Source organism: Myotis nattereri (genome assembly GCF_964212035.1).
Source record: "Myotis nattereri genome assembly, chromosome: 6".
Lineage (NCBI taxonomy): Eukaryota > Metazoa > Chordata > Mammalia > Chiroptera > Vespertilionidae > Myotis > Myotis nattereri.
In genome coordinates, this window is record NC_138081.1 from 42,021,418 (window position 1) to 42,165,596 (window position 144,179).

The 144,179-nt window shown below is 37.2% G+C and overlaps 1 pseudogene across 1 annotated transcript; it reads left to right on the forward strand.

Moving 5' to 3' along the window:
- Positions 1–28,546: 28,546 nt before the first annotated feature.
- Positions 28,547–68,415, forward strand: LOC308520830 (trafficking protein particle complex subunit 4-like; annotated as a pseudogene). The gene is made up of 2 exons: positions 28,547–28,635; positions 67,942–68,415. The product of its transcript is annotated as a trafficking protein particle complex subunit 4-like (transcript).
- The last annotated feature ends 75,764 nt before the right edge of the window (positions 68,416–144,179 follow it).

The window sequence follows — 144,179 nt, forward strand, 5'->3', positions numbered from 1 at the left end:
CTACAATATATGAAATATTATTATTAAACTAGAGGTCCAGTGCATGCAATGCACTGGAGGGGGGGGTCCCTCATCCCAGCCTTTCCCTTCTCACAGTCTGAGAGCCCTCAGGGGTGGGAGTTGACCTGGTGATCTGGGGAAGGTGACGGCCCTATTACACCTCTGCTGCTGCCACTGCCGGCAGCGCAAGTCTCAGTTGGCCCTGGTTACCTGTGCCTCAGGCCTGCCCTGGGCAGCTGGGTGGCTGAGAGGACTGGGGGACTCCGGAGGCAGGCACGTGGCTCCAAGGCTCGCCTTGGGGCAGGCCCGGCCTTGCCGAGCGCCTGCTGCCACAGCGGGGCTGAGGGGACTGGGCATCACCATCTTGTGGCTGTGGGCACCTCCATCTTTGAGGGCGTGGCAGTCAATTAGCATATTTCTTCCTGATTGTCTGTGGGCACTGTCATCTTTGTGGGGCAGGCCATTAGCATATTCCCTCCTTATTGGCTGTGGGTGCCACCATCTTTGCAACAGCATGAGGGTCAGTTAGCATATTCCCTCTTTATTAGATAGGATAATTAAAAACACTTACTTGGGATAGAAGAAAAATCCTAAATCACTGTGGCATAGATGTAAAGCTAGATAAACTATCATTGGGTATCATAGAAGCCCTGAAAATATTCAAGGATTCCTTTGGCTATATTTGTCAGGAAGTGCCAGAATGCTCCCATGGGAACATCAGAGGAATGCTACTCAGAAGAAGAAATCCAGGAAACACCATGCATAGTCTCAAGGTAGCTTGTAGTCCAAGATGGCTACTTATAGGTCTATACAGTCAATAGCAGGGGCCTGACAGCAAAAGGAGAAAAACAGAAAAAAGATGTGCAGGACACTTACTAGAAATTACATATAACAAATATACATACTATTGGCTGGAATCAAATCTCATGGTCACACAAAACTGAAGCATAGCTAGGTAATCATTTTAGAAAGAAATATGCTGTCAATTATAAATGAAGGAATTAGCCTGAATCTGGTATCCCATACATAAAATCCCAATTTAATTATAAGGTGGCTAAATTATATTATTCCTCATGTATAAGTTAGATTTCATTCACAGTATTGACTGTGTATTTACTACTGTCCTTGTATTTGACCATGATCTGCCCTTTTTCTTTAGACCACCACACCTACTTTCCATACTTCTGCATTCTAAACAGTTGGATGTAGAACAAATCTTTATTTTGTCTTAGGAAAAAATTACAAATGGGAAAGTACTGTGCTCAGGAATAAATTATTTAACTTACTAAACCATACGCTCATTGCACAGAATTAAACTCCAGATGAAGGAACCTGCCCTTGTTTTTTTCTCTAAGTATGTAAGATTCTGACCTAAATTAAAGTTTTCAGGTTGTCAAGCACAAAGCTTTTTGGAAACTGATCTCAAAGGAACTGTGTTGTACTCACGAAGATAAACCCCGGCTGAGCTGTTATGTGACGAATGGAACCTATCCACTCCAGACTTAGACTCTGGCAGAAGTGCCTTTCCACTCCCTGCTTGTAGTTTATTACCAAGGTTTCCAGCCTAGACTGGTTGTCGTTGAATCTGGATCTGCTAATATAATACACCTTAATTTCTGTTTTGAGACATACCTTCTAAAATTTAGGAATGAAAAGAAGAGCAATGAAATCACAAGCTATCCACTATTCAGTCAATCGATTTGTTTGCAGGATTTATACCCAGACTACTTCCAAAAAGCTTTGAGGTAGTTGAGTCTTCAGAGCACTATTCTATCACTGCCAAGGGTGGTTTCTGGCTGGATCTCAGGGACAGTTTCACATCTCAGAAAGAGTTCATTGTGGACACCCTGAAAGTATTACCTGAGCAATGTGACCTCCCTCTATGTCAAAATAAAAACGTCCCACTATTCCCATGACAACATGAGACTCTTCCACCACACTAACCTTCCAGGGAAGGTAATTATAGCCCACCAGCAAAGGACCCTCTGATAGTGAAGGACATGTAAGTATATTATGCACAAATGCTCCATGCATGGGACAAATAGCTAGCTATTCACTATAAATGCTCCATGCATGGGACAGTAAATGAATCTCAGTGGAGTATTTTTATAGTGAATAGCTAGCTATTTGGGATATCTGTCTTATTCATTTTGATGTCTTCCAAATTTCTCTCTCTCACAAATCAGCGTATACATTCTATGTCACATTCCATGAAATATTCTAGCCACCTATACCAAAAAGTCCATCTCTGCCTTACCTAAAACCTGGCTTCCTTGAGGATTCCAGTGCTGCTTGACATCCTGTTTATTCTGTCACACCCATCTTACCTCAGAATTCAGTCTCAAGATCAGCAATGCCATTTACAGACTAATATGCCTCCATCTTCCTTGAACAACCCTTGTGCCTTCATCTATAATATATTGAAGCTTTCATTTTTGCTATTAATTTCTTACTTCTCACCAACTAATTCTATGTTTTAGCAATTGTATCATGTCATTTTTCTACCTAAAGCCCTGCTATCATCTTGGGTGACCCCAATATCCATCACTGCTAGCCTCCCTCTGGCCTCTCAGCCCATGACCTTCTTATCCTCAATATCTTTCATTCCTATTCCATTTTAGCTGCCTACTACTAATAATCCAAAAATGCTCCATGTAATAGTTAATTAAATTAATTCAAATATGCTGTTGATATAACTTCCAATCTTTATTAATTATTTTCACACTATATGTTCAATAAACTTTCAAGATATGCATGGTAACCTCTCTACCTTCTCCCTGTTAGCATGTTCCCTTCTATTCTTTTCCACCCAGTTTATTTTTCCCATCTATTATCTCTCCAACTCTCATTTTGCAGTTCTGAGCCATATTTTATTGTTTCCTTTTCCTCACCTTTCCCATCCAAACATATAGCAGGTCTATTGGCTCAGCAACAAGAACAAGCTACATCTTGCCTCTATTCAGTACTTTTCATTTCTACCCATAGTCCATGTCACCAGTATCTCCCTCTTAGATTACTACATCTACCTTCCGATCTTTTTTCTTTCATTCCTTTCTCCTTTTTGCATCCTATAGTCCATTCTTCATTCAGCAGCCAGAATTATTTTTAACTTTTCAGTTATATGTTTTATTTTAAGATAATTGTAGATTTACATAAAATTGTAAGAAATAATACAGATTTTGTGTACCTTTTACACAATTTCTTCTAATGACGACATCACAAAAATCTATAACACAATATCACAACCAGAATATTGACATGGATACAGTAAAGACACAATATTTTGATCACCATAAGGATTCTTCCTGTTGTCCTTTTAGCCACATATATTTCCCCCAGGTAACTGCTAATCTGGTAACCATTTCTGTAATTTTATCATTTAAAGAATTATATGTAAATTTAATAATATAGTATATGATTTTGGAAGATTAATTTTTTATACAACATTATTCTCTGGGGATTCATTCAGGTTTTGTGTTTATCAATAATTCATTCCTTTTTTATTGCTGAAAACTCCATGATATGTATGTACCACATTTTGTTTAATCATTCATTCTGCAAAAAAATTTTTCCAGGCTTTGGCTATTATGAATAAAGATGCTATAAACATTCATGAACAAGTTTTTATATGCACACAAGTCTTAATTCCTCTGGGGTAAATACCCAGTAGTGTAATTGCTGGGTTGTAAGGTCATGTATGTTCAGTTTTTAAAGAAATTGCCAAGTAGTTTTCCATAGTAGCTGTACCAAGTTACATGCCCATCAGCAATGTATGAGTGATCCAGTTTCTCAGCAATCTTTCCAGCATATAGCATTGTCACTACTTCCATTTTAGCCATTTTTATGGGTAGATATCTAGTGATACCTCATTATGGTTTACCTTACATTTCTCTAAATGATTATGACATTGATTATATTTTTTAAAAATATGTTTTTATTGGTTTTAGTAAGAGGGAGAGGGAGAAAGAGATAGAAACATAGATGCCAGAGGAACATTGATCAGCTGCCTTCTGCATGCCCCCTACCGGGGATTGAGCCCACAACCCGGGCATGTACCCTGACCTGCCTGGAATCCAACCAGTACCTCTTGGTGCATGGGCCGATGCTCAACTCACTGAGCAACACCAGCCAGGCTATGCTGAGTATCTCTTAATGTGTTTCTTTGCCACTGTATGTCTTGGGTGAAATGTCTGGTCATATCTTTGCCAATTTTCTACTTAGATATTTTATTTGTTTTACTGTTGCATCTTGAGAGTTCTTATGCATTTATTCTAAATACTAGTCTTTGAACATTTTCACTATGGTGAGTCTTCTGATTCATGTACATGGTAGACCTCTCCATTTATTTAGATATTTGATTTCTTTCATCAGCATGCTGTTGTATTTATCATCAAGTCTTTTATGTTTTATTACACTTACATTTGGGTATTTCTTTTTATATTTTGAATAATTATAAATGGTACTTCAGTTTGAACTTTGGTATTGTGTTCATTGTCAGTCTGTATAAATACAATTGGTTTTTGTATGTTTATCTTGTGTCCTGTAACTTTTATGTACTCATGTATCAGTTCTAGAGTTTTTTCTGTAGATTCCTTGGGATTATCTACATACAATCATGGCATCATGTATAGAGACAGTTTTATTTATTTCTTTCATTATATATTCTTTTGATTTTCTTGTATTGCCTGATTGCACCAACTACAACTTCCATCACTGTGTTGAATAATTGAGGTGAGAGCAGATATCCTTGTCTTATTCCTTTTTCAGAAAATATTCACTCTTTCATTATTAAATATAATGTTTAATTGTATGTTTTTGTAGTGCTCTTTATCAAATTGAGGAAGTCTCTCTATTTTTCTAAAAGTTTTTATCATAAATGTATATTGGGAACTCCCAGTTTCAGCTCTGACATGTAAAAACCTGAGAAGTCATCACTTCCATGTTACAATAAGAAAACAAATGTGTGAGGGAGAGAGAGTCAATTACTTTTCTTGGACCGCTAAGAGAATTAAGGTCTCAGGGCAAAACACCACTCCAAGTCTGAAGAGAAAGCCAAATATCGAAATTATAGGTGAGATTAGCTTACCAGGAGCAGAAGCTTCTGGAGCCATAAATTAATACATAGACTTCAGTGATAATTTGGGCAAATTTTTGGAAGCAGAGTATACATTAGTATGAGAGTGAGAAATTTTTATGAGCTGGTCCCAACACTTTCATGAGTTATGCCCTCCAGAAACATCACCAAATTCTCACAGTAGAAAACAAGAAAAATATCTATGTGCTTCTTGCAGAAAGGAGAAAAAAACTAACCATTTTGAAATATGCCTAGAGCATTTGCTGTAGGAAAGCCAATAATCTCAGAGAAATAACTTTACTATAGCCTTATCCAACAAGGGGGAAAAGAAATTGCCCTTCTCTAGCTCCCTTCTGCCTTCTTGTCTCACCTGAGAAACAATTGTGACGATCACAGGACAGGGACATAGGCCCACTAAAGACTGAAATGTAATCATGGATATATAGGATGTTTCACCTCCAATCACACACATTCCCATTACATCAATAAGGTTTAAGTATAATAATGGTGGGTTATAGCTGAAAGAATTGCAAGGACCCGTCTCTATTTAAGAAATAATTTGTAGGGGAACCCCATTACAGGAAGAAAGACACAATCAAGAATACTAGAGGGACTTGAGGCCCCTGGTACCTACAGCTACAGCAAACATTAAATACAGATGAACTCCTAGTAAGATTAACATTAGAGCTTCACACTAAATGCCTATTTAACTCTGGTCCTATTATTTAATACATCATGTATGGCTTTCAACAAAAAATACAAGCCATGATCAAAATCAAGAAAAAACAAAGGCTGGTAAGACAAAGTGAGTATCAGAATCTGATTTAAATATGGCAAAAATGTTGGATTATCAAATCAGGAATCTAAAATAGCTGTGTTTAATATGTTAACAGCTCCAATGGAAAAAGGTAGAAATTCTAAGACAGAATCAAAGGAAATGTTAGAAATCAAAAACAAAGCAGAAATTTTAAAATGCCTTTGATGGGATCATCAACAGACTAAAATATAGCTAAGGCAAGAATCAGTGAGCTATCAATATAAACTTGCAAAAATTAAATGCAAAGTGAAAAAGAATGAAAACTCCCTCTCTCTCTCTCTCTCTCTCTCTCTCTCTCTCTCACACACACACACACACACACACACACACACACACACACACACAGAGACACGAACTGTGGGGCAATTTCAAAACTTTGTTACCTGCCTTTTACTAAAGAGTTAAAAGCCTAATACAGTTTATTTTCACTAACATTTAAATTTTATTAGATGAAAGTTTATTATTTTTTTTAAATGGAGTAAAGTTTTCATTGCATTGAGCATTAAAAAATTTATTTTTGATATGTTAACTTTATTAAGATTTTGGGGTAAACCTAGGGAATTTTCTCTTATTAAACTTCAATGAATTTTCATTTTACTTGGAAATGAGCAATTACTTTTGGCTAAATAAATACCATTTTTTATTGGTATATAATAAGAAGTTGTAAACAACCCATGACAAATGAGACTTGTTTCATATATATCTAGATATATAAAAGCCTAAGCAACCTTTCAACCATTCTACTGTTCAACCAATAGCTATGACATGCACTGACCACCAGGGGGCAGACACTTAATGCACAGGCATGGAAACATGGAACGGACTGATGAATTTCAGAGGGAAGGGAGGAGAGAGGAGGGTGGGAAGAGATTAACCAAAGATCTTATATGTATACTAGAGGCCCATTGCATGGATTCGTGCACCAGTGGGGTCCCTCGGCCTGGGCTGAGCCTGGACTGCAGGGACCGGGCCGAAACTGGCAGCCCGGCATCCTGTGAGGGGTCCTGGATTGTGAGAGGGAGCAGGCCAGGCTGAGGGACCCCACCAGTGCACGAATTTGTGTACTGGGCCTCTAGTATAATAATAATATTCCTCAAAGAGTTAATATTTTCAAAGAGTTAATCCTTTGAAAACTAAGGTTTTAATATTAGCCAGTTCTTTTGTTTTATTTTTATTTTTTTAAGTAGTTTTGAGGGAGAATGATTTTACTAGTATATCAATGTAAAAAGATATATGTTTACCATCTGGCATTTAATTCATGGTGTTTTATTCTTTTTGTTTGTTTGTTAATTCTCACCAGAGGATATTTTTCCATTGATTTTTAAAGTGTGGAAGGGAAGGGGAGAGACAGAGAGAAAGAAACATCTATGTGAGTAAGACACATCAATTGCTTGCCTCCCACATACGCCCAGGCCAGGGCTGGGGAATTGAACCTGCAACCAAGGTATGTGTCCTTGACTAGAATTGAACCTGGCACCCTTCAGTCGACGGGCTGATGGTCTATCCACTGAGCCAAACAGGCTAGGGCAGGGTGTTTTATTCTTTTTTTAAAAAAATTATCTTTATTGTTGAAAGTATTACAGTTGTCTGCTTCCCCCCCACCCACACACACACACTGACCCCCCTCCTTCCCCACCTCTCCCCTCCCAAGCCTTTGCCACACTATTGTCTGTGTCCATGGAAGTGTGTTTTATTCTAAATATTTTATTAAATGTAAAAAATGAAGAGTAAAGTATAAATAATTATACAGTAAATGCCCACATACCCATTACCTGAATATAACATTATATTTTACTATTCTTATTTCATTATATATATGCCTATTAATCCATCTGTGAAAAGATTTTGAATTGGAAAAAATTGAACAAATTCTGGTGTTTGGTGTGTGAGGTAATCTGCTATCAGTAGCAGACATCATAAAAATTACCAGTGGCTAGTAATGACAATTAAATGTCTGATATTTTTCAGAGATTTAATTAAGATTCCTTGAATTTTGTTCCTGCTCTAACCAAAATAATGAATATTTTAAAGTATTTATGATATAGGTATATCTACTATCACAGAAATTTTTTGGTATTCAAATTCCAGTTATGTGTAATTATTCTAACTTTATATATGACAAAATAGAATATGAGAGACATAAGTAGATTCCTTACCTCACATACCCAGGAATTGGCAAAGACTTGATTCTGGCCCCCATCATTCTGACCCTGTATCCTCCTAGTCCCTTCATTACCCCACACGCACCTCTCAAAAAACTGACAATGGCCTAATGCTATCAAAATGTAAAGAGCTAAGCATAGTTTACAAAATAACAAAAGCCAATGGGAAAACATTTTCGTTTTCAAGAAGTAAACATTTGTGACTTTAAAAATAGAGACAGTGATCCCCAAAAAAGTTGTTTGTCAAGTTATTTTCTCTTCATGATACCTGGTTGGCTTTCAGAGGCTCAGCTTCATGGATATGTGTTGGTTGGTTGGAGCAGGCTGAGGCCAGATGGTAGGGTCTACAGTCAGAAACAAGAGAGGGATTTGCATATTTCAGTTAAGAAGTTTCTTTCCCATTTGGAGGAATTATAGGGAGATTTTTGAGGACAGAGATTAAAGATGACAAGATGTTACCAATGGAGAATACCAAGAAGGTTCCAAAAATAGGGAGACTTGTTCTCAACTAAATCATGAAAGAAGTAGTATTTCTGGGAATTCAGCAGATTTTCAAGTGGTTTTGGTCATCTGACATGAATTTACAAGTGATAAACTTGGCCACTTAAATGCTTTTAATTATTCTCCATTGGTTTAAGGATTTATTCAGAGCCTATAAACAAATAAGTAGCTTTCAGAATTTCTGAAATATGAATCTCAAATAAATATGGTTCACACATGCAAGAAACTATTTGTTTAACTTTTTACAAAAGTATTATTCTATTTTTCCAAAAAGCATTAAAGTTCAGAACAGTAGAGATTGTATTTGAATCAACATGTGATTTAAATCAGGATTAAATTATTAACAATATTTTCCTGGAAAGCATGAGTTCTCTTCTACTAAGAGAATAGGTTAAATTAAAAGCTATGAAGAAGTACAACACAAGGAAGCATTATTTATCAGAAATTTTCCAAAATAGACATGAGATAAAAATCTAATAGATCAGATAAAATTAAGTGACAATACACATAAGACAATATCAGAATAAAGAGCAGAATATTACAGCTTTCATATATCATTAGTATTTCATATAAAATTATTATTTGGAAAGTCAATACAAGCAAGATGCCAAGGGCATTTCTGAGAGATTTAGAATGATTTAGAAATAGAGTATTTGTTCTGCTCCTTTCTTAACTTTAGTTTTTTATTGACTTTTGAAATTTATTTCTGTGACTAATTCATACCATCAATTTGATTAGGAAACATCATTATACTGTAAAATTAAAAGCATTTATTTGGAAAGTTAAATGATAACACAATCAGGGAAACTACAACAGTTTTGCATGAAAGACCTTTCTGGGGTTATGGAAATGTTCTATAGCTTAATTGAAGTATGGGATTCACTTGTGAAAACATTAAATTGTACCCTTAAGACCCATAAGCCTATTATTAACCTGATCTACAAAAATTTAATTTAATCATTTTCATTGGACTATGCTTGGTGTTCCAAAGGGGATTAAGTTTAGGAAAGAAAGACGAAATCTTCTATATTATGTATAAAATGCATCTGAAGAAAAATGAGGTTATCTTTCTTATCAAATAACTTGGCTGGATGGGTTCAAGCAGAAGTGTGATGTTAAATAACATAAAAGTACAGCATAAAAACGGGACTTGGAAAAGATAAATAAGAAACAACAGTAACTTAGGAGAAAAATATGATTTTAGCAAAGGATGGTATGAGTGAGTAGGAGGAACAGCAAAGGAAGACCTTTCTTTAATTCCGAGTGCAATTGCTTATAAACTGTGACCTCAGCAAGACATTTCCTCCTTTTACCGTTGCTTTCCTCATCTTTCAGGCCTCCATAGCTTCTTCACAGAATATGTATGGTTAAGTATTCTAACAATGAATGCAAGATTTCATAAAAGCTTTTTAGTTCAATTTAGATAGGACTCAGATCACCAATATCAAGATTAAATGATTTGTGCATGACATAAAGATGACTGTAGAACTTTGCTGAAGATTTTAAATTTGGAAGGAAAGCAAAGCATAGAATATGGTTAAGAAAATAGAATCAAGAGAAGTATTTTAAGGTTTGTTTATTTTTTGGTTGGTTTTTAAAATTTTTGTTCTATATAAGCAATATTACCTCTAAATATTTGTGACTGGTAGTTTCATGAAAGAAAGAAGGCTTAGGAGAGTGATTTGGGGAGAATATTTTCCTGAATAGATGTGTAATCCTTGCCAATTAGCAATAAAATTCATTTCACTATTGATTTTAATAAAAGTATGCATGCATAGGTGATAGTTTTGTGTGTGTGTATATCACAGACTATGTGAGAATCTGATAAAAATACCAAATGTCAGTACTGAATATTACATATAAGTATATATACACACATATTGTATATACAAAATTATAGTTTCAGGTGTTCACAAACCCACCAAAACTCATCTAATGAAGGGGCACAAGTATTTGTAGTTGAGTCCTTAGTGTAGCTTCTAGTGATTGTTGTATTTTCCCATGAACACAAAAGTAACTGTTACATTATTCTAGTGGCATCAGAATGTTTGAATTAAAGTTATATGACACACACATATTTCTCTGCAAAAAAAAAGAAAAGAAAAGAAAAAGTCATGTCAAATATTTTTAAGACTGTCCTATTTTGGCTGCACTAGATTAGAGAGAAAGATTTCAGTAGTTTTGATACTAAATGATTACAGAGTAGAGCAAGACAGACCTAGAAAGCTAAATGTAGAGTTTTAGAACAATGATGTGGTTGATTGCATGGACCAGTGAAAAATGAAGGAATGCCTAAGTGAATGTGTTAGTGAACGAGGGAGTGAATGAAATGAAAAGCCTCGCCGAGGAAAATGGTAATGACACTGAGGTGGCCAGGAGTTGCTGGATATTTATGTCCAGGCAGCTGAGAATCCAAAGACAACAGCCGTGACTGAGGTGCAGCCCATCTTTTAGCTCCTGATATAAACTGAAATTATCTGTGCCTTTATGCCTTTTTGCAGCTGATGACTTTCTATTATTATTTTTTATAAAACATACCTTCTCCTCATCAAACAACTCCCACACTTCATTCCACCTCCCCGCCAATGCTACCTTCCTAATCAGACTCAACCAATGAAGGATTTAAAACTTGGCCGCATGTGAGGGGAAAAAGTCTCTCTTCTATGAAACTGTGTCTGTAAAGACTGGCTTTGGCCCAAGCCACAGGAACTTTAAACAGTCTGCTAGCTCAGTCCGAACAGACAGGTTCAAGCAGAGTGGGATGAAAGCTGCTACCAGACTTTTAATCTCTCAGGTGGCAGGAATCCTTGATGTTTTATGTCTTATTCTCTTTAAGATGGCTCATAAATGTATGACAGCAAAGTGAAATATTGTTAAAATTTATTTGACTTGTATATCAAAGAGGAGAAAGTGGAAGAAAACCAGATGATTCTGAACACAGGTGTTTATTCAGATTCAGATGACTATTTAGATTATCAGACGGGTTAAGAGTCACAATCATGATTTCAAATTTAATTCAACTTCAACACGTTTCAAAACAGCACTTATTTTCATTTTGACAGCATCAAACAGCATGAGACCAGCTCTGTCCCTGGCTCTGCCACATGGCGCCTATGTGACTTGTGAGTCCTTTAGTGTCTTTGAGCATCAGTATCTTTACATATAAAATAAAAAATTGTTATACTATATTTGGGCACACAAAGAAGCTGTTTAATCATCAGTCATTTTATTAGTATTATAAATAACACTAATATTTATAATATTAATAGCACTGTGTCACTTTATTTATTTTGTTAAATATGTTTTTATTGATTTTAGAGAGAGAGGAAGGGACAGGGATAGAGAGATAGAAACATCGATCGGCTGCCTCCTGCACGCCTTCTACTTGGGATGGAGCATGCAACCTGGGCATGTGCCCTGACTGGGATTCGATCTGGTGATCTCTTGGTTCATGGGTCAGTGCTCAACCACTGAATCATACCTGCAGTGCTACAAGCACTGTGTCATTTTAATTGGCTTTTTTACACATACTGACAATTGAATCCTTTACCTCATAAAATGTTCAATTAATTATGTAAAATATAATATAGTTTACATTAGAACTTATACACAGTACATAATTTTCAACAGTATTAAACATTTATCACACTGGTGAGGTTTCTAGCTCAAACATTAAATTCACTAACTACACCTAAAATGTTCTGATCACTTCTAGGTTTAGTATTTATAGAGATTGGGTATCAGGTGTCTAAGTGTTGCATTTTAAGATGGATTAAAGATTTTCCCTTAAAACAAAACACTAAAAAACCCCACAATGTGACATTTGGGACTCTGATTCATTCTGATAAGTAAAATATATGAATTTTAATAAAGGCTTCATTACACATTCTTTCAAAAACTTCTTTTCCAAGATCAGAGTGTTTTCTTGCATGTAACTATCTACCAATTGTCTTACTCTCAACTCATCTCATCCCATTGTTGAGACAAATACAGTAATCAAACCACTTCCAAAATGTACTAATGTCCATTGTGCTCTCTTGGGCCTGGCCACAAGCAGGCTGACCCATCATATCAGGCTATGTAAAGGACTCACCCCACTTTTATTTTTAAATTCTGAAAAATCAGAATAAAACAAATCCCAGAAGTTTTATGTAAGCATAGATGCAATTTTACAGAATAAATGCTGTTTTGGAATGATAGTACAATAAATCATCTCCTAGGTAGTTTTTTAAAAGGATAATTAGGTAGCATCATTCATATGTAATATTTGATCATGAATAGACTGAATTGCTTCAAATATACGATTGGGACAAACTTGTCAGGAAAAAGTATATAAAAATAGAGTTATGTAAAATAGAGGTCAGAAGGTAATTGGTAAATTGTCTAGCGATAATAAAGAGGCCTTTAAAATAATCTGGAGACAGCCCTAACAATATAATTACTTTATAATCTTTGTGTTCCTTCTTTTCCGTTTATGTTTCAGTTTCTGCACGTTTCCTTTCAGTTCCTTTTCTAGCTCAGAGTCTTTAAAGTTGTATTGACATTTCTTTTTTGTGCTAGGTCTGACTATATTGGTTATAGAGTAAAATGACATTTGTTTCCTAGGTTGCTCCAAGCAGTGGTGGGTGTAGTCAAAAGATGTACTGAAAGATGTTGGTGAGTTTGAACTGAGCTTGTGCATATTTTATGCAGTGAAAAATCTTTGCACATTCAGAAGTTTGTGAATTTGTACTGTTTACTTTGAACTCCCCAAATGGAATCACATTAAAAGTATTTGTTGGAGGTTGGAAAAATATGTTTAAAACAATAGCGCAAGTAGTAGAAATTTACTTTAATGGCAAAGAGTTTTGCCGTCTTCTCATTGATTTCAATTTAATTCAGTAGGTTCATGGAACAGTTGACCAGATGTGCAGGAAACTAGCCAAAGTCTATCTCTTAAAAACCTCAAGTTTGCATCATTTTATGTTTTGCCTCATTGTTTTGCTCTACAACATCCTCCTAGTCGTAACTAAACAACTTAGAAAAAAATCATCTTCTTATCTACTTCTCCTATAAATCTCCCTCTCACACAGCTGTCCCTGCTTTGCAGGATGAACTTGCTCTGTGATTGTGGTCTAGCCCTGGCAGGCTGCAGTGGTTTGCAATGAAAGTGACTGAAGGCTCCGGAAGAGGAGTTGAAGACTTAGGAACCACACTGTTTACCAAAAGAAAAAGAAAGAAAAATTGGCCACTGTTAACACTTATTCAGTTGGTTTTATGATGTCTTTAGGACAAGGAAAATGATGCTCACAAGTACATTCCAGCGTGCGTGGGGTGGATGGGAAGACAGGAGAGGAAAGAAGGAAGGCAGGGTGCTCCAGTGACCTGGATACAGTGACTGGATTACTGTACTTTCATTTTTTCTAAATCACACACAAGGAAAAAAAAATGATCTAAAAGGAGGATGAGGGGATGGGAAAGCTTCAGAGTTTGGGATTCCATGATTGTGAAATTTAAGTTCATAAGGAAAGGGGGTTATTATTAGCTTTAAAATGATACTTATCATTCTTACTTTTTAAATTTTGTTTGTAATTTAAAAGTACAAATGGACTTTGAAACATTCATTTGAATATTTCTTTGACATTCTTGCTGCAAACACTCTATTGATTTGTGCACAATTACTGTCATGAAATTTAAACTATGAAAAGCATTCAGCACATGAGATGATTCGCTTTCTACACACAAAGCGAATGCCAACATTCAGCACAAAGGTATTAAGTAGCGCACATTAATAATCCAAGATTATTACTCAGAGGGCAGAAAAAAATCTAAAATAGTATTTTTGTTTTTCAAATGTGTTGTGCTTTTTTTTCTCTCTGATTATCCCGTCTCATCATTCAATGGGGCGGGGAAGGGGGGGGTGGCGCGGGTAGGGGAGGGGGGGGGGCAGTGTCTACAGAAAACACCACAGGAGTAATTAAGGCATTTAAAAAACAGTTTATGTAAACACATTCATGTTTTTATAAGGGAAATAGTATTGAGTGTCTTACATCCTATGGCCAATCGCATGTCCTATGAAAAGAACTTGGTTATGATGTTAAGGGAATTGGAGTATCCAAACATTTTCATGGAAAACGAAGTTTCTTTCTGAGGTAAATGTTGGCTTTGTTTTAAAATATGCTTCCTTTAAACTGAGTTGAGTAGATGAGCTAATGTAATGATAATAAGGCAAGGAAGTTTAAAAAGGAGTTACAAGTTTGAATTCAGAAAGTGTGACTCACCTTTTAGGTTACTCATTACTTTACAATATGCTTGATGTGCTGTCCTCCAGAGGAAGGAATAGTTAGACACATGATAAACCCTGGATTAGAGGTTGAATGTAAATATATTCAATTATCAGAATTACAATTCCTATAAATTACTCAATATTCAAATGTGTCCCTATCAACTAAAAAATTACCTTAACTCCTTGTTTCCTAAGATCTCAAAGTAGTGACACATAATTTATCTTATGTAGTATAGTAAAAATATTACAGTAAAGTAAAATAGTGCTTTTGATATTAGTTTTACTTTTAAAAATCAAAAGATCACAAATTAATGGTTAAGTTCCCTGAATTAAAGCTGATGCATGAAAGTAGTGAATTGAGGTACAATCTGCCATTGGGGTAGAGGGATATAGAGCAGAGGGTCTAATTTTTTTCCAAAATGAACTTTACACTTTTTTAACTTTTGCCTTCCTTTATTATTTATTTATCTTCTGTCTTTGGAGTTAAAGTTGAAAGAACAGTAATTAATTTGTTCCTTTCGTTTACTAGTGCACTCGTAATAAAACAACCTGAAAAGTACTCTGCTCACACTGCTGTGTGACTCGACTCGGTTATAACAGCGCCGATTCTTCGATGTTTTTGTAGCCAGTCCCTAAGACCTTCCAAACCAAGTGAATAAATCCTCAATAAATTGTTTGACATTTTCCAGTGCTAAAATAGTTCAAATAGTTTCCTATATCCTGTGTCCCTCCTCATTTTATTTCACATCTGTGTTTGCCACTAATTAATGCCATCACTTTTTTATTATTATTCAAATCTAGAGAATTTAAAAATATTTTCTTCTAAGAAATATCTGTTATACATTTTTATAGCTATGCAGATTGATTTGACAGTCTTGTTATTATATTTTTTCCTAGAGTAAGAAAATTTTGAGGTCTTTAGGAAATGAGTATGAAGTGAAGTTGTATTTATATTTACAGCAAGGTAACAGACATTTGTCTTATTTACTTATATAAATATAGATTTTAATGAACATAGTTTCCTTTGTGAATTTTGTACACATTTGACCCAAAAATGCTAAATCAAAAATCAAGGAATAAATTTTAACTTAAAAATTTGTCTTAAAGAATTATATGTGAATATTTATGATGCCATTTATTCTTCTTGTCCTCCTTATCATTCAATTTATTTTCACATGCATAGTAAAGCTTGCTTTTAACAGGAGCCCTATAACAATTCCCTCATTACTCTTATATAATATATTCTACATATAATGTTACATTCACGGACAATATCCATCCTAAAAAATTCCTGATTCACTGGTAACTGTGGAGTCCTAAAGAGAGGTAGTGGATGCCTTATACCAAAGATAAAAAGAGATCAACACTAAAAGATCCAAGATTATGAATCAAAGCTTCAGAACTATATAAGAAAACAAAAATGAAAAGGACTAGTAAATTTCATTAGTCTTCCTTTATATTTACATAGTGTCAACTTTTGAAATGTGCACAGCACAAAATAGGGCACAAAAGCAATATCTCTTCCTTCTGTTTTCCTTCTACCCTCAAACATTTTGGAAGTCTGAGTCAGCCAACAATTGGACATGAAAGTCATAGAAGAACTGTAATAGTAATAGGAAAAAGAGCATATATTTTTGCAAAACATTACTTTTCATTCCAGCAGGAGAAAATATGCATGGCTATTTATCTTGGTTTTGCTGCTCCCTTGCACTGTTCAATATGGGCTGGCTGTCTGGACGGCTTTCCACAGCCGCTCACAAGAGCTTCACTATTCGTTAGGGCAATAAGGAGATGCTTTTGAGTGTGTTGAGTTAAAAGCTCCATTTAGTCTTTCACTCAATCTGCTTATGTAACTTAAATATTTTTAGTGCCCAGGAGTTCAAAGCAGCTAATATGTTGTGTTTCAGAATGACAAATAGAACACACTAAAAACAGCATTAGAATGTTTTCCTAAGCAAGTTTCAGGGAAATGTGTGGTGCTCTGAATGGAACTCCACATAGCATTTTGGCCATCGAGCATTTCCTTCCTTGTGCTCAGGCCTGAATGAGTCATTGTGCCCGGCCTTCCCTGCTCCCCAATAGGTCTGGGCCTGACCATGAACAAGCAGCAGGCAGAAGCTGAATTCATATGTGGCTCCCAAGTGACAGACAGGAAATATTCCTTCTGGTAATTTATTGATGAGCTAAGTCCAGATGTGTAGCCCATTTCACTGAATAGAGCATCTTGGTAGCTTGGTGCTCATCCTGAATGGCAGCCAAGGAATTCCTACCAGTAATCACCAAGAGAACACACTCTTTCTTATTGAGGTCTGAGATGTGAATAGCCTTGTAGAATTAATCCATTCTAGGGAATATATTAAGATTCATTTCTACTATATACTGACTGTTACCAGGAAACTATTTGAGATATTGTAATATCTTGGTAGCATTCTAGCTTTATTTCATTTCCAGGGGCATTTGATTTATGAAAATCTTATTAGTGGAAAATATCACAGTCTTGACTCACTTGCTAATGTGATCAGTTGTGACATAAGAAGTCCTATCTGGAGAAAGAAATTTTTTATTAGTTCAGCAGATGCTGCCTTAAAAATCAGAACTTTTTTTAAATATTGAATTTTATTCTCAATATGTAAATATCTTAATTAGAATAAAAGAGTTCCAAAACACAATCACAAAGCTGTTTTTATCACCCAAAATGCAAAGAAGACATGTCATTCAGTTGATCTTCACATAAAATTTGGAGTACATGGAAGGTTATTGAGTATAACTGTCATTTAGAGAACACGAAAAGACCCCAGTGGTCATGTTTTATAACATTTTTCTCACAACAGTATCCTAAAATACAGATCCTTTTCAAATCTTGAATAAATCTCTATAAACTTTGATTCACAAAGTTCCAGGTTAGCCTGGCCAGCATGGCTCAGTGGTTGAGTGTTGACCCATGGACTAGAAGATCTCCGTTCAATTCCTGGTCAGGGCACATGCTGGGTTGCAGGCTTGATTCTCAGTGCGGGGCGTTCAGGAGGCAGCTGATCAGTGATTCTCTCTCACAATGCTTCAGTCTATAAACCATTAATTAAGTTTGATTTAGTCAAACAATTAATGTATGTTGGGAAAATGTAACTTTATAAGAATATATGAATATATGTGACTATGAAATTTGATAAAGCTAATCAATTTTAGGACCAGGTTTTTTTATTTTTTTAAATCTTTGTTGTTGAAAGTATTACATATATTTTCCTTTCTCACCCACAGACCTCCCCCCCAGCCTGTCCCCACCCTCCACCCCAGGCCTTCACCACCCTATGTCTGTGTCCAGGGGTTATGCATATATGTATACAAGGCCTTTGGTTGATTACCTCCCACCCACCCTACTCCCCCCTCACCTTCCCTCTTAGATTCTGCACTCTGTTCCATGCTTCCATGTCTCTGGATCCACTCCATTCATCAGTTTATTTTGGTCATTAGACTCCACATATGAGTGAGATTATGTGATGCTTGTTTTTCTCTGACTGACTTACTTCACTTAGCATGATACTCTCCAGGTAGGACCAGTTTTGAAAGCATATTCCTGTTCTCAAGAAATGTATGCTTTCTGTATTTTATTATTTAATACATTCAATTTTATTTTTTTTATTCCTGGTCTTTACACAGTCTTCCTCTTCCTCCTGCTTTTATAACTTCCTATATAAGACCATTCTGCACTCCAACACAAAGAGGTAACATTTTTCTCTTTCCATATTTTCCTCCAAATTTAGACATACAAATTAGCTTGTATAGAAAGGTTTTGGTCATTAATTACAAAATGGGATTACTTAAAATATCTTTCTTCATCTTATCTTCTCATAGATGCATTCTAAAAGCCTTTCACATTAGCTTATATAGCTCATTTATTTTTTAATAAATGCAAAATATTTCATGAGTTAGCTGTGCCTTAATTTATTATCCATTTCTATATTGATTTGCATTCACTTGGTTTTCAATTTCTCTTTATCCATTACGCGGTAAGTATACTTATGTAAAGAAATTTTTACTTATTGGTGCTTTTATTTCCATGTAATTAATTCCTCAGAATGGAATTTCTTGGTCAAAGATCTAATGTATTTTTAATATTAAGAGATATTGTCAGACTGCTTTCAAAAACAGGCTGTAACATTTATAGTTCTATTAGCCATATGTGAAAACTACTCTTTTCTTATAAGCCATGAGAAGAACATAAGAAGACAATAGAGCAATATATTTGAAATAATGAGAAATATAATTAACACAATAAATCTGTATTCATCAGACTATCACTTCAAGCTCAAGGGTAAAGTAAAGATATGTTCAATATATAAGTATTTAGAAGGCTTGCCCATGCATAATTTGTCTAAAATATTACCAGAAAATATACTGTAGCAGGAAGAAAAATAAATCCAAGATATATAATGGATACAACAAGCAATGAAAAGGTATTAACATTTTGAAAAAATTAAGGCAGAAGGATTTATGAAAGAAGGTTATAATTTCAATTGTAATATATATATTCATTACAGAATCATTCATTTATATATGTACATATATAAAATATATCTATAAATTACCCAAGAGTGAAAGTTCACTCTTAAAAATTTTAAATGTCATTTTTATTTTAAATTTAGCAAGAAGATGAAATGTTTTCATTGGAAAAATCTTAATGAAGACTATCAATAAATTAAAGATAATTGCTAATGGAAACACATCCAATTGATAGAATGAAGAATTCTATGTAATCTCCTCTAAATGAGATTTGGTGTTAAGATATTCATTTAAAATGAATGTTAAGACAATTATATAGAAGCTTTTCACATATGTGAAAATAAGTCAGATGTTTAATGTCTGGTGTATGGGAGTCACACAGAAATTATTTTAAAGTTTGTGTAGTATCAGGGAGGCAATATAAATAAATGAAACAAAGAATCAGGTTAAACAAAAAATGACAATGTCAATGATGTCTCAAAGCCAGGGGTTCTCAAACATTTTAAACAGGGGGCCAGTTCTCTATCCCTCAGACCATTGGAGGGCCGGGCTATAGTTTTAAAAAAAACTATGAACAAATTCCTATGCACACTGCACATATCTTATTTTGAAGTAAAAAAACAAAACGGGAACAAATACAATATTTGTATTTGCATGTGGCCCGCGGGCCATAGTTTGGGGACCCCTGCTCAAAGCAATATCAAGATCAATGCCACATGCTTAACAGTTAGTGCTATTCTATGCTGAGTAATAAGGAAGGTCAAGAAGAAGTGAGAATAGGAAGTGTGTGGGCAGAGGAGAAGCCACAGAGGCCCATGCTGCCCTCTCCATTCTCTTCTCTCTTTGAAAGAATGTGGTTTTCCCTGAGGTGGGGGTGATTTTAATGATGAAGCTGCAGGCGTGACTCCATGGCACTCCTTTGAAGTCCTAAATCTGACATCCAAGCCAATGTCTGCCAAAACTGTTTTCATTACATTACTTCGAACTTTCTCTCATGACAGGGAAAAATGTCCAACAACCAATTTATAGGTACCTTTAAAACAGTATCCTTACCTGCCATGAATCCTTTTTCTCAAAGTAAGAACTTCCAAAATGCTTGAACCACTCTGGTGTTGTCAGGAATTTCTACCCAGGATTGGAAACAGTGATAATAAACTCCACGTGATTGTGGCCCAAATGGGATGGTAACATAATGTTCTATAGAAGAACAGGCAGATGCTGGCTGTTTATCGTTCCAGCGACGTCAGTCAAGGAGAAAGGTTGGCAGGAAGCCAATCTTTCATTTCTGCTCAGAATAACATTTAGCTTAGTGGTCATTTAGGGGTACACAATCTAACGAAATCCCATTAAAATAACTTTGAATGGATTTCACATAAAGGCTTTAAAAGCCACATTATCTGACTTTTCTATAATACCTTCCTAATTACAAAAATAAAAATGTGTTTTTTCATTTTATACATCTATTTATCTTATAATATTAAAATATGTATATAAAAATTTATAATTAATTTGTTCTCAGTAGATAAAGCAGATCATACAGATATTCCTATAAAATATGTCAGTAATATTTGAAATTACAGTGGAGTACACTGTCTTCTCAAGGTCACCCTGTGAAATTTCAGTTATGAACCAAAATCAGAGTCCTGTGCATTTGATTTGTAAGAACTTATGCTTAGAAATACTATCAGGATATAGAAATGAAACTATTATTGCCTCATTTCAATAGATGTCATAATTGAAAGGGAAGCCATTGTGCGAGACTTGGAAAAGAGATGGAAGGCAACTAATTATGTGATACTTTGCTCACCACCACCTTCAGGTTTGGAGAAAATGAGAACAGAAGTGGAGATTAGGAGAAGTTTTGGAGGGAGTTGGTAGTTTTTTTTGGTCCCACCACTCACCCCCTCTACTCTAAGAGATAACCTAGGATATACTTCTCCTTGACCTAGAAAGAGGGGCTTCAGTGCAACCAACTGGAGAACATCACACATGGCCTCACAATTTTGTGGACATGGTGAACATAGTCTGACTCACTGGCAAATGGAAAGGGCCAGAGACTGGATCTTCTAATGGCAAACACAAAAAGGGTGCTGCTTTGAGGGGCTTCCAGAATTTGGTGGAGCAAAATTGAGAATTTCTCAATGTCTATACATGGGCTACGTATAACAGCATGCTGGCATAGTTTATTTTTAGATTCTATATGGAGGATCCCCACGGGGAAACACAGACACTGATGTTGGAATAAGAGCTCTGGATTCCCAGAGGCTAAGAACAAAACTATAAATAACCAACTAAGAAAGATCCATTCGTCCACACCAAAGGAAGAACCCACAGATAAAAGATGCCCAATAAGAAGCAATATTGTCAAGAGTTCATGGAGATACTCATGATAAGCTGCCAAGTGCTAGGTGGGTTAGCCAACGACATCATGGATGATGCTAGTCAATTAAGGTCTTTCCTGATAACATTCCTCCTCTATCCCTCCCCCCACAATTAAGATGGAAACCAGATAGAAACCCAAGAAGGGAAAACAAGCAAGTGCCAAACATGTTTCTTTTCACTTCAGGTATCTATCAAATGGAGAGAAAAAGAATATATGTAAGTGAATTTTTCAACTTTTGATTATTAATGAAACTGAGCACCTGAATTTTTTGAACCAAAGCTATCTTGTAATTAAGGACATTTTATGATCTAAAAGAAAGTAAAGACTTCATGGAATTTGTCCAAATTTTCATTCAGGGGATAAACTAATTCCATAGATTATATTAAAATTAAAGTTGACTTATATTATAACAATGAGCCCCTTTAGTACATTATTACAATTTCAAAAACACATTAGAAGAAAAATGTTAAATGCTTTCCACAGTTTGTCCACACTAACAAAGGATTTTCAACCAATTTTTGAGTATTATTTTACAATAGTAATTCCTCTTTTTCATTGTAATCATTGGGAGACTCACCACTTGTATGCATTTGAAATCCTCTCAAAATATAATAAAATATTTTATGAGGTCTATAATTATTTTCAGTTGATATAAACATCCTTTCTAATGAATACTAACAAGGTAAACCCTAATGTGCTAGGAACAATAGAACATATCTTCAATTCTAAAACTCATTTGAAATTCATTTTGTTCCAAATTAGCACTAAATGTTAACATTGATATTGCTATTATACAAGCTAACAAATAGAATGCTTTTTGGTTATTTTAGAATCATCATTATCATCACAATACAAATGAACTTAAAAAGAAATAACTTGATTCTCCTGTTGTAATTTTGTCAACAAAATTCAACTACTACTTTTAAGATTGTTGTTGCTATTTTTGTGGTTTAGTAAAGGCAAATGTGCTATTAAATGGTGCTGAAATGCCTAAATCACACTTTGCATATTTCTGTAGTACTTAACATGCTTTGGTCACACACTGGAACCTTATTATAGCACCATGTATCATGAATCAGGATTTGGCATAAGGAGGATATCTCCTTGGTAGCACCTAAAGAATTTTAGTTACTAGAGGACAAAAGGACCTTGTTAATAAGGCCTGTAGAGTAAGCCCACAACCTAGACGCTGGCCACAGGGATATTGGAAGTATTTATTATGAGTGTACAAACACTTCTGAGTTTCTTCTTTTCTTCTGAATCACTGGCCTTTGGTAAATCAATTTAAACTTAACTTCTATTCCTGCACTTAATTTGCCTGTTCCCCAAAATATTTGTTCTTATATATACTTTTTTCTATTTTAGTTGGAAAATTCTGTTGAAGATAGTAATATTCTATGTTATACATTTGAAAGTAACTCGTGGTCATTTGAACATAAAATAGGAAAATATGACTAGAGAAGAGATATCATTTTTCTATAAAATCCATTCAACAACTTTGTTTTATCTTCTGCATGAGCACACCACTTCCATCACACCGAGTCAATAATAAGTGAGATAGATTCATCATTAAGCTTCATTAGGAGGTTAAAAATATTGGGAGCTTTTTAAAAGGGGAATGGCATACTAAAAGAAAGGAGAGATAGAATTATAACAAGAAAATTTTGCTCTTAATATAATATAACAAGGATTCTAAACAATAGAACTTAGTGGGAAGATAATGAACAGGAACACGAGGGGGGAAAACAGCAAGGTTTGCTTGCCTGATGACTTTGAAAGATGAAAAAAGATAATTTTGAGGAACCCAAAATTCTGAAGTTCAGAGTTAAGGATACTTGTGTGTACCATTAAGAAAGAAAAATAAATTTGAAAATATATGTGAATGGAAGGTGTTGATGAGATATTCATATACTGACATTGCAGAACATCATCTAAGATCATGTGTATGCAGATGCCAACTGAAACCTGGAGTTGTAATCATGCTCCATGGAAAATGATGAATGTACTCATGCTCCAGAGGGAATGAATAACTTCCTCATGTTCATTTACTTTTCACTGGAAATGGAAGATGGGCATTCACTCTTTAATGAGAGTCCATGCACTGGCAGCCAATTAAATAATCTCTATCCCTTCATGATAAAATATGTGCCATTCCTCTACTTTCCTTCCGTGGCCCTGACATTTGAACCACTCACACAGGGAAAAAGTTGTTTACATCTCATATCTCTCATTCTTAATTTTATACCATGGCAAATTATTTTCTGAATATTTCGACCTCTGTTTGTTAGTATAACCATTTGTGATACAATAGTTTTAAATAGCCTTTTAAATTTTAAGCTAATTTAATTTTGAGTAGGCAATATTAGCGCATAATTAATAACCATAAAATATAAAGTGAAATACATCCCTCTATTCCAGTACCCTCACCAGCCAGCCCTGTCTTCAATACTGCCCAAAGTAACACGTTATTAGTACCTCCCAACTAGTTTTTTTTATTCCAGAGTGCCTTTGTGAATATACATGTAAATATAGATTATTTCCCATCTTTTTTTAAAAAAAGACAGTCTATTATACACATTGTTTTGTATCTTTCTTTTCATTACTTAATAAAATAACAGAAGTTGAACTAATTCTTTTGTATAGCTGTCTTCCCTCCCCTCCACTCCATAATTTTAACTAATCCTCAAATGATGGACATTTGAGTTATTTCCAAATGTTGCCATTACAAACAATGCTGCAATGAGCAAATTTATGTATGATCATTTCATATTTCTTCAGCTAAATCTGAGGATTAAACTCTAAGAATAGAGATGGTTCTTAGTTTTTATTTCTACATAATGAAACAGAGTCAGTCTGAAATGCTTCACATTTATAAAGCTTTTATATAAGTTATATTAATATATTACTCTAATAATATAATTTTCAAAAATCCTCCAGACTGCCTGCAACCAAGAATAGCTGTGTGACCTTGGAAAAATTACTTCAAATCTTTGTGATTCAGTTTAATCATCAACTAAAAGGTGGATAATAATTATAACTACTTTATAGAGTTGTTTTAAAGACCAAATGAAATATTGTGTGTTATGTATTCAAATATCCCCTTGAACATACTGTGTTCAAAATGTTATTAGCATTACTATTCTAAAATTTAATGAAGCTATTAATATTTAGAGATATTTTATAAAGTACTTGGATTTAGCATTGACTTACTAAACATTGTTGCAAAACAATTGTAAGTTAAGTATTTATTTTTTAATTTTAAATATCTTGTTAATCAGGATGGTTTAAACCTCAAATAGTTAATATAAATTCCTAGATCAAGGTTTAAAATTAATGATAATGAATATAAATTCATATTTCAAGAAATCTTCTTCATAATTTCTAAAACTGATTTCTTCACAGCTCTCATCATATAATGGAGCTGAAAAATAGCTGTAGGATTTTTAGGGTTGAAAGTACCCCCTCTGTTATTTTCTGATCGTTTCTTCTTGCTTACCTTATGATAATAAATATAATCTATAGATTTTTTGCAGTAATATTTTTCAGACACTTTCTATGTTTGAAGTGTAGTTAATAGTTATGTGTAATTAAAATGATCAAATGAGAAATTGTGATCGAGTAGATCCTTCCAGATTGTCAAACTCCCACTGTTCATCAGAGTATCTATCTATATACGGTAAAAGCCCAGCAGCCAAATGGCAGAATGACCAGAACGACCAGTTGGCCTATTGCTATGACGTGCACTGACCACCAGGGGGCAGACACTCACCTCAGGAACTGCCTGGGATGAGCGGTGCTCCCACAGTGGGTCGATTCCTGCAGGCCACGACCCCCCACCAGTGCACAAATTTGTGCACTGGGCCTCTAGTGTTTACATATACATATACACAAGTCATGTGTGGACCAAATTACTATTGTCCAAACTGTACCAATTTTGTCTTCTTCCTTATTAGTATAGTGGTGAGTATCCCTGCCTGTCAAACTGTACCAATTTTGAAAGTGAAATAGAATTGATTGCTTAAATTACTCTGATAAAACTGAGAGGAATTCTTATCCAACATATGTGACTGTGATGTTGAAAACTGTTGTTCGAAAACTTTTTTATTATGATAAAAGTAAATGTAAGTCAAAGTTCTGGGCTTTGTTCACCTGGTTGGGAGATAACTGGCACAAATGACTTTAAGAAGTTTTGCTGTAGATTGAAGGAAATGGCTTTGTAAATAAGAAAGGAGATTTTTTAAAATTTGTATGAAAAGCACAGATGGATAGAAGTATTTGTTTTAGTGGTGAAATGGAGTAATGCAAAGACAGATGAGCTTGAACATACAGGTTCCATTCCCAGATCAGCCAATAACTAACTCACTGGATGATCTGCATGACTTTAATTAACCCCACTGGTCTGTTTGATCATCTATAAAATAAGAAAGTTGAACTGATGATCTTTAAATTTACTTTATTGATTTTTGCACACAGCAATTACTTTTAACATTGCAACATTTTGAAAGTTCCAACAAATTAGAAATTTGCTTTGTACAATTCTTACTTGCTATTTGGGAAAAGTCACTATTTCCCCAAACCTATCACTGTTGACATTGACCTTGATCACCTGGCTAAGGTAGTGTTTTTCCACAATAAAATTATTCTTTATTTTCCTTTCCATACTATACATTTTAGAAGTAAGGTATTATGTGTAGGCAAATTTCTGGAGTGTAGTTGCTAGGTCTCCTTATTGCTACTGAAATATCATTTCTTAACTGATAGAGCAAAGAAATATATGGATATATATTGATCTGTGTAATAAAATATATGTAAATATTTCTTTATGCCACCATCATATCTATTTTAAGTTAAGTATGGCTTCATACTTATATCTTCAACTCTATCACTGAATGAATCAATGTAGCCTTCTCACCTTGCTAATCTAAACCCTCCCAACATCAGTGAGAAAACCTAGCTCCCTTATTCATTCAGTTCCAGTATACATATACAGTGGTTTCATACATTGTTAACATGTTCCCCCATGGGAAACACATTTCTAAACTACAGTAAAAATGTTTATGTAGACATCCTTCTGTCTTCAGTCTTATACTCTAGACTCGTTGTCAAAGTTACTTAGGTCAAAGCTTTTTCTCTCAAATCCTTCAGTGAGGTTATTTCATATATTTATATTAAAATTAGATTATTTTGTCAGAGTCTACATTCCATGCTGGAATTCCCTGACCTTCTAGATGATTATTTTTTTAAAATTTTGCATATGTTAAGGTTCACTTCATGCTATAAAGCTCTATGGGTTTTGACAAATGCCTAGTGTTATGTGCTACTACAACCACACAGAGTATTTTATAATTCTTATAAAAAGATCCCTTGTACTTTACTTATTCAATATTACTCTTAACACTGATCTCTTTAGCAATCACTGATCTGTTACTATCTACAGAGTTTACCTTTCCCAATATATCATGTAAAGTGAATCATATAGCCGACTGGCTTCTTTTACTTTGCAATATGAATTTAAGGTATATCTAGCCCTGGCTGGGTGGCTTAGTTGGTTGGAGCATCGTCTTATACAGCAAAAGGTTGTAGGTTCATACCTAGGGCACATACCTAGGTTGTGGGTTCCATCCCAATCAGGGAAAATATGAGAGGTAATGATCAATGTTTCTCTCACATTGATGTCTCTCTCTCCCTTCCTTTATCTCTAAAATCAATGAAAACAAAAATAAGATTAATCTATATTGGTACATGGCATGATAGCTCATTCTTTATATCATTCCATAGTATTCCATTGTGTGAATGTATTACAGGTTATTCATATATTCACCTATTGAAGGTATGATTATTTATTCTATTACCAGTACCTTTCACAAACCAGAAATTTCCAATTTTACAAAGCCCAGCATATCTTTTTTCTTTCACTGATTGTGCTTTTGGTGTTGTACTTAACTCATCACCAAAACCAAAGTAATACGGGCTTTTGTTTGTTTATTTTTTTCCCTAAATTTTCTTAGTTTTGCATTTAGATCTATGATCAATTTTGCGTTAATTTTTGTGTAAGGTGTAAGCTCTATGTTTAGATTCAATTTTGCCCATATGAATTTCCAACATTCTAGTACCATTTATTGAAAAATTATTCTCCATTTAATTATTTTTGTGCCTTTTGGGAAAAAAAAACAGTTGACTATATTTGTATGGGTTTATTTCTGAACTTTCAGTTCTTTTCTATATATCTATGTGTTTATTCTTTCATCAATACCACACAGTCTTGCTTACTGTAGCTGCTCCAGGTGTCTATCTTTGTGTCTTTCAAGGTAGAGAGTTGTTGATAGTATTCCTTTATTATCATTTTAATGTTCATGGAATCAGAAGTAATGACCCTTCTTTCATTTCTGATATGGGTAATTTGTGCCCTTTCTTTTTTTCCTTAGTTAGCTTGGCTAGAGATTTATTAATGTTATTGGTCTTTTCAAAGAACTAACTTTTAGTTTTATCTGTTGTTTTCCTGGTTTTTATTTGCTTGTTTTCCGCCTAACTTTTATTTTTTCCTTCTTTATCTTAATTTTCTCTTCATTTTTTTAACTTCTTAAAGTGTAAACTTAGGTTATCAATTTTTAGACCTTTTTATATTTTCTAATACGTATACTCAATATTATACATTTTCTTCTAAAAACTGATTTGACTTCATCCCACACATTTCGATAGGCTGTGTTTTCATTTAATTCAAAATATTTTTCAAATTTCTTTTGTAATTTCTTTTTTGACTTGTGAGTTATATAAGAATGTATTGCTTATTTGCTAAACATATGGAGATCTTCCAGCTAACCTGACGGACATGAGCAGAACTAGGACGATGGGCCAGGAACAGAAACTCACCAGAGCCAAAAGCCCCGGATGCCTAGCAAGAGAAAACACTGTGAAAAAGAGACCCTCACCCCCAGGGTAACCTATCCCCCTCTAGCATACCACTGGTCATGCGGTTAGGACCCCTGACCTTTCATATCGCTGGTAAGGCAGTTTAGATCCCCTGACCTATTCCTCCCTTAAGATAACATCTAGGCCTCAGTTGTATTTCAACTCCAGGCCCAGAAAAGCAGCAAAACCAGACAAGTGATGCTGTGACTGCCTCAGGACCAGTTACACTGACTAATGCCCCCCTGCCCTGGCTCCCAACTATCAGTGGAGAGCAGGAAACTGAAAGAGCAAACCTGGAAAGCTGTTGAATATTCTATTGATACACTCCCCTGAGATCTCCCTTGAGGTTTCCACCTTCAAGAGGGAGATGAGTACTCTCAGAAGGAAGGACCCAGTGCACGCTCTCCCCCAGAGGAGCACACCAGCCCCATTTCCTTCCCCCTTCTTTTCTCTAAGGGACCCCACAAGACTTGCAACCGGGGGAGAAATGGGCAGTGGTAGATGTCCCAGGTTAACCCCCTAAACCTGTCTCCAAGGCTGCCCTTTCTTCTAACTTCTCAGTGAGCCAAAGCAGCCCAGTCTAGACTTTCCTGTTGCTGCTTCTATGCCCTTCCTTATTCTACTATTCTAAGTATACTAGAGGCCCGGGGCACACAAATTTGTGTACTCGAGGGCGAGGGGGTCCCTCAGCCCGGCCTGTGCCCTCTCACAGTCTGGGACCCCTGCTGTGTTAGGCCTGCTCCCTGGGGTATCAGGCCTAAGCTGGCAATCAGACATCCCTCTGGCAGCCTGGGAGCCCTAGGGGATGTCCACTTGCCAGCGGGGAGCAGGCCTAAGCTGCAGTCGGACATCCGTAGTGCTGCTGAGGAGGCAAGAGAGGCTCCCACCACCACCGCTGTACTGGCAGCCAGCAGCCTGGCTTGTGGCTGAGCAGAGCCCCCCTTGTGGGAGCGCACTGACCACCAGGGGGCATCTCCTGCATTGAGCATCTGCCCCCTGGTGGTCAGTGTGTGTCATAGTGACCAGTCATTCCCAGTCTTTCTGTTGTTAGGGTCAATTTACATATTACCCTTTTATTATATATTTATTATATACCTGGCCAGCCTGGGTGAGGGGCTGATGGCTGTTTGCAGGCTGGCCATAGCCCCTTCAGGATGCGGGTCCTACTGGGGTGCCTGGTCAGCCTGGGTAAAGGGCTGATGACTCTTTGTAGGCTTGCCACAGCCCCTTCAGTGTGGGGGTCCCCACTGGGGTGCCTGGCCAATCTGGGTGAGTGGCTGATGGCACTTTGCAGTCTGGCCAAGCCCCTCAGCAGGGACCCTCACCCCATGAGGGTGTGGCCAGCCTGGGTGAGGGGCTGATGGCTGTTTGCAGGTTGGCCACAACCCCCAGCCACCCAAGCTACCAGAAGAGGCTGGCTAGAAGCAAGTATCTGGGATTTATTTGTCTTCTATAATTGAAACTTTGTTGCCATGAGTGGAGGCCTCAGCCAGCTCAGGGCTGGCAGGCAGCTTGGCTTCCTCCATCACCCGGGCAACCAAGCCTCCTGCTTGCTCCAGCTCCATGGCTGCCAGCTGCCATCTTGGTTGGGTTAATTTTCATATAGTCACTCTGTTTGGCTGATGGGCATGGCTTAGGGTGTAGCGAAGGTACCATCAATTAGCATATTTGTCTTTTATTAATGTAGATTTTTGCTGCCATAGTGAACTACTATCCTTTGGCTCATTGCTGTGTAGTCCTTCCCTTTGGATAGCTCTATCCCCCCATCCCCTTTTCTTAAATAAATTCCTTAATAACTGTCTGAGGTGGCTATTTAGCCTGCCTGTGCACAGCACTGACTTCCACCTTTCACCTTCTATAACATATTTCTAGTTTAATTCTCTTGAGATCTTATAAGGTACTCTGATTTTTATTCTTTAAAAATTTTAGGGTATGTTTTATGTTCCATAATGTGATATTTCCTAGTGAATATTCCATGACAACTTGATAAGGATTCCTATTCTGTGCTGTTGCTGGATTGAATATTCCGTAAAGGTCAATTAGATCAAGTTAGTTGATGGTGCAGGCCATTGGTGTCCTTAACTGATTTCACTCCACTGTATCTACCAATTACTAACAGGGAGGTTTTGAAGGTTCCAGATAATATAGTGGGTTTGTGAACTCCTTGCAATGCCATCAGTTTTTTGCTTCACATAGGTTAATTATGTAAAATATTTTAAATTATAAAAATATTAAAACACATCAAAATGTTTTTTAAAAGTCTTAATCTGGTATCATCTCAAAAGTAGGGTGTAAGTGCTCTTCTACTATAGCTGCTAATAACAAATTTATTTCATATTTTTGTTACATTAAAGACCACAATATGAAAATATAATTTCTTAAAGTTATCTTATAGATTGAGAAAAAAGTACAAAATACAGTTTATAGGTTTTCTCTATTATAAAGTCTTCACATTTCTAAACACATAAAAATTCAGAATGTTTTGTTTAAAATAGTATATTACATATCAAAAAGAAAACATAAGCCCTGACCGGTTTGGCTCAGTGGATCGAGCATCAGCCTGAGGATTCAAGCATCCCAGGTTCGATTCTGGCCAAGGGCATGTTCCTTGGTTGCGGGCACATAACCAGTAGGGAGTGTGCAGGTGGCAGCTGATCCATGTTTCTCTCTCATTGATGTTTCTAACTCTCTATCCCTCTTCCTTCCTCTCTGTAAAAAATTAATAAAATATATTAAAAAACCAAAAACAAACAAAACATGATTGACCAGCAGGTGTGGCTCAGTAGTAGAGCCTCATCCCATGAACCAGGAGGTCACAGTTCAATTCTCCATCAGGGCACATGTCCCAGTTGTGGGCTCAATCCCCAGTAGGGTGTGTGCAGAAGGCAGCTGATGGATGTTTCTCTCCCTCTCTCCCTCTCTCTGAAATCAGTAAAAACATATTTTTTAAAAAGAAAAGAAAACGTGATAGTATGGCCTTTAAGCAATAAATCTGAGGTGCAACACAGCTATTTACAAACAAATTCCTTTCAGAAGATAAATAAATGCACATAAAATAGATATTGTGGAAGAACAGATTTATACCTTTTGTGTTGAGATATAATGGTTGGAAATGTAAAATGACAGCTTATGAGAAGTGAAGGATAATTAAAATATTCAAACGAAAGATGTAAATGTCAATCTGACATTTTCTTTTCCATTTCTATATCTTCTTTAGATTTGTGAAGATGTTTTTATTAATCTGCTATCTTTTTATCACCTGCATAGGTGGTAGTTCACCAGTTCAAATGCAAATATATTCCATGATCTGCTCCATGTCCTGCAAATGTGACCTTCAAATATCACTAATCTTCTAATGAAGGAGATAACAGGAAAATAGAATATCACCAGAAAGGGTATTTTGAGAAAAACATCATTTGCAAGTTAGTATTTTAAAATGAAATGTCATCAATGTTAAAATGAGCTCTAACTTTCAAGGATGATTGATTTACAATTAAAAGAAAGAACAAACCTCCAATAACACTTCCAGTAAATTGGTTGGTTGCACATTTTCAAAACAAAAAGTAGCCCAGCCAGTGTGGCTCAGTGGTTGAGCATCAACCTATGAACCAGGAGGTCATGGTTCAATTTCTAGTCACAGTACATCAGCACATCAGTTCCAAGTTGTGGGCTCAATCCCCAATGTAGGGCATGTGGGAGGCAGCCAATCAATAATTCGCTTCAAAACAAAATGTGAATCTAAGCAATCTGAGAGATTTATAAAAATCACGCGTTTTCTCTCCTAATTGATATGAATAGTTCTCTAACTAGAATGTGATTCCTTGTACTAGTCTTTTTTCAATGTTGGTCCTGTTTTGCATCTTAATTCTTTAACCTAAGAAAATAGGGTTACATTTCTTTTATGAAGCAGAATTAGTACAAAGCTTTCTTGAAGATACCTCAAGTATAATTTATTAGTGTTATTCGCATTAAAAGTGGTTAATATCCAAAATATATAAAGAGTTCATACAATCAATAGCAAACCCAAAACCCCCAAAAATCCAATTAATAAAAAAGAGCGGAAGACCTTAATAGACATTTTTCCAAAGAAGACATACAAATGGCCAATCTTATATAATAAAGAGCTAATATGCTAATTGAGGGGTCCTCAAACTATGGCCTGCGGGCCACATGTGGCCTGCTGAAAACATTTATCCCGCCCGCTGGGTGTTTTTGCCGCCACTATATGCATAGGAATTTGTTCATAGTTTTTTTTTAAAACTATAGTCTGGCCCTCCAACAGTCTGAGGGACAGTGAACTGGCCCCCTGTTTAAAAAGTTTGAGGACCCCTGTGCTAATTAGACCAGATGGCGGAACAACCTTCCGGAACAACCTTCCAGAATGACCTTCCAGAATGACGAGTGGGGGGGGGGGGGGGGGGGGCGGGGCCATGAGGCAGCTAGGGCTGCAAGGGCCAAGCCCCTTGCACAAATTTCGTGCATTGGGCCTCCAGTAGTATATAAAAAGATGCTCAACATTGCACATGTACAATATTTTATATACACAATTTATATATCTTATATTTAAATTTACTTAGCAACAAAGAAGAAAATCTTGCTATTTGCAACAACATGGATGAATCTTGAGGTCATTATGCAAAGTGAAATAGGTCAGACAGAGAAATATTATATGACCTCATTTTTATATGGAACCTAAAGTGAAGCCAAACTCATAGAAGCAGATGGTAGAATGGTAGCTGCCAGGGGTTGGGGTGTGTGGGGAAAAAGAGGAGATTTTGTTTAATGGGTACAAACTACCAGTTATAAAGTGAATGATTTCTGAGGACCTAATATTCAATATGGTGACTATAGTTAACAATACTGTATTGTATACTTGAAAGTTGCTAAGAGAGTTATGTCTTAAATGTTCTCACCATCTACACATAAAAAATGTAATTATGTGAAGTAATAAATGTATTATCTAACCTTATTTGGTAATCATTTTGCAATGTTTATGTGTATAAAACCCTTACATTGTATGTGTTAAATTTACATGATGTTATATGTCAATTATATCTCAATAAAGCTGGGAAAAATCTATTTCACCCCGAGGTAGAGAAGTGGAACTGTATAATTCCAATTTTTATAATTTTTAACTGTTTGTTCCTAGACTTGCTTACCTTAATAACCCTTTGTAAGGTGGTATAAAGAATAACTCTCCAGGTCATTACACCCTTTTTTAACATAATTAAACATTTTAAATTTTTTTACATTTTATTTCAATTAGTATAGTAAATTCTATAGGAAACTATTTATTTCCTCTCCATAGTTAGTTGGTAGCTGAGTGAAAATATCTACTCAAAAACAAGAAAACCATTACCATATCAAATGATTGCTGCTTATAATGTCATCTTTTTTTGAAAACTACAGGGACCATAAATAAGACTAAACATTTCTCAAAAATCATGGCTAGAACCTTGTATACCTTCTTCAGTAGAAATGCAGAGCAAAACTCCAGGGTAACCCACAGTTCCTTGTCTTTTTATCCTCTTACGGTGTCTTAAAAGAGAAGAATTCATCTTAATGAATTCCATTGTGTCATTTTCTTTTTCTCTATCAAACATTCCTTGGTTTTGTATCTAAGAAATCCTCGCATGGTTATAGTGTTTTCTTATTGAAGTTTTATAGTTTGAGGTTTTATATTTAGATCTATAACCAGTTTTGATTTAATTTTTATACATGGTGCAAATTATGGTCAAAATTTGAGTTTCGCAAATGGATGACCAGCTGATCTGGTGCCATTTGTTAAAAAGACTACCCTTTCTCCATTGACTTGTCTTTGACAAAAATCAAATGACCATACATATGTTGGTGTATTTCTAGAATCTAAAATCTGTTCCTTTCATTTTTGTCTCTCTTTCACCAATACTATACAATCTTGATTACTGTGGTTTTATGGCTTAAAATCAGATAAAATGAGTTCTCCAAGTTTGTTCTGTTTTACAGAATTGTGTTGATAATTCTCATTCTTTTTCCTTCTGCATTAGAATCAATGTGTCAGTTTCTACTTTTAAAAAGTAAGATTTTGGTTGAAATTTGCATTGTATCTATAATGCAATTTGGGAATAATTGGCATCTTGAAGATATTGAGTCTTCCAATAATTAAACATGATATATGTCTTTTGAATTAGTTCTTTGATCTTTCATCAGTGTTTTGCAATTTTCAGCATACAGATCTCACACAGTTTTTTACATGTATATCTAAGTATTTTACATTCTTTGGCAATTTATAAATTACACTGTTTAAATTTTAATTTTCAATAGTTTATTGACATATAAAGAAATATAATTGATTATTTTATATTAACCTTGTATCCTGTGACCCTAATAAAAAGTTGTGTGATTCTGAGACCTCAGAAAAAGGTGTTTCACTAGAGAATTCTGAAAATCTTCAACTGACAGATTCCCAGGATCTTCTTGACCAAGAGAAGCAGCTTTTACTTCTTTCTAGAGAAAAGTGGCTTTCCCTTGCCTGAATGTCCTGCAAAGGACTTTCCTAAGGAATAATGCTTGCCCTCCTCAAAATATATCTCTTCCATCCCTCATCGACTCCAAATCAAAAACAAGAGTCATATCTCAATGCAATCCAAGTATAGAAATAGAGTTCTTTTTTCAGGAAGAAATAGATTACATACTAAAGGGTTTTCATAATTAATTTCATACTGACTGAGTCCAGTTTACCCTATATTTCCCTCATCCCTAAGTGCATATATTTTCCAACTGACAGAAAACACATGCTTGTTCTTTTTTCTGTATTATAAGAGCCTCCCAACCCTTAGTTAAAATAAAATAAAATTGCAGAAGGAGTTACTAAAATCTTAATAAATGCACAGAAGATGATCTCCACAATTTCTCAGTTAAAGTCACCTACACATCTCCTGCAAAAACTAGATTGATCATAGTGAACGATGGTAGACTACCATAAAATGCTAGCCAATGGCAATTGTCATACTAGATAGCCCTACTGGAATGATCCACACAGCTTCTGACACTTTGTATGCAGCAATTGATTTGGGAAACGAGTTCTCAAAATATATCAACAAGGAAATATATCACTTTTACATGGGAATGTCAAAAAGATACACTCATTGTCTTAACACAAAGTAAATTCAGACATTTAAATGAAACCTAAAAGTAATTTACCTTCAGCCCAGTTGGAGTCTAGACAGTTCCTAAATCTTTAGAAATCCTTTATGGTTTCTTTAAGTTAGAAATCAAGTACATAAATAGTTTTACAGGGGAATCTTTCTGAAAAAGTAATGGCTTCATGAGTAAAGAATACATTTAATGTTTAAACACTCATAATTTTATTTTTTGCTTGTTTTTATTGGCGAGTGACTACATATGCTAATGAATAACATAAAATATTCTTTCTGCCAAAATCTCAAATTTTTTTCTGTTAAAATCCTGTATATTTAACAACTTGTTTGAAAAATATTGGGGAGAACCACCTGACATATTACTCTATATTTTTGCATGAATAAAAGTTGATCACTGATTACAATGACCCTTCCATTTGTGAAGTTTGAATTGCATGTAATCATAAGGTTTGCGTCACAAATATGACCTTTCTGTCATCTGGCAGAAAAAAAACAAAAAACCCTGACTATTTTTAGCAGTTTCAAATATCAAGCGCTTCATGGTTTTCTTTTCAAACCTGAACAACAATAACATACCCTTAAAAGAAAAAGAAAACAATAAATTCATATATATTTGACCAATAACAACATAAGATGTCCGACTGTGTCTTTTATTGCATTAAGCTTTTTTTTTTAAATGTATATATATATATATATATATATATATATATATATTAACCAAAGACAGGCAAGTTACTTGGAATTTCTATTTGACACTCTGCCAGGTAAAACAAATAGTTTACTTTGAGTTCCCTTCCTTCAATATCATGCCATCTCAGTGAAAATTCTTTCTCTCAAATCACAGAAAGATCAAAAAGCAAAGGGCTTTTAAGGACATACATAAGGTAATGAGCTTTGTTGGCGGCTCCTTACCCTTTGTCTACTTTCTCCATTAGAGCACTCAGAGTTGGGACATCTTTCTTGGCAGCCCTAAGGAACATGTCTACTTCATTGACCACAGGTTTATTTCTATTAGTTTTCCACTTGGATAGATTTCTACTGGTGGTTAACCCTACAGTGTCACTTGGATCGACCCTTCATCTCCACACTATTAGTTCAATCCAGTTTTTAAATCAAGAGGAATTATTGACTGAATAATACATGTTAGAAATTCCCTCATGGAGAACATAGTCTAAAAGTTCATTATTTTCTGGTGGTTCCTTTATTTTATTGCTTTTATACATTTTCCCCTGTAAGTTTCTGGGAGGACATATCCTGCAGTGTGAAGGAGCAGCGGTGTGGCTGTGAATCCTGCTCTCCTATTCACTCAGTTATACGTTTTATGCCTCAGTTCACTTATTTATCAAGTAAGGACATCAATAATACTTATTTTACAATGATGTTGTATGAATAAACCAAAAAATTTCAGTAGCTAAGCCTAGCATATTGACCAGTTTACTAGTTTCTCAAAAAGTACCAATTTCTATTATTATAATTACTAGAGGCCTGATGCATGAAATTCATGCACCTGGGGGTGTCCCTCAGCCCAGTCTGCACCCTCTCCAATCTCGGACCCCTCGGGGGATGTCCGGCTGCTGGTTTAGGCCTGATCCCTCTCATAATCCAGGACTGTTGGCTCCAAACCACTTGCCTGCCTGCCTATCTGATTGCCCCTAACCACTCCCCTGCCGGCCTGATGATGCCCAACTGCTTTCCCACAGGCCTGATCTCCCCCAACTTCCCTCCTATGCAGGCCTGGTTGCCCCAAACTGCCCTCCCCCGCCATCCCGATTGTCCCCAACTGCCCTCCCCTGCTGGTCTGGTTGCCCCCAATTGCCTTCCCCTGCAAGCCTGGTTGCTCTCAACTGCCCTTTGGCCATCTTGTGATTACGTGGGTGGCCATCTTGTGATGACATGGGGGCAGCCATCTTGTGATGATGTGAGGGAGCAGGGGCCACCTAGGCTTTTATTAGTATAGATTGTAATTATTGTAAATACTAACTTCGGCTTACCAGTTATTAAAGTTCCCAGACCACATTTGGTAGAACACTGAACATTAAACTCTGGGAAGAACCCAGTGATCCAAGCAGAATCATGGAGGTAATTGTCCCTTTCTGGAATCCCTGATGCTGGTCATTGGGTGGCAATGGTGGGAAACTAAGGTCAAGGTATTACAGATCTGAGCCTCTCCACCAAGTTCCTCATAGTCAATAGCTGAATGAGGATTTACTATGCATTTTATAGACTATTCATTTTTAAATTAAAAAAAAAGGATTCCAAAGATGCATATGTTAAACTTCATCTAACCTACAATGCCATTGATTTTAAAATGAACCATTATTTTGCACTAGCCAGTTTGGCTCAGTGGATAGAGCATCAGCCTGCAGACTGACGGGTCCTGGGTTTGATTCTGGTTAAGGGCACATGCCTGGGTTGTGGGCTCCATCCTCAGTAGGGGGTGTGCAGGAGGCAGCCAATCAATGATTCTCTCTAACCATTGATGTTTCTACCTCTCTCTCCCTCTTCCTTCCTCTCTGAAATCAATAAAAATGTATTTTAAAAAGAATCATTTTTTTATGTGACACCAAGGAGAGATGAAGTACGGCCAAATAAACTAGGACACAGTGCTAAGACATCATTTGTTTTCGGACTATATTGATTTTAGGGATGTTAATTGTGAAAAAAAATATGTCTCTTAATAGATGATTTGCCAATGTTAATAAAAATTACAAAGATTAGGCCAGGTAATATATGCATTGAAGAATAATAATGTTTCAATTTTTCTCTTTAGGTTTTTGAGATGCGTGAGGATATGAATTAAGTCTCATAATGTTAACAACATCTAAAAACAATGTTTGGCATGCATAAGCACCCACCAATTTGTTGACTCAATTAATTCATTGATAAACAAATAGAGAATATATTAGACAGACACTATTTGACACTGTTACTCTCTGGACCAACTGCCTTTTTCAGACAACATTATATCATTGCTACTTTAAGAATCAGGCCAGTTTACATCAAAACCCTTGTTTGTTTGTTTGTTTTTGCCAATAACTTTTCATTGCACCCCTTTGTCTTGGTAACTAAAGCTTTAGTTGACCTCTTGATCACCCCTGGTTTTATTACATCTTTGCTCAAAGGCTGTCAATACTCAAAACCTAACGTAAAGAAAGTCACTAGAACACTTTGTGCCCCAGCCCTAGAATCAGCCTTTTTTACAATAAGCCTTGGCTCATGTATTGGAGAATGGTGCTAGAAACCAAGATCTGGGTGCTATGTGTGCTTGTTGCTAAGAGTGTGTGATTGCTTCTAGGTCCTCTCTGCTAACATAGCAAAGAATTATATATGTATACACTAATCAGTGTATATTCACATATTTATACATGTTTGTATTTGTAACCATCTGTGTCTACATATTAAGCCAACCATAGCTTCATGATAATGTGTCCAATCCATTACCACACAGATCAGCTAGCTTCCTTGCTTTACTTCTTGCATATCTATTTAATGTCTGTTTTGATGGAAGTAAGCTTCATTCTCAAACCCTTCTATATTCAGTTCACTGAAATTATCACATACCATGAAGTCTCTTAAAAACTCTATACTTGTGAGGGAATGATCAGAAAGATAAACACCATGTTAACATTATAATGAACAGTGTTTGAACCCTATAAAGATTTTGTGGACCATCAAGGTTTTCCAGACCACACTTTGAAATGTGCTGCCTTATACTGTCCAAACTTTTGTCACTAGATTTAAGGTAGGCTGAATTTTGCATACTTTCTCATTTTACAAGGAATAATGCAAAGGTGCCCTATAAAAGGGTAGAATGATATTAGAGACTTGCTGTTAATGAATGCAATTTATTTGTTACATATTTGGATCACCATGATTTCAGTTACTTTCCAAAAGTCTAATCCAGCTTGTCCATTGCCAAAATATAGAGAAATCAGGAATAAATTGTTGGAGGTGATCATCTATACTAATAATAGAGGAATATGCAAATTGGTCGGGATGCCATCATGTAACAGACAGGGGTAGCCCCACAGCGGAGAGCTCTCAGCATGCCTGTGCCAGGAGTCCGAAGGGCATGGAGAGGAAGGGAGAGCAGATAGGCAGTTAGGGTGATCAGGCCAGGAGGGGAGCACAGATAGGCAGTTGGGGGATCAGGCCAAGAGGAGAGAGCAGTTAGGGGGATCAGGCTGGCAGACGAGAGCAGTTAAGGCCATCAGGCTTACAGGCAGGTGAGCGGTAAGGAGCCAGTGATTCCAGATTGCAAGAGGGATCTCATTGGAGAGGGTGCAGGCCAGGCTGAAGGACCTCCCCTGCCCCCCAGCCATGCATGAATTTCGTGCACCGAGCCTCTAGTTTTGTATAAAAAAATTTGAGTTTTCCTGAAACTTTATTCACTTGACTACAGCATTTGACTATCTTCATAGATTTTCATAGCAAAATTTACTTGAAAAATAAAAAAAAAAACACTTGATTTTTTTTGTTTTGTTTTTTGTGTGTGTGTATGTGTGTGTGTTTTCAGGAATGTTCATTAGGCAGATTATTACTATGTAGGATCTTGTTTGTTCCATCGATAGAAAGGAGGTCTGTACAGGGCTTTTAATCTGATCATATTTTAGTGGGTGCCAGATATTTTATCTATCTTTATTTTTCCCCAAATTATGTGGAAGGATATTTTTCCATTATAGCATTTAAGCTTTATGGTGTGTATTCAGAAGGTCAATTGATTGATGGTAACTCATTATTGTCCATTTTCCTCATTTCTAAAGTCAGATTATAACAGTGACATTTACAAAGAGAAACTGCCTCATTAACCTCCTAAGTGCATCATAATTATGTGTGCATTTTGCAGAATTTAGACAAACTAGACTTTAAGACAGAAATATATTTTACCATGAATTTGACATGTTTTACCAAAACCTAGAGTCTATACTAGAGATGAAATACATTTAATAATTGTAAGGTATAAAATATATAGCCACAGACAATGAATTTGGGCTCTTAGGCCTATATTGGAAGAGCTCATAAGGACTTGTACTACAATACATGGAGACATTTCAGAAAGCTTCAGTTATTAAAATAGTTTGGAAAGAATGTATTAAAAGTTTGATTTAAAAAACAAAAAAATACAGAAACATTCTTGCAATAAATTCTTGCTATAAATATTTGTGTGACTAGAATTATCCACATACCAAAACCAGAAAAAAATATTACAAGGAAGTAGTACTACATCATGAAAAAATATCCTACAGAGTGTGTGTGTATATTGAAATGAATGTATTTTGCATGTGAGAAGAACAAATTTGGTGGGCCAAGACTAGAATGGTATAGACTGAATGTTTGTGTTGAACCTAATCCTCATATGTTATTATTGTGAGGTGGGGACTTTGACAAATAATTAAATTATGAGGACAGAGCCATCACTAATGGGATTAATCCACACCCTCTTTTTTTTTTAATCTTCACGCTAGGATATAATTTTATTGATTTTTAGAGAGAGAGGAAGGGGGAGAGAGAGAAACATTGATTGGTTACCTCCTGTACATAGACTACCCAGGGATCAAACCCAAAACCTAGCTATGTAACCTGACCGGTGAAAGGGCGAGGGCTACGCCCTCCATCTTCCCCGAATCCTCCATTTTCGGGCAGCAGCCCTTAGCCATGTGCTTGGCAAGGAGCTTCTTCCCGGAAGTCCAAGCCTCTGCTCTTTAAACTAACCAATGACAATCAAGGGAAGCGTGTGCCATAGACACAACCACATTCTGTGTAACAAGACCCCGACTTGCACCTGGCCAATCGGCAAGGCCCACAGTCCTCTCTCCTCCCCTTACTCCAACCCCCCATAAAACCCCTCTTTCCACAGGGCTCTGTCTCTCTGCCCACCCCACCACTGTGTCGGCAAGTGTGGTCGGGGAACCCGAGCTAGCTCGAATAAAGACTCTTTCTGCTTTTGCATCGGACTCGGCTGGCTCCCTGGTGGTCTACTGGGGATCCTGAAATCTGGGCTTAACCAGGAATCAAACCTGCATCCTTTCAGTGTATGGGATGACACTCCAACCAACTGAGCCAGGGTGGGGTTAATGCTCTTTTAAAAGAGATGATAGAGTGACCTCTTTCCCTTTCTGCCATGTGAGGGCTCAGTAAGAAGATGGCCATCTATAAAATAGGAAACAGGCCCTTACCAGGTACCCTGCTGGCACCCTGACCTTGGACTTCCCACCCTCCAGAACTATGAGAAACAAGTATTTGTTACACATGAGATACTCAGTCTATGGCATTCTATTATAATAGCCAGGGTAGAATAAGATAGCCACTGTTCTCACTATGTTTTCAGAAAATATAGCTATGTCTCATAAATGATAAATACATTAACATGTAATGAGCTTTTACTGTTACTCTTAGTGAATAAGTAAATTAATTATAATAAACTTTATTGTAATATATTACATTTGTTTGCCCTCCTAAATCAGCAGATTGAGATGCATGCCAAATACATTTGCTGGAAATATCTGTTTATCTCTAGCACCTGAAACAATGCCTAGCATTTAGTAAAACCTCAAGATATATTTTCTAATAGAGTCATTGAAAGCAGAGAAACCCTGATAATAGAGTCAGTATTGTGCTTGGACAACAAAACTTACTTCTAAGAAACAATAAAGTTTTAGGCAGCAATTATATGGTTGGGGAAAAGAAAAGTTCAGTCGAATCCAAACCACAGGTATTTAACAAAGAAAGAGTTGATACTTCGGCCTAAAGAAGAATAGTCTGATTTGAAAATGTTAAACTTGAATGTAATTCTAGTCTAAATGAAAATTGATAAATTATGGAAATAAACCTGAAAAAAAAATAAGACAAACAATAAGAACAAATAAAAGTGACAAGAGAAGAAGAATGAAAAAACTATGGTCTTAGCTTTGAGATCAAGAGATTAGGGGAAATTGAGAGGCCTTTGAAGAGACTGTTAATGTAATGGAATTTTTGAACTGGAACCCAGATTCTTTGTCCGCTGGAGTCGAAGAATGAATCCACGACAGAGGGTAGTATAGCAAAGGTGGAGATTTACTAAAGAACAAGTACAGACTCCCACGTGGGGAGAGGGAAAGAGTCTCCCTAGTGGAGAGGGGGAAAGGGTCCCACCGACTTCCTGTTTCCTTGGTTTATAAAGGCTGCAGTGCCTGTGCCCTGATATCCCTCTAATTGGTCAATATTCCCTTTTGAATTGGTTACTATAGTAACTCCTGAAGCCCTCCTCCCTCATTGTCCTCCTATTCCCTCTGGGCTTTCTTCCTCCTTTATTTTGTAAATATAGACCTTTTTTGGCTATTTTCAGTTTTCTTATGGAAATGTATCTGTTGCTGCTCCCTTGTTTTATGGAAATGTAACTGTGCCAGGCTTCCTTGTGCTATGGAGATGTACCTTCTCCCAGTCTGTAGTCCTGTGTTTTTCCATGGACCCCAATTCTAAAAATTCCCTAAGTCTACCTATATTCCCCTAAAATTCCTGTTTCATTAAGAAAGCCTAAAAGTCTTTAAGGAGAGTTTTAATGAAGAGACTTGAGGAGGCTGATGGTGAGATATTAAAGGAAAGCAAGGGAAATGTTATTAGTACCAGCAGGAAAGGGCACCTTGTAATGTGGAGCTGGAAAGTTTGGCAACACTATTTCTGCAATAAGGTGAAAAAGGGAAATCAACTCAGTGATCTAGCCAAGGAGAATCCCCAGCAGAACATTGAAAGTGACATCTGGCTTCCTGTTACTATCTCTGATTAAAGTACAAGAGAGATGAACTAAGTAATGAACTGTTAAATATAGAGACCGGGAGCTTCTGAGTTCAAAAATAAAACTGTTTCTCATTCTCAGCTACTCAATATGACAATCAATCTTCAAATTAAGAAATGGTTTCAGAGCAAAGATCAAATCCAGAATTGGACTATAAAATTCTCTAATACATCAGAAATCTCTAAGGCAATACCTCATAGAAATTTCAGTCATATAAAAGCCCTTCTAAGGAGCTTCAATATGTCTCACAGATTTTCTCTATTTAATAATGAGATTTTAAGAATACTGCCCTGAGCGGTTTTGCTCAGTGGATAGAGCGTCAGCCTGCAGACTGAGGGGTCCCAGGTTTGATTCCAGTCATGGGCATGTACCTTGGTTGTGGGCACATCCCCAGTAGGGGGTGTGCAGGAGGCAGCTGATCAATGTTTCTCTCTCATGGATGTTTCTAACTCTCTATCCCTCTCCCTTCCTCTCTGTAAAAAATCAATAAAATATATTTTTTTAAAAAAGAATACTGATACTCTTATTTACTATATAGCAATTTCACAGGGAGTCTAAGATATAGAAGAGATTTGTAAATGTGACTTTCTCATTGTTGTTGAAATCCTTGTGAAACGGGATTTTTAGGGGGGTATAGGCAGATTTAGGGAATTTTTAGAATTGGGGTCCATGGAAAAAATCATAGGGCTACAGATTGGGAGAAGGCACATCTCTATGACACAAGGAAGCCAGGTGCAGGGAGCAGCAACCGTTGCATTTACATAAGACAAGGAGCTGGAAGTAGCTAAAAAGGTCTATATTTACAAAATAAAGAAGAGGGAAGAAAGCCCAGAAAGAAAAGGACAATGAGGGAGGAGGGCATCCCAAGTCCCATGTGGTGTTTGACCTTTGAATACAGGAGTTGCTGTAGTGGCCAATCAGAGGGGATATCTGGACACAGGGACTTGCAGCCCTTATAAACTGGGGAAGAAGGAATGGGGTGGGACTCTTTCCTCCTCCCCACATGGCAATCTGTACTTGTTCTTCAATAAATCTCCACCTTTGCTATACTACCCTCTGTCCATGGATTCATGCTTTGACTCCGGTGGATAAAGAATCCGGGTTCCAGTCCAAAAATTCCATTTCACTTGAGAAAAGAATGACTATATTTTGCATATATATTGTGTGGCTAAAGAGCAGAGCATGTATTTTCCAAAGGTGAACACAACAATAGTTTCCATCCCATTTATTTTTGCCATTTATCTACTCCCATTAGATAATGGGATCATGCTGTCACTCCTTGAACTTGGGTGGGAAATAATTATTACTCAACAGAATATGATTCACATAACATCTGATGCTGGGTTATAAAGATGCCATGCTCTTCTCACTTGGTCTCTTGAGATATTTATTCTCGGAACTCAGATGCTATTCTATGCAGTAGCTCAAACAAAGACTGTGGGGATAGGGACCAAGGCCCCAAGTCCACAATCTTCACTGGCTTCCTATTCCAGTTACATGAGTAAGTCATCCTGGTAGTAGATATTCCAGTCCCTAATCAACCCACATAGTCCCCAGCTGATGCCACATGGAGCAAAAACAAGCCACCTTCTGCTATGCAAACTTGCAGACTAATGAACAAAATAAATATGTTTGTTGTCCTAAGCCACTAAGTTTTGGCAAGATGTATTAGGCAGCAATGGATAATTTAAACAGAAATGAACATTACAAATCTTTTGTGAAACCAGATGAGATATAAATGTATTAAAAATTAAATAAAAGCATTACCTTTGATTAGCAGTACCCCCCTAGAATCAGCAACTTCTCTGTTCACTTAGCATGCTTTAAAATGAGTAACCAGTAGATATTTTTGTATGCTTTTTATTTTAGGATATCTATAGAAAAAGTATCTCCAGAAATTGCTGTGGGCAGAGAGGAATTATGGATGGAGACCTCCATTTTTGTGGTGATAATGAGTTCTTAAGGTATAATTGGAAAAACAATCAGCATTGATTTTTTTGTTCAAGTTACACTGGAGTAATTGATCTATGTGACTTTAGGAGAAATAGAATTTACATGTACTTGAGTCCCTATAAGAAAGATTTTTGTCAAGGCTTTGAGGTCCTACACCTGGGAAGGAACAGCAGGTTGGGACAAGAATTATGGTGATGGATATAGCTAGAACCATTAGAATCTATTCCACCTGTCTACATCAAATAAATATATATAACACTTCCAGAACCTTTTCCATCCTAGGAGAGGTTTAAAGATAAATGATATAGCTTTGGTAATAAAGCAGGCATCATTTGTATCTCCAAGCAAAAAAGAAAAAAAATATTATGACTTTTTGAGTCTGGTCAGTCAGAAACCCTTATTTGGATTCATTCTAACAATGCACAATCATGTATTTAAAGTAAAATACAACATGTTATTAGACATTGTATTAAATTTTCTTGAAAGTAAATGGAAAGACCTGGAGGAAATAAAATGAATTCCTCATTAGAGATCCGTAGTGCTGAAAGTTATCATTTTTACATTCCAGATACATCTGTATCAGTCAACTGTATTAAGTCAGTATCCCAATTGTTTTAAAATGTTTATAATTTTGTGCATTAAATGTTGTGCTCTTACAATGCATAAAATGGCAAAATTTAGCAGAGCTTTAAAGAAAATGTCATTTTTAATCATTCAACAAACACCTTCAAATGTTTTCAATCATTGAACCAACAAAAAATATGAGATTCTCTGCTAAGTTAATAAAATGAACACAGTCCCTATCTTCATTAGATCTTACATTATAATAGTCACATATTGATAAAATATTCACAGAAAGCAAAATGATCACAAAAGAGCAAAATTATAAGTATAATAACAGTTTGAGGAAACATACACAGCAGCTCTTAAGGAGTCAATGTTACCAAATTGAAGGGGTCTGTTCGCCTGTATGCTTCAAAGCCCAGGGGGCTGCAACAAAAAAAGTAAGAGTTTATTTTTAGGAAGTGCCCTATGCCCAGAGAGAGGTGAGCTAATGCTCAAAGACCTGGCTCCCCAATGGCTTGTAGGGGATGGTTAATATAGGGGGGAATCATTAATCATGCTCACTAAGGGGGTTAAGGTTGTGTTTAGGGTCCTGGTCTCTAATGACTGGTCAGCGCTAGGGTAGGGGGTGATATTCATTGCAGCTGGTCCTGACATCAGCTATGGCTTCACTTTGTCTGGTGTTGTCACTTTCTGGGCCTGGAGTTGAAATGCAACTGAGGCCTAGATGTTATCTCTAGTTTAACGGAAACTCTGTTTCTGAGGTCAACAGACTTGGGGCTATGCTCCTAAGATTATTTGATGCTGACCAGAACTTCATTGTCCTGCGGGCTTAATGATTAAGGGAGTAGTCCTGCAAGAGATAAGGAGGCAGGTGAGTCATGGTGCTGGATGAGGCCAGTCTGAATCCAAAAAAAGAAAGGAGAAAAGTTCATATTAAAGAAATGAAGTTTCTACGCAATTACATCAAGGAAAAGATGGAAAGGAAACAACCTGCGATATGAAAGAAGAGCAGGCATTTGAGGCAAGCAAGGTGTAGCAGACAGAATTGGCAGAGATTGGTAAACACATCTAGAGAGCCCTGCCTGACCAAGTCCTGAGGCAAGAGGGAGCACTGCGTGTCCTAGGATCTGAAAGAAGCCCATTGTGGCTGAAGTGCAAAGAGCAGGCAGAATATGGTGTGAGCAGGAAAGGGGTCAGTCCAAAGGGCTCATGGTACTGAAAGATTATCATTTTTCCAAATCCAAATGGCAAAGGGAAGTGATGGAAAGGTGTAGGTGTAATAGAGCGAAAGCTCATTCTGCTTGCCATAGGACAGCCAATAAATTGAGTGACAAGGAGTTGGAGCAAAAAAAGCTACTTTATCTGGAAAGCCAGTAAGTTGAGAAGATGGCTGACTAGCAGTCTAAAAAACAGCTTGAGAAATTACTGAACTCAGCCTTCTTTTATGTCATGGGAAGGGGGAGGGAGGGCTTTGAGGTCAGGAGGTGATTCGAGACCATAGACATCTGGATGGCAGCAAGGATTCAAGGGAGAACTGGATAGAACATTTTATTGGGAATGAATTTAATAGTTTATTCACTCAATCAAATATGTTCATGAAATAATAAATTGTTTCACAGCCTTATATCTCCATTTTGCAAGCACTCTAATAATTTATACCCAGCTAATGAGTGCTCACTGTACTATTCTACATATTTAGTTACTATGCACATGTCTCTTTCTCCAATTAAACTGAAAACATCTGTTCTGGTTTCCTAAGTAAAGAATACATACCAAACATATATTTTTATAAATCTCAGCAACTAGTATAATATCTTATGATAGTATACTGTACATATACTGTGTTCTCCTTTTTCTCTGTTTCATCATTAAGGCCTCTCTATTTATTTGGTTCAGCCTACAGTCTCTTTTTCTGTTGCTCTTTATTCCTTTGTTACATTTTATTTTCTTCAACGGACTTTTAACTACCTCAAATTGTATTTATTTATTGTATTGCACTTATATAGTGTCATTCTTATAGGATTATAAACTCATCTCCCCCATAGACTGTAATCTCCATGAAAGCAGGACATTTTTGTTTTTTGTGTTTTTTTTTTACCAGCATATCCTCAATATTTATTAAATATTTATTGAATAAATAAATGAATACAGTACTTTCTCAATAGTTAATTCATGAATAAATGATAGTGCATATTTATATTCATGTGTGCTTGGGTGCATTAAACCTGAAAAATCACTAAGTGAAAATATTTCAAGTATATCTGAAAATATATTCTCACTTTTACCATTTGATATGGAATTTTTGGACTGGAACCTGGATTCTTTATCTGCCAGAATTGAAGAATGAATCCATGGACAGAAGGTGGTATAGCAAAGGTGAACATTTATAGAAGAACAAGTACAGACTCCCACGTGGGGAGAGAGAAAGAGTCTCACAGAATGGAATCCCACATGGGGTGGGGGCAAGGGTCCCCCTGAGTTCCTTTTCCTTATGGCTTAAAAGGCTGTAGATCCTGGTGCCTTGATATCCCCTCTGATTGATCACTATTCCCCTAGACCAGTGATCGGCAAACTCATTAGTCAACAGAGCCAAATATCAACAGTACAACGACTGAAATTTATTTTGAGAGCCAAATTTTTTAAACTTAAACTATATAGGTAGGTACATTGTTATTAACTTACTTAGGGTGCTCCTAAGCTGGCCTTTGCTAAAAACGTCCTCAGTCTGATTGAGGTGTGTTCGCTGATGTCCACCCCTTCCAACTCTCCCATCCACACTCATGTTGTATACTTGTTTCGTCTGTCTCCTTTCCGAAAACCGACTTCTGTGCATGGGCCACGAAGTTTCAATTGCACTGTACGTGCACGCCCGCACGTGGTATTTTGTGGAAGAGCCACACTCAAGGGGCCAAAGAGCCACATGTGGCTCACAAGCCACAGTTTGCCAACCACTGCCCTAGACCGGTTACTATAGTAACTCCTAGGCTCAAAGGTTGAACTTCACACGGGACATGTGAAGTTCCCCCCCCCCCCCACCTGCCCTTATCTTTCCTTATTGTGTTCCTATTCCCTTTAGGCTTTCTCCATCTCCTTCTCCTTCTGGATGAAGGGCTTCCTTCTCTTTATTTTGTAAATATAAACCTTTTGCTGTTCCCAGCTCCTTTATTCTATGGAAATGTACTTGTTGCGGCTTTTCAGCTTCCCTATTCTATGGAAATTTACCTTCTGCTGCTCTGCTGCCCTGTGCTTCCTGCATGGTCCCCTTAATTTCTAAAATTTTCTAAAACCTGTCTTTTTCACCCCCCAAAAATTCCTGTTTCACACTCACCACCAAATGACCATTCTTCAGGAATGAAATTTAAAGAAAAAGATGAGTTAACTATCAAAGATGTCCTGGGTAACAAAAGTATGCTCATAATTCCTTCAAGAATAACTAAAAAAAGATTTATAACAGTAAACATTTCCACGGACAACAAATTATAAAATCCTTCATCTATAAAAGTCTTTCTCAATCCTTGAGATAAAAGTATGTTTCATTCACTTCTGATTTGCAATTGACCATATCTCTTCGTGTATCCTTTTTGGCAAAAGTTTCTACTTTTTAAAATTATATCTATTGATTATGTTTTACTGTCCCTAAATTATTATATACTCCTTATGTAAGGAATTTGAGATATTTGAGTATACCTGCTGTCCCCCAGCATAGTTATTTACTATTAATAAGACACTCAAAAATACTTGTGCAATTATAAATGAGTAGATGTTGAGTTGATGTTCCAGAAAATGAAGTATTGACTTATTTGTTCTTGACATATATATATATTTGTGTGTGTGTGTGTGTGTGTGTGTGTGTGTGTGTGTGTAGAAAGGAACTTTGCAAAGCATGATTCATCATATTGAATTTTGTTTTAAAATCTGTTCTTTCTCCAATGATTTTATTCTTTCTTGCATGTTTATTTTCAAGTTTGTTTGTTTTCATAGATAATAACTACCAGAAGACTAAAAATGTGAAAATAGTTTATGTTTTTTCCTAAAATTCCTTGGTGTTCACACTAACATGCACTATTATACTTTGTGCTAATATCACTCAATAAACAGCAAATCAACCAATTTTGCCCTTAAGAAAACATCTGTCCTTAAGCAACTCTGCTACCTTAACTATTTTTTTTTTGCATATAAAAATAAGAAAATCATTGAGAATCATTTTTACAGTTTGAACAGATGCAATTTTGATGTGTTAACACTCATAGATACTGTTGACAGTTTTGTCTGCCCAGTACTCTTGCTTCTCATAGCAACAGCATCTCCTTCTGTTTGGAAATTATTTTTCCCTGTCTGTTCCAGTCCTAGTTTTCTGACCTAATGTTTGGATAGTTATGAGCCAATTTGAGCTTAACATTTGGAATATTTCTAAATGAAGCTGGGGATTGGTCTTTTTCTACCCATGGATCAAATTTCAGCCAGCCTAGAGATGCCAGGCTGAGTGACAAAGCTGAAACACAAAGGAAAATAGAAATAAGAGATCAAGAAAGAATCCTGAAGGCACATATATTCCTGGTTTCTACTTCCTCAAGACCAGCCACTCTTTGTTCTTGTAATGGTTTGGTAAAGTGACTCATAAATTACTTTATTAATTAAGTGAGTTACCGTCAATTGTATTTCTATTGTTGCAATCAAAGTAGTATTAAATCAGATCTTGGATATTTGCCTTGTATATTTTGGCATTAGCTTTGGCAAATATAATCAAAGCTATGAACTGATCATTTGATTAATTTGCCTATTGAGAGTGCATTTTTCAAACTGAGTATAAATAGCCATTATACATGACTGCACAGTGAGAATTTGAGGTATTTTCATTTTTATGTCCACTTGGCATAAAAGTCATAAAAACCAAAAAAAGGGACAGTTTCATGTAGGACATTAAAGGTAGTAACGGTATAATTAAAAATCAAAAATTATAGTATTTTTCTGGAAATATTATATAGGCACATTTTTATAGTGGTGCAAATTCAGAAAAGCATTAGTTTGTACTCATGAACTATATACATGTACTTCTCATTTGGTTTAAATGTCATGGTGTTTAGTTGACTTCCTCCTGTGGTATTTTGAGTGCAAAAGATAACAAAGGTCATGGCTATCTATGGTCAATAGACAGCTCTGTTCCATTCTCCCTTAGAGCAAGATGATTCAGGCTGGTTATTAATTCAGGTGGCCTGGCTAAGCTCCATCTTCAGTAATTACATTTTTGTCTACAAAATATTGATAACGTAGTTTCAGCAAGAGAACTTATTCATTGTTGTCATCAGTTTATAAAAAGAACAGAGATGCAAAATCAACATTCTGTTATGCTCTCAGAAGAACAAAGATTTCATTTTGATCCAATGTGAATGCTCTTGAAGACTAAAATAACTAAGCAGATAATCAGCTAGTGAACTTTAAGTAACAAGAAATTTCTTTGACTTTTAAACTTCCTGTTATTTATATCAAAGTATCTGAGAATGCCCAATCATGTCTACTCTTTTATACTTACTTTTCTGCTTCCAGTCTATGCTGAACTTTCACTTTCTCTCTGAAGCCTTTAGTGATCCACTTCCCACTTGGTAAGCTAAATTAGGCACCTTTTCCACTGCCTTAGAACACCTCCATTTACAGTACTACTAGTGGCCCGGTGCACGAAATTTGTGCACAGGCAGGGGGTGTTCCCTCAGCCCAGCCTGCATCCTCTCCAATCGGGGACCCCTTCAGGGATGTCAGACATCCTCTCACAATTTGGGACCACTGGCTCCTAACCACTCACCTGCCTGATTGCCTTTGCCTGCCTGCCTGATTGCCCCTCACCCCTCTGCCTGCCTGCCTGATTGCCCCTAACTTCTCTGCCTGCCTGCCTGATTGCTCCCAACTGCCATCCCCTACTGGCCTGATCTCACCCCCAACTGCTCTCCCCTGCTGGCTTGATTGCCCCTAACTGCCTCTGCCTGCCTGATCACACCTAATTGCCCTCCCCTGCCAGTCTGATCTTGCCCCAACTGCCCTCCCCTGCCTGCCAATTTGGTTCTGATTGGTCAGCTTCTATGCCAGACAGCTTCAAAATCTCTGCCTCCTAGGCAGCCTTTGGCTCCTTACAGCTCACCCAGATTTGGTTTTGGTTGGTCAGTTTCTATGCCAGTCAGATTCAAAAGCTCCACCTGCTAGGCAGCCATTGGCTTCTCACAATTCACCCAGCTTTGGTTCTGATTGGTTGGATTCTATGCCAGTCAGCATCTCTGAGCCTATCTCTGGGCCTGATCAGAGAGGCAGGGCTGATCAGCAGCCCCCCCAGAGGCCCGGACAGAAACAGAGGCATGGCTGCTGGCGAAGCCCGTAGAGAAAGAGAGAGGCAACGGCTGATCAACAGCTGCCATGGAAGCTGCGGATCAGACCCTGCCTCTCTCCCTGGGCCTCTCTCCTGGCCTGATCCACAGCCCCCTTGGTGGTCAGTGCTGGGTTGCTGCACCTACTCTGGCAGCAGTCGTGGCAACCCAGCACTGACTGCAGGACTGACTTCTGGTGTTTGGTGGAGCCTTTGGTCAGTCTGTTGTGGACCCTGGGTTTTTATCTATTAGGATAGTGTCCTCCCTGCTCCCTGTTGGACTGCTAGTTCATTGAGATAGGAGCCTCTATATTATTATTTTTTGTATTCCCTAATTTAGCACCGTACCTTATATATGGTATATACAAATATGCAATAAATGTTTATTGAACAAGTAAATATAAAATCAACATTTTCTGCATATTTAAATGGGAGGTAAAATAATCCTCTCAAAGAAAAAAATCTAGCACTATATGATATATGTAAAGGAATTAAGATTTTGCATCCAGGGGAAAAATTAAAATTGAGATTTATAATGATCGGTGTCTTAAAAATACACCATAGTCCTCTTTGTCAAGTGATGAGCCTTAGATAGAGGTTACAGCTGGAAGACTGTTTCAGGTTGATGTGCATGCTTTCCATGGAAGTGTCTTTAGCTTAGGAGAAGATCATCTTCTGAGGAAGAGAAATAGACAGAATATCAAAGTCTGTTCTAGTTAATGGAGTTACAGTAGCAGGAAATCAGGGGGCAAATGAAGAAAAAAACAGAATGAGGTAAGATGAGTGTGGAGCCTTAGTGTCTCAACCAACACCATGAACAGGGATTCTTTAAGAGTCACAAAGTATTAGGTATACCTCCCATAATATACTTACACAGTAATTCACCCACCAGATTCCTATTGATAGATACTTAGACTACTTCCACTATTTTTCTATTATTGCAATGAGAAATTTATGTACACTTCATTTCAAATGTGTATGTGGATATGTTTCCTATAAATTCCTGGAGGAGAATTGCTGGGTGAAAGTATCAATGAATTTGTAATTTTGATAGTTATTTTCCATATGGTTTGTACCTATTTATATCCACATCAGCAATATACAAATGCCCTTTTCACACGTCATTATCCCTTTTTTATATTTGCCAATATAAGTGAGAAAAAAATTGTGTACTTTTTTATTTGAATTGCTTTTATTGAGAGTGATGTTTGTATCTTTCATATATTTAAGAGTTAATTATTTTTTCTTTTCTATGTATTACCTACTTATATTCATTGCCTATTTTCTGTTGTACATTTGATCTTTCTCTTATTGACTTATAAATACTTTCTACAAGGTAGAGAAATATACCCTTCATTGTGAGGGTAAATAATTGTTCATAATTTACTGTTTGTTTGTTTTTTAATTCTACTGACTTTGTTTTTGTTCTTCATACAAACTTTTTAATTTGATGTAAACAAATGTACAGTCTTCTCTTTTCTAGCATTAAGTTTCCATGTATCATTTGGTAAAAACTTTTCCAATCTAAAATGATAAAAGTTTGCTTGTGTTCAAAGCCTACCTTCTCCTCTTACTAGCTGTGTTACCTGGAAAAATTATTTAATTGCTCTAGGCCTATTCCTTTCTCTGTAAAATGAAGTAGCAATACTACCTAATTCACTGGGCTGTTGTGAGAACTAAATAAGATAATAGTTGTTATATATTTAGCATGACGTTTGTCTTATATTAACAAGAAAATAATAAGAGTAAAAATAATGAATAGATTTGTTTTTGTTAAATAATGAGTGCTCAACAAATTACCTTTTGTTGTATAAAACCCATTTTCTTTCCCTACTTTTTACATTGGTAAATGAAAACACTATTGAGACAGTCTTTCTACTTGGAAAATTAAGCTCATTGCTACTCTTCTTAAAATCCTTATTAAACATGAACAAAGTCAAATCTAAAATGATAGCTTTAGGAGTTGACATAGGAACTAAATGTTACCCAACAACTTACTCTGTTATTGTAAACAAGTATGCCTAGAACCAAACTACTAATGTACGCTAAAACTCTCCAGATTTTGCTGAACATTATCTGTTTGTCTGTGCAGCTGCTGTGTTGATTTCAGAGCAGTTAGATTTATTTATGATTGCCATAGAAACGACATGAAGATGCATTTTCCATCAAACACACATAGCAACTCTGTGGATGTCTGTATGTTCAATTTATCCATGGTTACCCTGGGGATTGCTCACAATATGAATGTCCCTACTATTTCTTCAAGATCACAATTGTAAACTAGCATCTTGGTGTTTCTGTTTCCTTGCCAACAAGAGAAGGTGCTTCCCATGGTTACATCCTTCTACTCCTGGAATAGACTACAAATCAAATGTCTACCTAAAATAAATGCAATAATTCAGAATTTCCATATTGTTCTCTGTGAGAAAAGAGTTTGTTCCAAATTAAGTTCTACTATTTACTAAAGATTTCAACATTTCACATGTGTTGCGTATAAAAACTTCAGTACTTGCTTTTTCTGCTTTTAAATGTGGTAGTTAAATTGTTCACCAACATCACAAAATCACACAAGTTTATTACAATCATTAAGTCAGTATAAATCCTCATCACCATCATCATCATCTTTCAACACAACTTACTCCATCTCACAAAGATTAATTTTAGTAAAGAAAGTAGGTTCATCTTTGGTTAAATTATAATAGTTTAATTTCACTGCAACACTTGTTTGATGAACAATTCCTCCACTGATGCTGTACAGAGAGAATCTTAAACTGGAATGCAGGGAAGGCCTTATTGTGGACAATTAAAATAATGGAATTCTAGACTGGAACTTTAAAGGAATTTGAAAATGAATTGATCTTCCTTTCATTTAAAAGGTAGCTTTACTAGGATCACACAACCAGGTGGAAATAAAAGTAGGTCTAAATTCAAAGACACTTAGCTGATATTCACTCAACAAACATTCATTTAACACATCATAGGTCTGACAAGCTGTGGGTCCTGAAGTTATAAAGACATAGCATTTGTCTTCAAGAAATTCATAATAATGTAAAGAAAATCTTAGAGTTTGTAGGGTCTCAACTTTCTTTCCTTTTCTTCATGTTTCTCTGGGTACTTTATTTTCTAATTATTTAAATCAAGGGTTGAACTTGAATATAGGCAAATTAGCAAAAATCATAAAAAACTCATTGGAATAAAAGTTTGAATTAATTAATGGATATACTTGAGAAAGAAAGAGTCCAGAAAAGAGGACAGTAGATACATTTGCTTGCACAGATTTTGACATGAGAAAATATATATTTTTTCTTTGTGGTCACAGGGAAGAAAAGGAGATGAGGCATCTGGCAGAATTTAAGATAGATAAGAAGAAACATGTGGCTCTAACCTGAAGTGAGGCTAATATTCCTAGAAAATAAAAAAAGGAGGAAGAGTGTAAATTATTTCACTCAGAGTTGGACTAGAAAAATAACTTTCAATAAGCATTCATTCAATAAGCATTTATTGAATACATAATATGTGCATTTAAACTAAAAATGTGGTATTATAGAAAGAATCAGACAGGTTAGATTCTATTTTACAAATGTATATTGAGTGAGCTTCTCTGTGTCAAACACTCTTCTATGTGCTAGAAATATACAGTTAAAGAAGTTTTTCCCAGCTGCTGTCCCAGGAATGTTAAACAGGCAAGAAAACAGGCAGCAGGCACTTTTGGTGCAGTCCAGGTTGAGAACACTGATTCAGTATCTGTGACCACTGCATCCTGGTTCATTAATATTCAAAGCACCTGGCATTGTGTCTCGAATTATCTTTACCTAAAATACTATATATTTATTCATTTGTGCATTTATGTTCTATTCCTGCCCCATGGAATATATAATCTGAGCAAAAGCCCCTATCTCTGCTCATTTCTATACTCCCATTGCCTAGGCCAGTGAATGGCACATGGTAGATACTAAATAAATATTGATGAATAAATGAATAAGAAAATAAACCTAGTAGATGTTAATATTTGAGAAATATATAAGCAAATAAAAATAAATATCCCTCTTGTCACTCAATTAACTCATACTACTTCCTCTGTAAGCCTCCTAAGATCCTACTATTTAAAATTAACCTCTTTCTCTACTATTGTCCTTTGTCAATATTTTTTCCTTCAAGGTGGTATTTTATAAGTAGTATTTATTTTAAAATATCTATCATTGTTTGTTTCACAATATTGTCAGGCTATCATCTTGAATTTAATTTCATATATGACTTGCTGGTATCTTCTCAAATGAGTTTAGAAGTTAGAGTTAATGTATTTCTAACACTTAAAGATAAGTAGTAAAGATAACAGTGGAAAAAATATTCTCATGTTACATCTGATTAGATTAAAATAAGTGTACTTGGGAAGTCTAATATTCTATATAAGACATTTTAAGGAAAAAACGGAAAAAAGAGTGGCTTTGCGTTATTGTATAATGCAGTGGATTCAGGAGCAGGGTTGGTGATACTTCTTTAAGAGGTATGTTGTTTCATTTCAGAGAAAATGCAAAAGTCTTGAAAGCCTTGGGTGACAGAGCCCTGGAGTGACAGAGCATGGAACTTGCGACAACAGAATGGCCACCCTGGCCGGGTGGCTCAGTTGGTGGGAGAATCATCCCCTACACTACAAAGTTTCAGGTTCCATTCCTAGTTGGGGCATATAACTAGATTGTGGGTTTGATCCCTGGTCAAGATGCATATGAGAGGCAACCAATTGATGTTTCTCTCCCACATAAATGTTTCTTTCTCTTTCTTCCTTCCTCTTTCTCTCAATAAAAGCATGTCCTTGAGTGGGTTTGGAAATAAAACAAAAATAGCCCAGTCAGTGTTGCTCAGTAGTTGAGCTTTGACCTATGAACCAAGAGGTCATGGTTTGATTCCCCGTCAGTGGGGGGGGGGGGGGGGGGGGCCTCTGGGAGGCAGCTAATCAATGATTCTCATCATTGATGTTTCTATCTCTCTCTCCCTTCCTCTCTAAAATCAATAAAAGTATATTTTTAAAAAAGAGAAAAATAAACAATAACCAGAATGACCATGAGAATGTCACTGAATCTTAATCCATCCCAGTCTCCTGAATGCTTTGTCTCATGGAATTTTGGAGAGAATAATATGAATTAATATACTGTACATGTAAAAATGCTTATAACGGCTGGTTTTGAAGTGTGAGCGAAACTGAGATTAATAGTAAAGTTGTATTTTATACCTTCAATAATATGTTTATGATTTTTTCAGATGTAGCTTTACTTCAAGCATATTTATAGGCTGAAAAATATTAATATCTAAAAGTAATGTGTGTTACACATGGTGCTAAACAAGTAACACATAGTATGTAATTTCATTCTCTAAATCCCTGTGATGTAGGTCATATCTATAATAATAAAAGTGTAATATGCTAATTAGACTGGATGTCCTTCTGGATATCCTTCTGGACATCCTTCCGGACAACCTTCCAGATGAAGCCGGACTGCGAGGGAAGCCCAAATTCCGGGTGCCTGCTGGTGGCTGAAGGGAAGCCCAGGTCCTGGGTGCCAGAGGGAAGCTGGTGCCAGCAGCCGGGAGAAGGAAGGCCTACTCTTGGATGAATTTCATGCATCAGGCTTCTAGTATAGTTATAATCATGGATCACATGTTATAGAAAATGAAACCGAGGTTTAGAAAACTTTAATGACTTAGCCAAAGATATTCAACTGGGACTTGATTCTGGGTCTGCCCAGCAAGACTATCCTCCACAAGCAAAACCCAAAAGAGAGTTTAGAAGTCAAATTTTAAAGCAGAGCTCACTAGCATTTGATGGTATTGCTTCAATAAGAACACTTTCGTCTGGCTGGATGGCTCAGTGATTGAGCGTCGACCTCTGAACCTGCAGGTCACAGTTTGATTCCTGGTCGGGGCTCATGCCTGGGTTGTGGGTTCAATCCCCAGTATGGGGTATGCAGGAGGCAGCCAATCAATGGTTTTCTCTCATCACTGATGTTTCTGTCTCTCTCCCTCTCCTTTCCTCTCTGAAGTCAATAAAATATATTTAAAAAAAATAAGAACACTTTTAATTGATATGTTTTACAAAGATATTTTAAGGAACAATGATAAACTAGAAGTCATCACAAGTATCACCATTATAAAACTCTCTAAAAATACAAATTAAATTCAATGACCAAGAATAATTTGTTTATTCATTATGAGTCATCTTAGGTATTCTATTTTATTAGATAAATTTATACAAATTATGTTCTGTACTGTCCTGTACTCAGATTATTATGGCAAAACCGAACCAAATCAGACAGCTCTGACTCATTAATGATCCCAGGGTTTGCTCTCAATCCTTTGTACAGGCTGTGCTCTTGCAGAGGACCTGGTGAGGTCAGGGGTCATCCTCCTGGTGGCATCTTCTAGGCATAGTGGCCTGTGATGACAATTTGGTTAAAAGCAGCAGCTCAATTATTTATCCACTGTCAGGTCAAGCAATATTTAATGCTATTTTACATTTATGTAAACAAAAGTAATCCTCATACTTATAAAGCTCAGTATTCCTTTTTTTTTTTTGTAAATTACCTTTGATTGAGGTGAGTAACCACAAGGATAATATTGATGCCTGATTACAGCCCTGTGATCCATAAAATCAGATTTTTCAGAGACTATGTAGATGCCTTCTATTTTATTACATGTTTTCTGTAATAAAATTTTTCTCATTTAAAGAAACAGTGATAACTATATGAAATAAATGAAAGAAAATGTAAAGCACAAATTAATTTATAGTAATAGTATAATAGATTTAACCTAATCTTGCAAATATCTTGAGACTTGTGCTGAGTTAGCAGAGTCTAAATCTTCTAAGAGAGAAACTTTCCCTAGATAACCAAGGCTCTAGGATCCCAGATCATTTTGTAAACTAAAGAACTGCTTTGCTCCTTCCTTATCACCCACATGGCTCTGCTTAACTTGGTATCCAGTGAGAAGAAATAACATATTCTCTATTCAGTATAAACATACAGTGGTGTACCTAACGTCTCTTTAATATGGACATCACCGTTCTATCCCTACTCCTGTACTCTAGCCCCTTTGAGAACTGCCCGTGCCCATCCTGCGATTGTGTGAAGAGGGCCTGTTTGAAACAAACCCCTTCAATGGAAAGCAGAATCCAGATATGGAGAAGGAGATTAAACAACTTTAAAAGTTTTATTTTGCAAATGTGAGCTGTGTTGCCATCATTGTTGAAGGGAAGAAGTCTAATGAGTACATGTTTCATTGGCTCTAAATTTCCATTTAAATCCTTTGAATATCATTCTCTCTTAGAGTAAAACAGAAAAAGAAACAATTGTTGAGTTGAATGATCATGGTCCATTGTGGGTAAGTTGACTAAAGACTTATTTCTACTTCTAGGCTTTCCTGGCAGCTAGTCAGGTTTGTTGCACAGACTGATGAGCCAAAGATGTGTTAAGAGAGGTACCGATATAATGGGTGCAACTGGTTGGAACCTGGAGCTCCTAGAGGTGCCCAGCCCTTTATCCAAGTGTGCTATATTAATATGATGACTTTGTATGTGAGGTATGACTTATAAAAAAAAAGTTGTGCACATGGAGCTAGGCCTTAGGTCATTCCTAACTTACTTAGTGAAGGCTGAACAAATTTTACAAATTAAACTCAGTTTCCTGGATATTTTGATTCAGAGGTTGGATAATCTGTATTTTAAAGGAGGTTCCCAGACGACTCTGATTATCTTTCAGGTTTAAGAAAATTAAACTGAATAACCCTTCCAAATTATAAAATTAAATTATTCTAAGCCTGTTCAATTCTGTTATGGTATTATTCCATATGGGGACATTGTATTTTAGAAACAGTTCATTAGAACCATTAAGAAATGTTTGCAGTGATTCCTCCTTAGTGAACACCCACCACAGAGGACTCTTAGTCACTGTGCTGAAATATGCCTATTAGGAATGGCACTGTACCCAGGGGTGAGACATGGATGCATTATAAGAAGCCTGTGGCAGTGAGTGGCTTTCTCATGTAGCCTCACTTAAGGATCCTCCTTCAGTGAGGTATATTAGTAAGTAAGATAATGGAAACAAGAAAAAAAATCAATTTACTGGCAATTTTTATTTAGAAACTTTAAGAAAAAGCATTCCAAGTATGGTAATTTTTTGGTCAAAGCATAAAGTCATAATTTATTGAGAAATGAGTCTTTTTTAGAGTTCCAGCCTTTACTAAAAGAGAAAAATAACTCTGAAAAAAAAAAACACGCCTTTCTTATCGTTTGTGGAAACCTTGATCAATTTCTGAGATCAAGAGAAATGTGTCAGAATTGAAGAGGAGTCAGCCTGACATGTGGAATGTACAATGGCAAGCAGCCTGCAGGAAAGACAGCCATCTTGGCAAGAGATTAGTGTGATGCAAGATAAACACCAAAGCTCTCAAGGATGTCTTCTTTTTTTGGATTAACTTCCTTTTAGCAAAATGGCGCTGGGTTCTTCTAGTAAACACTGGCAAGCAGGGTTATTCAAAGTAACAAACATGGTATTGGAATGAAGTTACAAGTAATATCAGGTGCTATTTTTCAGGTACCAAAACTTCAAATCATCAGATTTAAGTGAATGTAATTCAGGTAGACTAAATACAGGTCAACATAACACTGGTGAGAGATAATTAATTACCCATGGTGAATACTTCAGAAGATGTCAAAGTGTTTATGTTTGTATTCCATAAAAAGAAGTCAGTAATTCTTGGTGTTAATTCAATGCTGTGCTAATTGGTAATTGGAATCACACAGTTTAGCAAAATGCTATTAATTAACCACTTGATGTTTAATGCAACATTAAAAGAACACAACTTATTGTGCACATTGTACACATTCTGTTGTATTAAATTTATGAAAATATATTGTCAATGGACTAAAAAGCCTAACATGTCATGACTGCCATGGTCAAAATATTCTCCATTTGTTAAGTTGTATGAGTTCCAAGAGGACTAAAGAGAAATGATAACAAGCAATTTTGATCCTTGACTGGATCCTGAATTAGGAAAGCAAATAAGTAGCTATAATAAGGTAGATTCTGAGATATAAGTGGTTTTTGAAAGTAGACTGTATATTAGATAACAATATTGTATCAATTTAAATTTCTTGCATGTGATAATTATATCATGGTAATGGAGAATTTCGAAGGACAAGGAGGTCGAAATGCATAATGAAGTACTTAGGGGTGAATTTTCATGATATCTGAAACATTATATCAGTGTCAGAGAATATAAGTAATATATACATACTTATGAATACATATGTGTATGTCTACATGTTTGTTTTTTACATTAACTGTATGTATGTATGTTCTTATATATGTATTAGAATATATATATGTGTGTGTATATATATATATATATTATATATATATATATATATATATATATATAGAGAGAGAGAGAGAGAGAGAGAGAAAGGGAGAGAGAGAGAGAGAAAGAGAGAGAGGGGAGAAGGGTTGGAGGGAGAGAGGGAGAAAGAAGGAAGGAAAAAAAGTGAAGGGAAGGAAGGAATATGGAAAAATATTAAGAATTAATATCCCAAGGGAAACATATATGTATTTTCATTGTGTACTTCTTACAACTTTGCTGTAGTTTGAAATTTTTTAAAAACTTGGAAGCAAAATAAGTTATTTTCTGGTTTACCTAATTCATACATTCAATAACAAACCTTTGTGACATAATAGACTTGATAGTGAGAACATGACCTGAGCTGCAAAAAGGGCAGGAGTATAGAAAGAGAAGTGTAACATGATCCCAGGTTCAAAGTCCAGGTGAGCACTAACCAGCTGAGAGGCTATGGTCAATCATTTCATCTTTGCATCCATCAGATTGCTCTTCTCTAAAATGATGGAATTGGACCAAATGAGTTCAGAAGTCACAAATAATTCAAATTCAGTGATTTTCAGAGGCAGACTGATAGGAAAGAGACAGCCCTATAAAGAACTTTAAAGTGACCAGAGAAGTAAGTAAGATACTTAAAAATGATATAAGCCAGGCAATGGACAGGACTGTTCAGTTCTCAATTGGCTAGAAAATTATGACATTTCTATTTTTCGTTATGATTCCTCAAAGAAAAGCAAACACTGGACTTGGAGCATCACCAACCTCATTAAATGATTGCTGCCAGCATTTGGTAGGGTACCTGCTCCTGATGGAATTTTTACAGAAATCTGAAGCCAAAAAAATTACAGATAAGTTAATGATTGATGTGTTCAACCATCCACATATGGAAGAAGGAACACATTTTATTGGATTGGAAAAGCACATCAGTTGTACATTCACACAAACAAATGATGAACTGTGCTACTGTGAAGGGCATTGAGACAGGTGTTTTTTTGGGGGGGGTGGTGGTGGGGGATTTAAATCTTTCTTGTGGGAAAGATTTTTAACATAGAATAAATTATGTTTAATATATCACAATATAAATCACTGATTGCGGATTCTTAATTGAATAATATGGTGATTTCTTTGCTATGTCCATTTCTTTCTGTTTATCAAATCCATTCTGGGGAAATTTGAAAAGACTGGTTGTTTTAAGATAGTTTGAAATACTGTATTTACCATAAAAAAATGTGGTTATGAGATCTAAACAAAAGGGAGATAGTGGTTTATTTAAAATCATCAAAAAGATAATTTGAATACTGTTATTTCCATATGAAAGGAGACTCAATGCACATAGTCAAGTCCAAGCCTCTTTCCTGGGACATGAAGCTCTGCCAGCCTAGTCTTATGTTTTATAGTGTATATAAAACATATACATTATATTCTTGCTCAAGATCATACACTTGACACTCTGAGTCTATTTTACTATTAACATTTCCTGAGAAAATACTGTAGTCTCTCATATCTGTGACTTTGGAGAATGCTCTTTCTTATCTTTAACTTTACCTCATGTAAAGTGAGGTTATAATCTCCATGAAACTTTCCCCTAGGAGGCAGTATAGTGCAGTGCTTAAGAGGAAATTTTAAAGTCAGGAATTCTGAGTGTGTGAGCTTTCTGGTTGTAGGAATTTGTTACTTCATCCTACTGAGCCTCAGGTTCTTCATTTAAAGATTTTTTGAAATAACAACAGTGCTTATAGTATAAAGTTATTAATAAGATTAAATGAGTTATTGTACATACAATGTTTAGCACTGAGCCTGCTGTCTGTGAGAGGTGCCTGCCACACTACTATTACTTGTACGACCGTTTGTAATCCCATAACATTTTAGGTGTCCTCTATGGCACTTACCTCATTTTGCTTACCTTACAATAAGCTATGCATTCTGTCCCCATCATTAGACTGTAAATTTGTTGAGTACAGGAACTATATATTGCCCATCTTTGTTTATCTATAAAACAAAAACAGTAAGTCATACAACACAGGTGCTTAATAAATATTCATTTAAGTGGCTTAAATCATTGAATTTTTTCAATAGGAACACTTTATCTTCTCTTTTGATAGTAATGGTGCATCTATTAAATCTTTCATATTAATGCTGAATATTCTAGGAAGAATATTCAAGTTATAGCAAATTAACATAAAAGCAACTTATTTTTTAGATTATTTTAAAATTTCTATATGCCCTTGATAGTGTGTGCCTTAGTTCGAGTTACAACAAATTACAGCTTTGTTGGCTCTGTGCCCTGTAGTTGGAGTCATCTTAAGTCTGAAGAGCTATCTTTAAGTGACTTTTGAGACATCCATATTTTCATCTTTTCATCATACATTGTCAAAATATTTAAAAAAATACCTATTAGGAAATCCCTGTCTGCCCATCATTTACTGACTTCTGTGAGTTATCTTAAGCGGTTCTGATGGATTGGATACATTTTGTGAAGCATCCTGTGTGAGCTGCACTGTGAAATACATTCCCAGTGTTCCAGCACTGACTCAGTTGAAAATGACAATCAACAGGGAAGCCCACACAAAGCCACCTCAGAGTTCAGATTAGTCATTCAAAGGTGTTTGCTCAGAGATGATAGAGTTTAAATTCATTTTCCAATAGGATCACTCCTACATCTTCCAGTTGTTAGAAATAGAAACTTTTAAAATAGTCAATATGATAGGAGTTACCTCTTTGTATTTATGAACTGCTTTTTATTTCCTGACAAAATTTTTGTGAAATATACAGTCCAGCCTCATCTAATGTATCAATCATATTAGTATTGCCCTCTCCTTCCCTCTGTGGCTCTCTACACTCAGCCAGGTTTACCCACTCATTTTGTTTTCCCTAAACACATCTTTCTTTTTCTACTCTCTACTTTTGCTTAGGCTGAACTCCCACAACTGAAAACTTGTTTCCTATTTATTTATTTATTTATTTTATATATTTTAATCTTTATTGTTGAAAGTATTACATATGTCCCCTTCTAGCCCTCCCCCACCCCTGCCTTTACCACCCTATTGTCTGTGTCCATGGGTTATGCATAGCTCTCTCTATCTACCTATCCTATCTAATAAAAGAGAAACATGGTAATTAGCGTACGACCACTACCCTCCCCATTGGCTAATCAGGGCAATATGCAAATTAACTGCCAGCCAAGATGGCAGCCGGCAGCCAGGCAGCTGGAAACTAACATGAGGCTTGCTTGCATCAGTGACGGAGGACTCCAACGTTCCCCGCCTGCCACTGCAGGCCTCTGAGCTGCAACTCTAAGCAACTATGTAACAAATATAGAAGCTAAACAAAACCCCAGAAACCTGTTTTAGTCTGCTGGGCTTCAGCCAGCAGGATTGCAACATTGTAAGCAAAGGCCAGAAACCTACTTTCAGCGGCGGAGGACTAAGAGCTGGAGCCAAGCCTCAAAGCTAAAGCTGGCCCAGAATAAAAAGAAAAAAAGAAAAAAAGGAGCGGTTGGGAGCTTCAGTCACCCCCAGCCTGAAAACATCCTTCAGCCCCTCACCCAGACTGGCCAGGCACTCCAGTGGGGACCCCAGCCTAAAGGGTGTGTGACCAGCTGCAAACAGCCATCATCCCCTCACCCAGGCTGGCCAGGCACCCCAGTGGGGACCCCTAACCTGACCCAGGACACCCTTCAGGGCAAACCAGCCGGCACCCACCCGTGCACCAGGCCTCTATTCTACATAGTAAAAGGGTAATATGCCTCCCAGCACCGGGATCTCGGAGCTGCAAGGCCTCCCGGCACCGGGATCAGTGTGACAGGGGGCAGCGCCCAAACCCCCTGATCACCCTGTGGCTCTGTGTGTGACAGGGGGCGGGGCCACAACCTCCCTATCCACCCTGCTCTGTTCGTGACAGGGGAAGGTGCCCCATCCCCCTGATCAGCCCTGCTCTGTGCCTGATACGGGGGAGCTCTCCAACTCCCTGATTGCCATGCGGCTCTGTGTGTGACAGAGTGGCGGCGCCCCAACCCCCTGATCGGCCCTGCTCTGTGCATGACAGGGGGGAGCTCCCCAACCCCCCGGATTGGCCCTGCTCTGTGCGTGACAGGGGGTGGCGCCGCAACCTCCCCATTGACCCTGCCTTAATTGTGACAGGGGGCGGTGCCCCAACCCCCCAATCGGCCCTACCCTGAGCGTGACTGAGGGTGGCATCGCAACCTCCCAATCCGCCCTGCTCTGTGCATGACAGGGGGTGGCGTCCCAACTCCCCAATTGGCCCTGCTCTGAGCCTGACCAGGGGCTGCACCTAGGGATTGGTCTTGCCCTCTGTCACCCGGGAGCAGGCCTAAGCCAGCAGGGAGTTATCTCCCGAGGGGTCCCAGACTGCGAGAGGGCACAGGCCAGGCTGAGGGGCCCCCCTTCCCCCCGAGTGCAGAAAGTTTTGTGCACCAGGCTTCTAGTCTATCTATAAAACCCTAATATGCAAATAGAACAAACAGCAGAACAACTGAACAACCAAACAACAGAACAATCAGTTGCTATGACCTGCGCTGACCACCAAGGGCCGCGTGGGGAACATGGCAGGCATCGGCCACCACAGGATGGTAGAGCAGGTGAGCAGGGGTGTCAGACCAAGGCGGGGCTCTGGTTGTTGTCATCAGGGTTAGCCTCTGGGGGTTACTGAAAACTCTTTGCTCCTGTGTGCTGCAGTTCCTCCAGGCACTCACACCTGCTGCTGGCGCTGGCCCTTCTTGCACCTGCTGCTGGTGCCTGGCACTGGTCCTAATTGCTCAGCATGGACAGTGGGTGTGAGCAGCACCTGCCGGCCCTGATCACCCCTGAGGGCTTCTCCACCTCCCCCTGCTCCTGAGGGGTGATCAGGTACAGCAGCCGCTGCTCACACCCGGTGCTGGCGTTGGCTCCAATTGCTCTGCACTGCCAGTGTGTAGGAGTGGTGGCGGCGGGAGCGGGACTGCTGGCAGACAAGGGACAGGGCTGCAGTGGGAGGGACCCAGCACGAGTGCAGAGGATGGGCTGAGACCCGCCCCTGTGCCCATCACAGCCTCATGGCCCACAGTTCCTTTCATGGTGCACGAATTTGTGCACTGGGCCCCTAGTATGCATATAAGTTCTTTGGTTGATCTCTTCCCACCTACCCACCTAACCCTGCCTTCCCTCTGAGATTCAAGACAGTTTGTTCCATGCTTCTTTATCTCTGGATCTATTTTGTTCAACAGTTTATTTTGTTCATTAGATTCCACATATGAGTGAGATTATGTGATACTTGTCTTTTTCTGACTGGCTTATTTAACTTTGCACAATAGCCTCCAGGTCCCTCTATGCTGTCTCCTTTTTTACAGCTGCATAATATTCCATAGTTTAAATGTACCAAGCTTCTTATCCCCCATCTGCTGATGGGCACTTGGGCTGTTTCCAGATCTTAGCTATTGTAAATTGTGCTGCTATGAACATAAGGGTGCATACATTCTTTCTGATTGGTCTTTCAGTTTCCTTAGGATATATTCCTAGAAGTGGGATCACTGGGTCAAATGGCAGTTCCATATTTAATTTTTTGAGGAAACGCCATGCTCTTTTCCACAGTGGCTGCACCAGTCTGCATTCCCACCAGTAGTGCACTAGGGTTCCCTTTATTCCAAGCTTTTCTTTTCACTATTCCGTGTTCTTTGAGACCTAGGTGTGGTCCAAGTATCACTCATTCTCCCAGGTTCTATGACATGTCTCTCCATCAACTTTTTGTTCCTCATGTATCACTCAGTGTTAATGTTTACTTGTCCATATACATATGCTCAAATCAGTAATGTCTTTTTTCACACCCCCTAGCAGAGGACTCTGAGCAGGGTCTGTGTGAAATATATTTCCAGTGCAAGTGCGTGGAGAGATGGCAGAGTGTGTGACTACAGGGTTAGAAGAGTGCTCTGTGGATTCTGGTCTAGCTTAGAATAGAATTACAGATTTGGGTAAGAGTATTATGGGAATAGAACAATGTAGAAAACCGGAGATTGCATTGAGTTTACCCTCTGTGCCTGTTTTTGATGAATTTTCTTTTTCTTGAAGGTATAAGTATGAGATGACAAGGCACAATATATAAAGTGACATCATAGTTATTATGGAGGGCCTTGGCAGTATCCCCAGGATGGGGCATCGTTGACTCTTCTTGCTTGATTTTTGCAGTGGGCCACGCAGTACTGGCAACCAATGGCATGGACCTAATGGCAAGTACACAGCTGGTAAGAAAGAAGTGCTGGAGTACATGGGCAGCCCTGCCAATGTCCATTGCATTAGGCCAGGCCCACCTCACCTCCAATGAAAAGCTCATCTGGCCTCCATGTTCCACTCGCTGTTCGAAAAACGGCTCCCAGCTTTCTCCCAAACAGGGCAGCTAAGGCATTGAGATGCTGGAGACAGACACACTCAAACTGCACTGCTTCTCTAGACAGATAGGGATCAGGTTTGTGGTGCTGGTAGACCCTAGGCAAGTGCGACAGATTTTCTTCTCCAAAAGATTTATGAGATTTATTAAGACTTTGCCCTCAGGAACCCATTCTACTCCCTGGAAATGCCCATCAAGTGTGAACTGTTTGACAAGAACCTGAAGTTAGCCCTCAGGTGTCAGAGAAGGTTGGAAGTTTTGGACCTGGGTCATAGGCTGGACCTGCAATGGAACCCCCTCCCCAATTCTGAGAGATCTGCAGGAGGGGTCCTTGTTCCCACTCCAATGGAGATTCCAGCAGCCTTTAGTGCACTCGAAAATGAGAGGATGCTGAGCCTCAAACAGGTGCTGAACCTAAAGCCTTAATAATATTCTCTCCTCCCTCCTGTATCACTCCTACTTCCCATCTCTATACAGATTTACTTGTAGAGGAAACAGGCCCATAAATGCTGTAAGAAACATTCCTTTGTTCTCAAAAAATAAAAGAATGTCTGAACTTACAAAACAGGAAAAATACATATAAGGCTAAAGATAATGTTAAGTGGCAAATAAGTTGGACATTTATTAAATGAAATTTTCTTAAGAGATTTAATAATTTTAACAAAAACGTTTTTATGCATGTCATGGCTAACAATATGACTAAAAAGGAAACACATTCAAAGCTCAGTTATACAACTGTTTTATTCTGTGTAATACTTTCTAAGTTACGTCTTTTGAATTTGTTAGAATTCTATTTTAGTGGCCACAATTTCTTTAATAATTAGTGTTGTACAAGTAAAATCCCTAAAGTCCTTAAAAAAGAAAATACAAAACCTTTTAATATCTTGCATTGTAATTTGTCTTTTTTTTAAATTAGATATGCCTTGTAACTAGGACTCATTTTACTAGTCAAATAAAATGAAGTTTGAAATACTAATGAATGGACCAATAGATGTAACCATAAATTCATTTATTTTATTTGAATTTAATATATTTATGTTATATTTATTTATTTACCAAAATATTGTACATTAGTGTCGGGATTAAAATACTACCAGTGGTAGAAAAAACTTGAGTGAATTATGCTTTTGAAAGAAGAGAATTCTACTAGGTTGACTTCCCATTTCTAGAGCTTTTCTCCTGAGCACACAGTCTACAGTCTATTTAGTGCAGTTTGGTCAAAACTTAAAAAGAGATCCATGATTTTTTGGTCCAAGCTGTCAGAGAATGGATTTTAGAACTTCTCAAAAACCTGAACTAGAAGTGGAATAGCCAGGAAACGAGAGAGAGCCAAAGAGTGGGAAACCTCACATCTGCATATTAACTCCCATGAACACATTGGCTGAACCAAAAGTGTGCTTGAGGGGATAGGGGGAACTTTAATGAACTAGTGAAAAGCAATAGTTAAAAGCCTGAAAAGGCAGAATAAAGAAAGGAATTTAGAGTTCGAATCCTGCCTTGTTAGAAGGCCTTGACAAATAACTGTGACTTTCTATTTAAGTCCCAGAATAACTATATTATAGGAATAACATATGTCAATACCAAGAGATTCTTCAATAACTAAGAGGGAAAACCATAAGGTATATCCTCTACAAGTTCAAAGTAACCAGGCAGTAATTTCTCTCTTTGCTATAACAAAAATCAACACTCTTAAAACATATTCAAAATATCAAGTATATAATAAAAATAATTAAATTGGTAAGGATAAAGGAATAAGGCCTGACTTACCAGTATCAAGAGTGAGAGAGTGGACACAGAAGTTAGCAGTTAAAAAGTAGATAGCATTTGAAGACTTTCATTCATACATAACAGGAAAAAGATTTTCCAGGTAAGGAAGCCAAAGGAAAAAGATGAAAAACTTCAGGGTTGATGTTTCCTGAAAAAAAGGTGATGAATACTCTTCACAATGGGAACCATCCTGAAGACAAAAATGTACACAGATTTCCAAAACAGACTTCCAAATCTTCAAAGGCTTGAAAGTTGAATTTTACAGGTTTTCTCCCTTCTGCATATGTATAAACTGAGAATAGAAACAGTACCCTGTAAGGAGGCTTCTATACGTATATCAAAGGATTTTGATGACATTGTAAGAACCAATAGAATGAAGCTAGGGCGGTCTGTGATGATTCTGGAATCTCAAGACATTTTTTTTTTTTTTTACTGTTGTAAAATATTAATGAAACAGCTGACAAGCCAATAAAATTCTAAATGCCCACAGGAAGGACATTTGTTGGCATTGATTTGACTCTGAAGTGGGTTTTATGAATTCACAGATATGAGTGTACCTACTATTACATGGGAATTAGATAATGACTTCACAGAAAAAGAAATAGGTAAGTTTTTTTTAAATTTTCATTAAATTAATTAATTAATTAATTAATGTATTTATTTATTTAATTGTTGACAGTATTATAGATGTCCCCCTGCCCCCCTCCCCTTTTTCCCTCCTCCACCCAGCCCTGATACTTGTAAAATTATAGCACAACTTGAAGGGTATGAGGGTTAAATGAATTGGGTTCTAGCTGTGCAGATAAAATAATCAGGATCCAGCTAACATTCAACACATAATCTTTGTTGATTATCATTGTTGTTATGTTTTGTTGTGTTGTGTTTGATTTTTGTTGCCAACTATGTTCTAGGCAAACAGCTAGGCTTTTAAGATACAGCAGGGAACTTAAGAGTTCACACTCTTGCTGAGACTGGTTTGGCTCAGTGGATAGAGCGTCAGACTGCGGACTGAAAGGTCCCGGGTTCGATTCCGGTCGGGGGCATGTACCTGGGTTGCGGGCATATCCCCAGTGGGGGATGTGCAGGAGGCAGCTGGTCGATGTTTCTCTCTCATCGATGTTTCTAACTCTCTATCTCTCTCCCTTCCTCTCTGTAAAAAATCAATAAAATATATTTAAAAAAAAAAAAAGAGTTCACACTCTAGCTGTTATTACTTTTCCGTAAAAGATAAAAGAATTGAACTCACAATCTTTGTCTAATAATTACTGGTATTGTAACTATTTAGCATTTAGTTGAATGAATATCTCTTATGTGCTAGCCCTTTACTCATATATATATATATATATATATATATATATATATATATGTATATATATGTGTATATATGTGTGTGTATATATATATATAATAGAGGTCCGGTGCAGGAATTCATGCACGGGTGGGGTCCCTTGGCCTGGCTGGCGATTAGGGCCGATCAGGGACTTCTCGCACAGTCTCGATTGGGGCTGATTAAGGCAGGCCAGCGGGGGGAGGGACTGTTGGAGTTTGGCTGTGGGAGTGCACTGACCACCAGGGGCAGATCCTGCATTGAGCACCTGCCCCCTGGTGGTCAGTGCACATCATAGTGACCAGTTGACCAGTCATAACGGTCACTTAGGCTTATATATATAGATAGATAGATAGATAGATAGATAGATAGATAGATATAGATTTTTTACTACTTTTAACAATCTCCTGAGGGTTATTTATAATTTTTAGACAATGAGACTCAGGCTCATAAAAGTTCAAATTCAAAACATAAGAGTTAGGAGGACTCTGAAAAGAGAATCAATAAATCGGTAAAGAAAATGTCCCTGTAAGCATACCCTAGTGTGTTTCTAACCTTAACTGGGTAGATAAATGATGTCCCTGTACTTCAGCCAACTCTGTGCACATTCTACACAGAAACTGAACTGAAGACTGGCTGGGGATTTTGCTATACTTTATACATTAAAGGTATGATGACATTTTTATTTAAAAAAAAAAACCCAATGGGAGAACACTTTCTATTAATACTAGAGGCCTGGTGCACAAGATTAGTGCAATCGGGGGGATCCCTCAGCCTAGCCTGTGCCCTCTTACAGTCTGGGAGCCCTCGGGGGATGTCCAACTGCTGGCCTAGGCCCTCTTCCTGCGGGGAGAGGACCTAAGGAAGAGGGCCTAAGCCGGCAGTTGGACATCCTTAGCACTGCCAGGAAGGCCATGAGCCTGGCTTCTGACTGAGTGGCACTCCCCCTGTGGGAGTGCACTGACCACCAGGAGGCAGCTCCTGCTTTGAGCGTCTGCCCCATAGTGGTCAGTGCGTGGCATAGCGACCAGACGGATGGTCCATTGTTCAGTCGAGTTGCATATTATCCTTTTATTATATAAGATATTCTTTTTAAATCAGATCCCTTTGAATTGAGGGTGAAAGCCCAATCTGGGCCCTAGTATTCAAAACGATGGCTGAACCTACCTTATAAGCAAAGTAGTCATTTTAACGGGAAGACAGACACTTAGTTTTATTAAGAATCATGTTGACTTTATTGATGCATATTTGGGGGCAGAGGCTCTGTAGCGTATAAGTGAGAAAAACCAGCCAGGTGGGCCAGCCCAGTGTGGGAGAACTGGTTAAAGCAGAGGACTTTCACTGCCACTAATGGCCACACCAGCAAGAGAGCCCTTCCGAGAAGTGACAGGACTTCAGGAGTCGTCTACATACTTTGCTGAGGAATGTACAATATTGAAGTGTCCCTTAACTCCCATGTGAAATCACCAGTAACTTGTACATTGCTTGAAATTGATAGTGTGAGACTGGATTCTTAGAGGAGCTTGAAAGGCGCTGAGTTCTGATGCAAGAGATTTTAGCATCAACGCAGGAATAGCACTTACAGATGCAGGGGTTATTGGGCTACTGGAACTCCTGATTAAAACCTAAAGGACTCTTATGCTGAGATTTATCCTGAGCAGAAATTTAAATATCAAGCAACAGTTCACAGAACTGGTGTACAGAATGTAAAATATTCTGTAACATTAGTCAGCTGATTTTCATGACTTTCCAGAATAATATTATCTCCATGAACATCCAAAACATACATTTCAGTAATATTTCAAATTTTACATTTTATTTTCAAATCTGGATCTTGTGAAGCACTTACATCTTAATTTCCTGTGATATTTTCTTTGACATTTGAAAATATAAGTATTTTAGACATTTTAATATATTTTTCTGAATATGAAATCAACCTTAAGAATAATTTAAACAATGTATGATTTGGATCACACTAAACTTTTATCATACTCAAGTAGTTTTCTTTTTCATATGTTCTAGAAAGTTACAGTTCTAGGTGAATTCATTAAATGCCTTTGCAGCATCTTGCATTGTGATTTATGGGTTTTATGCTTTAATTTTTTTACTAAAGTTATGCTGATAGATTTCTAATAATGAAGAACTACTGGAATGAACACTATTTAAAATATTATTTCACTATATTGCCATTTGATAGCATTTTATTTTAACGATTGCCCTTTTAATGAGAACAATGGGTTTGATATGTAATTTTATTTTTGTTCATTTGCCAGATATAAAGTTTTGGTATTAAAAATTATGCTGACTTCATAAATTAAATGCAGAGTATATAAGTCAGCATAGATGAACTTATTCTGCATAAACAAACAGGAACAATAAGTGGATCATAACCATAGATCTGCAAATGTAGAAATGTAGAAATTGTAGAAATGTTGACCCGAAATTTTACTACATCTTAGTATTATCTATGCTCTTGAAGTCTGTGTGTATGTGTGTGTGATTTGAGTATTTTAATTTGGTCTGTGAACTTTCTGTTGCATGGCCCCTGGGATAGTTTGCCTCATTTTGTAGAGAAATATCTATTTCCTTTTCTACAAAACTGTGGGCCACCTCCTTGCATAGGAAACCTGGCTTACCCATCTGGGCAAAAATAAATTACTACATGAAGTTTTCTGTCAAAAAAATGTCAATTTTGCTCCTTATATAATTGATATTTTATGCCTATAAATGTTTTCTCATTTAATAAAGATAATGTGGCTACTTGATTGAGATTGAGCTCTTGATAACATCTAACAAGGATATCTGATGCCAGACTGGCTGGGTGCAATTCAGACATCACCAATTATTTGCTTTGTGTCTTTGAGAAAGTCTTAATGAGACTTGGATTTACTAGTAATTCTAGTATATGGAAATAGTAAAAATATCTCACTTTATGTTTTAGGTCTCACAAGCCAGAAACGTATCTATTTCACAAAATCTTTAAGTCGGTAGCACATAGACATACATTTGTTGAAAAATGAATGTTTCTCTCTGTTTTCTAAGCCCTAACCTTATCAGAGAAATTCTTCAATATACTAAAGAAGTTACACCTTGGATTTACATAGAAGATAGACAGAAAAAAAAATCTATTTAGCTATAGTCTGCTCATGAATTTATTGATTCAAAAAATACATATTTGGAGCCTATCCACTGGTTTTAATATAGTGCCCCTAGACACTTACCCATGTAATGCATTACTGCTTGTATTCAATGGCAAGAAAAATAAATGCCTCTTTAGATAGAAACCACAATACAATTGAGTTTCATTTGTATCCTTCTTGTAGAAAATTTGGAACCAAGCCAGTACTTTCAAGAATTAATCTATTCAGATTACAAAGTGACATTCACAATTTCACCTAATAAACTTATTTTTATTGTATTTTCAATTTTCTCATTTTTTGTTTTTTATTAATTGTATATTCTATCACAATTATAGCATGAAGGATATTAGTAAAATAAATCATTAACATAATTCATCTAAAAAGTGTAGTGGTATCAAAATGAACATACAAAAATAATGGACAACTGATAAAATTGCTGATAGAACCCCACCAGTGTTGCTCAGTGGATTGCTCAGTGCATCCTCCTATGCACCAAGAGGTTACCAATTGGATTCCTGGTAAGAGCACATTCCCAGGTTGTAGGCTCTATCTACAATAGTGGGCGTGGGTGTCCCTCAGCCTGGCCTGCACTCTCTCCAATATGGGATCCCTCTCACAATCTGGGACTGCTGGCTCCTAACCACTCACCTGCCCACCTGCCTGATTGCCCCTAACCGCCTCAGCTTGCCTGCCTGATCCCCCTAATTGTTCTCCCCTGCTGGTCTGATCCCCCTAACTGCTCTCCCCTGCCAGCCTGATAGCCCCTAACTGCCTCTGCCTCAGCCCTGCCACCATGGCTTTGTCTGGAAAGACATCCGGAAGGTTGTCTGGAAGATGTCCAGTCTAATTAGCATATTACCCTTTTATTATTATAGATTGCTGAGAGATATTCAATGTTTTGTCTTTTCATTACACATATGTTTTTGGGTTGTTGGGGTTTTTTTTATACAGTTATGTTAAAGTTTTGTAAAGAGTGGTATGAGAATAAATATGTAACAACCAGCTTTTGGGGTGTGAAGAGCTCTGGTTTGTACCATTTGCTGATTTCAAGCTATCAGAATGAAGTCACTGAACATATGTTGAGAAGAGATGCTCAAATAGCCCATTAAGTTATAGTATTTCTAGATGTAAATAATCTCAAGAGGCAATAGATGTAAATAACAGATGTAAATCTCAAGAGCATTGATAACACTACTTTACATGTAGTAAAATAATTAGGAATTGAAAAATTTCTAGGTTTTATTTGCTTTGTCTTGATATAATTTATTTCTTAATTTATATGTGTTAATATTAATCATGAGTGTTTTTAACCAGCTCATGAAATTCCTGAAAATTTAAAAATCTGCACTCCTGGGCTGGTATTAATCAGCCTAGCACACAGGTCTGTGTATAACACAGGTGTTTAAAACACCTCCTAAATAACTATGTTTACACTTTTGCAAATGTTTACCCAAATTTCCAAAACTGTCTTTCAGTTTGCTTTCAGAATAACTATCTCAGTTGTCAATTAGAGTGAAACTTAAGGACATATCACTATCAAAGTATAACCCTCTCCCCCATTTTTCTCTGCTCTTGAAGCAATTTAGAGATGGTAAATTAGCTCTGGATAATGACCAGCTTGGATCATTTGGATCAATTCTAAATGAACTCAGTAATAGAGTCCCTGCTTTCCACACAAGCCTGTGAAAACAATAGCTAACAATAATAATAATAAAAAAATCCCCAATTGATGATGAATATAATTTTAAACTCCCATAGCATTCTTTCAGGGGACCTGACAGTTGAAAGAAAGGGAGAGGGCAGGATGATTTTAAGTATGAAGGGCAAGGCTTCATTGTTGATGTCTAAGCTCAGAGAAGGAGTAGGCCAAATTTGGCCACTTTTACAATTTTCCTTCAGGTTGGCTCCATACAATTGAAATGCTTAAAAAAAGGAAGAAGGCTGTTGGAGATGGGCACCTGGCAGGGAACCTGGTGGAATCATGTTAAGAAAAAAACAACTTCCTGTTCCTTTGAAGCTCAACTAGATTAATAGCTTTTTAAGGATGTGGTGAAAAGTGTTATCACGTGAAGCTTTCCAAACCAGGCTCAGTGTCAGAAAATATGCTGTAGGGACCTGTTCAAACTTAGCAAGGGAAATACTAAATGACCTAATAGGCCATTTCCTTCTCTGAATTCAATGGTGCTATAATTTATGTATTTTGGCTCAATTAGAGCAGAAGGTCACATAAGGTTTTTAAATTCTGTAATTTTTTTCTAGGTTCACATAATGTCTGCTCTTAAGCACTAAATATTTTTAATACTAAAGCTTTCAGCACTACAAAAACAAAACAACTATTTACTCTAGGGTTTGAAGCATTCTTACAGTTTACTATTACGTTAATTGAGCCTTAAAATGAGGAGACTCCAAGCTATAAGATTTATAGTTTGTAATGAAAGTACCCTAAAAAAATTATTGCTAAGAAATTATATAAGGGCTACCTTAAGAGAGTCATATAAAAAAAAAGAAATTATATAAGAAAAATGTCCAGTTTTTGCTTGATTGTTTTATTTTTAAAATAATTTACTTTTTCTAAGAAAAGTTCTACATGAATGTCAAGTCAACAAGAGCAAAGTAAAATGTAGAAATGAGGCAATTATAAGATCATTCCAAAATGTACTTTTCTGCTGTGGCTGACCGGCAGACCCTGAACAGCAGATGAATGGAGTACTCCAACATAATGTTTGCTGTGAAAGAGAGGGCTAAGGGATTGCCTGGCTAAAGGAACCAGGCAGCCTCGATTGGCTACCTCATTAGGCTTTTATTGTAGCAGCAGTTTGAGATAAAGTTTATCTTTTAGATACAATCAGCAGGGTAAGTAAAATTGGGAGGACACATATGTTTGCAGTGTCCTTTAAGCAAGGACACCCAAAGATTTAAGCATAAGGATTTCAGTAAACACCTGGGGATCTGCACATGCACAGACTTGTTTGGAAATGTCAAGGAATAATTAAGAGCACTGGCTTCGGCACTCCCCTAAGTTGGAATTCCCATAAACCCCTGCAGGTGGCCTTCCACACACTTCCCTTTTCTCAAAATGTCCTCCTTACAAACTTTCCAACCAAGTCTCATGTGCTCCCCAACACTTTTCTCTTAATTATATGGCTTAAATATATGACTATAAAAAGTATGGTGTTATAGTTCCACCTTAAATTATCTGGATAATAGTTTTAATCATGTACTTTATTTAGAATGGATATAATTAGGAGGATAGTTCTAATCTTGGGAGGCAAAAAGGGAAGAAGGAAGAGAGGGAGGGAATTCCTAAATAGTCATTGCATTTTTGACTCCCTCGTATTAAACAGATGATGTCTGCTGGTATGGCTTTTAAAATTAATGACTAGGAAAATCAAAACTTCCAGGTCCTCAGTTTCTTCATCTATAAAATGTGAAAAGTATATTGAATGATCTCAAGGGTCTCTTCCAAGTATAAATTATCATTATTCGGCTAACACAAGCAAATCAAATAATCTATCAAAAGATGCCATCAATTTGAATTACTACTTTCCTTGAAACAACAATAACAAACACCAAACCCATCTGAGCCCTATATCCCCTCTAGCTCCTGCGCTATTTCTCTCCTTTCCTTACAGCCACCCACCACTTTCTTATTCCAAATCCAGTGGGTACTATGTGAATGCTCTTTGAATAAATGAAGTATTTAAAATAATTTTAAAACACCCCCTTCCCTCAATTTAGTTTTGGTCACATCATCAAAGATATACTCTTCCTAAACATTGCTCCTGAATCCCATGATTATATCCAGAAGGTAAAGGGTAAGGGGTACCTAAGTGACCTTTCTGGTTTTGCTTTTTATAACTCAGGATTTGGGTATTTTTTCCTACCAGCTCGGCTTCACCTTGGCTTCCTCTCTCTCCAGACTGTCCCAGACCTGGCAGTGAATGTGGCTGCTCAGCTTTCATCATCTGTCCTGGCCAGCGGAATGTTCCCTCTGATGCTCCTCCCTTGGCTGGCTGTGGCTCCCTACTTTCATTTTCACCAGGGCACAGCCAGTCACCAGCTTCCACTGGAAACACATTTCCAGACATTCCTTCAGGATAAGTGCCATTTCCATAACTGGCCACTGGATTCGTCACTATTTTTTTATGCTTCACTATCCTAGTTTTGTCTTTTTCAGCTTCATAAGCACAGTAAAGAGGTTTCATTTTCATTGCTTTGCTTTTCTCCTTATGCAAAGTGATTGCATTTTATTTACTCTTATGTAAGAAAACGTACTTTTTTCTCAATGTAACCTCCTCCCTCTCCTATTTTTCTTGTTTTTTTTTTTTTTTCTTTCTCTTCATATTTCTTTCTCTTGTGATTCTTCATAGGGATGTGTCTTGATTTGACAAAAGACTAAATCATGGACTTTAAATTTAGAAAAATAAATGTATTTAGTTCCCACAATGATTAGATTTTCCTAATTAAAATCCTTAATTGTAAAAAAGGGTATAGTTCTTAGATTGTATGGCATAAATCTGAACTCAGTGTTGTCCTTTGATAAACTTCTCATCATATTCCACACTTTTCTTTCCACCCAGAATAAAACCAGGTGGGGAATAAGGGTTCGTTGCTCCTTGGCCCCATCTCATTTGAAGTGTTTGTAACTCCCATCTCTAATTTGGAAACATATCCATTTTGCTTTGAATAAACTGTCTACTGAAGAGTCCTTCAGAAAACCAAAGGGATTAGTTTTCGTAAAGCAGAGAGTATTGTGAAAAGGATTAGAAGAAGATAGTGAGATTTGCTTTGAAGTGGGTATCGTGTGAGTTCTTGATGCAATGAATCCACTGGCTTTAACTGGCTGTTTCTCCTTTGCTGTTTCTCCTGAAAGAAATGGGAGTGTGAGGACTCCCTAATAAGGTATTCATTTCTGTTAAATATTTAATTGCCCTGATGACATTCTGAAAGAGGTTTCCAATGACAAGACATTTTAAAGTCAGCCATTTTAGATATGTAAAAAGAGATGTTTGGATTTTGAGGACATAACACATCTTAAACCTCACAGAGGAAAGCAATTGCAGTTTTAGATCACAGTGTTGTATAATCATGTTTTTGAGTTTCACTGTTATATATTCTTAGGGAGAATGCTGCCATGGAAAGTCTGAATGTTTTCTGAATGTAAAAAATTTCTTCTGGTGCACTTTTCATAATGTTGGTTGGAGTAGTACTTTATTTATGAATATTGGATTATGTTCTTAATAAAATCTGTTCCTTTAATTTACTTTGCCCTACTAAAGTAAATTTTATCCTTAAAATTCAATCCATTTCAATAATGTAATTGTTTGGGGATATATTTCTTCAAAATGGTAAATGTCTCAAACAACCTTCATAAAGGCTTTAAATTGTCCTATGAAAATGAGGTCAAATTATTTGCTGAAAATTCCATTTTGCTGTTATGTTTTTTTTCTAAAGGTGTTACCTTATGAAGTTTTTTCTTCTTCTTGGCATCAGTGGAAAACCATGACTCATATAATGAGTAGACGTCTGTGCACCATAGGGATGTGAAGGGGTCATGCTCAGTTGAAGTAGCTAGTTGGGAAAGGGAGCTGCCCTCCTGTGGAGAAAGTAAAATAAGGCTCATATATTTCTCAAGAGCCAACTTTCCCTGCATAAAAGTTGTCTTTGCTTGTGGTCTTCCAGAGAGAGAACATCTTTATACTTGCAATTTTTACATAGAAGTTTGGGTAACCTGCCACATTTTTATATTTCTGTGAGTGTGAATTGCTGCAACCATTGGTGAGTGGTAGGTAGAGGTCGTCAGAGCAAGATGGAAAATGAATCATGATCATCAATCTGTGCGCCATAGGTTTTCTATCCCAGACCTCTTGCAAGTGAGGGTGTCCAGACATAGCAGTGAGTACAGGACCTGAACACAGACTGGGGATTTTTGCCAAAAACTACAAGTCATAGTGAAAGATACCCAATGCATCAGAGGTTGGGGGAATCTAGACTTGAGGCAACTGCTGTCCTACCTCTGGGGAATTGTGAGTAGATATGTTTGGCAGTATGACTTGAAGCATGGGTAGATTCTGAAAATAAAAAACTGACAGTATTATGTGGTTCACAGCATAAAATTCTTGAAACTTACCTACATGTGAAAAATAATGTTTATTTCACCATAAGAAAAGCTGTTAAATTTTGTGGAGGTAAAGAGTGAGATTAAAATTAGTATTGGATGTATTCGTATGAAACCAGCACATTCCTCATGTTCATATTTGAGGGCTTTATGAAATAATAACTAATATTAATATTATCCTCTAAAGCTATCAGAACATTTAACTACCACTTTCACATGGTATTATTATTTTCCACACTTATTAATAAGAGCAATAAGGCCAAACATAGTAAAAAGACTTGTCCAAGATCTCACAGCCAAACCGTGGCAACATTTTTACTGAAATCAAGATTTTTTGGTTCCAGCGCTCTTGTTTTTTTCACTATCCATATTGCTTCCAGGACACTAGATGACTTTAGAAATGCTGAGGGAGCATCACATGTCTGTTCTTAATTTCATTAAAATAAAAAGCATACAAAGTATATGTTTTCCTTACTTGGAAATAGCTGAAGTAGTTTTGTTTTTCCTCCCTCATTTTCCCCGAAGATGGTTTACACTTGGTCAGACCACACAAGCAAAGTTTCAAGAAAAACAGGCATTTTTAAAGAAAGATGTAAGTAACTGAAAACAGGGATAAGAATGGAAACTATTTTTAAAAATGAGTATATCACTTACCCTTTGGTAAACTAGAATATAAATACCCATATCCATCACAATTTACAGTTTTCAGGCTTAACAGAATTGATTGTAAAGCAACGCTGAGATTCAAGGGCAAGTTGGCACACACAAGTATATGATAATCTGTAAGTTTTACTTAAATCTTTTCATTTTATTATTGCCTTGTAAAATGTTGGGCCCATAATCAAACATAAAATAATGAAAAGGGCCATTCATTTTTGTCTTGTGGTTTCCTTAGAGAACTGTGCAGCTCTCTAAAAGAAAGTTTCAAATGACTGTTGATTGAAAGTGCATGTTCTAAACCAAGCATATGCTACAGGAAGTTACAGGCTGCAAAGTGACAAAAACATATTATAAAGCATATTATATATACTGTCTATATTTTCAAACACTTTCACGTACTTTTTATCCTTTCCTGATAAATAAGTCACTTCTGGATAACAGATATTTACCGAGAACTGATTATGTGCCAGGCACTATTTGTAGGCAATGTGGACCTGATTATGAATGATGTAGATGAGGTCTTTGCATACATTACATAAAGTTCACATAGTAGATGAGAAAATGTTTGGTAAGCCAAAGCTCACTATACACTGCAGTTGAAGCTCTTTCAACTGACTTCCTGATTTACCCGCACTCTTGATTCTTTCTGTAAAATTATAGTGGTAGATGTCTGTGGTACCCAGACACTCTTGGTAATAGCATGCTCTAGAGATGTACTCACTCACACATCTCTGCTTCTGAGAGTTAAGCTACTTATCTTGTCTCTAAAAATATGTTTGCTCACATATATACTAATATATAATTATTTTAATAAAACTTTATGCAAGCAAATACAATAAAAGTACAACAAGAACATGTTGTTTCTATTAAAAACTAACTTAAATTAGTTAGTTTCCAATTTGGTCAAACTAGGTGTGAGCAAAACAACTGCAAAAGGTGGGTGGAAAGTAAACATATAGAATTATTTATCAAGTTGCTTGCCAGTTTGTCTATCTTTTCTTTTTATTTTATAAATCACAAAGCTACCAAGTTGAGAGTGATGCATCATGGATATTTTTCTTTATTTTATTTTTATTGTGGTAAGATACACATTACATTTTAATTTACATTTTAATGATTTTTAAATGCACAATTCAGTGGCAATAAGTATACTTACAATATTGTGCAATCCTCACCAATATTTAGTTTCAGAACTTTTTCACCACCCCAAATGGAAATTTTATACCCTTTAAGCAGTCACACCCATTCCCCTCTTCCCACAAGCAACCACTAATCTGTTTTTTATCACTATGGATTTGCCTATTCTGCATATTTCATATAAATAGAATCATATATGTCATTTTTTATGTGTGACTTCTTTCACTTAGCATAATGTTTTCAAGACCCTTCCATGTATAGCATGTATCAATACTTTAATTAATCCTTTTTATAACTGAACTAGTGGCCTGGTGCAAGAAATTCATGTGGGGTTGGGGGGGGGGGGTGTCCCTCAGCCTGGCCTGCACCTTCTCCAATCTGGTACCTGCTCGTCCCCAACTGCCCCCCCTGCCTGCCTGATCACCCCCAACTGTCCTCCCCTCTTGGCCTGATTGCCCCTAACTGCCTCTGCCTCAACCCCGCCACCATGGCTTTATCCAGAAGGACATCCAGAAGGTCTCCCGGAAGGTCTCCTGGTCTAATTAGCATATTATCCTTTTATTAGTATAGGTAATATTCTATTGTATGGCTATATCACATTTTGTTTATGCATTCATTTGTTGATGGCCATTTGAGTTGTTTCCACATTGTGACTTTTAATATTGTTGTTACGAACATTTTTGTACAAATTATTTGTTTGAGTACCTGTTTTGTCCTTTTGAGTAGATTCCTAGGAGAGTGATTCTGCCTTTAACATATTGAGAAACCATTACTTGTGTTTTAGTGTCATATTTAAGAAATCATTGCCAATCCAAGGTCATAATTTTTTTTCTTTGGTTTCAGAGTAATACTGGCCCCATGGAATGTCTTGAGTAGTATCCCCTTCCCTTCTAATTTTTGAAAGAGCTTAAGAATGGTTGGAATTAAAATTTTTGTTTAAATGTTTGGTAGACTTCACCAGTGGAACACTCTGGTTCTGGACTTTTCTTTGCAGGGAGGGTGTTTTTTATTATGGCTTCAATTTCTTTACTCGTTATAGTATTTTCAGACTTTGTATTTCTTCTTGAGTCAGTTGAAGTAGTTTGAGTTCTTCTAAAAATTTGTCCATTTCATCTATGTTACTAAATTGTTGGCAAGCAATTGTTCATAGTATTGTCTTATAACCTTTTTAGTTCTGAAAGGTCAGTAGAATGTCTACACTTTGTTTTTGAATAGTTATTTATGTGTTCACTCTTTTTGTCTTAGTCAGTCTAGCTAAAGATTTGTCAATTTTTTTTTTTTTTTACTAAAAAAAGAAGCATCAAACAGATTGTCAAACTACAGTGGGAAGGCTGGGGAGGGTGGAGGGGGAGGAGGTAAGAGATCAACCAAAGGACTTGTATGCATGTATATAAGCATAACCAGTTGCTGCAAGACACTGTGGGGGAGGGTTAGGGCATGTGCCTGGGGGTAGGAGAGGGTGGGGGAAGTCAATGGGTGGAAAAAGGAGACATATGTACTACTATTTGTAATACTTTAAACAATAAAATTAAATTAAAAAAAAAGTTATATGCTTGGGGCGTGTCTACCCACCATGACCTGCCCAGTTAGGAATTTGTGATCAGATCACCCTGTGAGGTTACTTTCCATAGAAGCCCATTTTTTTGTCCACCTTACTATAAAACACCCCATATATTTTAAGCACACATAAGATACATGTATTGCAATATCAATGGGTGTCCTTGTCAATCAGGATCCAGCACTAGTGCTGGTACACTATGACCCATAATTATCAATGGCTAATCTGTGACTAGTTCTATTCAGGTTCATAACTGTCTCAATGAGCTGGAAGTGTGGTAGGCAGTTAGACAGACATGAGCAGAGCAAGGACCATGGGCCAGGTACAGAAGGTCACCAGGGCAGAAAGCCCCAGTGCCTAGCAAAGGACAGTTATAAGATGGGATATTGCCCCAGGGTGATCTTTCCTCCCCTAGCATATCTCTAGTCATGGGGTTTGGACTTTTCCTCCCTAGAGATAACATCTAGGCCTCAGGTGTAGTTCAGCTCCAGGCCCTGAAAAGCAGACAAGCCTCACCAAGGCTGACCTCAGGACCTGCTGCATTGAATAATGATCCTCTGCCCTGGAGCCAACCAATCAGTGGAGACCTAGACCCTGAAAAGACACACCTGGAAAGCTGCTGAATATTGTATTAAGATCTTCCCCTGGGTCTTCCCCTATAATCTCCACCCTTAAAACCCCTAGAACTGAGGATCCAGAGTACTCTTCCTCTGGAAGCACGCTCTCGACATTTCCTTTCTCTTTCTCTTTCCCTTCCTCTTCCCTCTCCCCTCCTCCCCCAAGGCATGTTACCATTACCTTCCCACTCCCAAGCTCCTAGGGCCCTTCCTTTGCCTCTATAATTTGTTCCTAAGCCCATTTCTTCTACAAACTGCTTCTTCTACCTCTGTGATTTTATAAATAAACTAGAGGCCCAATGCATGAAATCTGTGCAAGGGGCTCGGCCCCCATGGTCGCAGTGGCTGGGGACTCTGCCTCAGCCCCCAGCGCCACGGCTTTGTCCAGAAGGTCATCTGGTCTAATTAGCATATTACACTTTTGTTATTATAGATGTTCTCTTATAGTTTTGAGTCTTGGCTCAGAATTCTTTCCTAGTCAAGTACCAGAACTGCAGTACAGAGGTTGCTGAACCCAGGTCCTATCTGGACCTGGTGCCATCCCAGCCATCTACAACACGGTTTGTGGGTTGTGTCACTGCAAACTTCAATACTGGTGCTGCTTCAGAGTTGGAGGAAGACTTTAGAAGAGCATTCAAATAACAGAAAAAACAAAGTCATTAACTTAAAAAAATTCATCCTTTTAAATAATATGAATGCTGTTTTTTTCCATTAAGAAATATATCTTTTTAGTAGTGGTAAGCATTCAATTTTATTGCTTCATTTTCTAAGTTGTTTGTAGAGGTGCTCACTAATTAGCATGATTTTTCAAATGGCAGCTAAGAAACAGTCTGCAATATTAAATATTCATATAACCCTAAAATTGCATATATGTATTTTATATATGTAAATGTATTTATGCACATATATATTCTAAAATGTGAAGTATGATACTGGTTATGATAGAGATATTGCTTTAAGAATTTATAAAAGTTACAGAAAGTTATATGATGAAATCAAAACATCTTGTACTATTTTCTACCAATAATCTCTAATATATGACCCATTATATTTGAACACAATATCTAAAATTCTTGTTCAAATTCAAGTATCACTTAAGAATTTCATTGACAGATCTAGTCATTCCTGTATCAAAAGAGCAGTTTCACTTGGCAGTGTGGCTCAGTGGTTGTGTATCCACCCATGATCCAGGAGATTACTGTTCAATTCCCGGTCAGGGCACATGCTCAATTCCCAGTGGGGTTGGGAGGAGCATGCAGGAGGCAGGTGCTTCTCTCTCTCTCTCTCTCCCTTTCCCTCTCTCTAAAAAAATAAAATCAATGAACACATATTTTATCCTACTATGAGGTGACAGGAGAAGATTCCACTTTGGGTGGTGGGCACATGGTGCAATATACCTATCTTTAAGCATAGAAATCCATACACACCTGAAACCTGTATGTTCATGTTGACCAATGTCACCCCAATCAATTTAATAAATATTTAAAAAATCGTACTAAAAAAAAAATAAAGAAGTTTCTCCAAACTGAAGGTCATTTTAAAAAAAAGCAAAAAACAAAAAAACACTAAAAACTTAAAATGACTGCCCCGGCCAGTTTTGCTCAGTGATTGGAATATCAGTTTGTTGTCTGAAGGGTCTTAGCTTCAATTCTCAGTCAAGGGCATGAACCTGGGTTGCAGGTTTGATCCCTAACCCTGGTCCAGGTTCCTGCATGAGGCAACCAATCAATGTGTCACTCTCACATTGATGTTTCTCTCTCTCTCTCTCTCTCTCTCTCTCTCTCTCTCTCTCTCTCTTCCTCCTCCTTCTTCTTCTTCTTCTTCTTCTTCTTCTTCTTCTTCTTCTTCTTCTTCCTCTTCCTCTTCCTCTTCCTCTTCTTCTTCTTTGTCTCCCTTCCACTCTAAAAAACAAAAAAAGTCAATGGAAAAAATATCTTCAGGTGAGGATTAAATAAATAAAAAAACTTTAATGACGTAGTGATAGTTGCCTAATTAGGCATAATTATCAATAGAACAGCAATTATATAGAATTATTATTTTTTGTCAACACAATTAATAATTTTATTAAAGTGAAAGCAATGCAAATAATTTTTATGGAAACTGTATAATGACAGGTATTTTTTTTAAATTACTCATCCAATCCTCAGTACCTTATCAACAAAACATTCAGAGATGCAATAAAAATTAAATTCAGTAGTTTTTAGTATTTTGTTTAGTTTTAATTATGTAAAAGAACAATTGCTTAAAGCATTAAAAAATTTTATTATGAAGATATTTTATAAAGGCCAGACGATAAAGCATAACTGATATGGGAGGTTGCCGGCTGTTCATGAATGTTTAAATATTTAGATATAAGGTATGTGAGCTTCTTTTGGACCTTTACACTGGCCTTTCAGAAGAGAGAGACTAGACTTGTACTTCTTAAAGAGTTATATTTTCTTCCTAAGAATCTTGAGGGATATGGATGTATGTGAGGTCTTGAGAGGGACTCATCCGGAGAGGCAGTAAATTATCTGTCTGTATTTCCTTTGAAAGAGAGAGAAAAGTCACATGACTCCACTAGAACCTGAGCTTTAAAATAAGCAAATGTCACCACCACAGATAAATAAATAAAAAAATGAGCATTTACTGGAAAGAAGGGAAGTAATACTTACCAAATGCCCCAAGCATAATTCAGGTAGAAATCACTATGTAATAGAAACAATTATAGGTGCATGCATATGTTATCTAATTTAACATCAAGAAACAGTAGAGAAAAAATAAAATATTTATAAAGACCCTACCATGATCTAAGCCAGCGGTTCTCAACCTGTGGGTCGCGACCCCTTTGGCGGTCGAATGACCCTTTCACAGGGGTCGCCTAAGACCATCCTGCATATCAGATATTTACATTACGATTCATAACAGTAGCAACATTACAGTTATGAAGTAGCAACGAAAATAATTTTCTGGCTGGGTCACAACATGAGGAACTGTATTTAAAGGGCCAGAAGGTTGAGAACTACTGACAGAAGCACTGGAGTTCTAAAGATGAAAAGCTTTGTAGGCAGTTAGACCTGAGCAGAGCAAGGATGATAGGCCAGGTACAGGTCACCAGGACAGAAAAGCCCCAAGTGCCTAGCTATGGACAATCAATTGTAGCCATAGGGTGACTTTTCCTCCCCTAGCATATCTCCAGTCATGCAGTTTGGACCCCCTGACCTTTCCTCCCTAGAGACAACATCTCGGCCTCAAGTTGTATTTTAGCTCCAAGCCCAGATAAGCAACAAAACCAGCCTCAGGACCAACTGCATTGAGTAAGGGCCCCTGCCCTGGTAAGGGCCAATCAGTGTAGACCACAACCCTGAAAGGACACACCTGGAAAACTGCTGAATATTCTATTAAGATCTTCCCCTAGAGAGGACAACCAAGATGGCAGCATGGGTGAATGAATACCTGTACTAGTTGCTTCTCACAACCACATCAAAACTACAATTAAAAGACAAAACAAATATCATCCAGAACCACAGGAAAGCTGGCTGAGTGGAAGTCCTATAACTAGAAGGAAAGAATAAAGTGCATTGAGACTGGTAGGAGGTGCAGAGGTGCAGAGGTGCTCGAGAAACGGGCTGGCAACTGGGTGCGCTGTTGTGTTTTTTTTTCAGTTGGGAGGGGGATACAAGCTCCCAATTGCTCTGAACTCCAGTTCCAGGCAAGACTCTGAGGACCCAGACTTATACAGGGAGAAACAGGACTGTCTGCATTGGGCCGGAACGCGAGGACGACTTTCTCTCAGAGGTGCTCGCAGTGATCATTGTTCCTGCACGGGGCCGTGGGACGCGGAGACCCAGGGACCGCTCCAGGACAGGGTTGACTGGCAGCCATTGCTGTTTGCTCTGCCCTGTTGATACCTTGAGACCCCTCCCCATCCAATTTACAACCCCACCCAAGCTGCACACAGTGGGTTTTGCATATGAATGGCCTGTCCTTTTGCAGCCTAAAACCAAATGAACTGCAGCTGGGTCAGAGAGTTCCAAAGCTTCCAAAAGAAGGTCCAAGGCCTGGTAGCAGTAGTCTACTGTGCTTCACAGCTGGGCCTCATCTGGGCACTTCCAAACCCCAAACAAGGAAGAGGAATCTGTAAAGATCTCTCTGTAGCTCCTGCTGGGTGGCCACAGGTAGTGGCTGACTTTGCACCTCCTTGGAGATCCAAGAGCTAGTGTACCCAGTGGTCAGAGTGAGACCATACCAGATTACAACTCTTCACATCCACAAGCGACACACTCAAGGGGCAGACTCAGTGAGCACCAAAGCCCCACTGAAGAAAGTCCTGCCCCATAAGGGTGTCTTCAGCACAGTGGTTCTTCCACTGTAGACACAGCTGGTCAATTCTTCCCAGTGATACCAATAGCAATCAAGTCTCAACTACAACAAGACTGTGCACACAGCCCACAAAGAGAATCACTAAGAGTGTCTACCTCAGGTGATTAGGGAGGCTGAGCCACTGGGCCCTATAGGACACCTGCCACACAAAGCCACTCTCAACACAGGGAAGCAGCCAAAATGCGGAGACAAAGAAACTGGTCACAGATGACAGAAATGGAGGAAAGCAAACTACTGGATATAGAGTTCAAAACCACTGTTATAAGATTACTCAAGAATCTTCTAGAAACCGCCAAGAAATTTAGTGAGACCCTCAAGGATATGAAAAAGGAAAAATCAGAAATTAAGCATAAACTGACTGAAATAAAGAATAATATACAGAGATCCAACAGCAGACTAGAGGATCCCAAGAATCAAGTCAAAGATTTGAAATATGAAGAAGCAAAAAACAGCCAACTGAAAAAGAAAAAAGAAAAAAGAATCCAAAAATATGAAGATGGTGTAAGGAGCCTCTGGGACAACTTCAAGCATACCAAAATCAGAATTATGGGGGTGCCAGAAGAAGAGAGAGAGCAAGATATTGAAAACCTATTTGAAGAAATAACTCCCCCTACCTGGTGAAAGAAATAGACTTACAATTCCAGGAAATGCAGAGAATCCTAAACAAGAGGAATCCACAGTGGACCACACCAAGACACATCATAATTAAAATGCCAAGAGCAAAAGACAAAGAGAGAATCTTAAAGGCAGCAAGAGAAAAAACAGTTAGTTACCTACAAGGGAGTACCCATATGACTGTCAGCTGATTTCTCAACAGAAATTATGCAAACCAGAAGGGAGTGGCAAGAAATATTCAAAGTGATGAATAGCAAGAACCTACAACCAAGATTACTCTACCCAGCAAAGCTATCATTTAGAATTGAAGATCAGATAAAGAGCTTCACAGATAAGAAAAAGCTAAAGGAGTTCATCACCACCAAACCAGTATCATATGAAATGTTAAAGGGTATTCTTTAAGAAGAGGAAGAAGAAGAAAAAGGTAAAGATAAAAATTATGAACAACAAAGTGACAACAAATACATATCTTATCAACAAGTTAATCTAAAAATCAAGTGAATAAAAATTCTGATGAACAGAATAAACTGGTGAATGTAATAGAATCAGGGGCATAGAAAGGGAATGGACTGACAATTCTCAGAGGGAAGGGGGTGTGGGGGGTGTGCGAAGAGATTGGGCAAAAATCTTACACCTATGGATGAGGACAGTAGGGTGGGGTAAGGGCATGGGGTAGGGTGGGAACCAGGTGGAGGGGAGCTATGGGGGGGGGGGGAGAAGAATAACTGTAATAATCTGAACAATATTATTTTAAAAAAAGATCTTCCCCTGGGACCTCCCCTATAATCTCTATCCTTAAAACCCTTAGATTGGAGGACCCAGTGTGCTCTCCCTCCCTGTCTCAGGCTTGTTACCATGAGCTTCCTCACTCCCAAGCTCCAGGGGCCCTTCTTTTAGCTCTATAACTTGTTTCCTAAACCCATTTCTTCTAGAAATTACTTCTGCCTCTCTGATTTACTAAATAAATGTTCTCTTACAGTTTAAGTCTTGGCTCTGAATTCTTTTCTAGCCAGAACCCAAGCACCAAGGTTACTGAACCCAGGTTTGGTCTGATACCACCAGTCAGACACCTAGTGCCATTCCCACTGCCTACAACAGCTGTTTAATATTTTGAAGCTCATCATAGTTTATTTTGTAAACCATTAATTACAAAATAACAATATATGTTTAAGTTATATTAAGATTATCTTTATCGTAGGTTGTCATCCATCAGAGGACCCTTCTTCTTGACTTCTTGAGGTCATTGATAGAAATATGCAATGCACCAGACAAAATTAATCAAAGAAATACGTTTTATTAACTATAGCACCCCAGGGAGTTTGATTGGACCTCCTGGAGGATTACTTTTGCCTATAAAGACAAGTCTAGATGGCATCTCCAATCTCATACTTAAATCTTGGATCCTCCCCTCCCCAAGTTTAAGAAAAAACAATTCTGTATACACTAACTAACAAAAAGTAAGGAAGGGATTTCCCCGCGTGTGAAGCAGTTCTGACTGAGATCACAAACCTGAAGGTCAGGAAGAAGGAGCTTTCGAGTGGAAAGGCAGACAAACCAGAAGGAGCAGGAAATATAGAGGTTTGCAGGCAAAAGATAGGGAACCATGGTCTCATTTTTGGAAATGCAAGTAGTTCAATATTCCTACAGCACAAATTTCAGGTAAGAAACTGTAATTGCATATAAACTCCATTTCTTTAACATGACCTTTTCTAAAACTAGCAATTTGCAGGGTTCACGGTTTATATCCAGTTCTCACATTCTTTCTGTCCATACACTCCCTTTTTAAATCTTTAAAGCCCTTAGGACATCTGATTTGGGTCAGCATTAAGCTGTATTAAAAACAAAGCCTCGAGTCTGTTGACCACAGAAACAGAGTTTGAGTGTAGCTAAAGATAACATCTTGACTTCAATCATACTTAAGCCCCAGGACCAAGAAAGTGGAAAGACCCTATGGACCACACCCTCATGAAACCAGACAGAACAATGCCATGGCTGACATCAGGACAAGAGACAATGATCAACTACTCCCTACCTTGACCCCCAACCAATCAGTAGAGCCCACAATCCCAACTCCTTTGGTCATCGTGATTAATGAATTTTGCTCTATGTAACCTGTCCCCTGACGCCATCCAGGAGCCAGGTCTTTGAACACTAGATGATCTGTGACTTGGGGCTGGATGCTATTTCCTCAATTAATAAACCTCTACTTTCTTGGCTGCAAACTCCTGTTTGCATTTGAATGAGCTATGATGCACGCAAGCAAACAGGTATAATTGGGTAACAGAATGTCAAGAGATGAAACTATGGGAATAGGGAGGGGCCAGTCCATGGAAGCTTTGTGTGTCTTGTCAAATAATTTAGACTTTGTCATGTGGGAAATAAGGACTTTATCAAAGATGATTAGCAAGCATGTGATATAAGCAGATATGTGTTTTATAAAGACAAACTTGACAAGAATGAGAGGGAGCTGAAATGAAGGCAAAAAAAAAAAGGGGGTTATTGCAATAGTCAAAGTTGAAAATCCTGAGGATCTGAACAATAGTTAACATTCTTAAGGTTATACAACTAGCAATTTGTATATTCACGGTTTATATCCAGTTCTCGAATATTTCATGGTCAAAGGCCTTTTACCATAAAGTTTGTAAGGATGAATCAACACCACTAAGATTCAACTGTGGTGGACCAGGAGAGAAGGAAAAGGCAAATTATTAATAGAAGCATCCAGAACCATGCAAACATGGAAGGCACGATTGCCTTCTTCCTCTGCTTCCCTGAATCACAACCCAATCAGCTACTCTTTCTTTTTTTTTCTTAAAGGTCTCACACATTTATTATGAACCAACCTACTATTGCAGGAAAAAAAAAATCAACAGAGCAAAACCATGAGTCCATTAATTTTCCAATTAAAATGCCCCAACTGTCCAGACAGTAGCATCTTTTCCATCATTTAAAGGTGTAGGCAACCTGGATACAGCATAAATATGTGAGTCATCTCTCATGTGTGATTTCTCACTCTTTCTTATTAAGTTTACCTGAGTAGTGCCACACCATATTTTCAGAAAGAGGGTGGTGGCTATAGATTCTGCAGCAGGAAAATGCTATTTTATCAGATCCAATGGAGATGGGGGCAGCGGCCGACCTTCACAGGGATTCAAGCAATTGCCCACACTGTGTTGACTCCTCAGTCAGCCAGTAAAAGCTAAACTATGCTTAATAGTAAATAACTTCAAAGTGTTAGTACCTTACAAAAGCAAAGTTTCTTTTCTCAGTTGTGTCTTTTTGGGGTCAACTTCAGCTCTGTTCCCCATCTTTTTCACGCTGGGATCCAGACTGAATGAGTTGAGTTACTCCTATCTGTGCATGCTGGCCATGAAGCAAAGGGAAAACAGAACTAACTCTTATAACTTCTGCTTCGAAATGTCACATAAAAATTCCTATTAAATTTCACTGGCCAAACTGGTCACCTGAGGAAGCCTGACATCAAAGGGCAGGAAGCTCTCTTGCAAGCACAAATCTCACAGAGAGAGGCCCACATGGAGTGGCAACAAATATTTTCTAATACTCAGTCTACAAGAATTATTCACATAAAGGCCTGCCTGGGTATTTCTGGGGATGCTAAGATGGCTCAGTCAGGTTTACCAAGAACCTATTTTCCTGGGAGACTGAAAGAAAGCATTGTCAGAGGAGAGAAATCTCTTCAGAGAAGAGAAGCTTAGTTCAGTGACAGATTACCTGGAACAAAGCATCATAATTGTTCAAACCCAAGCACTCTTAACTCGGATTGCTAGTTGTAAATCGTATCTCTATCACTTCCAAACTATGTGACCATCGGTAACTTACTCAAATTCCTCACTTTTCACCTATAAAATAGAAATCATTTTTTAAAGGAAGGAACCTTTTAGCATAAAACTTTTAAAAGATATAGGGCCCATAGACAGTCTTCCAATGACCCCAGAACAAGAGCATTTAACAAAGTTGCTGTTACAAGCTCGGTGGTGGCAGAGGGTGGTGGTACGTTATTGTGGCACAGTGTAGTTCCAGGAAACAGCCATGCTCCCTCCTCTTGACTCTCTCTTATCTCCCCCAACACCGCCCCCCCGCCCCCCCCCCCCCCCCACACACACTCCCCCACACTTTCCAGCTTTTAGCAGAGTTGCCCTGCTTGGCAGAGCAGCATTGTGGTCACTCTAGTCATCACATCAACTGAGACTATGCCTGCAGAAAAATGTAGTAAATGTGGCAGAGCTGACATAGCAGATGGGCCTTGTTGACCCTATAAAATACATCCTACATACTCCAGAAATAAATAGGGGTGGGGCAGGCACACAATTTTTAGAGAGATTTGGAGGTCCAAATATTTCACTAATAAAAACTCCTGTGAGAAAGTCTTTCATGGTCCTAAACATTTGCAATCCGTGATATTACTGAAACACTGTACTATATCAAAATGTTCATCTAAAACAGTTTAAACTCATTTATTTTCGCACTGGCCAGTGTGGCTCAATTGGTTGGAATATATCCTGTGCAGCAAAGGGTCGAGGGTTGGATTCCTGGTTGGGGAAATAACCCAGGCTGCAGGTTAGATCCCTAGTTGAGGCACATTCTGGAGGCATCTGATTGCTTTCTCTCTTCCTTTCTCTCTGTGGAATCAATGGAAACAACAAACAAACAAACGTATCCTCTGGTGAGGATATGAAAAAATAAATAAGTAAATTCATTTATTTTCTATTTGAGGATGATGATGCCTGTCATCTTTATAAGAGGGGCAGTATTGAGCTGATAATCAGTTGAAAGTAGAGGAAGCTCTGATGCTAATAGCAAGTTGATCCTCACCATCAAGGAAGCAACTATCAACCATCTCCCAGAGGGCATTCAAAGAACAGATTGTTTTAAAATTGCATTCTACAATTTCATAAATTGTCAGCTTCCCAGGTGTCTGGCCTGGCTCTCCTGAGCAGGGCCTTTAGGGTCAGGCCACTTTGAGAACAAGAAAGACAGGTTCTCAGAAGCTGGCCTTCAGAGACCTAATCTGTCCATCTGACCTATCTCCCCTTGTAGGAACTTCAGTACTGAGTTTGGAGTTCACATCCCTTGATAATATCCCTCCTGACATTGAAATTATTCTAGTTTAATTCTTCTCCCTTCTAACCTGTTCCTAAACAACCTCTTAGACACCTACTTTGGTCTGCTTCCCACTATTAGCTGGCCAGCAGAGTTTCTTGATCCCGTAACAGATATCCTGCTTGGAAAGCCCTAGCTCCCATCTCCAGAATCGTGGCTGCCAACCATCCAGCTCATTATAGATTAACCTTTTGAGTGGTGGCAACCCCTGGAATGTCCCTGCAGAGAAACTATAAAGATCTTGTCTATTATTGGTTAGAATCTTCAATTATATCCCCACTTACACACACACACACACACACACACACACACACACACAAATTTTCAGCAAAAAAAGGGGGTATTTAGGGTGAATATAGGAAACATGAAAGGCGATTTTACTAGCAACATCTATCAGGTGCCAATCTTTGATGGTGCTCAGTCCACCTGAAGACATAGAATGTAGAGCGGTTAATGCTTACAATAATTCTATTTTACTCGGGGGGACTGACTTAATTGTGTAGTTAAACATGTGTCACTGAAGGGCCTCAGTAAACACTAAGTGGCTATTATGTATAAGATAGTCATTAGTACTTTATGAGGTAGTAAAGAGAGTACATGAAGTTCATTTCATGACCAGCTTCTAATTTCAATGTGGTGATTACATATATCCTTTACAATATGAATGTGTCATATTTATTTGTAAGCATTTAAAATTATTTATATTTAATAGTGTATCTTGCTTTAATTAAAATATAAACAAAAAACTTCAGCTGATATTATGAATTCATTTTGTAATGCCAGTAAAGTTTAATTTATTTGGTCATCATCCCAGAACAATAAATTCATAAACCTAAGGCAGCCATTTTCCCCCCATTAATTAAGTTCATTACAAATAGGAAAGTCTTCTGGGCTTAAGTTAGTCAAATAAGTCACTTAAAGAAAACATCCAAAGGAGTAAAAGGCTGACAAAAGGCCAACATAATTATATTTGAGGTTTGTTGTAAGTCTAATGTCTCCATTTTAATGATATGAACTTCCATTTGAAATTAAACATTAAATATAGAAATATGACTGGTGACATGTGTTATTCATTTAAGCCTCAAAAATGACCTTTTTCTTACAAAAGTAGAGCCAAGCTTACTATTTCCATTTCCATGTTTGTCTTTGCTTATTTTGCCACAGAATAGTAAAAGTTAACAGTACTCTTTATTGGGAAACTCTATAATCCTGCAACTTAAACTACATTCAATACAACAGTGCTTTTAGCACCCAGTGATGTTCAATGTGGAAAATGTCTTATTTGATAATCTCAGGAAAATACATTCAGTGTATCTACTATATAGATACTTTAAAAATGTATTAGTTCTGATAAAGCAATGAGAAGATAAAGTGTATCCCATGCATAAAACTTAAAATCATATTATAGTTAAAGATAATTAAAAAGTAGTCATTTATTTAGAAAATATATAAGTCTCTACCATATATGTTGTGGTATATTATGAAATAAAATAATCATAATCTAGTTGAAGAGATAGGAAATAACTAAAAAAGGATTCTGAAGTGCTCTCTAAAAATTATACTGGTCTATGATTAAAGATTTTTCCCCTTCTATCCTGGTAAGTGGGAGAATAAGTCTATTATACATATTAATGACACCATGGTTTTCTTACTAATCAGAAATGGTCCTTTAAGACAAATAGTATATATCTACAACTATCAACAAAAAGAAGAAATAAATAAGACTCAGAAATTAAAAAGAAAGGAAAAAGCTGAAATCCTGCCTATAGTGAACATTTCACAGTGTCCACAGTGTATTTTATTTTGCTCATTCTTGCTTCCTCCATACAAATATTTTAAAATTACACACATATGAGTTTACCGCGACTGATCTCTTCTATTAGTATCTAGAAGTTGTTTATTTCTAGATATCATTATAAAATGAATGTTTGCTAAGCCCAGTGAAGTTTGCTTCTGTATTTTTAAAATATTAATGAGATTGCCCTTTATATCAATCAATATACCCCATATGAAGTAACACATTTGAAATTTTAGTACTTGAACAATGTTTCTTGGAAACTATGAAGCTCAATTTTGGTGATAAAGTCTCTCACTGTTTCTCCTTCTATCTTATATTCAAGGAAGTTGAATCGATGTGAAGCTTAATCAAAGAAACTATATTAGGCCTATGTTTAGCATATTTTCTTCTTTCTCCTATTCTGATAGTTTCTTGCCCATTTCTTTTGTATTAATCTGCAAGAGGCCTGGTGCATGAAATTCATGCATTGAGGGGCGGGGGGTCCATGAGCCAGGCCTGCACCCTCTCACAGTCCAGGGGCCCTTGGGGGATGTTCCACAGATGGCTTAGTCGGACATCCCTAGCGCTGCTGTGGAGTCAGGAGAGGCTCCTGCCACTGCCGCTGCGCTCGTCAGCTGAGAGCTTGGCTTCTGACTGAGTGGCACTCCCCCTGCGTTGATCGTCTTCCCCCTGGTGGTCAGTGTGAGTCATAGCGACTGGTCATTCCACTGTTTGGTCGATTTGCATATTAGCCTTTTATTATATAGGAAGATATGCCTTCCATTGAAATCTTACTACAAATCTTAGTACAATTTTTTAAAAATAAATAGTGTTGCCTGGACAGCATGGCTCAGTGGTTGAGCATCAAACTATGAACTAGGAGGTTCAGTTTCCAGTCAGGGCACATGCCCGGGGTTGTGGGCTCGATCTCCAGTGTGGGATGTGCAGGAGGCAGCCAATTAATGATTCTCTCTCATCATTGATGTTTCTCTCTCTCCCTCTCCATTCCTCTCTGAAATCAATAAAAAAATTTTAAAGTGTCAATAAACTAGATAAGAATAGATTTTTAATGGGAAATAAACTGGAGTTTAGCAAGAGTGTATAGTGGTCACATTCAAATTTAATTTAATGGTGAAAATAGGAGGAAACAAGAGAAAAAAGGAAAACAAAATGGCCATGCTATTTTTCAAGAGACCATTAAAAACATGTAATTTATATTAGTTGAGGAAATGCCCTTTTAGTTCTTTGGGGGCGGGGGGCGGGGGGGCATCTGCTATTATTTAGACTAGTCAAACTCTCTCAAATGTCACTTACCATAAGGACTTTATTTTAACATCACATGACACATGGGCTATGAAAATGTTTGATTTGGTATCAAGCTTTCTCGTGTATTATTCTAAATCAAAATCATATTGGAAGAAGAAGAAATATCCAAGTTATTAGGTTAAAAATTCAGAGAGTAAAGCATTTCACAAAACAAAATCTAAGAGCAGAGATTAATATTAAAAAACAAGTGTCAAGCCCTAGCTGGTTTGGCTCAGTGGATAAAGCGTTGGCCTACAGACTGAAGGGTCCTAGGCTTGATTCCAGTCAAAGGCTCAATCCCCAGTAGTGGGTGTGGAGGAGGTAACTGATAAATTTTTCTCTCTTATCATTGATGTTTCTAGCTCTCTCTCCCTCTTCCTTCCTCTCTGAAGTCAATAAAAATATATTTTTAAAAAAGAAAACACCTTAAAAAACAAATGTCAAAAAAATTTTTTTTTCTCTCAAAGATAGGGCAGTAGGACTAGTGTGTGCCAAGCTAAATCACTTCCCTGACATAAGCCTCAGTGACTCCCCATCTGGCCACAGTGCCTTGAAGCATGATTCTCTAGCTCTCCCAGTCTTTGTGCTCCTCAAATCCTTCTAACAATTTCCCTTTCTGTTCAAATTCATTAAAGTTTTGGAACTTAAGATGCTAGCTTATGCCAACTTCACCAATATAATTTTTAAAATTATTTAGGACTGAGATAAAATTCCACCTTCTCCATGAATCTTTGTTTTATACTTCTATGTGGAAAGCATGTCTTCATTTTATAAACAGCCTATAACATTTAATGCACTTATTTATTTACAAAATTCATTACCTCCTCCCAAGTAAATATTTGTATATAAGTTTTATCTCTAGAACTATAGTGTAGGCTCCTTGAAGGCAGAAACTGTCACATTCAACTTATAACTCTGACTCACAAAACCTGATATAGGGCAATTGACTAAAGATAATAAAATAATAGCCCAATAAAAGATAAAAATATTTATGAAACTGTTTTAAGTAGGCTTATTAAGAGAATAAAATGAGGTTATCCACCAAGTCATATACTTCACACATTGTAAACACCAAATAATATTGAATATTTTTATTGAGACTTTTCACATGTGTATATGTTATTAATATATGTATTAATAACAGTTGACATCAACAGTTGACCTGCATAGAAATTGGAGCAAAGAGAATTTGCCTTCAGGCCTCTGTGAAGAAAACACATCTTGAGTTCTCCAGTTGAGAACAAATGGGGAGTGACTGAGCTCTTAAGAAATGAAGAGATGCAGATCAGCATGCTTTTGGTTGCCGGGACCCAGTCCATCCTTGCTGTTTCAAAGGACCTGGCATATATGGCATACTGTTCTTAAAATGTTTGCTCACCTTCTTGGCACTATGTGTTTTAACCAAGGTCACCTCTCTGAGAAAGGTTGTTTCCCCAGGTAGGGATTTTCCCCTGAAGTTAGGGAGAGAATAAAACCCCTCAACTAAGTGCCAGGCGGGTAATTAACCACTTTAACTACGAACAATCATGCTTAAGCTACATAATCTTTACTCCCTGAAATGGAGATAAGAAACGCCCTAACCTTTGGAATAGAGATTGATAGGATTGGAATCAATTGGTATAAATACAGATGTAACAAGACAGAACTTAGAAGACAGAACCTACACAGAACCTATAGACAGAAGAACTTCGCTGGAGAGAACATGGCAAAAGATCCTGGACAGAAACTGGCAACAGAACCTAGAGACAGAACCTAGCGAGAGAACCTGGCTGAAGAACCTAGAGACAGAACCTGGCTACAGAACCTGGATAGAACATGGCAAGAGAACCTGACTAGAACCTGGTGACTGAACCTGGCTGGAGAACCTGGACAGAACCTGGCTGGAGAACCTATTGAGGGACTATGGCTACAGAACCTGGCTGGAGAACCTAGCAAGAGAACATGGACACAGAACCTGGCTGGAGATCCTAACCAGAACTTCGCTGGAGATCCAGACCAGAACTTGGCTGGAGATCCTGGCTAGAGATCCTGGCTAGGCTGCTGATCAACTGAACGCTGTCTCCGTGTCATTCCTTCTTCGCCGATTCCACCCACACCTTTGGGGACCCCTGGACCTGCTGGGGTTGGACCCCAGCATTTGGTGATTAGAGAGATGAGGGAGAGAAGAAAGGTGATTGTGGTGCTTGCTATAATGCCAAGAGGCATTAGAGTGTAGTGGTTAAGAGCTTGACTTTTGGCACCAGGCTATTCTGATTTGAATTCCAGCCCTATCTCTTTACAATTAGGTAATGTTGAGTACGTTATCTAAGTGCTCTATGTCTCCGTTTCCTGCTCTGAAAGGTACATTAATGGCACCTACCTCATAAGAATTTTATAATAACCAACTATTTTAATGTATGTAATATACATAGCCCCATAATAAGTAGTTCCAAGGAGGGTAATATTTGATAACTGCTAACCAGCTCTATTGTCTAGTTCTTTCCTTAATCTGACTTTCATTTCATCACCTTTGCTACTGGTAACCTCAACAATACACTTCCCAATGTATTCCTTCATCTATGATTCTGTTCTTAGGAAAGCTGCTATAGCCTCAGGAATTTATAGTCTTACTATATAGCATTGATTTCTATAGTTGTTGAGCTAATCTGGTAACTTAATGATCATTGTTTTCATAAAAAGGGAACTCATGTTCCACAGTTGATATAAAACTTCACTTTGTAAATGTAACTATGTCATTAGTATGCAACTGGTATGTGTTTGTGTGTGTGTGGGGGGTGAAGGATGGGTAGGTGCCTGTGTAACTAAAGTCTGAAAGCATTGTGTTGTTGAGAGATGAGTATGTTTCAAAAAATGAACTGGAATTTAAGCAAAAGGAAAACAAGATCTTACAAACCAAATTTCAAAATGCTCTAAAAACAGCGGTTCTCAATCTGTGGGCCACGATCCCTTTGGCAGTCGAACGACCCTTTCACAGGGGTCCCCTAAGACCATCCTGCGTATCAGATATTTACATTATGATTCATAGCAGTAGCAACATTACAGTTATGAAGTAGCAACAAAAATAATTTATGGTTGGGTCACAACATGAGGAACTGTATTTAAAGGGCCAGAAGGTTGAGAACCACTGCTCTACAACATTTTCACAAACACCATTTCTTTTATTAAGTAATTTTTAAAGCAATTTTAATTTCATGAAAAAACATTATTGTGGAAGTTGTTTATAAGATGTGAGTTAGGATAATTTTACACTAGACAAAAACGATATACACTATGTACAAAGGAATCTGCTAAAAATAAAGTCACTATTGACTTTTCAACAAGTTTATGAATATAAAATTTATTTCCATCTTATGCAAAGTAATCTTGTAACACTTTGGATTCTAGTTACTATAATGGTAGGACATCCAATGAAGAGTAATTATAAAAGGGCAAATAGTAATTCTATCAATTGAGACTTTCTGGGATCCTCCTTATTACCCATCAATCCTCAGTTAAAGATATTCAATGACTTGACAAACAAGTTTTGTCCCTATTCTAATTTTAAATCTTGCTATTTTGACAATGTTGCAATCTGGTAGCATTTATGGAATATTTTGTTGGCATCATAGTATTAAGTTAAAATGCAACTGTAATAGGGGATTATATTGGTTTCAGTTAAAAAAAATTAAGTTGGAATTCAAAACACTATAGTTTAAGTCAGTGGTTCTCAACCTTGGCTGCACATTAGAATCACCTGGGAATCTTTTTAAAATCCTGATTTCTGGGCCTCATCCTCCGGAAATTCTGTTTCTTTGTTATGGGGTGGGGCCACAACATTAGTAACAAAGAAACAGAATTTCCAGAGGATGAGGCCCAGAAATCAGGATTTTACAAAGATTCCCAGGTGATTCTAATGTGCAACCAAGGTTGAGAACCACTGGTTTAAATTGTTAATTTCTGAGCTTTTTTTTTTAAAAAAATCAATGTAATAAAATGAAAAATTATTAATTTATTTTGGTAAAGAATATTACAAAGATTCATTCTACTATTAATTTTTATTAACATTTGCATTACATTGTTTCCTCATTTTTGTGAATTTTAAGCATTTCCCTTCAATATAAATAAGAAATATCAAGCAAAAAATATTTCTATATAAATACCCATAATTAAGAATATATAGTTTTGGAATTTTTACCTCAGTGTTCATGATTATTATTAAAGTCACTACTCTCAGTGTGAAAGTGTCCAGCATCAACTTTTAACCAAAAACATGTTTCATGTAGATTTGTACATTGTAAAATAAAATATAAGGCCTCTAAACCAAAGGTTAAACTTCAGGATACAATCCTATATAATAAAAGGCTAATATGCAAATAGAGTGAACAGCAGAACAACTGAACAACTGGTCGCTATGATGTGTACTGACCCCCAGGGGGTGCATGCAGAGCATGATGGGAATCGGCAGCAGGCAGCAGAGCATGGACCATGGCGGGCATTGACCATGGTGGGATGGTGGAGCAGGTGAGTGGGGGTGCCAGACCAAGGCGGGGCACCAGTCACTGTCATCGGGTTGAGCCTCTGGTGGTTACTGAAAATTCTTTGCTCCCGTGCACCATGGTCCCACCCAGCACTCGTACCTGCTTCTGGTGCCAGCCCCGCTCACACCCGGAGCCGGTCCCAGAGCCGCAGCTCGCACCCACTGCTGGCGCCCGGTGCTGACCCCAATCACTCGGCACTGTCAGCGTGTGCATGCAGTGGCTGCTGGTCCCTATCACCCCTGAGAACTTCTCCACCTCCCCTTGCTCCTGAGGGGTGATTGGGGCAGCAGCTGCTGCTCTCACCTGCTGATAGCACCGTGGCAGCAGGGGCCGGGCGGGGGTGTAGAGGACGGACTGAGATCTGCCCCTGTGCCCACTGCAGCCTCGCGGCCCACAGTTTCTTTCAAAGTGCACAGATTTGTGCACTGGGCCCCTAGTGTAATATAATGAACATGTAACTTCATATATTTTTTTCTTTTTTATTAAATTTTTGGAGTGACGTTGGTTAATAAAATTACATATGTTTCAGGTGCACAATTCTATAATACACCATCTGTATATTGTACTCTGTATGAGCATGTCATTTTAGTTAACAATTATTCAGTATAACTTTACCAAAAACATCAGAGGAAGAAAAGAAATATTTATCAAGTATCTAATGTTTTTTGGAATGTAATATATGCATTTTGATTAAATTTTCATCAAAATCCTGAGAAGTACAGATTATATTCATTTTGTAAAGAAAAGAGCTGAAGGAAAAAGCTGAGACTATTAACTATCTATCCAATCCCAACAAGCAGTTGGCAGAGATAGAAGTCTACATAAAACTCCTAGATGTGAATCCAAAATCCATATTCTTTAAGTTTCATTGTTAAGTTTTCATGTGCTCAGCACTCTGGTACATTCCCATGTGTGAGTTTTCCCTGATCTACTTCAGCCCCATACAATAAAAACTTATTAAGAAGAGACTAACAATACCAACCACATTAAAGATTCCATGTGGAAGAATTTCATAAATTCTAACATAAAAGCAGATACATTCTTGAAGAGAATATTATTATTTTGCTTCTATCATTCTTTAAGTTAATGACATGGCCAACAGTCAATAGACATCTACCCACAGATTCTTTTTCTATTTGTCCTATTCCTGTTCTCATTCTCCTGCAGTGCCCTTCATTCTAACTATTTGAATCATAAATACGAGGGGAAATGAGTTGAAAAATAATAGACACTAGAGAGAAGAAAAAATCATTATTGACAATATAGTACTGCTTACATTATAGTACTGAAAATATTATAGTGTTCCAGACCATTAAGTTTAATATCCCTGTATAGTTTGGAAGTGAGAACTAGGCATCAGTATTGGCATTTTTTATGTAAACAGCTGGTAAACTATCTCCTAAGTGCTAATATGCCTCTGAGGGCCTCAGCACAAAGTGCAATCTTTGCAGACCTGACACATGAATGTTCTGTGTCGCGCGCCCCCTTGGTTAATGATGATTAAGACTGTATTTTGCTTTAACTCTGTCATCACAACATCAACATTTGAGGTGAAACTATCCCAAGTAACCATTTAAGGAAAGTCATTAATTATCAAATAGGTAAGCAAAAGAGAGCATATCAATGCACCCCTATTAATTCTATCCCCAAATCAATGAGCAACAAAATAATGATACTTATACATGCTATCATTTTGAGTTTTGGAATTTTTGAATTACCATCTTGGTTTTTGGATTACGGATTGGGGGAGGAGGAGAGGAGAAAGGAAGGCAAAAACTGTTCTGGTTCTTTCTTCTAAGTTTCAAAATCAAGTGGAAAAGAAGAGGAGAGAGAGCACAAAATTAGCACCTCCTGGACACTCCAAGGAAGAAGCTGCACCTGCCAACTGAGCCTCACCTCTGCCCGCCTCTGACCTAGGCTGAATTCACACAACTGGAAAAGTGAGTTTTGACTCCAAGAAATCTGCCAGTTACAACTAATCCAAGGACTTTGGAGTTGATAATATTGGTGAAATAACATGAATTAAGGAAACAGTACCTTTCTTAGGAGAACTTAAAACCATGTATAATGACCTCCCTATGTGCCTTCCATTTTGTACACTTTCTACATTCAGTATCTCAGGCTATATAAAAAAGGAGACACAAGCAAAATGACAATTGTAATATAGTGTAAAAAAAGGCTCAAATAACTCAGGTGACTCTGAGCTATTTGGGAGGACACACGAAGGGGTCTAAGCAGAGCTTGGGGTACCAAAAATGACTTTGCAGAGAAGATGCTGTCTGAGCTAATCATTTTTTTTTTTTTTTTAGTTTTAAACTTTTATTTATTTATTTTTAAAATATATTTTATTGATTTTTTACAGAGAGGAAGGGAGAGGGATAGAGAGTTAGAAACATCAATGAGAGAGAAACATCGATCAGCTGCCTCCTGCACACCCCCAACTGGGAATGTGCCCGCAACCAAGGTACATGCCCTTGACTGGAATTGAACCTGGGACCCTTCAGTCCACAGTCCGACACTCTATCCACTGAGCCAAACCAGTTAGGGCAACTTTTATTTTCTTATTGTGTATTGTTGACTCTATTATAGATGTCTCCCATTACCCACCCCATCTTTGCCCACTTCTACCTAGCCCCTGCCTCCCCCTTCCCTACCCTTCACCACACTGTTGCCTGTGTCCAAAGGCTATGCATATATGTTCCTTGGCTAATCTCCTAACATTCTTTTATCCAGTACCTCCCCCTCCCCTTCCCTCTGACAACTGTCAGTCTGTTCCATGTATCTATCCATGCCTCTGGTTCTATTTTTTTCATCAGTTTACTTTGTCCATTAGATTCCACATATTAGTGAGATCATATGGTATTTGTCTTTCTCTGACTGGCTTATTTCTTGAAGGGTGAGTAAACCTTAGCCACAAGGGAAGTGGCCAAGAGGCACTGAATGTAGATACTGAATGTAGAAAGTGTACAAAATGGAAGGCACATAGGGAGGTCATTATACATGGTTTTAAGTTCTCCTAAGAAAGGTACTGTTTCCTTAATTCATGTTATTTCACTAATATTATGTGTGTGCTACAGAGGAGGCAGTATGGCAAAGTTTCATCAGCAAGAAACTGAAAAAGCATGCTTGGGACTGAGCATTTGAAGATTTGTTAGATGAGTTTAGAGAGTTGAACCATTTAGGTTGCTAAAGTCATTGGAATCTAATTTGGGGAAATAGTGAAGAATCACTGAAGGGTTTGAAGCAGAGAAAATTTTGCCTGAGGAATATCATTGTGGCCAATACATTTAGCATTCATGTATCATTTTTATAAGTAGCTATATATCTATAAAATGTATCCTGCAAAAGAACATATGCAATAATTAATAAGAAGTAATTTGTAAAGTTAAAAATTAAGCAAAAAACCCGGTGAATGTCAACTTATGAAACAGTAGATTATGGTTTGATTCCTGATCAGGTCACATGCCCCGGTTGCAGGCTCAATCCCCAGTGTGGGGTGTGCAGGAGGCAGCCAATCAATGATTCTCCCTCATCATTGATGTTTCTATCTCTCTCTCCCTCGCTCTGAAATCAATATTTTTTTTTAAATTAAGCAAAAATTATATTCCTTATCTGGCCTCTACATCAATTATCTTTCACCTCGATTTTGTAACACCAAGCACTGGGATTTTCTCAAAAGGCATTGTGAAATTCTTCTAAAATAATAAAAACAGAAGTATATTTTATTTTCTTGACTTTAAAAACTAAACAAAATATGACATCCAGAATGTTTAGGAGATGGGAAGAAAGTGCCAGAGCATCGAAGCAGTTGGATGTGACATCGGGACCTTCGGTTGGCTGTCCCTGTTCCAAAACAGGCCTATGACAACTGGGCCCCATGGTTCTTCTAATCTGGAAAATGGAAGAAAACCCAAATCCTTACCACTCAAAGTAATTGCTTTAATGATACAATCATTCTTTTTAAAGTGTAAAAGAAACATTTAACACAAACTCAAAATAAAGCAGTGATGTTTGCTTGTAATTACAGGTCACTTTTGGCTTTCCTCAAAGACATAAAATACACAGGGCTACACTGTGGGTACATAAGGGAAATTATGTGGAGCTCTTTGTGGGTGGTATCACAACTAAGTTTGAGTTGAATAACAGAGTCTTCTACATTCGGTCTTCTTTTTTAAAAGGTAAATATACTCAGAGGAACACCCCTACATGATGGCAGAGAAAGTGGTTGCTTATGTGGTCAGATTTGAAAGACATCTACCGACCCACCCAAAAATATTTCTGCCACTAGCTTGCGGTGCTACCAGAAAATTTCTCACCATTCCTTTGGGACATTATCTCCAAAAGTCCGTTGAAATGCAAACATATCACCTCACAGTTTTTTCATATTAATCCATTATCACATTAGCAAGAATTTATTCTCTATGCAAGACAATTTAGGCAAGAGTGAGAAAATTGGCAAAATCAGCAACAAAGAAATCTAGAATGAGCAAAACACAGTTGCACTTCACAAAAGAGCTTGGGAGGCAGTGAGAACCTAGATCAGAGACTACTGGGAGGGACGAGGGCACGTGAACAGGGCCGGGAAATAAGGTATAAGTTATGCTACTGGAGATTTTCTCCTAAATCCACCTCTTCGTCCCTAAATTACAAAATAATTTCTTTCTCTTTATATCCAAAACACTTTGTATTTTACCACACATATGAGAGGCATCCTATACTTCTTTATCTTGGGTGGTGGTTACACATGTTTGTCCCTTACCTATTTTTAATTCTTCTTAAGATCTTGGAATCCTCACCGCTCCTAACTGAGGCCTTGTACATAAGTGATGTACTAATACTTATTAAATAAACAAATAAAACCAATACATTGGTGATGGTTTCAGTGGAATTTTAGCAAATGTGAAATCAGATTTTCTCATTTTCACACAATCTAAGCAAGAGTCCTAAAAAATTTGGTGATTGAGTTGTTTACCTGACTAGCTATCACAGCCCACTCTATGCATTCACAGGATACTATTACTTTGTCCACTTGTAGGGTTTTATTATTGTTGTATATCAGTTTCCCTGATTGAACTTCAGATTATGGGCTGAATAAGACCAAAATGAACTCATCACTTTAATATCTTTTATATCATTTTAATATCTTGTCTCCATTTCTCTACATTTCCAGCAGATGCTCCCAATCCCCGCCCCACCCCCCCCCCACCTCACCATCTCTGACCATATGTAACATGAGAAGGAATGAAAAGAGAGAGAAAAAAAGGAAGAAAGTATGAAAAAGAAAGGGAGGGAAATAAATATATTTACAACCACCCTTCTTTTCTTCCAAGGGAAGCTGTGACTACATCATGCACACATGCTAATAGCATTTTAGTTGCTTGGACATTTCCTGAGGAAGGGGTTACTCATCTGAGTGTTGTAGCATGCTAGACAGGTTGGGGGTGGGGAGCCGCAGTGGCGAGGGGATAGTTTCAGGGTCATGGCAGCAGTTTTATGTCTTCCAGAATGGAATTCTTTATATGATTGTATCATGCCAACTAATTCTCTTTATTTTGTAGGTTAAACAGGCTTGGATGTCAGTATGCCCTTCTGCAGTGCTCCACAAAGATTACTGAGGAATTGGAACTGTATTTCAAGAAGGTCTTAATTCAGACTGTTCAGATACCATTGTACCACCTTAAATTCTGATTTCAGTTACGGAAGTTGAACAAGTCCTTCTATTCTTTCAGAGTTATTGAGGAATTGTTTATTGTGTCAAGGTCCATGATTTCATGGGTCATTAGCCATACATGCATGCAACTACTGTACAAAAACTGCTCAGGCAGCAACTTTCCTAAACAGGTCTCTAGACCAGCCCCATTATCCTTTAGTCTTTTATGGTAATGCTGTTTCATTTGATTGTTTTTAAAACATATTTTATTGATTTTTTACAGAGAGGAAGGGAGAGGGATAGAGAGTTACAAACATCGATGAGAGAGAAACATCGATCAGCTGCCTTCTGCACACCCCCCGACTGGGGATGTGCCTGCAACCAGGGTACATGCCCTTGACTGGAATTGAACCTGGGACCCTTCAGTCCGCAGGCCAATGCTCTATCCACTGAGCCAAACCGGTCAGGGCTGTTTCACTTGATTTTTAATGGATGTCCTGGAAGCCTATGTTTCGATGAGGGAGGGCATCAAGCTTCTGTACACATGGCCAAATTTAGCCAAGGTCTTTTTGTTCAGCCTACAAGGGCATGCAATGGTCTATGTATTATGTGAGGTCTTCATGCTATTCATTTTTCTATTCTCCAATAAGTAAAGCCTAATCATAATAGGTATTCAATAAATGCTGAGTGAGTGTAATTATAAATGTGAGTAAAATAAGTGTAGACTTTCCCCCAGCATCTCACAGTGAATTTAACAAGCATGGACTTTCCAGTTGTATTTGTAAAAGGCTCACAAAGAGGAAACTGATTGTCTGTGTATCAGTACCAGTAGTTTCTCAATTTAGGATGTGTAAGGCAAGATTCAGAGTCCAGGCAATTTTAAAAACATGAGGTAAACTGTCCTTACTTTTGGTGAAGTATGTTAAAATTTGGGGGGATCATGTGAGCTCTACAGAGCCATTAATGCATTGAGAGTCATAATATGGGAGTGGTTTCTAAGAAGTAAAATTGTATCATTTATAAAACCTCTGTTACTTTGCCCCTATATCTCAAGAAACCTGAGGAATATAAAATTGTAATTCTAAAACAAACAAATTTTAAAAAACTAAGTTTCTCAGGAAAAAAAAGTTTAACTCTGGTACACTTTTACAAATGTGCCTCTGAAATTTTCAGAGATTTATGCAAGTGTAGAAAGAATGCTCTCACCTTAGCAACATATATTCAAGTGATGATTCAGGAGTTTTTGGCTCCAGTATATATAACACTTCATAAAATTCTGTGATGCTGGTGATTTTAAAGCATCAGAAAGATGAAAATAAATATACTATGGTATAATTATAAAGCATTGAGAAAACTTTCTTTTATTCCCTGGATTTTTGAGAAGTTTTCTGGAGTTAAACACAATAGAATTCTGTTGTAGTAATTAGGCTTCTCCGAAACTCTTGTGATAGTTCCATTTTTAGTAAGTAATTGAGTGAAGTTGTTTTCTGGTTTACAAACTCTGAAACGTTGGTCACTTTCTATTTCTTAGTTATTTTTCCAACAAATGAAGTAAAATCAACCAAAAACATAACTAAAGAAGATAGTCCTGTTTTGTGTTTCCTCATGAGAGACAATGGTTGTCATAGAGCCCTAAAGTTTCATATGGCCTCGATGGATACACACAAAAAAGAGTGTGAGCGATATAGAAGAGCCCAAATCAACAATCATCTGTTTCTCTGAAGGAGGACCCAAGGTGTCTCTTTGGTAATGAATTTGGTAAAAAGCCTATCAGAGTAAGAGTAAGTCAACATTTTTGGAGAATTCACACAATTATACCTGGAAAAAGAATATAATCATTGATTTTGTGTAAGATTTTGGGATTTGTGTCATAACTTCTGAAGGTATTTATAAGAAAGTAGTGTCTTTTCTTCCATGGAAGTAATTTATACTAAATCTACAGAAACTACTTTTTTAAACGTGTGATTAAAAATCTCAAAATAATTTATTAACATAGGGACACAACACACACATATTTGGTAAAATTATTTAATGAAACTATCTGAGCCTAGAAAACTCTCTGTATTTGTTTTTACAACTGTATGAGAGAGTACAATTATCTCCATAGAAATTTCAATGTAAAAATTAAACTTGGAAGTTAAAATTTAAAGGAACATTTAAAGCATTTTTTCTTTAAAAGGAGTAAAATATAAATTTTAACATAAGTGAAAGTAAGTAAAGACAAAAAGAAACAACAATCCTAAGATTAAAATAATCGGTTATAAATCAAAGAAGAAATAAGAAAATAACAGCAATGAGCATGCTTCAGGGCAAAAGAAATTCCAAAACAATGCCAAGGTAGTTATTGACAACATAATTTGCCTCCACAATAAAATAAAAAACTCAATAATGTTACATTTGTACATGATGTCTCACATTTGGCATTAATGCAGGAGAGAGTTTGCAATAGGTTTTAAGACACTCCCTCTGTTTATCCACACTCCTGTACCTTATCGGGGTAATTGCCTGTCATAAACAGGCTGCTATTTGTCAAGACCAGAATACTTAGCCAAAAATAAACCAAGGGGATAACAAACAGACATTATGTGTTTTCCGAATTCACATCTTCAGTCTTGACCTATATTCTGAATTCCAGACCTGTATACTCATTTGCCTAATCAACTCTTGTACCCTTATCCTGCAGCTGTTCTAAATTTAGCATGTCCACAAATAAACCTTCTCTTATTTCTCCTTCAAACCTTTTATACGCGCATCTTCTTTCAGTCTTTCATATTGGAAACCTGGGTGTCATCCTTGACCCTTTCCTTTCCATTATTCCTCACATACAATGATTTACAGAATCTAATTTATCCCACCTCTTTTTTTCCCCCTCAGCCCTGTCATTGGTTTAGGTCATCATTATTTGTTTATGACTTACTGAAGCCTTCTAACTAAGAGTAAGTAAAAATTTTTGGAGAATTCACACAATTGTACTTGGGAAAAGAATATATCATTGGTTTATAACCTTTGATTTATAACCTATTATTTTAACCTTATGAGCAGTTTTCCCCGTACTTATTTCACAACAAAATCTATGAAGTATTCTTGAAAAACATATATACTCAAAACATATCATTGCTTAAGAAATATCCACTGGTTCCTTCATACAGCACAGGGTGGCCAGATAATATATGTTCAAATTAGGACACTATAAAGTGACAGGAGACTCCAGTAAAAATTAGGATTAGACAAGTATAAGATGGACTGGTCTAGGAGTACCTGTAATATGTGATCTTCCTTAATTTGTCTAATGGTATGTTCCAAGCCCTTCACAATCAGACCCCAACATCTCCTCCTGATATCCAGCTCCACTCAGGACTGGCTACATAATTTGTAGGTCTCAATGCAAACTAAAAGTGTGATGGCCCTTGTTCAAAGGTTAAGAATTTTATCATGGCCACAGTCAAGCTTTAAGCCAAACACAGGGTCCTTCAGTGCATAAGGCTGTGTGTGAATGGACAGTTCACACATTATGAAACTGCCTTGATTCCACTCTAGAATGATCTAGTTTTACCAGTTGGAATACTATTCATGGTATTTCATAGCACAATATACTTTCATAACTACTTATATCTGTATTCTCTATTCCATCTTCTTGGAATTCCTTTCTCTGTTTCTTCTTCTGTTTCTAAATACAGGGCAAAACATGACTGAAATGAAACCTCTTGAATCAAATCTTCCCTTTGTTTCTCTACCAATTCAATAATTCTGTCCCATATGTTGTGATATTACCTATGACTATTATAATATTACATATTTTAAATATAATGAATTTCCTTTCATAGTATCTTTTTCAACATACTAGTATTTTTAGCAGTATTGTCCTAGCTATTTTAAATTCCTTGTTTGATAAGTTCAGGATCTGGGCCATCTCTGTGTCTACTTCTATTGACTTTTTCTTTTATTGACCATGGGCTCAATTATCTTGCTTTTTAATGTCTCAGGATCTTTTATTGTATGCAAGACATTTTGTATAAAAAATAGTCAAGCTGAAAGTAAATATTAACTTCCAGAAAAGGTTATTCCCTTCCTTTTGTTTAGATGCTAGAATGGAAGACAGACACTATGTTATTCAGTTAAACTGGGCTGACTTTCACCACTGGCTTTCATTCACATGTTTTGACAAAGAATCTAGACTTTCCTTTTAGTATGGATTAGGATCTGAGCATTGATGAGATTCAGAAGTTCTCTTTGTGCTTTAGAACTGAGCCACCAACTCTCTATACCATGAATGATAACCCTCTGGTTTAGAGCTCAGATGCCAACTTCTTGATTCATTGGGAAGAAGTCTTTGCTCTCTAGTGTCATACCTGGTTTTCTACTCTGGAGATCTCTTCCCACCCTGATTCCCATTCCCCAGCCTTAGGAGAGCACCTATTTACATGCCATGAAATCTGAAGTGTCTCAAAGGTTTCCCTCCTGTCCTGCCTTAGCCTGTGTACCTGAGAGACCTGTGTGTCTTAGCTCTCCTACCCATCCTTCCCCTCCCTCCAATGGGTGTTTTACTAGTAGTACACTTAGTGGAGGCTCTGCATACCTCAGGGGTATCTCCCTTAGCAATCCTGACTTATCCCCAGTTTTTTAACATGGTACACTTAAGCACTAGGCGGAGACTTGTGGAAAATATTTGGTGGGTGGTTGCAGATTTGCTCTGTGGTTTAGGCTCCTTAAAAATTGAATCTCTCATGCCAGCCTACACACAGCCATTAAAAGTTCATTAAAAGTTAAGCTGGTTTCCCCTTAACCCCCTTCTATGGCAGGTACTCCTCCTCCTCTACTTAACCTGAAATGAGAACAGCTGTGGAATACCTACCTCCTGATAAGAGCTTGCCATTTTTCTGGAAATTCATTTATTTAGATTTTATTGCATCCTCGGGTCTCTGAAGGATTAAAAAAACAAAAACTATGTGCTTTTGAAGGTTATCCAGCTTCTTTTATTAGGATGAAAGCAACGATTGCCTTTGTTTTTCTATATCATAACCAGAAATAGAAGTCCCATATAATCTTTTCATGTTTCCTTAGTAATATATTTAAATCCTGAGATATAATTAGCATGCAATAAAGTTTTCTTCTATATTAAATGCTTCCTTGCACAATCATTTTCTTAGCAAATTGATTTTGTTTAATTTAAAAGATTAATGATGATAGAATACTAGATTAGGTGAAGTGACTTTAAAATTCTTTTACTTATTTAACCCATGTTTGAGCCTTAAATGAATACCTGCATCATCATAGTTCCCAGAGCATAAGATGGCCTGTACAACTTAAGGTTTTTTAAGAAGAAAGTTATGAATCTTTCTTTTGGGAGTCAACTATTTTGATGATCACTGTGTTTTTTGGAGTCAGAAGGGCTGACATTTAAAATGGATACTAAGTCTATAAAGTGCAATAACTTTAACAAATTCATATTCAAACAAAAGCATCTGGATTTCTGCTGTAGACCTGAGTAGGCTAGGCGCTTTCATATACATTGTCTCATTGGTACCTCACATCTGCCCTCTGAGGTACTCAAGATTAGTCTAGGCAATTAATATTCCTCTCTGTTCATAGGTGAATAAAAGAAAGCTAAAAGGCTTGCCAAAGGTTACAACATTGTTGCAAGTCTGTTAGCTCCAAGACCATACTCATTCTGCTGCCTCTCTCACTGCACTGTGTCTGAGATTACAGGTATTGGACCACGGTTTTCCAAGTGTCCTGGCTTTTAGAAGTGGAACTTCAGTCTTTACAAAGAGAACTAGGTGGAGAAATAAATAGGTTTTAGGAGTGTGTTTTGTTTCCTTCTCAAAATGCATTATGTTACTTATTTCCGGAGAGTGTAATCTTCCTATATACCTCCCGTGGACTTCTTTAGCCATAGGACCAGGCACTAAGCAAAAAGGTGAATTTACTCTAGTGTAGGGTGTGAAATAGGTGGCAGATTGTTTCCTGAGCTACGTGAGCAGTGCATAAAAGTATCAGTGGTTCTCAACCTTCTGGCCCTTTAAATACAGTTCCTCATGTTGTGAACCAACCATCAAATTATTTTCGTTGCTACTTCATAACTGTAATGTTGCTACTGTTATGAATCGTCATGTAAATATCTGATATGCAGAATGGTCTTAGGCGACCCCTGTGAAAGGGTCATTCTACCGCCAAAGGGGTCGCGACCCACAGGTTGAGAACCGCTGGTATAGATTAAGATTATCCTATGGGCACTTGATAGCTCTTTAATATAGCTTTCATGCTGTTTCCAGTGGATGCCTAATGAATAAAGCCCCCAACTATTCAGCCTATCATTGAAGGATCTGCACAATTTTATACTTCCTGCCTTTATAGCCTTATCATATCCCACATGTCTTTTATATTCTGGTCATATTTATACACTTACTAGTTACTAAACATGGATATGACCCTTGACGTGGTGAAACACTAGACTTAGAGTAGAAAAGATATTGATATTTGATATTAGCATAGTCCAAAAAAAGGAATTGACATTTTAATTAGCCCATACTGTTACCTTTGTAAAGAATTGCCTTAGCCAATATCATTTGATAAATGCCTTGAAATATTCAATGGTTTAACATAAACCTAATTGTTTAAATTTATTTTATTATTATTTTTTAAAATATGTTTTTATTGATTTTTTTTTTCTTTTAGGGAGAGGGGAAGGGAGAGGGAGAGAGAGAGAGAAACATTGAGGTGAGAGGAAAACATCGATTGCCTTCCTTAGGCATCCCAACTGGGGATCCAACTGAAATCTGGGTATGTGTTCTAACCAGGAAATGAACTGGCAACCTTTTGGAGCATGGGACTTTGCTCAACCAACTGACCCACACCAGACAGAGCTAGATTTATTTTAATAAAAATGTCATATCAGATTTGTTTCTTATTGGTTTTGATATTAATAAATTTCATAAAAAGCATTTTTAAATGTATGTTCTCAAGCTTAGTTATGCTTTTAAAGAAAAGACCTGAAGAGAAGCATTGACTTCGTTTATAAGAACATTTGGTGCATGATTCACCTGGATTAGAGAACTTTTCAACATATTTCCATATTTAGGGACTGAATACAACTATGTTTCCAGAAGTTTCTCATCCTCAGTCTCACTAAGAAAGTAGCTAGACCATTTGTCAACAAAGGGGAGCATTTTCTGCTGAGGTAATTTACTAACCAGATGCTGAGATGGTCATCTCATGCCAGGGTGCGTTCTGCAGCCAGAGACTCCACCATCTATTTTAGGTTTTATGACAAATCTTCTATGTTTTTAGAGGATTTAGAAAAGAAGTACAGAAGCACTCGGCTCCTTCTCCAGGTTATTTTGTCAGGTTTGTCTGTCTCTAAAGCCTGCGCTTTTTTCAGGACACCTCGTCCACATCCACCAAAGTCATTTTTGTCCCTTAAAAAGTTCATTTTGTTACCAAAAAAAGCCCCACAGTCTTATCAGAATGTTGGGAGAGGAGGTTGAGATGACTCAAAAGCATCAGTAGAGAAAATATTGTTTTCTTCCAAGATTTCAATGTCTCTCCTTGAAACTGGTTAACTTTAAACATAATTTAAGGCAAACAAATATTTCTGTGTTTTAAAAAAAAAACTGAAAGGAAGAAAAATATTTTTTCATTTAAATAAAACAACAAAGATACAAGGAAGTTTCAGAAGTGAGGGGCTTGTTCGCTCTTATTTTCTTCAAGCTTCTCTTTTCAAAAAGCATTTTTTTTTTCTTCAGCAAAGAAAGGTAAGACAAAGATTAAATATGCACATCTAGGTAAAAATAGTAGGGTCTGAGAATGGAATTTAAATGATCTCATGACATTAAGGCAAAAATAAATTGAGCTTATACTCTTTTGAGCTATATACAAGTACATTAAATATATCTTGGTAAAGATATATTTATATGTTTCTCTATTAAATTCACTTTTATTTCTCTGTCTTGGTATATATATAGAGATAGGTCACAATAAAATTAAAAGTTTAATGCAGGATATAAATAGCTTCATTTATTAAGAATTTAGGCCATTCATGATTGACATATGGACTTATTTATCTTACAAATTTGTGCACCAGTGGGTTCCCTTGGCCTGGCCTGTGGGATTAGGCCAAAATCAGTTCTCCAACATCCCCCGAGGGGTCCTGGATTGTGAAAGGGCACAGGCCAGGCTGAGGGACTCTACTGGTGCACAATCAGGGCCAGGGAGGGACAAGGGAGGTTGGCCAGCTGGGGAGGGACCAGGAGGAGGGCTCTAGGGAGTGTCTGGCCTGTCTCTCTCAGTCCTGATGGGTCAGACTCCAGCAGCAAGCTCACATACTGGTTGGAGTGTCTGCCCCCTGGTGGTCAGTGAACATCATAGTGAGCAGTTGAGCAACCTTTGCATATCATTAGCATAGTACACTTTGATTGGTTGAACGGCCAACTGGCCAACCAGACACTTAGTATATTAGGCTTTTATTATATAGGATGAGAGTTATAATCAGAGATTGAGGTGAGAAGAATAAGAAAGATCTTCTAGTCCACCTGAAGGCGGTAAGAACTCATCTCCTAAAAGTCAGAGCCAAAATGTCCTGAAGATAATAGACTGAGAGGAGTGGATTAAATACAGATCATAGAACTTCTCTTAAACATGCCAGACTTATTTTTCTTGGTATGGAATATAGCAGTGTAGTATTTCAGGTTTTTTTTTTCAACCTGGATGTACCCTAGTTTCAGGTTGGCTGTACAACTGGAAGTTCCCCAGGAGCTGTGGGCACATAGCTTCACTGGGCAGAGAGGAGGGCATGATGATGGATGGTATTCCTTCAGGTACCAGTAATATTAACACCATTGTTGTCATTATCCACTGAATGATGAGTAAGAAGAGTCACTTTTTCTCCGACTCATTCCACATAGTCTGGCATTGGGAACATTTCATTTTCAGTGGGGAAGCAAAGGCCCAGGTGTTACTGAAAATGCAAACTGTGGAAACAACTTCAGTTGCCCCTATAAGTTTCTACAATTACTCATTACTTAAAAGAAAAAAAATACCATTCTTTAAGCCACAGCTACTATAAATTGTAGATAAAACATTATTAGTCAAAAATTGCTACTTTTTATTGAAAGGTTTTATATACATACTAGAGGCCCAGTACATGATATTTGTGCACTGAGGGAGGGGTCCCTCAGCCCAGCCTGTGCCCTCTCGCAGACCGGGACCCCTCGGCAAACATTCTCTGAGGGGTCCTTAGCGCTGCTGCAGAGGCAAGAGAGGCTCCCTCCACTGCCACTGCACTTGCCAGCCATAAGTCGGGCTTCTGGCTGAGTGGCGCTCCCCCTGTGGGAGCACATTGACCACCAGAGGGCAGCTCCTGCATTGAGCATCTGCCCCTTGGTGGTCAGTGTGTGTCATAGTGACTGGCATTCTGCTGTTCAGTTGATTTGCATATTAGGGTTTTATTATATAGGATGTGTGTGTGTGTGTGTGTGTGTGTGTAATATACAACCAATTCTGTTAAAGAACATATAAATTGAAGTTTTTGTGTAAAATATATTCTATATTTGCTCCACATACATAGTAAATTATAACTAATTGCCTAATTTCCTAGAAAGACAAATTTAAATCACTAGACATACAAATGGGGTTATTTTATGTTAGATAAGCAATCATTACCATTGATTCTTCACTGTTCTATTGGAATGGAATAAGTAATAGATGAAAAATTATTTCTAATATCATTTAATGCCCATTCTGAAAACTTAATTATAGTTTCTCTCTTAACTTGACTCTAGTTTTAATGATAAATAAATCCATAGAACTATGATTTACAGATGGAAGCAAACTTTCTATAAGACTTGTAAAGGAAAATCATGAATTTGTCAATTTGGATGCCATTTTCCTCCTTTACTCACACATATTTAATAGCTAAGAAAAATGAGGCATTTTACATATGATATAGCAGTAAGCTCCCTAAAATAACTTTAACATGTACAAAGCAGTCTATCATTTACATCAGAAAATAGCCAGATGCTTTGCATTATTAAAAAATCACTAAACATACGCCTTTTCTGATTTCTATGAGGTTTGTGTAAAATACTTGACCAGTCATAGTGAGAGCTGGTGATGTGTGGTAGCTACTGAGGCCTGACCAGTTAGACCGAGACCCAACCATTCTTAACTGTGGTTCCTAATCCTGGCTCCTCATTCCCATTTCTTTGGGACTTTTTAAAACTACCAATGCTTAGGCTATCTATACTCCAACTAGGTGAATCAAAATTTCTGGCTCTGGATACCAGGCATCAGAATTTCCTATAATGTTCCAGTGTTCTGTCTTAACTCCAGAGCTGCAAAGTAGCATTGCCTCTCAACAATATAAGAGAATGAAGTTATTAAAGGATAAAATACAAAGAAACAAAAAGTAATAATCTCACCTACTGGTATAGTGGATTGAGTCCCAATACTCTTTCAGATAAATGAGGAAATTTTCCTTCACTAGCAAATATAACAGTTGACTATTTTTCCACAGAAGTTGAGAAACTATTTAAACAACTATACAGTATTAAGTTGGACGAAATCCAGCAAATAAATTGCTACATGCTCAAGTAGCTTCTCCAATATTATATCCAAGGGTTGGCAAATACAATCACTTATTCAACAAAAACTTTTGTGGGTTTATTGATAATGGGCCAGGAATCGTTCCCAGATGGAATCATGGAATTGAGTCCAACACAACTTCTCCATTGAAGTAATTTATAGCCTGAATGTGTGTATTTATTCAACATATATAATTTAGCCCTTTTATCTACCTAAAATAGTTCTAACCTCGATGGATACCTCAGAAAATAAAATGGGGGTGAGGTGGGAAACCCCTGCTCTGTGGAGCTCATTTTCCAGGGGGAGTAACAGAAAATAAAGCTGAAAATATTAGATGTGAAGAAAATGAAACAATAAAGCAGGATAAGGGATGAGGTAAAGAAAGAGTCAAGTACAGTGCAAGCCATATGATTATTTGGAGAAGAGGGTTTCAGGGAAAGAAAAATGCAAGTGCAAATGCCCAGAGCCTGGAATTTGTCTGGGGAGTTCAAAGAAGAGCAAGCAGCCAGCCAGAGAGGCTGGTGTGGAGGTTGTATGAGACGAGGGTGAAGTGAGGTCAGAAAAGTGACAGAGGCTATTTGTTGTGGGGCCTTGTCAGGACTGAATGAGCTGGGGAGCCAGTGAAGGGTTTTGAGTGGAGGATTGATGAGATCTGACTTTCCTTTGAAATGAATCACTGTGGGTACTGTGATGAGGATTGACTAAAAAGAGCAAATATGGAAGGAGGAGACCAGGTAGGCTATTGCAAGATTCCAGCTGAGATATGGCTGTCTGCAGAAGATGTTCTGAAAGTAGAAGGAAAAGGATGTATGACTTTCTGAAAGAGTGAAGGGAAGGCTTTGTACAGATTTTGTGTCCTCTGAGCCTTCAAATAATAAGTCTGAATGAACCATGCGGAAAGGAGGAAAAGGCATTCCTCAAAAAGAGAAAAGTGAACAGAATATGAGCTACCAGGGGCATTTAGGAGTGATTGGCTGTGTATGAGGATACAGGACACATGACATGGGTAATGGAATTGGGGCTCAGGATAGACAATGAAGAGCCTTGTGTATCAGCTGAGTAGCTGGACTTCATCATAAAAGCAATAAAGGAATATCAAAGGAATTTAGGTAATTTGGAAACAATGTGGAAGACAGGTGAGGATGAGGAACAGTTGGAGGCAGACACAAATTAGTTCTGGCCACAGTCACCATCTAGTGAACATAAATACATATTTGCAATTATGGCAAGGGCTATAACAATAGTGGTACAGAATATACTGGGATGAGGGAAGAGGAAAAAATTTAAGATAAATTGAAGCACCAAGAATGGCTTCATTGAAGAAGTAATCATTAATCTGAATCTTGAGTAATTAGTAAATTGTTTTCAGTCATACATGATGAAAAGGAATTCCAGGCAGGATGAGCATCAGAGACACAGAGACCTGAAAGAACATAAAAATTTAGAGATCGAAAAAGGTGATTGGTGCATAGGACATAGGAGAGGAAGGGAGATGAGAGCAGGAGGCAAGGGCAATAATTCTACGGAATTTGGACCTGGTTAGAGTTAATGGGGATCCAATGAAAGATATTAAGTGTGGTTATACTATGCTTTATAAAACCATGTGTCTGTGCTCAGGAAGAAACGGAATTTGGTGAGTCTAGAGCAGCGGTTCTCAACCTGTGGGTCGCGACCTCTCTGGGGGTCGAACGACCCTTTCACAGGGGTCGCCTAAGACCATCGGAAAACACATATATAATTACATATTGTTTTTGTGATTAATCACTATGCTTCAATTATTTTCAATTTGTAACAATGAAATTGGGGGTCACCACAACATGAGGAACTGTATTAAAGGGTCATGACATTAGGAAAGTTGTGAACTGCTGGTCTAAAAGGAGAAAGATTGGACAGCAGACTATTGAAATAATTTTGAACAGAAATAAAGGATTGTATTACACCAGGAGTCATTGTATAGAGGATGAATTCAAGAAGAATTTCTGAGACTAAATGAATTACATTTGGGGATAAATTATATGTAGAAAAGTAAGGGAGAGGAAGGAATTTAAATGGCACAAAAGTTTCTGTCTTGGGCCACTAGATTGATGGCTGTACACTCTTTAACATAAGAAGTGAAGTAAAAGGAACAGGTTAGAGCAGTGGTTCTCAACCTTCCTAATGCTGTGACCCTTTATACAGTTCCTCATGTTGTGGTGACCCCCAACCATAAAATTATTTTTGTTGCTACTTCATAACTGTGATTTTGCTACTGTTATGAATCATAATGTAAATATCTGATAGGCAGGATGTATTTTCATTGTTACAAATTGAACATAATTAAAGCATAGTGATTAATCATAAAAACAATATGTAATTATATATGTGTTTTCTGATGGTCTTAGGCGACCCCTGTGAAAGGGTCGTTCGACCCCCAGAGGGGTCGCGACCCACAGGTTGAGAACCGCTGGGTTAGAGGATGCGTCTGGGGAAGAATCTATTTGGTTCTACTAATTTTTATACAAACCTCTTGGATTGAAATGTTGCATAAACAAATGAAAATATGTATAAGAAAAGCCCAGTTCTTGGCACAAAACAGGCACTCAATAAATATTTTCTCAATTTTGAGATGCAACATTTTAAGTAATGAAATTAGGTTAGTTTAATTTGCCTGCTTGCAATGTGTTTCAACTTTTCAAAAAAAAACTCTTAAAATTATATGACATGCTATTCATGCATTGGATAATACTTTCAGTCTCCTATGCATTGGATAATACTTTCAGTTCAGCTGCCAAGTGTTAAATTCTATGCTACACAGCATACCTGTGGCCCAGACTAAAATCAACAGTGTGATGAAAGAAAAAATGGCTCTGAATTATCTTCCTGATAGAATCCCTATTATGTTGCCATTTTCCTTTGGCACAATTTTAAAAGGCTTACTTTCACTTCATTTTGTTAAATGTTTAACTACTATCTTCAAATGAGAGCATCTTTAATTTGGATGTAATCATGAAAAATACCTTGCATAAAAGAGAGATGTGGTGATTAAGAAAAATCCATTCAACCATTGGCTTGGGAAATAAAGAGGTGTAATTTATCTGTTCTCAATACTTTATTATGGTTCTAATAATGTTGCAGAGCTACTTTGCAAGGTGAATGGGGAAAAGGATTTATACTTAGCTTTTTATTAGAATAAAATATAATTCTGTTTAGTTCATTTAGTAATCATTGTATAAATGACTAATCCAACAAATTAAATAATTTACGGTGCTTTTTTAAAGTTATATTAAAAGAAACTCCATTAAGATTTTCAGTATAAATGAAAGCATTTTCAAACAAGAAATTCCATACTCTTTGAGCTAGAAAAAACATGTTGGTATTTCTTGCTTATCATAAAAAAGACTCATAACACTGACAAATTTTGATGATCTTACTTGGCAGAGGAGAATTAATGAAAGGATTTCATGAATTCTGTATGAGTTTACATTATAAATTTATAGGATATAAAGTGTTCCTCTTCCCATTTACAAATTGAATTATTACTTTGATATCAAATGTATCATTAAATAATGTAACCATAATTATAGTACAAATAATTACATGTGTGAGTATGAGTTCCCTTTCAAAGGAAGGAAATTGTACATACTTGAGGATAGTTAATTCTTATATATACAATTTGTGCATCTCTCTTAGTGTGTTTATCTAGGAAGAAAGTTACATTTTTAGATTATGTATAAGATTCTTAGTCTGTTGTGTATTTCTCCCTAATACTAATAATCATGAAACACTTGAGAGAGAAAAGCCTCATTATTAATAGCAGCATAATTTTCTAATATAACATTTAAGATGGGCCATTTATTTCATTGATTCTGAAAATCCCACCTCATGGTAATATCATTGACCCTATTTTATAGTCAAGAAAAGTGAGACTTAGAGAAAAATACTTTGCCCCAACATCACATATCAATAATTGGCAGGATGATTATCTTGGCTGCAGGCATCTACATTAATTGAGAGTTTAAATCTTACTATCTGTTCTCTAACCCAAATGTACTGAGAAGATAAAATGTTGGTGGAGGGTGGTCACACTTCTAATCTTGCAACAGTAGGCTGTGCTCTTTGTGTTATGCCACAGGAACAAGAATGACCTCTCAGTGACCCACGCAGAGTTTCAGCCTCATTTCTGCTGGCCATTAGCCATCCAAGCATCAGACTTGGAGGTGGTGTCAGCAACACTGGAACAGCATTATTTGTGATTTGGGGGAAATAACAATGAATAAGACGTCAGAGTCTCTGAGTTCTACTCCTGATTCTGTCACATGACCTTGGTTCGCTTTAGAGGAGTCAGCTCGATGCTCTGGGTCTCTCCTCAGCTGTGACTTGAAGAGTGGAGAGAAAATCTCTAATGTCTCCACCCAGCCTTAATGTTTTTCTTTGTTCAGATCTAATTAGTCAGTCCAGGATTTGATGCATGTCTTTGGCTTTATTCTTGGAATAAGTAGAGAACTTCCACACATTGAGTGGCTGGCAAAGTAAAGAAAGACAATGGTATGTTCTATGGGTTATAATAGATGTAAAATGATACCCCCCAAAAATGTGTTGGTTTTAAAACTACAACCTTGGGTCAGAATTTAGATGGTGAATAATTGCAAACAAATTAATTCTGTTCATAATATCCTCTTGGTTATTACCTGCATACAGCCTCATAGCATCTGTAAAGCCTATGGGCCAATAGTCATGCCTACCATCACAACCACTGCTAGAAATATCCCAACACAGTCATGCAAGACTGAAAGTAATATGTTGTGGCTGTTGGTCAAGCCTGGACACAGTATTTTGTGTTCGAATGCGCCCTGGTAGAGAATCTAAGCAAAACATTGAAGAAGAGGTCCGTTTCTTGAATGTATGGGTCACTTAGCTCAGAATCAGAAGCTCAGAGCTCTTAATTCCATTCTGTGATGTTTGACTTTAGCTAAATATCTTGACAATGTTCTTACAGTTCTTTACAGAAAACAGGCACTAGTTCATGTACTATCATAGGGAAATTTTTCTGAGACAATAGGCATATTATTAATGTATTACAGGAAATGTCAATAATTGTAAAATGTCTAATATCAGCTATTCAGTTGTATTTAAGGTTGTTTATTTGAAACTTTAAAGAAAAATAATATTTTCAAGTCTCAATCAGATGAGCATACCAAAGCAACTATAAGCAGACAGGATTTCTTGACTATAGAGAAGCAGAAATTCATCTTTTTGAGAGGAATGTAAGGAATGATATTCAAGAATTGAGCCAGATGCAGTTTTAGAAGGACTAGCTCTTTATCTTATGAGTTATTCTTAACAAATACTTAGTGAAATGTTCCTTATGCTCTCTGAGGACTGTTTTTAATAGAATATACACTCCCACCATCTAGATGGCCTCAAAAGTTATGACCCTACCATCTTGATGTCCAATTTAGTAGGAAAGCTACCAGTTAACTGTTTTGTTCAGGGATTCTGGAAATAGGGTTGACGATAGTTTCATATGTAGCTAAAGAAATAAATCACCATTTCAGAAATGCTATTGGTTTGGGGGGAAAAGCTTGAAAAAAATCAATAGTTTTAAGAACATTCTCCGAAGGACTCTATACTATTCATGAAATAGTAAACACTAGAGTGACAAAGCAATATGTTAATGTTTAGTTTTTGAGGTCCTACAGGCAAAACATCATTCTACGCTGCTTCCTAATAAATAAAACATGATTCTATTTTAGTGCTTTCACTGTCACTGTCACTCGTATCAATTCTAAACTTTCAAATTAAAATCATGGCACGCATTCAATTATCAGACTGCTAAAACTCTGTCATCTGAAACCCTCCATACAACTTAACTTTTTTCTGTTATTGTTCTTGTTAAGCAGGGAAGCACAATAGTGATCCAAGCCAACATTCTCATCTCATATTTCCTTGTCCTTGTGATTGCCAAAGATCTTAACTTCTCTTCCATTTTACCAACCCATGCAGGATTTTTCACAGAAGTGCTGTGGACACTTCATGCAGGAGCACTCTACGGCTGCTAAATGCTGATCACAGCCCCACGGCCACAACTACAATTGCCCCACACATTGCTCAACACAGTAGTTGAGAACCACTCTACCTTATTTCTTGTAAGGCCCTGAGTTAGATTCAAAGTTATCTTCTCTAAATTTTTCCTTCTTTTCTCGTTCTTCTATTAATGAAATTCACTATGATGTTGCCACACTCTGCAGGTAAGTCGGTTCATTCCTTCTCTCTCTTCCTTTTTTTTCTCTCTCTCCCCTTTCCTTACACCCCCCCACCCCCGTTTCTCTCTCTCTCTCTCTCTCTCTCTCTCTCTCTCTCTCTCTCTCTCCCCTTTTCTTTGTTCTTTTCTCTAGTCCCTAAGCCAATTGAGAACAAAACCTGTGTTGTTTACTTTTGTGTCTGCAGCACACACCAAAGTGTGTTTAATAAAAGTTGTTGAATTAAATTGTTCTGCTTTTACAGAGGACTGCAGACTTTTCCAGCTCAGAAGCATTTTATCATGCCAGTTGGCATCCATCTAATTGTAACTACTAAGCCAAACCTGGTTGGCAGCATAGTCACTTAGAGAGCTTTGAAAAATACAGGTTCAAGGGCCCCTTTCCAGAACTACTGAATCAGAGTCTGCCTCAGAGAAGCCTGAGACTTGGTCTTTTAAAGAAGTTCTACAACAATGCCAATCCTCTCCTAAATCACAGCTTTTAGTAGAACCCCTTAAATTTCTTTGTACTATGAAGAAAATAGGGAGATACTCCTTAGAAATATCTCAGATGCTCTTCTATTTCATTGGACAGCCTATAGGAAAGTGTAAATAACTTGAAAAGCATTTACAAAATAAATGCATTGAACTATCATATATTTTTTTCTACACCAAATAACAAAGTATACTAAAAAGCTGCTATCAAGAGAGAAGCTTAGCCGTGGCTGGGTTAGATCCCCTGTCAGGACACATACAAGAAGCAACCAATGAATGTATAAATAAGTGGAACAACAAATAGATCTCTCTTTCTCTCCTCTTTCTCTGTCTATCTCTCTCCCCACCTCTTCCTCTTCTCTTTATAAATCAATCAATCCATCAATAAAAGACAGAAGCTTAAATTATTCAAGAATATGGGGAAAATGCTTGGTAAAGATAAAAATTCTAAAATATATTTTTCCTTTTTGTGAGGATGTTTAAAATAAACACATTTCTAATAATTCAGATGCTTGGCAACCATTTCCACCCATGTTTATGTTTGAAATATTACTTTTCACAGCCATTTATATATTTTTCTTCTTACCTTGCCAAATAGATTGCAAATTCCATTGTGGGTCATGGAATTTCAATTTGGGCCTGGACTGTTAGAAATCTGAGCCAGCCTTCTTCTGTTCTTCAGTGGATGATCTATATATTCCTCTGTCAAAATACCTCTAGGGTAATCATGGTTATTTCTAATTATGTTTTATTTTATAATTAAATCTTTATTATTGAAAATATTATATATGCCCCTCTTCTTTCCCCATTGACCCCTTCTAGCCCATTCTTGTCCCCTGCTCCAGGCCTTTACCATCCTATTGTCTGTGTCCATGAGTTACGCATATATGCATACAAGTTCTTTGGTTGATCTCTTCCCACCCACCCACCCACCCACCTCTGCCTTCCCTCTAAGATTCCATAGTCTGCTCCATGCTTTTATGTCTCTGGATCCATTTTATTCATCAGTTTATTTTGTTCATTAGATTCCACACATGAGTAAGATTATAAATATAGGGTAAATGGTAGAATAAAGCAAGATGCTGCCTGAATTTTGTTGAGAAGTGACCCAAACTCAGATACCAGGTACTGACATCCTTAAACCTGGAACAGAGTATATGATTTAGATTTAAGGAGGTTCTCTCCCTCCTTTTCTTCCAGCTGAAACCTAAATCTGATCCTTTTACCACCTTTGGACCAGGTCATACGGGACAGGAAATGAAGAGATTAAAGTGTTGGGTTCACTAATGAGAAATTACCTTGCCTTCCCCTGGGTGGATGACATGTTCCACTCACAACCACAGTTGTGAGAGAGAAGGAGGAAGAAGTTAATTGGCAATTGGCGATCTGGTGATCTGCTGGGCTTCTTTGCAATTTAAATGAAGGGAGAAGATACAGCCAAAAAACAAATATAACCAAGAAGCAAATAGTCAAGCTCCTTCCAATTCAAGAGAAGATATTACCATAAAGGAGAACTAGGCAGGGTGTGCATGAACGTTAATGACATCACCTTTCTAGGGAAGTAGAAGGTGGAAAGCTGAAGGATAAAGACCTCCTCTGGGGTGAAGAGAGAAGCCTCTACTCCACTCTCTTCAAAAAGCCTAAGGCTACAATGTGCTGAGGCCCCACTAAATGACAGTCACTTTTCGTACGTACTCTGTGTATGGAGAAATAAACAAAGACTACTTCTTCACAGCATGCTACAGCAAGGGAGTCAGCCACCACCCCTTGCACTTAGGCAAGATTTGAAGGCAGGCAGAGGAGTGGAAGATCTTCATCGTAGAAAACAGGGGAGGCTTCAGGTGTGCCAGATTGGAGGCTCTTGGCCTGGGGAGCTATAGGTGGGCTAACTACCCCTCTGTGATTGTTTAGGGGTGCATATTTGTTTTTCTCTGGTAGGCCCTAAATCGGAAGTGGGGGGAAAATTAGGGAAGATGTTCATTATTAATAAAGTCTTGACTTTTTTGGTCTCATTATTATAGAAGTTATTGTTTGGCTTCCTGAATTATTAGTAGAGATAGCAGGCTGACTCCCTACAGGTCTGACTCAGCAGGCTGGTTCCTGGGCTTTTTTTTTCAAAGATAAAGGGTTGGCTTCCTGGGCAGGTTGCTGCAGTTGGTGATTCAGTTCTATTTTTATATATGGTTGGCCATTATCTGTATATTTGGTCTTCACTTACAATCTTGCTATCACTCAAGGAGTAATCCATGAACCAGCAGTGTTAGGAGTCAATTGTGAGCTTGCTAAAAATGAAGAGTATCAAGTCCCTCCCCACATCTTCAGGATCAGAATCTAGCAAGTGATTCTTATGCAAATAAATGCTTGAAGACCTTTAGGCCATAATTCCCTCTCATTGTATCATAGGCAGGCACCATCCCCATTTTAATAACAAGGAAATAAAAGTTTAAAGCGGTTTAGTAACTGGCACAGGCATGTCTAGGAGGTGACCAAGCTAGGGCATGAACCCAGTTGACTTCCAACTCTGCCTTTTGTACTCAACCTGAATGTAATCACTAACTCTTACCGACAAAGAGAGGACTAGTAAGTGCCATGGGGTAGCACAGCACTGTGTGCCAGGTGGGGCTGCAAGATAACTTCTTCTTAACAGGAAGCCCTGGGCAATCAAATGCAGCATCAGTGCACACATTGGTAACTCTCATTCAGTGACATCAAAGTTAGTGAGCATTGGGTACCCAAGGCAGGGACATTCCTACTATTATTGGGGAAACCTCAGAGGACCCTCATTGGAACAGAGACTGTTGAACTTTCACATGGAACTTTTCTTCTTTTACACAGGAAACAAATGGCATTGTGAATCTATAATTATTATTCTTAAACAGGCATAATCCCTTCAGAGAAAAAATAATTTTATAGATCACAATAAAGGCAGAATGTGTGCAATGTACACAAGATTCCTGAACTCCTTCTCTGTCTGAAAATAATGTTTTTACCTTTTAACTAACTCTGTTTTAAGGCGTAGAGAAGGACTTGCCCTTGATGTTCCAAAGAGTTAGAAAGTTATAATTTAATGTCACCATTGAAACTGTCTCAAATACAATTAGAAGGTTTTAAAAAGTGTGTATCAAAAAACCACAGTTTGTGCATCCAGTGAGGGATGAACACATTGTCTTACCTCTGAAACAGTGACTCCATCATACCAAGAATCTTGACTGTGGATTGTAGGCAGACCCTTCTAGGTTCCCAGTGGCCAGGTGAATTACAGCAGCACCTGGAAAAAAAACACAGGTAAGAGTTAAAAGTTAACTAACAGCCCTACTGATTTGGCTCGGTGGATAGAATGTCAACCTGTGGACTGAAGGGTTCTGGGTTCAATTCCAGTCAAGGGCACATGCCCGGGTTGCAAGCTCCATCCCAGATAGGGGGCATGCAGAAGGCAGCTGATCAATGATTCTCTCTCATTATTGATGTTTCTATCTCTCCCTCTTCCTTCCTCTCTGAAATCAATAAAAATATATTTTTTAAAAAGTTAATTAACAAAGATATCATTCAAAGTTTAAAATGAAAGTAGGAGCCATTGTACTTAAGTTTCTCTCTTTTTTAATGTTGGCTCACTGGTAAACATTTTATTTATTTGTTAATTTTTTTAATTGATTTCAGAGAGGAAGGGAGAGGGAAAGAGAGATAGAAACATCAATGATGAGAGAGAATCATTGATCGGCTGCCTCCTGCAACCTCCCTCCTCCCCCCCCCCCCTACAGCCTGCAACCCCTGCATATGCCCTGATCAGGAATTGGTCCATGACCTCTTGTTTCATAGGTCAACACTCAACCACTGAACCACACTGGCTGGGCTTAATTTTCATTCTTAGTTCTGTCTCTCTTTGCCTATGTTTCACCTATAATGAGCCAATAAATGCAATTAATTGATACTTTTTTTGGATAAAGTGTTACATATTTCATAGAAAAAATGTATAATCAGCTCAGCTGGTATGGCTCAATAGTTGAGCATCATCCCATTGACCAAGAGGTACTGGGTTTGATTCCCAGACACATGCCCAGGTTGTGGGCTCTATCCCCAGTGTGGGGCATTCAGGAAGCAGTCGATCGATGTGTCTCTCTCATCAATGTTTCTATCTCTCTCTCCCCCTTTCCCTTCCTCTCTATCTAAAAATCAATAAAAACGTATTTTAAAAACTGTGTAATTAAAAAAGATTTTTTCTTTGAAATTTTCTGTAACCACATTTGGGAAAAAAATTAACACCTTTATCTATTCATTTTTTCCCCAGTGCATTTATAACCTTTTAGCTGATGACAACCCTTTGAACAGGAATTATAAAGACTACAAAAATAAATAATGTAAACATAGAGTGATCATAAAATCCATCAGATGATGGCATATATCAAATTTTTAAATTTTTTACTACAAACCATAATCAAAGATACTTTATTTTTTTAATTTATTTATTGATTTCTTAGAGAGAGAGAAACATCAATTTGTTTTATTTCTGCATTCATTGGTTGCTTCTTGTACGTGCCCTGACTGGGGATTGAACCTGTAATCTTTGCATATTGGGACGATGCTCTAACCCAACTGAGCTCCTGGCTAGGGCCTAATCAAAGATATTTTAAATATTTTTTTAAACTTCAGTAGAGGAAAAAAAATCTGATTTTGGATAAATAAAGATCCAGTTGAACTTAGCTGAATTGTCCATTTAATAAAAACAACACACAGTCTATTGAGTAAACTTTCAAAATAAAATTGAAATACAGCATAACAAATACCAGTCTTAAGTAATAATCTATCAGTAAGAGTTAAAACAAAAGCAAGGAGGAATGTTCATATATACATTTTCCCCCCTTGAATCAGGTTTTAGGCTTTCATTCTTTTTCCATGAAACATGCTGTCTTACCCTTTATGTATAGGAAAAGACATTAGGAGAAAAGGAACCATTTCATTTCCTTTGAGATGCAAGATATTCCATGGGACATTATATTCAGGTTCAGTTTTTATCTGTACTGTAGGCTCAATGCTGTTAAGTCATGAAAACTTTGGGTGTTATTTTTCAACTTATAGAGGTAACACACCTAAAGGCGAACAGAATAGAAAAAAATTCTATTGGTCATGTCTTTCAAATGTCTACTAGAGCTGGTTCATGGAATCCCAGTTCTAAATGTAACTTAGTTTGAAAGCAACAAATCAATGTGGCAGCTAAAAACAAACGAGTCCCGTTGAATTCTAACTCATTGTCTCACACAAAAATACTGCATGTATTCTTTAAAAATTGTAAATGCGTCCAAAATATTATAATCCTTCTTATAAGATATACTATTTTGTATTTCACATTTTTTTTTCCCTAAAAATTAAACATACATATGAACAAGACTATTGGTGAACTATTTTCCCAAAGAAGACAGAACAGTAATGAAATTGTACTATGGAGAACCAGAGAAAAAGACTTAGATTCTGGGATCTCAAAAAAGAATGAGCAAAAGTTATGGCCACACTCATTTCCAATTGGAAATGCTTTATTATTAATGGGAAGGAAAGTGATTATAAATATAGCACAGACATCATTCAACATTAAGATCCCCAAAATGACAGAAAGTATTTTAATTACAAACTCAGTATGCATTGCTTACATTCATTAAAGAAGCCAAAGTACAATTTTATTTTTACTTTATGAATTTTCCTTTTGCTAGTCAAGCCCAGAGAAAGCATCATATTTCCACTTTGACTGCAAATTCAGTAGTGCTGAGGGATACTTAATAGGTGCTTGTGGTGGTTTCAGGGTAAATTCAAAGAAAGTTGAAGACTTGGATGAGTCACAAAGCCAACATCTTTAAGTACAATGGAAAATGCTTTACATGTGGTGCACATTTTCCCGATTGTGAGGATAGATAGACGAAAGTTCAATAACATAGAAAATGAATGGATATAATGTAGGTTCAGAATTTTAAAAAATATATATTTTTATTGATTTCAGAGAGAGGAAGGGAGAGAGAGAGAGATAGAATCATCAATGATGAGAGAGAATCATCGATCTGCTGCCTCCTGCACACTACTGGGGATCAAGCCCACAAGCTAGGCATGTGCCCTGACTGGGAATTGAACCGTGACCTCCTGGTTCATGGGTCAGTACTTAACCACTGAGAAACACTGGCTGGGCCCTTGTCCAGCATTTAAAATAATGTGTAGTGCTCTAAGTAATAGATATATAGTAAATTTGGATAAAAAATTATGATAAGATCTATTTCTTGGTTTAACTTGGAAAATACATGTTTTACAAAGGAATAAATACAAAGGAATGGTGGTATTCCTTTATAACCCAGAATAAGAGTTAGAAAGTGCTAATGTTTCAGGATCATTATTTATTTACCATAATACAATATTAATAAAAATAATATCAATAATTACAATAATAAGATGGGAGAGGCATTGGGGAGTCATTGAAAGAACACAGCAATGGGAGTCCGTCAATGTAAGTTCTAGTTACTTCTCTGTCAGTAGATTGTGGAATGACCTAGAATGAGTCACTTCTCTGGGTCTTATTTTCTTTTCTATTTTCTGATATGGAGGAAAAGTAATGCTTTCCAACCAAGATTTAATGTAGATGCTTTATGCAAAGCCACCAACACACACACACACACACACACACATCAACATATATAATAGCTGAAAAGAAAATCAAAGCAACATGCCTGTCTAAGTATGTATTTTTCTAGTTGTAATATGCCAGAGCCAATCAAGGCATTCATTAGTACTGTTGCATTATCTTTCTTTATATTGATCTCAAAAGAAAGCATGGCCTGCCATTTCAATTTGATCAAAAAATATCCTGAGATTTTTCAGGAATTTTGCTTTAAATATTTGTTCCTACATATACTTTTATAATAGAAAAGTGAAAAGAAATTGTGATGATTACAATATTTATTTTATCAAATTGTTTCTTTGTTTTTATTGACTTTACAATAAATTTTAGACATTGAGTTTATAAAAGAGTGATACTAATAATGTTACTCTTTTTGTTTTATACATTAAAATTCTATGGAAAATTTTATGCAACTAAGGATGAATATTTTTTAAGCTTGACTATCTTGAATAAATTATTCTATAAATTCTTTTTTACCGCTAATCTTGACTAATTTTAAGCAATTGGCCAAAGAAGAATTCTAAAAGTTATCTTAAATTAGACACAGAAAAAACAGCATTTCTAGAGAAATGTCATTGTAATCCTGGGAAAGTCCTGACAATAATCAAAGTATTTATTGATAAAGAATACTTTTGAATCCATCATGACTTCAGTTCACTCAGATAAATACTGTTCATTCCAAATGGAGCTAGTCTCTTCTTCTAAGTGGAAACAGAGAAGGGTTGACTGGAAGTTAGTCTTTCCTTTGGGAAGAAACATGTCCATAATGCTGAGGATATTAGTGGGCTCCTTTGGAACAGCAAAAGCTGGCAAAGACTTCCCTAGGCTGTTGTTTCACTGGGGAGAAATGACGTGACCTTTGCCTCCTTTAGCTCAATGAAATAACCATGATTCATTTGCCTAAGGTTCTCCTTTTAGTCATATTAATAATTCTGTTAAGTAGGCAAATTATCATAAAATGGGAGATGAGATTTAAGGTAGAATGGAATTAGAAGTGAGGGGATGGATAATGAAAATAACTTTTCTGTGTTGTTTTGTTTGTTTTTAAAGAAAAACTGGGGAATAAAATAACAGCAGTGTAAATAACAAGTTACCAGGTTAATACTTAATTCTGTATTGGATTGTTCCTAGAAATATGTGAATGAAACAGTTGTTTTATCTTTCCTAAAGAATTCATTTTATTCTTTTGGTATTTCATCATTTGTAAGTGTTTCTCTTGCTAAGCCATTCTGGGACTGTACATCTATTGCTTTTGGAATACTACCTCCTCTTCAAAGCTGAGTTCAAATGTTGCTTCCCCCATTAGGGTCCTTTTGATTCTCCCAGTGATCTACTTTTTACCTCTTTTATAAAACCAATCAAAACGCTAATAGTGATATTAATATAACTTTAATGTTTTATAATATTGTTATTTTAAGACAAAAATAGAGGTGCTTTTTAAAAGAAGCTAACACTTTATTTTATCTTAAAATATGAGCAACGATAATATACTGAAAGGAAAAGAACTAAAAATGCATTTAACCAATTTAACCATTCCAAAGGGAGGAACTTTACAAACAGAATGAAAGAGATTGAATTAAGCCAAAGAATTATCTGATAAGCCAAGTTTTAAAAGTTAAGATTCAATAAAGTTGTAAAATGACCACCATACCCGAAAGAATAGATGGTGAAGAGTATTTCAGCAGGTCTCCCACAAGGAGTAGGGAGCTGTGGGCTCTTGTGGAAAAGTGGTGACTGCAGCTGGCACCGTATCTACTGCAGGCACTGTGCATTCTTCTCCTCCAAGTAGACTAAGAACCCCTCCAGGGCAATGAGCACTATGGCAATCGTACCCAATGCAGCACAAGGAAGAAATGAATGGATGAGGCAATGATGGAAGTGCTCATTGTTCTCAGTATTTTACTTCAGACAGAGTCGTAAGTTTCTACTTCTCACTGTGAGTTGTTTAATGAAATACTCTATTTTTAAAAGTTATTTATGCCACGTCTGATCCGAAACACACCTTCATATCTGTTACCCTGTAAACAGCTTTATAAGAAGTTGTTTTTCTGGTTTCCCTGGGATTAAGGCCTGAGGATGATTTCTGTCTCTAATCCATTCCTGTAAATATGAAACTGCAGTCAAGCATTGCAAACGTGTCTCTCTGAGAGCAGGTGGAGGCAAAATAAACCCGATGAACTTCAGGCTTCTTTTATTCGGTCTGTTTTGTTTGTTTCCTGGTATCCAGATTACCTTGAGTGACATGATTCAGGCTGAAGTTCTCATATAATTTTCCTCTCAGACTTGAAAGCAAGAGCATAGCAACATGAAGAAAAAATGGTTACTGACGGTAATTCTATCAACAGCTTTCTCGTTTACATGTAAATGGGGAAAAAAAAAAGGAGCAAATTACCTTTGTGATCTTGCATTATTAAGTGTAGCTATTGCAGTAAAAATTGAGAGGAGGCGAGTAAACACCTCACCAAAATCTACAGAGGCAATCAGTGCAGAAAAGCTGTGTCAAACATTATGTGTTAATATCACCTGTTTCCTAAGCTCACTGGGAGCAGTGGAGCAGTATGTCACTTGAATAGCAATGTGTGCCCTTGTCTTGGTAAAGCTAGTAGTGCGATAGCAAGAATAATGGCCTGACATTCTGGCTCATAGATGTTAACTCCTAAGCAAACTGTGCAGGCCATCCTGCTGTAAATTATTTCATAAATGTTTGACACTCAACCCCTGAGCAAACTCTGTGACCTTATCCTACTGAGTTATTTTTTATTGAAGTTTGGAATTCAACACTATTCTACCTTTTTTCCTACTTTCCCCTATTTCCCAGTATTTAGTAACTTATTTTACCTATAGTAGTCCACAGAACATATTTCTAATGCTTAAATGAACACCCCATACATGGATATATACACACACATACACATTCACATTGACATTTGCCGTATACCTCTTTGCCCTAGTGACTGGTTCTCAATTCCAACCTGAAAAATATAAAGAGAAAGGATTTTTGTGTAAGCCAGTAATTGTTTTCAAGGTGAGGTCTGCAAATTATGTGACTAGGCTTCACCTGGGATGCTTATTAAAAAGACAGATTCCCTATGCCCAATCCTTGACTCGCTGAATTAAAATTACTCGAGCTGAGACTGAGAAATCTGAAATTTTTAAATAAGTCAGTTTCTTTCAATGATTCTTCCATGAATTACATTTTGAGAGTCTCTAAAAGATATAACATAAAATCTCAATTTTCTAAATTTTCTGTTATGCCGCTTTATTTTTATAGGTTCATTTCTATTTTTTGAAATATTTATTGTTAAAAGTATTACATATGTCCCCTTCCCCCACCCCCATTGACCCCTTCTAAACCACTACTGACCTTGCCCCAGGCCTTCAGCTCCCTATTGTCTGTGTCCTTGTGTTATGCATATATGCATACAAGTTCTTTGGTTGATCTCTTCTCACGCACCCACAAACCCCCACCTTCCCTCTAAGATTGACAGTCTGTTCTCCTGTTGTGCCTCTTTATGAAACTAACCAAGGTCACCCAAGCAGCATCAAGTCTCACACCTCCACCCACCCCCACAACCAATCTTGTTGCTATAACTATTGGTTATAAGATGCACTTTTACCTGACTCTGTAGCCAGAGGCCATTGAGAGCGAAAGCCCCACCTAGTCACTGGAACAACAGATCATAAGTGCCTCACAAGCTACTGGATCAGCAGGTATTCATTCACTCTGTTAACCCACTTCAGATGATCAGATTACACTGGCATGACTCCTATAAAGTGAGGCAGAGGTGGAAAGCTGAGAAGTCCTGTTAAACAATGGAGAGTATCAACAGCATCTCCCAAGTCAACATGCTACCCTTTTCATTAAAAGATATGGTTCTACTCTTGTTCAAACGACAGGCATTGAGCTTGGCCTGCCCGACTCAGTGGTTGAGTGTGGACCTATGAACCAGGTGGTCAAGGTTTGATTCCCATTCAAAGTACATGCCCAGGTTGTGGGCTCGATCCCCAGTAGAGGGCGCTCCCCAGTAGAGGGCATGAAGAAAGCAGGCAATTAATTATTCTCTCCCATCATTTATGTTTCTATATCTCTTTCCCTCTCCCTCCCCCTCTGAAACCAATAAAAATATATTTAAAAACAAATAAATAAATAAATGACAGGCCTTTGAGATTATTGGTCATGCTTTCATTACACTCAGTAAAAGGAAAGATAAACATACTCTAGTGGGTGGAAGAAAATTACCAAAATAATAAGATAAAATGAGCAAGACTTAAGGGAAAAAGGCCATGATTTTTAATAGAAACCACTTAAGGCTTAAAGGATTCATTATGTTAGCTGTTTATTCAATTTTAGAACATTATAGTTGAGTCTCCTAGGTAATTAAATGAATTTCTTCACTGACTTCTACCCTCTCTTTGAAGATGTCAGGATTCATGAAGCTCAAATGAAAAAGCATCCTATTCCACTACTTTGATTATTTTTGCTGAAAAGTTTTTCCTTAGGTTGAGCCAAATTCTTCCACTTTCTAAGTCCTGCAGCTGGTTCTGGATCTGCTCTCTGGTGCCCCATTACCAAGGCCAGGTCTAGACCTGAGGGATAGACCCTTCATATAATTGAAGGTGACGCTTATGCCTATGTCCTTGGATTCAGCAAACATTCCTTCCCAGTGACACTTTGAAGTTCTGCCCTGTTCCTCACTGTGTTTGCTTCTGGAGAAGTACATGTTTACCTGTGTCTCTTACAATGTGCTTCTATGAACTAAACTGGAGACCCTACATGTGGCTGGACAGCTAGTTTATCATATAGTTTGTTCTGGACACTGTTTTTTATAATATGACCTCAAATTTCATTTATTCATTTATGTATTTATTTATTTATTGCAATGATCACAATAATATTCACACAGCACTCAGAGTCAGCTAAAACTTTTAAGTATCTTCCTTACCACATACCAACAACATGCTGGTATTTAGTCAAATCTCCCCCAGCCTATACCAAGTCTTTTCATTTTTAAAAATGTAAATATATTTACATTTTGTAAAATGTAAATGCATTTACTGATAAAATTTTACTGTTTTGTCCTGGACAATTCAATTCACAAAATGAATAATGATTTTCCCTCAATATTTACTAGTAAACTTTCCTTCCAAGCACCATGCCATCCTCAAAAGTAACAGACCTGTTATTTTGGTAAGAAAATATTATTCAAATGAATTATTATTGGCAAATTTTAAGATTTTAAAAATATTTTGAAGATCTAGTTATCATAACAACATGATATTGGCATAAAAACAGTCATATATATCAATGGAACAGAATAGAGAGCCTACGCTTTTATAGTCAATTAACATTTGACAAAGGAGGCAAAAACATACAATGGGCTAAAGATAGTCTATTCAATAAATGGTGCTGGAAAATTGGACAGATATGTGCAAAATATGAAACTAAACCACCTTCTTATAACATACACAAGAATAAACTCAAAATATATTAAAGACTTAAATGTTAGACTTAAAACCATAAAAATCCTAGAAGAAAAGATAGGCGGTAAAATTTTGGACATATCTCATAGTAATATCATCTTGGGCAAGGGAAATGAAAGAAAAAATAAACAAATGGGGCTACATAAAACTAAAAATTTTTGGCGCATCAAAGGAAGCCATCAACAAAATGAAAAAACAACCCACTGAATGGGAGAACATATCGCCAATGATACATCAGAGGAGGGGTTAATATCCAAAATTTATGGAGACATAAAACTCAACACCAAAAAAATAAACAATCCAATAAAAAAATGGGCAAAGGACCTGAATAGACACTTCTTCAGAGAGGACATACAGATAACCAATAGACATATGAAAAGATGCTCAAGGTCACTAATCCACAGATAAATGCCAACTAAACCCACAATGAGATATCACCTCACGCCTGTCAGAATGTCTACCATCAAAAAAATCTACAAACAGTAAGTGTTGGTGAAGATGTGGAGAAAAGGGAACCCTCATGCACTGTTGGTGGGAATGCAAATTGGTGCAGCCACTGTGGAAAGCAGTATGGAGTTAACTCGAAAAGTTAAAAATGAAAGTACTTTATGACCCAGCAATTCCACTTCTTGGAATATATCTGAAGAAACTCAGAAAACTAATTTGAAAGAATATTTTCACCCTTATGTTCATTGCAGTGCTATTTATAATCGCCAAGATTTGGAAGCAGGCCAATTGTCCATCAGTGGATGAGTGGATGAAAAAGCGTGGTACAGCCCAGCTGGCGTGGCTCAGTGGTTGAGTGTCGACCTATGAACCAGGAGTTCATAGTTTGATTCCCAGTCAGGACACCTACTGGGGTTGCGGGCTGGATCCCCAGCGGGGGGCATACAAGAGGCAGCCAATCAATGAATGATTCTCTCTCATCATTGATGTTTCTGTCTCTCTCCCTTTCCCTTCATTTCTGAAATCAATAAAAAAATATATATATATTTTTAAAAAGAAAGCTGTGGTACAGTTACACAATAGAATGCTAATACTAGTAGGCTGTAAAAAGAAGAAAAGAAATCTTACCCTTTGTGACAGCATGGATGGACCTAGAAAGCATTACACTAAGTGAAATAAGCCAGTCAGAGAAAGACAAGTACCATATGATATCATTCATATGCAGAATTTAATGAACAAAATAAACTAACAAACAAAATAAAAATAGCATCATAAACTAACAAAATAAAAATAGCGCCATAGAGAACAGACTGACAGCTATCAGAGAGGATGGGGTTTGCAGGGCTGGGTGAAAAAGGTGAAGGCATTAAGCAAAAACACTCACAAAAACTTATAGACAGAGGCAACAGTTTTTACCAGAAGAAAAAGGGGCTTGGGGGAAAGTAGAAAAGGGAAAAGGGGGAATAAATAAGTAAATGGTGATGGGATGAGATTTGACTTGGGGTGGTGGACACACAATACAGTATACAGATGCTGTATTATAGAACTGTACACCTGAAGCTTACATAATTTTATTAACTAATGTCACCCCAATTAATTCAATAAAAAAGAAACAAAGCTATTTATTATGAAAAATAAATACACCAATGTATTATTTACCAAATAATTTCTACTTGTTCATATATGTCTGAATCATAGAATTTTTGTGACATATATATGAAGGTGTAGAAATTATTTAGAGGTATCATAGTAATATCACAGTGATGTTATGATTATACTAGAGGCCTGGTGCATGAATTTGTGCACCAGTGGGGTCCCTCGGCCTGGACTGTGGGATTGGGTTGAAACCAGCTCTCCAACATCCCCCAATGGGTTCCGTATTTCAAGAGGGCACAGGCTAGGCCTGAGGGACCCCACCGATGCACGATTGGGGTCAGGGAGAGACGCGGGAGGTTGGCCAGCCAGGGAGGGACTGCAGAAGGGCTCCAGGGCGTGTCCAGCCTGTCTCACTCAGTCCTGATCAGCTGGACACCAGCAGCAAGCTAATCTACCAGTCAGAGCGTCTGCCCCCTGGTGGTCATTGTATGTAACAGTGAGCAGTTGAGCGGCCTTAACATATCATTAGCATATTACACTTTGATTGGTTGAATGGATGACCTGATGACTGGACATTTAGCATATTAGGCTTTTATTATATAAGATTCACTTTTTTGATATATATATATATCAAAAAATATATATATATTAAAGGCCCAGTACATGAAATTCATGCATGGGTAGGATCCCTAGGCCTGGCCAGCGATCAGGGCCAATTAGGGCCTTCTGGCTGCCAGCCGGGGTCTTCCTTCATTCTGTGCCTCCCCCTGGTGGTCAGCACATGTCACAGCAAGCAATCGAACTCCTAGTCTCCCGGTCTCCCAGTCAAACTCCCGAGGGGACATTTTGCATATTAGCCTTTTATATATATATAGATGACCTACATTTATTTCAATTAGCTGTCTCTGATTTACGTCTGGAGACCAAGTGTACATAATCCCATTTAAGTTTATTACAATAAAATATTTACTGGATGATTATAATGTACCATGTTCAAATATTTATTCAGCACCTAAAACATGACAGGCATAGGTGATGAGCATACGTTGGTGAATAAAATAATCAAGGTATCATGAAGCTCATAAGTTACAATCTAGTGATGAAGACAGAAAAAACTATATATAATTTGATAAATATGATAATGAAAAGAAATTAGACAGAGAAAAACAGGATGTATGACCTACTTAAGTAGGGTGGTCTGTACAACTTTTATTACTAACTCCATACAAGGTATTCATTACCAATAAAAGAAATCAATTCAATTTCTGTGATAGTTTATAATGGCTAATTGGAACCATACATCTGTTCAAAGGCTTTTGTGGCTATTTGAGTAAGCCTTAAAACACCATTATTATATAGTTTTGAGACAAAAAATGTATTTGGTCTGAAATATGGAAAAAATGATTGTTGAAATTCTGCTTTAAATAGGGTTCTGAGTTTTCAGTTTTTCTGTGGGATCCTTAAGAACAAACCCATAATTCATAATTGTAACCCTTTCTGGTTTGTCATAAATTCATAGCTATTGCCAAATGATATCAATTTAGGAAATGCATTACAAAGTCTTGTAAAGAGATCTGTGCAATTATGTGTTCGTAGTTGCATCCCTTGATGGTATTAGGTTTGCTAGGAATTCCCAGGCTGTGAGCAGTAGCAGTTTTCTGGAATTTCTTAAAGCCATCATTTGGCTGCCTTGTGCAGAACTTGTTCCCAATAAAATAAAATGAAAGACATAGTATTACCTAACTTCATCTATTTTGATGAATGGAAACAGATGTACTGTGTCTGTTAAATTTTGCTACTATGGAAGAAGAAGCATTTACTCTGAGTTTAATTTCACTTGATCATTAGTTGAGTTTTGGAAAAACAATGAGTTAGGCTATACCCAGAACTGGTGAACTGGTAGAAGAGAAGCAAATCAGAGTTCAGGAAATTAGGCGAATGACCAAAGCTCAGGACTCAAACAACAATGCCATGTCAGAGAGTTTGTCTGAGCAATCGCATAGAAGATTCAGCAATAATGCTTGGTGGTAAGACTTTAGAAATGAATGCGAAGACACCGGAGTTGTCAAATATAAAGCAAATTAATTCTCAGCATTCCTAGAGTCCCACAAAAAATGAATCTTGAGAAGTAAATCAGGTCCAACTCACAAAAAAATGGGCCTGACAATAGGCCTGAAGTAATAGGTAGAATTTAGGACTGGTCTTCGCACTTCCTCAATAATTCCCTGTGCTTTGGCACTGACAGAGAAAGTTCTGGTAAGAAAGAGACCCGCTCAGCAGAAGTTAGCCAGGTAAACTGCCTAACCTTGTGCAAAGATCAGGACAGAGGCAGTAAATTGCTGTTTTCCCATTTAAGTTTTCAGTCAAGTAAGTGTTGGTATGGACTACACAGCTACAGAGGATGTTCAAGCCCTCTGGGAAAGTTTCATTCATGCAGAAATAGTTTGGAAAATTCCTGGGTTTTAGGGAAATGGGTTAAACAGTGAAGTGAGGGAAGGACCAAAAATCTGAACAAGTTTAAAGAAAGGAATAGCAAAATCAGTCCAGGAACTAGCTGTGGGAACAAGTGGAGGGATAGTGAGGTAGGAGCCAGAGTGGCAGAGGAGATATTATCTGGACTAGTTAAAGAATAGATAATTCTAGAAGTACAGGAGGAAATAAATTGAAAAGTAAATTTTAAGTCCACTCACCTCAGGACTTCTTTCCAGGCAGGAAACAGAAATATTAGGACTGATTGGATCCCAGTTCCTGGTGATTAAATACTGAAAATAAATTAAATGGGGTGCAGCTTAGTTAACTGATGGAGATGGGGCATTATTTAAAGCAGGAAGGAGAAAGTCTAGTAGTCAGAGGGGTTCAAAGTGGCCTGGCCATACACAGTAGTATTCAAAAGAGGCTTCCCACTAAAAAAGTTTATGGACTTGGGCAAAGTGCAGGCAAAACTAAATCCAAATACCTTCTGATGTGGAGTTGAGAGAGATCAATGAACTGATGGCTCAGGGGGTCTTGGGATTATAGCAGGCAGTCTACAGCTCAACCGATGCACTGGTGCTGGGAGGACTTCAAATTTACTGATCTATGACCCCATCATTGGCCAATGGAGAGGGGCAGCAGCCTCAATTAGTTTGGTTACCTAATGTTACCATCTGGAACAGGCTGGAACAGGAATCAGCAAAGGCTGATTGTGAAGATAAGCCATGAGGTATGATGTGGCTGGATTTTCAGGAATCTGACATTTATGTAAATTACAAGCGGCATCATTTACCACACTTTCCTAATATGCTGAGTATATGTAACTTGATAACTTGGTGGCAGGGGGAAGTGGTGTCTCCAAAACACAGAAAAAGCAGAGATTTTAATTGCATCTTAATGATAACAGGCAGGTCAACAAATTGTAGGGATTATGAAAAGGAGGCACAATTACTCTTGTACTTTGGGCTGAAGAGTCACATTCCAATCTATGAGCATATCCTTTTCTAGTGATTTAGGTACATGGGGAGGTGAGGGAGGAATGGGAAGCAGCCAGATCAGCAGGATCAATTCAATGTTCAATAACAGGGCAAAAACTGCAGCTGGATCACCCTCACAGCCAACAATTTAAAACAAAGTTATAATGCCCAAATCATAGTGTTTTTACAAATTATTTGATAAAGATGTCCACACAACCAAGTGAAGAATTTAGGAAACTCTTTGTAGTCCTCTAGATATAAAGCTGCTCTGTAAATAATCAAACTCCATACATTCCAGAATCAAGTCCTTATTGCATTGGTTAGGAAAACTATTCAGTGTGAGGTGTGTTGCCAAAAAGGTTGACCCCAGTCAACTGATTGGAAAATAAAAGAGCAAGTCAATTACATACTTTTTTTTTTTTTAAAGAAGATTGAATATAGTTAAATTTGTTCTTTTTTTTAATTTTTTTAAAGTATATTTTATTGATTTTTCACAGAGAGGAAGGGAGAGGGATAGAGAGTTAGAAACATCGATGAGAGAGAAACATCAATCAGCTGCCTCCTGCACACTCCCCACTGGGGATATGCCCGCAACCAAGGTACATGCCCTTGACCGGAATCGAACCTGGGACCCTTGAGTCCGCAGGCTGACGCTCTATCCACTGAGCCAAACCAGTCAGGGTCAATTACATATTTTTATCCAAAGAGCAGAAAGCAGTGGATTGAACCAATTAGTTTTTCCCTCCAATGACATTAGTTTCCACTCTTTTAAAAAGATTTTAAAAACACCCAAAGATATTTGGTGAAGAAAAGAGACTACCTTATAATCCAGTCTTATTGTTCCACTTAATGAAATAAATTTTGGTGTTCATTTTCCCCACAAATTAAATGAGAGGACAGCCATATTTGCCAGAGTCAATTCAACTTTGAAGAAAAACAAAATATGTAGCACAATCTGGTATAGAGTCATGAGTAAGAAGAGAAGAGGAATATAATCTGAGTGAAGCCCATGGGGGATTCTTTAACCAAAAATAAAATCTATTCTGCTTTTACCTTTGGGTTAAAAAGTTGTACCTCCTAGTAAATATGGACTTTTTAATTAAAACATTTAGTAATTCTGCTATCATCAGTTATAAATCATAGCTCAAATTATCCCTGTGTAGTTAACTAATTATCAAGCTGTGACTTAAGGGCACCCGTCAGAGCCTGCTTGGTTTTTGTCAAGTTATCACATCTATCCCCAATGAACCCACAGTCACTCCATAAAGATGAGCCATAAAATCACCTCTCTATGTCAGTTCTATTCTACCCTTTTCCCACATGTTCCCTAAATGAGACTCTGGTTTCAATCTGCTACTCATTCTCTAGGAATTATTTGCTTAATTTCCAATGAACTCTGTTATTGATTTTCAATGCATTATAATTCTTCTTACTTACAATTTGTGTTGAATAATATATTTCCATATAAATCTAATTTTATACAAAAACAACTAAAACTAGGGAATGTCATATTAAGTGGTAAATGTATAATAATTGCTTGAAAATTAATCCATCTCCAATTAAGAAACTGAAGCATATGGACTATTGTGCTGTATTGGTTCTATGTATGGTTTCAATACTAACATTATGTTCTCCAGACTTTGTAAAATATGTTCAAGATAATTGCATAAGTCCATTTTAAAAATGCCTTTTATTAACAAACAAGAACAACCAAAAAGTCTTTAGCTTTCTTCTGTTGAATTGCATAATGATCAAGGCTGTTAATATGACAATTTAATATAACTTATGTGACATCTACCTCAGTCTATTTTCTAAATAAAATCTTGGCATGTGTAGATTCATAGATATTTAAGTGCTCAAAGAATGCGGAAAAGAATCCTTAGTTTTGTGGACCACCCTTCAGGAAAACTGAACTTATTCCCAACAGCTGGTTATCAGGACGCATCACACCCTAATC